Source organism: Amblyomma mixtum, chromosome 9, assembly GCF_055824585.1.
Source record: "Amblyomma mixtum isolate Tamu chromosome 9, ASM5582458v1, whole genome shotgun sequence".
NCBI lineage: Eukaryota > Metazoa > Arthropoda > Arachnida > Ixodida > Ixodidae > Amblyomma > Amblyomma mixtum.
Genome location: NC_143020.1, coordinates 87094650 through 87238828, shown reverse-complemented (window position 1 = coordinate 87238828; position 144179 = coordinate 87094650). Strand labels below are relative to the sequence as shown.

Here is a 144179-nt window from a genome sequence, read left to right as displayed (position 1 = left end):
GTCAGTTTTATCAAAACTGATGTTCATTGATGTTCAAGGAAATGCTCCTATCTAAAGCAAGCAGTGACTCCAGTGAAACACCATAAGAGTGAAGTAACTAGGAGAATAAGAACTGACTGGAGTGCACTTGGCAAGTACTCCCAGGTGATTAACAGCAGTTTACCAGTATCCCTGAAGAGAAAAGTATATGTAACAGCTGTATCTTAAGGTGCTCATTAATGGGGCATAAATGTGGAGGCTAACAAAGAGGGTTCAGCTTCAGTTAGGGAGAACACAGCGAGCTACGGAAAGAGAAATGATAGGTGCAACGTTGAGAGACCGGAAGCGGGCAGAGTGGGTGAGGGAACAAGTGCGGGTTAATGACATCCTAGTTGAAATCAAGAGGAAGAAATGGGCTTGGGCAGGGCATGTAATTGGAAGCGAAGGTAAGCACTGGTCCTTAAGAGTAACACAGTGGATTTCAAGAGAAGGCAAGCGTAGCAGGGGGCGGTAGAAAGAAGTTAGGTGCGCGGATAAGGTTAAGAAGTCTGCGGGGATACAGTGGCCGCAACTGGCAAAGGGCAGGGTTAATTGGAGAGACATGGGAGAGGTCTTTGCCCTGCAGTGGGCGTAGTCAGGTTGGTGACGATGATGACACCAAGTAGCAAGTTTATCTGGTCGAAAACATTGTTCCCATGGCTACGTTGCCCCGATACAAGAACGCCAGAAACTTCATCTAGCGCTGTCCCAAATGCATCTAGAGGCTTTTCAATGGCCCCATTCTGATCGCCAGATACCTCCAAATGATGGATAGCAGAAAGTGTTCTGCTGATGTTTAGTGTGCAAAAGTCCAGAACAAAAAGGGAGGGGGGGGGCACTTATGTTAAGGCTTTTTAGTGTTGAATATGATAATATTAATTGGTTAAGGCCGATATATGCGGAATTCATCATTCTCTACTTTACATTTAGAGATCTCTGAAAGTGCTCATACAGCTCCTCACGCAGTGGTGCCGCATTTAAGCGATGCACCACTGCCATGTGATGGCAGGTGCTGCCACCTGTGGGGCTTTTGCGACCCACGTTGCTCTTCCCACGCCTGCCTGGATTGGATTGCGTAGCAGGGTTGTAACTCCGCTGCATGCTGACCCAGGCAGCCATGCTCTTCCCAAACAACCTCTCGCAAACAACCATTAATTGAACTCCCACATGCCACGGTGGGCAGTTTGCTAACATTCTCGTGGGCAGGTTCCGAAGACTTCGTAAGGGGACATAGCCTATAGTCTGTTTCGTGCATAGCAGGCAATGCTGCCAAAGCTAGCACGCCTGTTTGCACAGGCTAAGGCCGCACCCAAAAATAATTCGCCATGTGATCACAGTGACCAGGACGTATGTTGTGCAACATGTCGCAAGTATCGTGAATGACAACCACCTGCACTTCCTTTTACCTCTTGCCACATTTTCGGCCTGCGACTTATCGAGGCTTCAAGAAGTAAAAATGACTGCGGCGTTGTGATACGTGGCTTATATGGTGAATCGCTCTCACTCCATCTGCGGCTGAAATGTAGTCCGCACTCAGTGAGATTTATAGCCAGAGGGTTCGCACACTCAGCGCCTCACACCTTTTGCCACAATTTTCGGTGCAACTGCTTTGTTTTATACCGCTATTTGTTTTCGTTCAAGAACTGACCGAGGCTTCGAGAAGAATAAATGATACGTGGTGAAGTAATATAGTTTCTCGGACACACTACGTCCGCAGTCTCCGCAACATTGCCTGCTATGCACGAAACGGAGTAGAGGTGGGCCACATAACACCTAGGTTGCTTCTCCGAGGATTTTTTTGCGGATTTTTCGCTCATGGCAAACAATGCCGACGTCAACTTTTCTGCAACATAGGACTCTCAACGCTTCCACATTAAAACAGTGAAAGCTGTTGAGAGTGCGACAAGTGCCACTTTGCACTTCACACATTTGAATGTTTAAGGTTTTTCACAAACAACAAAAATTTTACCTTCTCTAGATCTGCAATTGTTTTCAAAGCTTAATTAAATAAGAATAAATAAGTGTTATTATTTTCTAACAAAACTAGCCAGCTCCAACTGAAAGGTATAAGGGCCAAGCTGTAGCTAACGCACGAAGAGCTGGAAGATGAATCACAGCCAAACAGGATGCAAGGAAGAAGGCTAATGAGCTTAGAACCTGCTTTGAGCCACACACTGTCAACAAAGCACTGTAGTGCTTGTTGAGGGCCATCTCCAAACTTTACATATCTGGCAAATGGATATATATGATAGCACTGTGTCCTGGATCAGAAGTCAAGTATGTTGACTGTATTCCACACAACGCTTGGACTCAGGTGCCTCTGTTTCCCACCTTGTTTCGCCATGGCCAGGGAAATATTTAAGAAACCACTTCAGAGATCAACTGAAGGTCTCGAAGGCAGCATGCATGTCACACAGTAAACAATGGAAGCTGACAAAACTAATTAATAGGTTCAGAGCACTAGGAATTTAAAGCAGCAAGTAGAACGAAAGCTGAACGCCAAAGAAGCGACCTTCTTTTAGACACTAATATAAACTACAAAGCTCACAACTTAGCCTGTTTCACTTGCTGACAGAATGCTAGTGTTTCCGACTTGATCACAATTAAGATTGGGATAAGAGAGTGGTGGAGGCCCCTGAGCTCAGTGCAGACATTTTTAATGAACTATAGTCATCTTTGCAGTGAGGAGAAGAAAGCTATGACGAGTGTAAAGGTAACGTAAACTGCCTCTCCCTGGGTGGACGCCTGAACTACACCAGGAGGAGGAAAGGATGACGGAAGTGAAGAGCAGACATAGAGCAAGAAAAAAAGGTGCACATAGTGCATATTAAGCGGACCAAAAGAGCAGATGACGCGCTGGGTGTACCACAGTTGCCAAAATATATTGTAGTGTTAGGCAACGCTTGTCGAACTGGTTTTTACTCCCAACCCATTACTGTGCGATGTAATGAACGAAAAACTTTATTGAACTGCAAAGGAAGTCCCGTGAAGCGAGTGCAGCCCTTTGTCCAATTCCTCAATGGCCTGGGCCATCTTGCTAGCCCAGTTGCCAGAGCTAGCGCACACATCTTCGCAAGCAGCCGCTGATTCCTGCGAGGGGAGACACACTTGAGCTTCCTTGCTTGACCAGTTCGCCAGCGGACAGCGCGCCTCTCAATGTGGTGAAGCATGAACACGTGATGCGCGGGCTGAACACGAACGAACTGCCGTGTGAATCGGCCTTTACCTGCACACTACAGGAGCAGTGGTACATCCCTAAGGATTGCTCCCAAATGTTGAGCATTGGGTTATTTAGTACGGCTTGACTGAAAAGCGGAAAAGCAGTGCAAAGAACAGGGAGGAAGGGAAAAAGAAATGGTTGATGAAGAGAGCCGGCTTAGAAGAACGTCTTTTTATCTTGCTAAGGTAAATTCAAGTTCGTTCAGAAAACACAAGAACAATGCATACACACTAAAGTAGCATGGAGAAGAATGTTCTGCTCAAACTGAATGGTGCCATATATATTGACAGAGAAAGCAGTGGAACTCTAGCACTGAAAACACATGGAATACAGGGCAACAAAAGAAGCAAAAAAAAGATCACCTGACACTGTAAATAATCCCCAGTTATTCTCTATTAAAAATATGATTCTTAAAATGAGCCTTGAATCAATGATATAAAGGAAAAACTATAATTATGAGCACAAAGGATGGCTCAGGTCTAAGGCAAAAGCTTGAAAAAACTCGTGGTATTTTACTTACTCATGGTTGGAATGAATAATTCACTCTCAATATTTCTTTGCACCCATGTTTGCGATGCAAACTTACTCCATTGACTCACAGCATGGCATAGCAAAGCATTAGCGGCCACATCTCTTTAGTATTCACAGAAGAGTGAGCTCTGATTGCAGTATATCATGCAGTGACAATATCTGACGGTTCCTTAAGTAACAGAGTGGATTACAGGCAAATACAGACATACAAGAGTCCACTAACAGTCACGTAAGCGGCAGATTATATTGGGGAGCTTACAGGGATAAGGAGGCTACAGGTGATTCAGACCAGGGTTAATTGGAGGGATATGGGGGAGGCCATTGCTCTGAAGAGGGCATAGTTGGGCCAGTGAGGAAGACACAGAAACATTACAGATATGTTACAAGGACACACAGCTCATCAGTGCCCTCACCACATTAAGTGAACTGGCTGTTTAATATTTGAATTGCATTCACCTTACCTTCATGACACAGGCCCAGAGCAAAGAGTAAGGTTAAGCGTAAGAGTAACAATAAATAGAAATAACAGATTGATGAGATAAAGAGTAAACAATCAGCAGAAAAAATAAAAGTCCGGATAGGATCAGCATCGACGGATCACTCATCTGTGCAGTGTGTGTTTCTTTACTCTTTGATCTGTCTCCGAAATGTGAACGAATTTATTTCAGATATATATGCCTCAATGCAACCAGCCACCTAAGTGGTCGCACAGTAATCAATGCGTTAGTTTTTCTTCTGCCCATTTCCTGCGTCGTGAAGGTAACTTGAAAATAATTCAAAATTATGCCTTGCTGTGACCAACTTCAAGGGCAATTAGCCCCTAATCACTCCTATTGCAAGGCTATAGGCTTAGGAATGAGACATTGATGGGCGTCCTTATGGTTATGTGGCACCTCTTCAACCACAGCTGTCCTTACACTCTCTTTTTGTTCAAAACTTACTTTGCAAGCAAGCTGATGGCGTCAGTGCTTGCATAACTGCTGAAGCTGAATAACAACTGGATTCTATTCAACTTGCAACATTTGTACGAAAAATTGCAGCGGGTTCCTTGAGCCGACATCATACTTTCCTCATTTTGCCACAGAATGTGGTGAAAGTATGGGGTTGTATATAGAAGTGGTTGGTTTTTGTACACTGCACTGCTGTTCCAAGTATAGTCTTCTGGCCTGCTTTATTTTTTATGCATCCACCAGCTTTTTTAAAATCTTCAGTAATGTAGAACTCAGCGGTGTATGCTTCTTTTCCAAAATCAATTCATAAACACATACATCTGCAGTGCGCCAAGAAGATGGGCCAGCACTCTGATTCTACCATTGTGCTAACTGATGGATACCTCTCCCGTCCTCTTCACTGTGAGAGAGAAGGCGCAGGCGACTCAAAACAGATTAACAGAAAACCAGTCCAGGAGAAGGAACTGGAAAGCCCATGAACAAAGAATAAAGCATTACTCGATATCGAGACTTCCAGCTGCCTATATGATCTACACCGCACGTCAACACATCTCATTGGCTAGCATTCAGGGAGTGAAATTATGTCCACACTGTTAAGAAAGTCGTAAAACTATATTTAAAGAATATATCCACAGCAGGGAAATTGCAAACAACTCCCTTTCACAAGACACCAAAGGCAATGGTTAGCTCAGAGAAATGCGTCTCACCATTTACACCAAGTTTGATTTTTCATCTTGGAAAGTGCAAACAAACAACAACAAAAAAAGACTGCAGCTCATACCGCTCCAGTCAAGACACGGAAACACGCCTCTGCACAATTCACAACTGAGGTTGGTAATTCAGACCTGTTACCACTTGACCACACAGAACTGCTTCCTCCTGAGACCTGAAGAGCAATACACCAGAAATACAGAATTTGCACGCATGAAACTACAGTACCTTTCGGAGCTGCGCTAAACGCTATTGCTATAACCTGAATAGTTCATCAACAGCGGAGTCAAAGTAACATTTCTCACATGTACAAAAGCGCTCAACCCACTGACATAATCTTGATTCTTTAATACACTCTGGCACCAGCTCAGTCAGCTTGTTGTAGTCACTATGCAGAGCTGTGGCACAGAATTGAGGAAAAAATCTTGCACCCACATCAGACCGTATGCATCAGGCTGACAGCGCTGCATCGGTCATCGCAAAATTATGCGCGCCGATTTTGAAGGGGCCCGCCATGCCTTCGATAAAAAAATGCGCGCGCTGTTCAAACAAGCGGCTATGGCGTGGTTGGTGCTCGCGCTCATGCCGTGAAAATAAGATCGAGACCTGTGAAGCCTTACCACTATATTCGCGCGATTCCAGAGACTCAACATACTACCACACAAGGACGCGACGAAATGGTCCTCCCACATTCATCCCAAACTACCCAATCTGATCAGATCAATGCTGTTGTGCTCGTTGTTGCCTCAGTAACAATGTGGCCAGATGAGTACTCGGACCTCGCCAACCACTGCACAGCTTTGTGATCATTTGTTCTGACTTATTCATAATACAGAAGGGGAGCACGCAATATTTATCACAGAACCTTTAAAAAGAAATTACTAGTTGCGTGATAGCAAACCTAAACTGATTCTGCGTGCTTAAGCTGTATTCTCTTTGCATAAACCGCTAAGCGCTCAAGCAGACGACAGCCTTTTCGAGCGGCAGTTGACGCATGCAAGTTGAGAGAGATCTCTGCTGCGACTTTCGTGCATTGATTGAGATGGCGAGCGAAGACGACTTTGCAGAAAATCGTCACCATTTAACGGACAGAGAACGGAAGAGCCTTTCGGAATACAGGAAAACGCAATACGCGAACATCAAAGAGAACTACGAGCTGACGGTGAAACAGGGTGAGTGAACTACTTTTCGCTGCCTTCCTTCTGAGCTGCTTATTTGAAAATACGTCTTGCTTCAGCATTTTTCCGCGATTAATGCATTTCACGGCTACCAGAATGACGCAGTTTCCAAACACAACAACTGTGCTTAATAGAAAAGTGCAGCTCAATTTGAAAGTTTGAATGAAAAATTTTGGGGGCCAAGATTACGGCACACAGTTGTGCACCAAAACAGACATCGGCTGATTGCTAACATAAAAGGTGATAGAAACAAAAAAAGAATTGCCGAAAACACACACAACTCTTACTCATAATTTTGCAGAACTGAAACCATCACTTCTTCAATTTATTAAACTGAAATCGACTCTAGTTCAACCTCCAAAAATGTCCAAGTCCCATGAGTATGCAAAGAACTGCACATACTTTGAAGTACTCTGATAATTCTTTCATTGCTTTTTAACGCTGCTTTCTTGCTTCCTATGCTGAAGAGAAAATGCGCGTCGCTGTGAGACGTTGGAAAACATGTGGAACCAATATTTGCAACTGAGGAAACAGGTTTTCAGACTGGACGGTCAAGTCTCGTTGTGAGTGCGAGCTAGCTGCTTCTTTCCGTATGCAATTAAATGACAGTAAATACATAATGGTCTGTACGTCATGTTAAGTTTAATGTTTCAATGCTACATTAGTGGCTATGGGAGACGCCGTAGTGAAGGGCTCTGGATTAATTTAGACCAGCCAGCATTATAGCAAGAAGTCAGCTATAATGGTAGTCTAAAATAAACTTCGAGCTTTCTTACCCGCATTTTTCAAAAAGAAAAGGTGATAGCATTTGAAAGTTGGCTCACCCCCAGATTTTACAAAGAGCTCCAAGATTTTTGATGTAGGCCCACTGCAAAAAATGAATTAAGGTGGATTAGTGGGTAGAATATAGTAGATTAGTGGAGATTAGGGAGTGAATTAAGGTGGAAGGTTGGGTCTAATTAGTACAACAAGGTGTGATAATCCAACGGAAGGTAGTAACTAAAACATCCCTTAGATATTCGCATTTGGTGCTCCTGAAGGCGTCAGGACCGTCTCGACCAATCAGAAATTTGATTAAGGATAAACACGGTGGTTTGCACAAGACGACGATCTAAATTTGTATCAATGATGGCACACACCTGCGGACCACACGTGCACGCACAAACAAATACAAATACATGCCCACTGGACAGGGGAAAGCCTTGGAGTCTTCCAATGGTGTCTTGACTGAATGTTCACCTTTGTACGAGTAGACTACTCTTGCACGCACTGTTTTACAAAAGTTGTGTAGATATTCAAACGATACGGTCCGTTCTGAGACAGTACAAGTCGCTACACTAGGAATTCAGAGATTCTCGGTATGATTATACTCCCGGCATATTTCTGTCCTAATTACGCCATGCCTAAATTAGTGGCAAAATTGATAATTAAAGAAGCTCTGAAACCTATTTTGTGAAGAGTACATAAACTAACATAAACTCCTAAGATGTCATAAAGTAGTATAGACAACTGACTTTTGGGTGCATGTTTTCTTGTTTGCAATGATGCGCAAGGCATTATTATACATGGATTACCACTTGGTATTTCCCTACTACCACTAAATAATAATTTATAATCGAATTTGTTTCTTCTGCTGTTCCGGTTTCAACAGCCGAATGAGGACTGTGACATCCAGGAGAGGTTTTATGTCACGTAAGGCATGCAAAAACTCCAATATAGTGCCTTTTTCCCCATTCGTTGTCCTTCTGGCTCTTGAAGAAAACTGCCTTGAGCACTGTGATGAATGAAAACAATGAAACAGCGAGTATATCAACGTTTTGCCATGGCTCATGTGAAATAAATCCACTCCTTAACGTCGCAGCCATCGTTCGGCTGCTGAAACTGAAACAGCTGTGATAAAAAATTTCGATTACAAATTATTTAGCAGTCGTAGGTGAGTACTACACAGTGATTCATGTGTACTAATGACTTCCACATCATTGTAACAAAGAAAACAATACACCATAATCAGGTGCCTGTACTCCTTTGTGATACGCAAACATCTGAGCCAAAAAAACGCTCCTTGACACACAGCAGAGAACCCACAATAGCGCGCTAAGGTTGACGAGTCCTTTCCGGCTACCTTTTCATGCTCCCGCCCTCCTCCGTCGCATGTGCCTGCCTAATTCTGTTCGGAGGTGGCATTTGGTCAGATTCTTTCAGACGTCAGGCAGCTACCGTGGCCACGGCCAGTCAACAGTAAGGAAGCATCTCACCCTGAGGAATTCCTGCACTAGAAGCGCTGACCTTTGAAAGTGCAAAAAGTGATGAGGGAAGAGGGAAAGGCATGAAGACGCTGAGATTTAAATTTTGACCGCGGTTTTAAATTTTGGGTTTGGATTTAATGGGCTTTAATTTCATAAAGCGACCCAGGCTATGACGGACACTGTAGTGGGGCGCTATCATTTCGCCTCCCCCGAAATGGGACTGGTGCTTACCTACCGGTACTCACCTATGGGGCAGAAACATGGAGGGTAACGAAAAGGGTTCAGCTTACGTTACAAACAATGCAGCGAGCCATGGAAAGAAAAATTATAGGTGTAACGTTAAGAGACCAGAACCGCGCAGAGTAGGTGACATCCTATCGAAATCATAATAAGAAGGAAGTAGGTTGGGTCACGTTATGCGAAGGCAAGATAACCGTTGATCCTTAAGGTTAATGGAGTGGATTCACAGAGAAGGCAACTGTAGCAGGGGCAGCAGAAAGTCAAGTGGGCGGATGAGATTAAGAACTTTGCGGGGATTGGGTCGTGGCGTCAAAGGAAATTGTTAATTGAAGAGACATGGGAGAGGCCTTGTCAGTGCGCGTTAAAGAACCCCAGGTGGTCGAAATTTCCGGAGCCCTTCACAACAGTGTCCCTCATAGCCTGAGCTGCTTCGGGACGTTAAACCATAATAAACCAATAAACCTTTACCCTGCAGTGGGCACAGTCAGGCTGATGATGATGGTGATGAAATGCGACCACCGTGGCTGGTATTGAACCCTCGTCTTTAGGGTCAGCAGCCTAGCACTATAACCACTGAGCCACCGCGGCGGCCTGTTGCAGTGGTAGTTTTTCATTACAGATAAGTAAGTTTCTACAGTTGGCAGAGCACCGGACGCGAAATTCGGAGGTCGTGGGTTTGGATCGGCCCGGCAACATGTGCTTGTTTTTCTTCTGCGCTGTAATGAATTATCTTTAAAATAATCACCCAATTAACTTTTCACTGATAAACACCAGCAATTAAAAAGAAAATCACTTTTGCTCCTTGGTTTCAATGTCTGTTGGCTTCCGTCGTGTCCGTTCCTCAGAGTACGCTCGAGTGCCAGCGGTGCTCACTGCTGCTTGCTGCTTTCGCAGAGCCAATCGAGGCGTGGCAGAGCCTATTTTTAAAATTTATTTTTAAAATTCTATTTTTTGAAGCTAGTGCCAAGCTTTCCTGAAAAGCTTGGTATATCGCCTGCCAGGGAGAGCACCCTACAAGGCATACATGATCTAATACCGTCCTCCTCTTCAGGGTCTCTTGGAAGCGGTGGGCAAACGTTTAATAAGCTCCACCAGGTTTATGGGGCGGCGGTCTCTGACTCTTGCCTCCCGCCAGTGCCGTCACTGGCGTGAGCGCTGATTTCCACCGCTCTGTTGTCATCTTTGGAAAAATCGAACCTTGAAGCAAGCACCAGATATGGTTGTAGCTTATGAGAATGACCGGCATTCATGCAGTTGTCCTTGCCAGTACACAGGTGCGTTGATGGTACTCCGCACAAGCAATTGTACAAGGCGATGAAAGCAAAGAGATAGTAAAGATTGATGCTGGTACTGCGTGCATTTGGTCTCTCACGAGCTCTCTGTAAATTGTGTGTTCTTTTTGCACTCAGAAGATGGGAACCATCAACCCAAACTACAATCGGTCTTCTCCTGCGACACATGCGGCGAGTTGTTTTCTGCGCAAGGCCACTTGGAGAAACACAGGCAGCGCAAGCACCCGGAGAGGCCACAGGGAAGGCACAATTGTGCCTATTGCCCCTACTCCAGCGATAAAAAGTGAGATATAATTTGACTGCTCGCCACGTTTGGGTGCTGCTAATATGTATACATATACCTACGGCTTTGCAACAAATAAGCGTTCTCCTTTACTTAAATTAAAGAATGGCGGGAGGGGGGGGGGGGGGGGCAATAGCACGGTTTGACAAGAGTTACAACCGGATGCAGTGCCATTACAAGGGAAAAAAAACATATACTATGTCCTCCTCCACCTTTGGCACATGTTGTCGCACCCTCTGGGGAGTTTGGCTGCTACTGGTTGAAAACAAGAGAATCCAGTTCAGAGGTGCCACCCGAGCCCGTTAAGTGCACGAATACAAGTGCAAAACTTAAAACTTTCAGTTCTTTTTTCCCCAAAACAATTTGACAGTGGAACCGCTTGCCCTCGACTGTTGTGGCGTACACTGCCAGTGACGCAATTTCATCTGCACTAAATGGTTTAGCGGCCCTGAAATGACTCATTTCTGCTTTTTCTTTATCCATTTCACTGCAGATGCGGTTTGTTGGTTGCACCTGGATGTGATAACTATTTTCCTGTGCTTCCCTGTGTGTGTGTTCTCATTTCATAGTTTCTTTATCTCCCCTCGCATACGTCCCGATTACATGTGACGACAGACTTGTCCCTCTTGTTATGTAAGCACATGCGTGCGTTCCCATTTTTGTGTGTATTACCGCTTATCTGCTTTTTGTTGTTATTATGCTGTGTACTTTTTGTGTTCTTATCACTTGTATCTGACGCATTTTGCATATTGCATCGTGCTATACACTTTTGAATTTGTAGCCCCTCCACTGTAATGCAGAAATGCGCTGTGGGTATCGGATAAATAAATAAATAAATAAATAAATAAATAAATAGGTGGCAAGAGTATGTTTCGGAACTGTCGCCATTTGTCGCAAGCGAGCTTCACTAACATGAACTGAGCATATGCTGTGAAAGTTCGCGGTTGAGTTTTAAACCGGAGCTGGCGGAGGAGAGGTGCGCATGCGTGGAACGACCGTGTTGAAAAGGCAGAGCTCCATCCGCGGCCATGGATGGTAACACTCATGCTACACTCATGCTGTAGGCATCTTAGATTTTATCCGTCGTCAGTGAGGCTTGGATGCTGTCTTGGCTTCTCTCTTTTAAGGAGGGACGAGGTTTTTACACTAACCTTTTTATTTATGGGTACAATCTCATGAAATTTTGCACACAGATGTGTTCTACTTTTCTGATTCCAAAAATGTAATCGTAATTAAGATGTTGGTCTTAGATCAAAAGTTTTATGTTTGAGTTTTAATTACATACATTCTTACTTTAATGAACTCTCTCATTGAATTTTGTTGCTTTTAATCACATGAATTGATAGCCAGCAAATTCCCACACCTGATGACATTCTTACCCTTTTTTTTTGTTTAGGCCGCATTTAAATAGTAATTTACAATTAGCTTAACGAGTTGCAGTGTCAAATACAGCGACCCTTTACTCTCAACATAGTCTATCAGAAAAACAAAGAATGTCACCGGGTATGGAAACTCTATCAATTCATGCAATTAAAAGCAACATAATGTAACGAGAAAGTTCATAAAAGCTGCATGCGTAAGAAATTGCCTAGTTACATTCTAGATTTTGTAAGATTTAAGACCAGCAGCTCAATTTTGATTGCATGTTTGGAATCAGAAGAGAAAAATGCATCTGTGACCAAAATTTCATGAGATTCTAGTCATAAATAAAAAGTTAGTTTTAAGACCCCCGTCCCCCTCTTAATGCAAAAGCATTTCTTGTCTCATGAGTGGCGTGTACAGGGCCTGTTCGCAGAGTGTGTTGACAGAGGTTGTCCGCACGAACTGTCAATCATTTATTGAATAATTATGTGGTCAGCATGAATGAAGTCACCAAATGATTAATTTACATGTTAATTAATAGGTCAAATTAATTAGATTTTCTATTGAATTACTTAACATGTAATCAAAAACTGACTTGATGTATTTTTATTTACTGAATTGTTAAAATAAGCAATTAAATTATATTAAGTAACCATACTGATGAAATATATTTGGTGACAGTCGACCAAATTCATTAATTATTACGGTTAGGGAATTGCTTCACACATTTATTCATAATTAAATCAAACTGATGAATTGCTTAATTTGAAATAATTATTTCATTATTACTTTTGTGCGCTTACTAGATGCGCTAGCAAAAGCACCCATGCCTTCGGATGTGGTAGAATCGGAGTCAGAGCGAAAACATGACTTAGAAACGCGCAAAGGCATAAAGAAACTGACACGCGGCAACATATAATCGGCAGCAGTAAATGCTTTTGCACTGCTGCACCCAAGCAGACTTAAGTGCATCCCTGGAATTTTCTTCCGTTTTCACCCACCCAGAGTCGATGTCACCAAACACGAGCGGACCCACACTGGTGAACGGCCCTTCGTGTGCCAGGAGTGCGGGAAGGGCTTCAAAGAGCGGGGGAATCTCACCCGCCACCTGCTGGTCCACTCTGGGGAGAAGCCGCACGAGTGCACGGACTGCGGACAGCGCTTCAAAGAAAAGTCCAATCTGTGGCGTCACCGCAAGGAGCAGCACTCTGTGGATGGCAGGGCTAAATCACACCTGTGTCCCCACTGTGGAAAGGGGTTCACCCAGAGGGGCAGCCTCAACAGACACCTGCTGACACACACGGGGCAGAGGCCCCATGCCTGCTCACAGTGTGGGGTGTGGTTCGCGCGACGGAGCACCACCATGAGTCACGAGAGGGTGGTGCACTACCGCCAATACCGGCTGCACTGCCCCCACTGCGGGAAAGGCTTTGAGGCCATGACCCACATGAGAAGCCACGTGCGCACACGCCACGCCTCCGCAGTGGACGAGGAACCACAGTGCAGCGAGGAGTGAGGGACTCAGTCCAGGTGGAGGCACACGCGAGCGAGGGAGGGAGTAAGTATGTCAGTCATAGAGCCGACTTAAAACAAGTGTAAACAAACAAAGAAAAGAAAAGCGAAGGCGTTTCTCCCGCGCCCTGTCTGGTGTGCGTTTTTTCGCAGAGCTTTTAACAGCTATGAGAAGTTACACAAAGTAGATTCTTTTTTTTTTAGTGCAGAGAGACAGCGCAGGAAGGAACTTCACAGGGGAGAGCGCTAACTAACGACTCAGACTTTTATTGCCAGATCACTTGCTTTTGTACACAACGTTTTCATATCAACAAACTGAGTGAAAAGAATTCAGACACGAACATATCTATTCAACTGAGATCCCATTATCCCACCAGGAGGTTTGGAGAGAATTATTTTCTTTCAATTTGTCGGTATACAAGCAGCTGTTGCATAGAAGAAAGTGGTCTGAATATAAAAACTTGTATTGTTAGTTGGCGCTCGGTCCTGTCATGTTCGTTCCTTCCTATGCTGTCTTTCTGCCCTAAAAACAAATTCCAGTAATGCACCAACTAGCCTGTGGAAATGTTCTCGCAAGTTACAACTATCCCCATAGCAAGCCTTACTCATCCTATGCAATTATTGGGGAGCAATTCATCATCGACGTCTTCTTGGCCCGCCTTCAATTATCTTGAAACTTGAGTGTTTCACAAAGCAGAATTCCTGTAGGCTTGTTGAATCATTTGACAGGTCTCGGCAAGGGTGTTATCGAATTTAGCACAGAATTTGATTGCGTACAGTTGTTCGCGTGCGGATGCCATTGCATGTCGCGACACAAGCACTATCAGTAGGTACACAGAAACAGCAATCCTGATGCTCCCAGAGCTTGGAGTAGACTGCACGAGGCAGTGGTCAAAAGCTGAATGTGCACTGTTTGCACTCACTGAATGGAATCAGTGAGCCTGTCCCGCTGTCAGCCACATCCTGCTCGATATTCGGTGACCAGTTCTCCATGTGACATCTCTTGGAGCAGCACCGTCAAAGCATGCACTCACTGAAGTCGAAAGGGAGGCAATGCTGTTAATGTTCATTTAGATGCACATCCCAGCAAGACGGTTTTGCCACGTTACTTAAAGGGGCCCTGAACGTAAAGTAAAGTTGTGGTATGCTTAGGATGTTAAAGGATGCCACTTCACAAAAGTGTGTATACTCACCATAGAAAGTGTTTCAGGGCCCCTTTAATGTGGAATAAACAGGCTTGGAGTGAAGGAATATATTTCACAGTTGAGACAGGGAAGTGTGGAGTCTGATAATAACATTTGTAAAAAAAAAAGACATTCTTTCTGCACTCTTCCCGGGGCATTGAAGAGTAATAACTGGGTGGGTACGGGTGGTACATTACAGAGTGTGCATTTTTGTTTCCTCCTTTCATCAGCGAGGCTAATGTGTTCATAGTGTGCCCTCTGCCCTCCTTCTTTCATCCCTTGCCACACAGGAACAGTATTACCAGACACAAGCGGACCCATACCTGAGAGAGGCCCATCATGTGCCACGTTTGCCAGAAGGGCTTCACATGGCTGAAGAGTCTTACCGGACTTACCGCTCACCTGCTGGTCCACTCGAAGCAGAGGCCACACGAGTGCACCGACTGTGGACAGTGCTTCAGCCAAGCGGCTAGCATGGTGCATCGTTGCAGAGTGCAACCCTCGATCAGCTCTATGGTTATGTCGTTCGTGTGTCGCCTCTACAGAAAGTGGGCATTTGAACCACTTTTGTTTGTGACGATGACGAGTGCTTGTGACGATAAACCAACATGCCCAAACATATTCCCTCTTGAAGTGAATGTCTACTAGTTTATCAAATCGGGTAACTCTCAAGGCATTTTGCTGGAACAGTAGTAGTAGTAGTAGTGCCATTCCGCAAAATCACACCAATGACGTGCGAGGGCAAAGGATGGAAGCGTCACCCTGCAGTAGCGTCACCCACTCACCAACAACCTACCAACTTCTATCACAGCAAGGGCTTTACTTCACCCATCAGAAGCTCACGAGAGAAGTCTGTCACCCGCCCACCTAATGAAATTGGATTCAAAGACAAAATGGCAAGGCGGCCTAGGTAAAGCTTCAAGGCAAAAGCCCTCTGCTGTCAGAGCTTCGCTGAATCAGTCCACATGATTGCCCATCAATTTTACTACAGTTTACTGTCAGTATTTCAGGCCCAAAGGAGACCAAAAATTTGTTCAAATTATTGGAAGCCTTTGTAATACATGATGCTGAGGCAGCATCAGTCAATCAATTAAATCAATCAATCAGTCAAACAAAGGAACTTTATTTCGTACCTTTACAAGGGAGAAAGGTGGCCGGAGGAATCCGATGAGTGAATAAAGTAAGTTCTAATTAACAAGATTATGATGTACCTGTTTCCAAATCGAAGCTCAACTCACTGCCTTGCTCAGGCACTGTTGAATCAGATGTAGTGGTAGTTGGGCATGCCTGCAAGAAAAGGGCCCAGTTCAAGCAACCACAGAGTGCAGATAAGCAGCAACTCATGAGCTAGGGCACAATCATTAGATTAAAGCAGTCTGTGAAGCAAATCAAAGGAATCTTTTATGCCAGAAGCAGAAGATGCACTCCATCAAATTTGGTCCTAAAATGCGAAAACTTAACTCAAGGAATATGGGACATGGAAGAGACTCAGACAGGAAGAACACAGGTTTTTAAGTACAACTCTCTGGAAATCTGTGTTTGTCCTGTCTGCATCTCTGTGTCCTATACTTTTCACAGGTTTTGTGTTAAGAAATCATGTCATGCCAACTAATCCCTCACTGTATGCTCCTTGAATTCATTTTTTTATTATGCAATAGGGTAAGAAGAGCCTCATGTTCCTGGGCCCACCACCAGTGTCACACTTTGCCACAGGTGAAGTCGAGAGAGGGAAATCTCCCTCTCCACTCTGTCATGTGTGGCCGTGCATAGACGAGGTTCTTATGCTATCCCATTGTCACAGCTAATGGTAATTAGGATGCAGCTTAAGTTAAGGACAACGCAGTGAGCTATAAAAAGAAAAATGAATAGTGTAATGTTAAAGATTCACTAAAGAGGAATCTGAACTCGTCTTTTTATCGCGATAACTCGATCGGCACGTTCCGAGCATTATTAGAAACATTGAATGATTGTCCTGTGCGGCCGATTTCCTAATTAAGAAAAAATTAAATGTCCCATTTTCCGTCTTTTTTTGAACTTACTGCTGACCGTAGGAAGGGTCAACCAACCTCTCAGCCAGTTCCGTGGCGACTTGCCACTCCGCCATCGGCGGAGTGATACGTAGTGATCAGCGAAAGCAAAGAGTCCACACGTATTTTTATTTCCGTGGACGTATTTGCAGCTGTGTAGTCTCTGACTGGATCTATTTATGTATAGAAACCTAAAAAAAAACAAAATAAAAGTGAAAGCGAAGCCGCCACACAACTGCCTGAAACGCACTCCATGCGTTAGTTGACTCCTTCTAACTTTAGCGGTGAGTTAAAAAAAAAAACGGGAGCCAGGACGTTTAATCCAATTTAAATTAGGGAAACAGGCCACACAGGACAATAATTCAAAATTTCCAACAATTCTCGGAACATGTAGATCGAGTTCCCATGGTAAAAAGATGAGTTCAGATTCCTCTTTAGTGCACCTTTGAGAGATGGGAAGCGGCGGAGTGGGTCGGCGATCAAACGCGGGTTAATAACATCCTAGTCGAAATCATAAGGAAGAAATGGGCTTGGGCAGTGCATGTAATGTGAAGACAAGATAACCCCTCGTTCTTAAGGGTAATAGATTGGATTCTAAGAGAAAGCAAACCTAGCAGGGGGCGGCAGAAAGTTAGCTGGGTGGATGACATTAAGAAGTTTGCGGGGATAGGGTGGCCATAGCTGGCACAGGATAGGCTTAAATGGATATGTATGGGAGGGGCCTTTGTCCTGCAGTGGGTGCAGTCAGGCTAATGATGATAATGATGACTGCAATTCATTGTGCGCTATAGCAAGAATGGCTTTTAAAAAAATACAAGGTACACATCGGGGTATAACAAACATATATGCACAACTGAGCACTTATATACACAAAAAATACAATGTGGAGAGAGAAAAAGGTAAACAAGAAAGTTTACAACTGGCCACCAGGCTCGGGTGTGCAGTGATTATGCATCTCGGATGGCGGATGCAAAACTTTGGGATCAAAGTTAACGAATTGACCAAAGTAATGAATTCCAGACTTTGATGGAGTGGGGGAAAAAATGAACTGGAACACGTATGATACACTTTTATAAGGGCCACAATTTTTCTTTTTAAATTCTGGTGTGAATTTTGAAGGCGCAGTCTATAAGAAACACATAACTATATTTTTTCTCAATTATCTTGTCGAAAATGGTGTGCCACCCATACATGAGTGCAACCTTTACAAAACATTATATGGTATATATTACATGTGTACTACGGCATCAAGTTTAGGTCATGCTGTCTTCTCACTGATGATTCTAGCACAAAGCATATATGATTATTTGAGAGTATAGCCTAAGAACTGATAATGCAATGTAAGAATTTTAATGATTAAAGGATCAGTCTACTCATGGAGATGAGTGTATAAATAATGGCATATTCTGGTAGTTGGTACCCTATAACTTCAATAACGAGGGAACTGCTCCCAGTTTAGGAAGGAATTTATATTTTAATTTGGCATTAAAAGTGTGTAAAAATGCATGGTGGTGACCCCAAACGTTCATTCTGTTGCAGCAGGTGGTAGACATTTTTTTGTAGAAGCGTAAGTGAATATACTACGTACCATTAGTATGCCCCAATGTCACAGAAACATACGTTTTGTTCTAGTAAACTGTAGAAGGCGTACCGCTCGCTTTTTTGTAAATCTCATCAATATTTAAAGTTTAACTTTACTTAATCATATTTTTAAAAGTGTTTTTGAAAAAGAAGGGCCTCGCCGATACCGCCGCTACGCATGCATTGGCGTTTCCGTCTCTATGTCTGCTATAAGTATAGTGGCCACCATACCATAATGGCACGTTCACACTTGTCCAAAAATCCGGTGAGCGAAGCGGATTCACTCGGCGCAAAAACTAGGACCTGTTCTCATCTGTTGATGCCCGGGCAAGGTGGAACCGCCACGCCACTGCTGTTTCTCGCTTTTGCACACCACGTCGTTGCTCATGGCTTACACAGATAGAGTGAGAAAAGAGCATAAATTTGCACTGTCTATGTACCCTAAGCGTATGCATGCTTACATATGCTAAACGCAGGCGCATTCCCACTTTTAGTTCAGCGTATGCTAGCAGAGACACAAAAATAAACTCAGCCTCTAGTGGCGCCATCTGGTTGTCAGGATAGGAACCATTACTGCAAACAAACCGACTCTCCTCTTAAGCCTAGAAGTGGCAGAGTCGTCACTCTAATTAAAAAATAAAGCACATTTATCACTTATATGTTTTCTTATAGGTGAGGTGAGACGAAGCAAAAGACCAGTGCCCCATTTATGGCCAGTGAACTCACTGAAAAAGGCAGCAACAACGAGAATTTAGTTCAGAGCGAGGGTTCTGGCTTCGAAGGGCGCCGCCATGTTTGTCACCGCGTGGCAGAAATCGTCACGATCGTCCCTACTCTCATCATCACTTTGGCTGACGCGATCGCATTAATCCAGAGTTTACTCGTATGGGTCAAAGTTTTGTTCGTTCATCCTTGACAATATTCTCTTTTCAACTTCGCTAAGATTCTGCAAGCTTGACACACTGCCAGTCAAACAAGATACAATGTCGCTTCGTCTTGGATTGGATTGATTGCCGCACCCTCTTATGGTCATGGTGCTCACGTTCCTGTATTTTATCACCAAAACGATGAAGACTTCACCAGCTGCCTAGCAGGTATCAAGCTTGAAGTAGAGCACGCTGGTTGCTTGTGGCATAGCTACACGTGAAAACCATGGCAGCAAGTGCAACTCCCGCACGCAGCTGCTGATCATGCACTTCCTGTCTGTCGGGTAGAATCCAAATGGTGCTGGGTCCTCCTCCTTGTTGTAGATGTTGGTGCTTCTGCTATTACCACCACTTGCCAGTGGTGTCATGGTCCTGCAGATCAATATGTTGTGTTGCACAGTGCAAGCTGTGCTGACCTTCGCAGAGAACTCTAGACCATGGCGTACCATGACCATGACACCTTTGCAGACACCTCATGCAATCGTTCAGGAGCCCGGTATGACCACCCAGCTAGACAGCCAGTCCAGCCGAGGGGTGAGCGAACATGAATATGGCATCATGGCTCCAGAGCACATGAGACCCCATGGTGAGAGTGGTCCGCCACATCTGCATAAGATGCACACCATCACCTACACGCTAATCAACGCTGTGCCCTGAAATCTCTGAACGAGCTAGACATTGCGTTTCCAAATGTGTGAAATTGTTGAAGCTGTAAGTTCAACTACAGTCTAGTTTTACGTACCAATGTAAAATATGCTCACTGCAAAATCAATCATTAGTATCAAAACAAACTGTTGCCATATAGCTAGAGGTACTTGATGGCAGATTTCCCAAACTGATGGCCACAAATAATTATTAGTGTTTTTATACTCAAGAAAACCACTACAGAATGCACTGCAAGGAAGGGCACAAGTTTAACTGTTTACGACCACCCTGAGTTTTTTAGTATATGCATGCTTTTGCACCAATCGAAATGAGGCTACCTTGACATTGTGGTCACTAAGAGAAATCCAAAGCCACAAAACAACACTGCGTGTTACCCACACCTATCTCAGCTGTCACCTGAAAAGTACAGATATGATTAATTTACATTATTTTCATATGTGGTTCTATTTACACTGTTCTTCCTTGCTCAATAAACTATATATAAATGCAGACAGATATCATTAGCCGCATGCAATCTTAATGCAGGCAAATATGCTATCCCTTCATGCCTGCCACAATACACTAAGCACGTGCTCACCAGTTTGACGATTGCCATGCGGGCAGCACATGGAGAGAGACTGCACATAAATGGGTCATGGATGGATTCCGCACAGACTTCTTGTGAGCTGGAACCTTCACCGGCAGGAACACCACACCTGTAAATAAAATGTACAAGACTCATATATATTTGTTTTCCCATGTGCCCTTAGAGAAATAATTTTTTTCACCCTCCTACCGACATTCCACGTGACTGCTGTGTAACTGATAATGTAACACTGTTATGAAAATTTCAGACTGAATAGCGAAATCCCTTTTGTGTGCTTCATTGATAATGCTTAAGCCAGGTTATAGTACTCTTTTAGGGCTTCCCGCAATTTTTTTTCACTTAGGGAAACGACACATTCCAGCTGATTTCACCTATGCTGCCTTTCGCATTCATCAACACCAAAAGCAAAGAAACCGACCAATGTACTAGCATGCTAGGCTTTGTTTTATCAACTTGGCGCTGTGTGCAAAAATTTCTAATCCGAAATCTAAATTTCGGATTCGCAGCATGCACCCTGCATATACTCCTGTGCTTGCTTTAAAGTAATTTCCAGCACGCATGCAAAAGGAATGAGAATGACGCTACACACACACGGACGTCTCGTCGAGAAGGCCGACACATTCCTGGAGTTTGCTGCTCGGCCGCGCGAACACCTGTCGTGTCATCCACTCATCACGCGCGCAAAGCCCATCTGTTCAGCGACGTTTCACAGCTGGCGATCGCCCCTCAGAGCTCGACAGTTCGGCACTGCTTCTCGTCGCAATGCATCCTTGCATAGCCACCACACCATATGCCTCGTCAGGTGATTGCACAGACGAGCTGTCTAGTCAGAGACAACTCGAAAGCCTCGCGGTGACCTCGAAAGTCGCTCACCTTTCCCACTTCTAGGGTTTAACAAACAACGAATGAATGCAACGAGCAGCAAATCGCAGCGCCGGCACCGCCATTCGAGCAAATTTCGCGCTACACTAACTGCACGGACGGATGATTTCTCACTGCGAGCGAAGGGTTTGCAACAGAAGAGCAGTTAGCGCCCCTGTGCGGCTGTACGCTTATGCCTTCACTATTGTTACGTGGCGGCCAGCCGAAGAATGAGGCGTGGTGAACCATGAACGAGAGATGATTTAATGGCCGCTGGCCTAGCGCGAGCACTCCATCCCGCGCCACTGCCAGCTTCGTCTTCGTCATGCTACCCGGGGCCTCCGAGCGATCGTCCCGATCGGTGACGAACAGACGGCGAAATGGCGATGGTCTTGAGTGGGGGGTTTAACAGTATGTAGAAGATGGTGCAGTGCTGGCCGCCACGATGAGAAAGATGAGAGAATGAGTCCCGGTCCACGAAGCATCTGGGCCGGAGGGTGCCAGGAGCTGACGGCCGAGGTCCGTGGACGCACCGGACGGCAGGGGCAGGGGAGCGGTGTATTCACGTGTGGGTCTTGGGTCGGTCGGGTCTCGGGTCGGTGGGGTCTTTGGTGGGGTCTTGGGTCGTCGTGTCTTGTGGTCCGGGCAGGGGACGGGGCTGGGGTGAGCGGCGAGGTCGGTGCAGGTCCGGCGGGCTGGGGCACGGCCGGGCGGCGCGGACCAGGTACTCACCGCCGACGTCCACGGCAGGCGCAGGCCACCGAAGCTCCGGGACCAGGATGACGATGAATGGACCTCAGCACCTCACACCAAATGTGGGTCTCGAACCAGACCCTTGCGGTGCCCGTCAAGTAGAAAATGACGTTGGCCAACTTCATCGTGGGGTCCCACCTGTTGTGTGTGCTCACACGCTCATACAGCGAGAGCCAGTCTTCGACGTCCACGCCATCGGTACCGCAGAATGTGCCCGGGTCTCGAGGGTGGGCTAGGACGACAGTTGGCGTGGCAGGCGCGTCGGTAGCTATCTCGACGGATCGGCTCGTCGGCTCGTCGGGTCAGCGACATGGTGGCTCGAACCCGCGACCTCCACCAAGAGATGTTACGTAAATGTAGGCACACGGAGTAGTCACTGAGGGATGCTGACAGCAGCTCAGTCGAACCACTGCCGGCCAATGGCGCACAGATCACACTTCGTCCTCTTCGCGCTCTGTGCACGAGCCAAGCACTGTCTTCTTCGTTGTCCACTGACACTACTAATGCTCTCAAGAGTTGCTTATTTCAGATGCACCCTTATAACGCCATATCATTGCATTGTGCAATCAAAACAAGACTTTCGTAAGCCTAGTTTTGTCTTGAAATAAACACCCATTAAAATGCGGCTACCTAACGCCATATAAATCAGCATTTCACTAACTCATTTGCATGGTTCGGGCACCTTTCGCCAGGCGAAATGATGGCGGCGGATTTCAGCCATTTTTTGCAATGGCTGCACAACGTAAACGTGATGTAACATCATTCCAACATCACTCCAAAATGTGTGCCTATCACGTGCTTTACGTAATATTGCTCCAACCAATCAGATTTTAGGAAGTTGCCATTTCCGGTGTGCAGCTATTTCCTCCAAATTGACAAGTTGAGCGCAAGTGCTCTCGCACGGACCACTTGTAGCTTCTTTTCCTTCCACAATCCCATATATGTACCAGCCAGGCACCAAGAATAGCTCTGCGAAAATACATTTTCAATGCCACGTCAAATCGATGTCACCACAAAAAGTGCTCGTGTAACCGACCCTGATTGACACGCCCACTGACGCCGATTGACATTTCTGACAGCCAATCAGAGAGGCATTATGGCGCCGACAGGCGAATGTGAATATCGAGAATCGGGCCCCAGGAGAATAAACTGTAAAGTCAGTGAACAAAGAATAAAGCATTAGCTGATATCGAGACTTGCAGCTGCCTAGATGATCTACACCGCAAATCAACACATCTCAATGGCCTGCATTCAGGGAGCAAAAATATGTCCACGCTGTTGAGAAAGTCGTAAAACCATATTTAAAGAATATATCCACAGCAGAGAAATTGCAAACAACTCCCTTTCGCTAGACGCAACAAAAGACTAACGTGAAAGTGGAGGTAAAGGAGTCGGAAAGAAAGATGTGGAAAGAAAGAATGCAGGAAAAATCGGCGCTAGGCATATATAGGACACGAAAACAGGACATCAAAAAAGAGCGATTATTCGATAATTCGCGGGGCAGTTCACTGCTTTTTGAGGCTAGGACAGGGACTCTGAGAACAAAAACGTATAGGTCCAAATTTGAAGAAGTGGATACTTTGTGCTCTGCATGTAAAACGGAAACGGAGACCATAGAACACTTGGTTCTGAGGTGCGCAGAACTCCGCCCAGCCCTCCCAGAGGGGACAGCGACCATAGAGATAGCGCTGGGATTTACTGGGGAGGACGGGCGAGTGGATGGGAAAAGCGTGACATTGACGAAGGGGAGGTTGGAGGATTGGTGGCGGAAATCAAGGGAGGCGTGAATTTCGAGGGTAAAAGGATAGACAGATTAGATATTGTGAGAGCGAAAGGGAAAAGAAAATTAAATTAACAATGGGGGAAGTATAGGCTAGGTGGCGAAAGCTACCGCCCGGTACAAAGGGTAAAGCCATTATCATCCATCCATCCATCCATCCATCCAGCCACAGGCAATGGTTAGCTCACAGAAATGCGTCTCGCAGTTTGGACCCAGTGTGATTTTTTGATCTTGGAAAGTGCAAACGAACAACAAAAAAGCAGCTGCAGTTCATACTGCTCCAGTCAATACACGGAAATACGTCTCTACACAATCCCTACAAGTGAAGTTGTTAATTCAGACCTCTCACCAGATGACCACACAGAACTGCTTAATTCCTACTGAGACCTGGCGATTCGCGACGCACGTATACCTGAAGAGCAATACACAAATACAGAACTTGCACACATGAAACTGCAGTACCTTTCGAAGCTGCCCTAAGCGCTACTGCCATATAAGTTGTATAGTTATTTAACAGTGGCTGCGACGTGCTGAGCTGGTGCTGAGCACCAGCTCAGCACGTCGCAGCCACTGTGCCAAGCTGAGGCGCTGAGACACAGACTTGAGGAAAAAAATCACTCACCCACGTCGGATCGTATGCACAGAGCTGCATCGGTCATCGCAAAATTATGTGCGCCGATTTAAAGGGGCCCGCCGCGCATCTCGAACCTAAGTACCATTGATAAAAATGCGCGTGCTGTTCAAACAAGCGGCTAGGGCGCGGTTGGTGCTCGCACTTCATGCCGTGAAAATAAGATCGGAACCTGCGAAGCCTCACCACTATATTCGCGCGGTTCCAAAGACTCAACATACTACAATACAACGACGCGACCAAATGGGTCTTCCACATTCATCCTACCTCCGTAATATAAACTGATTACTTCAATGCTGTTGTTGTTGTTGCCTGAGTGACAATGTGGCCAGATGAGTACTCGGACCTCACCAACCACTGCACTGGTTTTGACATCATTAGTAACCACACGTTCTTAACACAGGACGGGTGTACGCAATACTTATTCAAAATCTTTAAAAAAATTACCAGTTGCGTGATAGTAAACCTATACCTACTGATTCCGTGTGCCTAAGCTGTATTCTCCTTGCATAAACCGCTGAGCGCTCAAGCAGACGACAGCCTTTTCGAGCGTCAGTTGAGGCACGCAAGTTGAAAGAGATCTTTGCTGAGACTTTCGTGCGTTGATTGAGACGGCGAGCGAAGACGACTTTGCAGAAATTCGTCACCATTTCACGGACGGAGATTTGAAGGGCCTTTCGGAATACACAAAAACGTAGTACGCGAACATCAAACAGAACTACGAGCAGATGGAGAAACAGGGTGAGTGAACTCTTTTTCGCTGCCTTCCTTTTGAGCTGTTTGAAAATATGTCTTACTTCAACAGTTTTCCGCAATTAATGCATTTCATGGCTACCAAAATGACGCAGTTTTTCAAACACAACGGCTGCGCATATTAGAAAAGTGCATGAGGCCCCTCAGTTTGAAAGTTCGAATGAAAACTTTTTGGGGTTAGGATCAATGGCACACAATCGAGCACCAAACCGATATCTCTGATTGCTAGTATAAAAGTAGATACAAACAGTGAAAGAAATGCCGAAAACACACACGGACTCTTACCTGTAATTTTTCAGAACGCAAACCATCGCTTCCTATGAAACCGAAAGCGGCTCTAGCTAAACTTCTAAAAAAGTCCAACTCCCTTGAGTATGCAAAGATAACTGCCACATACTCTGAGATAATTCTTTCATTTCTTTTTAATGCCGCTTTCTCACCCCATATATGCTGAAGGGAAAATGCGGGTCTTTGTCAACAATGGAAAATTTTAATTTTTAAGGAAATGAAATTAGTGGCACAATATCTGTCTCACATCTCGGTGCACCTGAATCGTGCTGTAAGGGAAGGGAAGAAAGAGAGAAAGAAGTACCGTAGGAGGTACCGTACGTACCTTGGCCAATCCCCCCGCGTGGGTATGTGCCATTTTCATATGGTGAAGAAGAAGAAGAGGTCTCCGGAATAATTTTGCCACCAGGAGATCTTTAACATGCACGTACAACACACGGGCGCCTTATGCGTTTCGCCTCCATCGAAACGCGGCTGCCGCGGACTTTGGCTCGGTCGACGAGCGCCTTAACCACAGAGCCACCGCGGTGGATATTGGAAAACATGTTGATCGAACCAATATTTTGTTGCAATCGAGAAAACAGCTTTTCAGATTGGACGGTATCGATAGACTCGTTGTGCGAGCTGCTTTCAGTATGCAAATGACAATAAATTCATTATGGTGTGTACGTCATGCTGGGTTTAACGTTTCAAAGCTACACATGTTGGCTAGCTCTGAGAGGCGCCGTTGTGGAGGGCTCCGAATGAATTTAGACCACATACCGCCAGGCTGATGAATTCTTTCTGCATAGCGGGATCCTTGTTACACAGCAAATCATCCCAGGCTGTTTCATGATTGAAATCTGCAGCCCCTGGGGAGCTGGCTCATTCTATAGTTATATGTGTGCCAAAGTACCTTTCTCACCGCAGCATTTACATACCCTGTCACCTTGTGCTGATTGTGTGTACCTAAGGCTTCTGGCGAAAAATATCTGTTATTTTGTATCTTCCTCTTGGCCATTGCTTCCTTTGGCGAGAGAGATTTGTCTGGGGGGTGGTGATTTCCGTCTGTTGAGTCTGTAGCCTTCCGTGATTCCTCGGTATGTGACCGGTGCTTCTCTTAGGTTTTCAGATTTTCAAATTTAGTGCTCTTGATGTCACGACCGTCTCGATCAATCAAGGAATTTTGTTATACGGAGAAACCTGGTTAGGGTGACCCAGTGGCGTGCGCAAGACGACAATCTAAATTGACATGAATAAATGGCACACACACACACTCACATACGTACGCACAAGGGCACGCACAAACAATACATGCCATCTGGACAGAGGTCTATTGACTGAACGTTCACCTTTGTACGAATGGACTAGTCTAAAAATGTGAGCACTGTTTTACAAAAGTTGTGTGGACATGCAAGTGATACGGTCCCTTTTGAGGCAGTACAAGTCGCTACACTAGAAATCGGAAATTCTCCATAGGATTATACTCCCGGCACAGTTTGGTTTGGTTTGGTTTATGGGGTTTAACATCCCAAAGCGACTAAGGCTATGAGAGACGCCGTAGTGGAGGGCCCCGGAAATTTCGACCACCTGGGGTTCTTTAACGTGCACTGACATCGCACAGTACACGGGCCTCGAATTTCTCCTCCAAAGAAATTCAGCCGCCGCGGCCGGGATCGAACCCGCGTCTTTCGGGCCAGCAGCCGAGCACCATAGCCACTGAGCCACCGCGGCGGCACTCCCGGCACGTACCTGTCTTAATTAGGCCATGCCTAAATTCAAACCCTCCAACCCTCGTCTTTAGAGTTAGCAGCCAAGTGCCATATCCTCTTAGCCACTGCGACGGCCTGTTCCAAGATAACTAAGTTTCTACAGTTGGCAGAGCACCACACGTGAAATTCGGAGGCCATGGGTTCGGATCCAACCGGTGACATGTGGTAGTTTTTCATCTCCAGTGTCATATTGAATTATCTTCAAAATAATTACCCAATCAATCTTTCATTGATATACATAAATTAAAAATACTTGATGCTCCTGGGTTTCGGTGTCTGTTGGCTTCCGTCATGTCTTCTTTAGAGTACGCTAGATTGTCAGCAGTGCTCACCGCTCCTTGCTGCTTTTGCAGAGCCAGTCGAGTCGTGTCAGAGAAAGCCACGGGAATAGACTTTTGCTTATTTCGTTCATCAGCTTTCTAGTTAAAACAATTCACCATTTTTTGGTGTCCGTTAACACATGGTATTACTATGTCGCAAAAGCCATACTGTTACCTCAAAAAGCCTATTTTTTTAAACTATAATGCCGTGCTTTCCTGAAACACTTAATATATCGCCTGCCATGGAGAGTGCTTAACAAGGCCTACATTTCTAATAATGTTCTCCTCTTCAGGGTCTCTCGGAAGTGCTGGGCAAATGTTTAATAAGGTCCACCAGGCAAGCACCAGATATGATAGTAGCTTCTAAGAACGACTGGCATTCATGCAGTTGCCCTTGCCAGCACAGAGGTGCATTGATGGTACTCCGCGCAAGCAATTGCAAAAGGCGATGAAAGCAAAGGGATACTAACTCTTGTGTGCCTGTCTGTCACGTGCATTTGTGAGATTGATGCTGGGACCTTATGCATTTGGTCACTCACGAGCTCTCTGTAAATTGTGTGTTCTTTTTGCACTCAGAAGATGGAAACCACGAACCCGAACCGCAATCAGTCTTCTCCTGCGACACATGCGGTGATCTCTTTGCCACGCAAGACCACCTGGAGAAACACAGGCGGCGCAAGCACCTGCAGAGGCCACAGGGAAGGCACCGTTGCGCCCACTGCCCCTACTCCAACGATAAAAAGTAAGGCAGGCTTGACTACTCGCCTCGTTTGGGTGCTGTTAATATGTATACGTACACCTATGACTTTGCAACAAATAAGTGTTCTCCAATATCTAGATTAAAGAAGGGTGGGAGGGGATGGGCGCAATAGCCCGGTTTGAGAAGAGTTAGAACAGGATGCAGTGCCATTACAGACAGAAAAAGAAACATATACTGCGCCCTCCTCCACCTTTGATACATGTTATGGCGCCATCTGGGGAGTGGCGAAAATTTGATTGCTACTGGTTGAAAAGAAACGATGAAAGCATGAGAATCCAGTTCAGAGGCACCAGCAGAGCACCCATGCCTTCGGACATGGTAGAGTCAGAGCGAAAACAAGACTTAGAAGTGGCAAAACGTAAAGAACGAACGCGCAGTGGCATAATCGGCAGCAGTAAGAGAAATTCGTTCGCACCGCTGCACCCGAGCAGACTTAAGTGCATCCCTGGAATTTTCTTCCGTTGTCACCCACCCAGATCCGAAGTCACCAAACACGAGTGGACCCACACAGGCGAGCGGCCCTTCGTGTGCCAGGAGTGTGGGAAGGGCTTCACACGCCAGCATCTTCTCACCCGCCACCTGCTGGTCCACTCTGGGGAGAGGCCGCACGAGTGCACGGACTGCGGACGGCGCTTCAGCCTAGCGTCCAATCTGTCGCGTCACCGCAAGGAACTGCATTCTGTGGATGGCAGGGCTAAATCGCACCTGTGTCCCCACTGCAGAAAGGGGTTCACCCAGAGGAGCAGCCTCAACAGACACCTGCTGACACACACGGGGCAGAGACCCTATGCCTGCTCACAGTGCGGGGTGTGGTTCCCGCTACGCAGCACCGTCATGCGACACGAGAGTGTGGTGCATTACCGCCAATATAAGGTACACTGCCCCCACTGCGGGAAAGGGTGCAGGGACGCGGCCAGAATGAGAAGCCACATGCGCACACGCCACGGCTCCGCTGTGGAAGAAGAACAGCTGTGAGTGAGGATTGAGGGACTCAGTCCAGGTGGAGGCACACATGAGGGAGGGAGGGAGGGAGGAAGTACATCAGTCATAGAGCCCACATGAAGGAAGAGTAAACAAACATGGAAAGGAAAATCGAAGGCACTCCTCTCGTGCCCCATCTTGTGTGCGTTTTTTCCCGCAGCAGCAGCGAAGAATTACACAAAATAGTTTTTTTTTAGTGCAAAAAGACAGCAAAAGAAAATATAACTTTGACAGGGCAGAGAGCCAACTAAAAACTCATGTTTTTATTGCCAGACTATTTGATTTTATACAGCAGCTGCTCGTAGGAATAATATCAGAGAAAAAAATTCACACACGAACATATCAATTCAACTGAGATCTTATCATCCACGAGGATGTTGGAGGCAATTTTTTTCCTTCACTGTATTGATACGAGCAGCTGATGCATAAAAGGAAGTGGTCTGGCTATAAAAACCAGAGTTGTTAGTTGCTGCTCTGGCCTGTCAAATTTGTTCCTTGCTGTGCTGCCTTTCTGCCCTAAAAACAAATTCCAGTAATGCATCAACTACACTGTGGAAACGTTCTCGCAAGTTAAAACAACTACCCCCACAGCAAGCCTTACTCATGCTATGTAATTATTAGGGAGCAATTCAGAAGGATACTTTAAAGAACACTCAGGACGTACGACTAAACCTAGCGGCGTTGCGTTGCAATTCCTCAGGGCCGATATACACTCAATGGCAAAAAATAGTTTGCTTTCAACGAACATGTTGATTGGGTGATTTTCAGCAAAACTAAAAAAAAAGATTTCCCTGACCAATTACTTCATATATATGTATAGTTTGAAAGTGCACGCTGAAACATCCGGTGTATATACAGTAGTTTATCTTGTTGCTCATCAACAAAGACGCTGTTCACTAGAATTTTATTCAGGAACCGGTCAGAAGCGTCATAAGACGGCTGTATTTATAGAAGATCCAAAGTATTCAGTTTTAAATAACGTTTCTAGCGTAATCTGAATAAATGTGTGGCTCACAGGTTATCTAAAAATTCTATGCACATCCGAAAGCCCGAAAAAGATGTCGGTCAGTATATGCATGTTCCCCAAAACTGAGTACACGCTCAACTATACAGCATACCGGGTGACCAGAGATTTAGAGGAACGCTGTGGCTTTCGCGTGTATTTTCTGTGGTATATTCAGACAGGATTACTAAGTTTTATATAGGCGCAGACCACTGCGTTTCATGCACGGCACCAGAAATTTTTTTCACCTAAGTGGCAATTGGCAGCTTGCATAGTTTTGAAGTTTTGGAGACAGCAATCGCAACCATAAGAGTGCGCATGAAGTTGCAAGTATTTTAGTTGGCAATCTCAAATAACCCACACCAAATTACATGCACGCTGGGTGGACTTTTTACAAGTCTTTTCAAGAGTCGTATAACACCCATGCGTGTTTAGGCACCATTCTACCTCATCGAGATAGAACATCCTTGAGGATGTCTGTCTCTTCGATGTGCCCTTTCCAATCCAAAAGAACAAAAATTAAGGGCCTAGAACCTGCTTTGTTGTGTGTCCGGTTTCAGGAAGGAGAGAACGAATTGATCGACGGAGACAGCAGCTCATGGTAGGCTGTTTATTTGCAGAGGAGACTTTGGGTTGCAAATAAGAGAAGAGTGAGAAGTGCTGATGATAACTATGCAGGGCGTACAGAAATTGTTTGCAACAGACTTAGGTGGGACACGACAGTCATATAACGCAGAACTGGAGGTCACACATCAGATCTAGCATGCTGTAAACGCAGCGAGGCAAGAATCCTGAAACGTTTCGGGTGTGCCCTCTGAACTCAAAATTCGACAGTAGTTCTGAAATGGCGAATGAAATGTTGGCTGTTACATGTGGCTGTTAAAGTGTATTTGCCATTTGGACACAATGAATGTGCCGCCTAAAGCAAATTTTTGGATACTTTTCTCCATTGCTGCCCATTGGAGGTAACTAACCCTAGCAAAAATTCTCATACAGGTCAGGTACATTTTTGTAAGTGCTATATCATTCCCCAACTCTGATACGAGTTTGTATATGTTTATGGGGAAGCAACATGTACAGTATCAAAAAACAACAGCGCAAAAATCTTTGATATCTGTAATTATTACAGCCTTCAATTAATGTCACAGGCAAACCTGCTCAAGCATACGCCTGCATATGGTCTGCTTGTCCATATGAAGTCACAGCATTCCCAAAGGACGTTAGTGTAAACTTGCTGCAATTGGAGAGTGCAACATGGGGGTTCCCTTGCAAATGCTACTTCTTGGCGTCGAGGAATGTAACAGCTTATCAAGTTTTCTTTTTGAGGCATCTTTCATTAGTCTAATTCCTTATTAGTACTCAAAAACCAAATCGGCTACTAAATCTATTAGAATCTCTGGTAGTGTGAACGACATTCACTATCACTAGACAAAAATGTCTGGATGTTGCTTTCAGTTCCTTGCCGTAGTAACACAAACCCTCTTTGTGCGTTCAAAACAAGGCAGGGTTCGACGGTTTGGCAGGGTCAAACATGCATCCAAAACATGTATATACATACAAGACATGCACCTTTCTGTGCAGTGGGCTCATGTATAAGCTCGTGCTACATGACACATGCAAGAAAGTTGATGTTCAGGAGTGGATCATGTTTTGACCCATTTTCTCAAATTCACAAAAAGTGGCGCCCATTCTCAGTGCTACAAATTTGCTATGAACTAGCAATATCCTTACTAGTAAAAATCAAGGGTTCCATGACAGGCAACCATAAAACACCCAATACTGTGCCGATTTTTCCGCAACAAACACTTGGCTGTTTTTCCTGCAATGGTTCGCACAAAATGAGGCACAAGGAGTCACTGAAAACTGGCCGGCTGCTGTGCATTGGCACACTTTGTTCCTTCACACAACTTGCTCAAAGTGTTTTCGCTAGAAAGCACTGCTAGTGGGAGCATGTCGACATCATAATCTGCATCCAAGCTCTTTTCGGTAATGAGTACACCGTATACATTTGGCATGTCGTGTAATTGCAACACTGGTCACAAAAGGGTTAAATCTCCTTCGAACCCTTACTATGCATGGCAGGGCTTAATCTAGGGATCAGTTCTAGAAGTTTATTTATCAAGCAAGAGGCCGGAATGCAGAGACTTATGAGGTATTTTATTGGCATCAGTGTATCAAGCACTACCCTCATTAACGACAACCTCTTCCACGCCGCTCGCTGTTTCAAAAGCCCACTGTAACTGTTAACCAGTAGTTTATAAAACGGGTAATTCTCAAGGTACTTTACTGGAACAGTAATAGTAGCACCATTCCGCAAATTAGCACCAGTGATGTGTGAGGGTAAAGGACAGAAGCCACCATCCTCCAGTAGAGTCATCCTCCCACCAACCTCTACCACAGCAAAGGCTTCACCCTACCTACCAGAAGCCAATGAGAGAAGCCTCATGGGATCAATCAGTCAATCAATCAATCAATCAATGAATCAGTCAATCAATCAATCGGTCAATTGATCAATCAGTCACTAAGACAATAAATCAATCAATCAAAGGAACTTTATGTAGCAACTTCACAAGGGAAAAAGGTGGCCGGAGGAATCTGATGAGTGAGCAGGAAAAGTGAACAAAGCGAGTCCAAATTAGTGAGATTCCACTCCACTAGCTTCCGCATCGGAAGCACAACTCACTGCCCCAGTGCAGCCACTACTGAATTCAATGCAGTGGTAGCTGGGCATGCCTGCAAAAAAGGGGGCCCAGTTCAAGCAACCACACAGTGCAGAGTAGCAGCAAGACTCACGAACTGAGACACATTCGTATTCATTAAGTGCCATGTGATCATTGGATTACAGCTTAGTCTCAGTGAAGAAAATCAAAGGAATCTTTTATGCCACAGGGGAGCAGATCAAACTCCATCCAACTTGGGTCTAGAACTTGAAAATTCAACACAAGAGATACGGGACATGGAAGAGACTCAGACAGGAAGAACACAGGTTTTTCAGTACAAGTATCTGAAAGTCTGTGATCGTCCTGTCTGCATCTTTTAGGCCCTATACTTTCCACAGGTTTTATGTTAAGAAATCATGTCATGCCAACTAGCCCTTCACTGAGTGCTCCTCGATTTTATTTATTTATTATGCGATACCGTGAGAAGAGCCTCATGTCCCTGGACCCACCATTGGTGACACACTTTGCCACAGGTGAAGTGGAGAGGGGAATCTCACTCTCCACTCTGGCATGTGTGGTCGTGCATAGACGAGGTTCTTATGCTATCCCACTGTCACAGCTAATGGCAATTATGTGTGCTCCAAGTTTTTAATTTATGTAGTTATTTACTTATACATACTACAACACATCGAGTGCAACGGCAAAAAAAGGGTTGAAAAAGTACAAGGTACACATCTGAGTACAACAAACAGAGATATACAAAACTGAGTAGTTTCATAAACAAGAAATACAGTGCAGAGAAAGGAAAGGGTAAACAAAAGAGAAAGTTTACAACCAGCCACTATGCCTCGCGTGTGCAGTGATTATGCATCTTGAAGGGCGGATGCAGAAGTTTGAGATAAACATCAGCGAATGGACCCAGGTAATGAATTGCGGACTTTGCTAGAGCGAGGGAAAAACTGAATGGGAGCACAGCGTATAAACTCAGGTCAGGGCCGCACTTATTATTTTAATTCTGATTTGAATTTTTAAGGTACTGCCCATACATGAAATGAAAAACATATTACCGTATTATTGCTTAGTTATCTTGTCCAAAATGGGGTGCAACATTTGCACATTATATGGTATATAGTACATGTGTAGTATGGTATCAAGTTTAGATCATGATGTCTTCTCACTGATGATTCTGGCACAAAGCATATATAATGATTATTTGAGAGTATAGCCTAAGAACTGATAATGCAAAGTAAGGTTTTTAATGATTAAATGTGACAACGTGAAGAGAGCAAGAACAAGTTCTAGGAAAGAAGTAGACAAGAGGATGAAAGGTCTTGATCATAACAATGATCTTTTGCCTTTTGGTTATTGCTGATCGTAGATAATTTAGTTTTGTTAGAGCTCGAATACATGCGTAATACATGCGAATACATGCGTAAAGGAAAGGGAAAACAAAAGAGAAAGTTTACAACTGGACACCATGGATCGGATGTGCAGTGATTATGCATCTCAAATGGCGGATGCAGAAGTTTTGGATAAACGCCAGTGAATGGACCCAGGTAATGAATTGCAGACTTTGATGGAGTAGGGGAAAAACTGAATTGGAGCACAGCGTATAAACTCAGGTAAGGGCCGCACTTTTATTTTTAAATTCTGATGTGAATTTTGAAGGTACCATCCATACACAGCTTAAAAAACGTAATACCATATTTTTTTCACAATTACCTGGTCCAAAATGGGGTGCAACCTATGCACGATATTATATGGTATATTGGACATGTGTAGTATGGTATCAAGTCTAGATCACGATGTCTTCTCATTAATGATTCCGGCACAAAGCTTATTTAATGATTATTTGAGAGTATAGCCTAAAGACTCATAATGAAAAGTAAGGTTTTTAATGATTAATTGTGAAAATGTGAAAAGAGCAAGAACAAGCTCGAGGAAAGAAGTGCACAAGAGGATGATAGGTCACGATCATAACAATGATCTTTGTGTCTTTTGTTTAGTGTTCACCGTTGATAATCAAGTTTTGTTAGAGCATGACCACATGTGTAATCAATGTGATTAGACCATGACATGTTATACGTAAAAATGACTGCAAGGCAACCTTTCCTCAGAAACCTTATCTACGGCACACCCACTGAAAGAGTAACTCAGAAGGAAAGGAAAACGTTTGTCACAGAAAGACATCAGGTCGGTTTTATCAGAATTGATATTAATTGATGTTCAAGAAAATACTCCTATCTAAATCAGTCAGTGACTCCAGTGCCACACCATAAGAGTGAAATAACTAGGAGAATAAGAATTGAGAGGGAGTGCACATGGCAGGCACTCTCAGGTGATTAATATCAGTTTATCCGTATCCCTCAGGAGAAAAGTATATGTAACAGCTGTATCTTACCGTTACTCACGTATGGGGAAGAAACGTGGAGGCTAACAAAATGGGCTAAGCTGTAGCTAGGGACAATGCAGCGAGCTATGGAAAGAAAAATGATAGGTGTAAAATTGAATTGGAGCACAGCGTATAAACTCAGGTAAGGGCCGCACATATTTTTTCTAATCCTGATGTGAATTTTCAAGGTACTGCCCATACACGAAATAAAACATATTACCATATTTTTTTCACAATTATCTTGTCGAAAATGGGGTGCAACCATTGCACGACATTCTGTGGTATATAGTAGATGTGTAGTAGGTTATAAAGTTTAGATCATGATGTCTTCCCACTGAGGATTCTGGCACAAAGCATATTTAATGATTATTTGAGAGTAAGCCTAAGAACTAATAATGCAATGTATGATTATTAGTGATTAAATGTGACAACGTGAAGAGAGTGAGAACAAGTTCTAGGAAAGAAGTGGACAAGAGGATGAAAGGTCACGATTATAACAATGATCTTTGTGTCGTTTGGTTAGTGTTCACTATAGATAATTCAGTTTTGTTAGAGCTCGACTACATGCGTAATAAATGTGATTAGACCATGACATGTTATGTGCAAAAATGACAGCAAAACAACTTTTACTCAGAAACCTTATCTACAGCACGGCCGCTGAAAGAGCAACTAAGAAGGGAAGGATAACGTTTGTCACAGAAAGACATCAGCGCGGATTGATCAAAATCGATGTTCATTGATTTTCAAGAGAACAATCCTATCTAAATCAGTCAGTGACTCCAGTGCCACACCATAAGAGTGAAATAACAAGGAGAATAAGAATGGAGTGGAGTGCACTTGGCAGGCACTCTCAGGTGATTGATAGCAGTTTACTCGTATCCCTCAGGAGAAAGGTATATATAACAGCTGTATCTTACCGTTACTCACCTATGGGGAAGAAACGTAAAGGCTAACAAAAAGGACTCAGCTGAGGGAACAAACGTGAATTAATGACATCCTAGTCAAAATAGAGGAAGAAATGGACTTGGGCAGGGTATATAATGCAAAGGCAAGAGAACCGCTTGTCCTTAAGGGTAGCAGAGCGGATTCCAAGAGAAGGCAAGCGTAGCAGGGTGTGCCAGAAAATTAGGTGGGCAGATGAGATTAAGAAGTCTGAGGGGATATGGCAGCTGCAGGTGGCAAAGGACAGAGTTAATTGGAGAGCATGGGAGAAGCTTTGCCCAGTAGTTGGCATAGTCAGGTAGATGATGATTATGACACCAAGTAATAAGTTTATCTCGTCTAAAAAAATTGCTGACATGACCATGTTGCCCCGTTACAAGAACACCAGAAACTACGTCTAGATCTGTCCGTCCCAAACGCATCTAGAGGCTCTTCAAAGGCCCAATTCTGATTGCCAAACACCTTGAAATGACGAACCGCAGAAAGCTTTCTACAGATCTTTGGTGTGCAAAAATCCAGAAAAAAAAGGGGAGGAGCAGCACTTATGTTTAGCCTTTAAGTGCTGAGTATGAAAACATTAATTGGTTAATGCCCATATATGCAGAATTTCTTAGCTACAGATCTCGGAAGTCCTCATACAGCTCCTCATGCAGCGCTGCAGCATTTAAGTGATGCGTAACTGCCATATGATGGCAGGTTCTGGCCTGATGGCAGTGTGCCTGCTACCCTCTTATTTCCACTGCCCCAGCTGAGGTGCTTCCCGTAACGATGGCAGATGTCAGAGCTAGCAAAAATCTTTTTCTCCTGTTTACTATTATTTTAATAAAACCACTACCACTACTACTACTCACCCAAGGCTGCAGCATTTAAGCGATGCACCACTGCCATGTGATGGCAGGTGCTGCCACCTGTGGGGCTTTTGCGACCCAGGTGGCTCTCCTCACGGCTGCCTGGATCGGATTGCGCAGCGGGGTTGTAACTCCGCTGTACGCTGATCCAGGCAGCCATGCTCTTCCCAAACAACCTCTTGCAAACAACCATTAATTGAACTCCCACCTGCCATAGTGGGCAGTTTGCTCACATTCTCGTGGGCAGGTAGGAAAGACTTCATAAGGTGACATAGCCTATAGTCTCTTTCACACATAGCAGGCAATGCTGCCAAAACTAGCGCACCTATTCACGCAGGCTAAGCTCGCACCCAAAAAGTAGTTCGCCATGCAACCACAGTGATCATGATGTATTTTGTGCGACATGTCAAAAGTACAGTGAATGACAACCACCGGCACTTCCTTTCAATTCTTGCCACATTTTCGGCCTGCGACTCATCGAGGCTTCAAGAAGTAAAAATGACATCCGACATTGTGATACATAACTCACAGGACGAATCGCTCTTACTCCATCCGCGCCTAAAAAGTAGTCCGCATTCGGTGAAATTTATAGCCAGAGGGTTCGAACACTCAGCGCCTCGCACCTTTTGCCACGATTTGCGGTGCTACAACTTCGTTTTATACCGCTCTTTGTTTTAGTTTAAACACTTACCGGAGCTTAGAAAAGAACAAATCATATGTGGTGGAGTAATATGGTTTCACGGACGCACTACTTTTGCAGCCTCTGCAGCATCACGTGCTATGCACGAAACAGAGTAGAGGTGGCAAACATGTCACCTAGGTGCTTCTTTGAGGATTATTTTGTGGATTTCTTGCTCATGGCAAACAACGCCAAAGACAACCTTTCTGCAACATGGGACTCTCAACACATCCGCATTAAAAGAGTGAAAGCTGTCAAGAGTGCGAAAAGTGCCACTTTGAACTTTACACAATTGAGTGTTTGAAGATTTTTCACAAAACAACAAAAATTTTACCTCCTATAGATCTGCAATTGTTTTGAAAGGTGACTAAAATTAAAATAAAAAACTATTATTTCAAACAAAACTAGCCAGCTCCATTCGAAAGGTATAAGGGCCAAGCTGTAGCTAATGCACGAAGGGCTGGAAGATGAATCACAGCCAAACAGGATGCAAGGAAGAAGGCTAATGAGCCTGGAACCTACTTTGAGCCACAGAGTCTCACCAAAGCACTGTAGTGCTTGTTGAGGGCCATCTCCAAACTGAGGGCGATCTCCAAACTTTTTATATCTGCAAATGAATATATATGATAGCACTGTGTCCTGGATCAGAATTCAAGTATGTTGACTGCATTCCACACACCGCTTTACACCGATGCCTACGTTTACCACCTCGTTGCGCCATGGCCAGGGAAATACTTCAGAAACCACTTCAGACACCAACTGAAGGTCTCGAAGGCAGCACGCATGTTATACACAGAACAATGGCAGATCAAGAAACTAATTAACAGGTTCAGAGGACGAGAAAGCAGCAAGCAGAGCCCAAAGCTGAATGCCAAAGAAACAACCTTCTTTTAGCCACTAATGTAAACTGCCAAGCTCACAACTTAGCCTGTTTCACTTGCCAACAGAACGCTAGTGTTTCTGACTTGATCACAAGATTGCAGGAATCATGTTAGGAACACAGAGATAAACAAAGCACAGGGGTAAGAGAGTGGTGGAGGCCCCTCAGCTCAGTGCAGACATTTTGAGAGAACTATAGTCATCTTTGTAGTGAGGAGAAGAAAGCTATGACAAGTGTAAAGATAAGGTAAACTGCCTCACCCTGGGTGGACGCCTGAACTACACCAGGGGGAGGAAAGGATGACTGAGGCGAACAGCGGACATAGAGAAAAAAGTACACATAGTACACATTAAGCATGGTTTATAGCATGCGTGTGTGGATCCAACCCATTTATGCTCACGACCATGGTCTCACAACTTACCTACACACTACAAGAGCAGTGGCACATTCCTAAGATTTGTTCCCAAATGTTGAGCATTGAGGTTGTTGGTTCTGCTTGACTGAAAAGAGGAAAAGCAGTGCAAAGAACAGGGAGGAAGGGGAAAAACATTGTATGATGGAGAAAGCCGGCTCAGAAATGCGGATACTTTTCGTCTTGCTACGAACAAATTCCAGTTCACATCAGAAAACACAAGAACAATGCACACAAAGTAAAGTAGGATGGGGAAGAATTTCTGCTCGAACTGAATGGTGCCATATAGATTTACGGAGAAAGCAGTGGAACTCTAATACTGAAAACACATAGAGTACAGGGCAACAAAAGAAGCAAAGAAAAAAGAACACCTTACGCTACAAACGATCCCCAGTTATTGTTTATTTAGAATATGATTCTTAAAATCAGCCTTGAATCATTGATATACAGGCAAAACTAAAATTTGGAGCACAAAGGACGGTTTTGGTCTAAGGCAAAAGCTTGAAAAGACTCGTGCTAATTTACTTGCTCATGGATGCAATGCATATTTCACTGCTAATATTTCTTTCCACGTATGTTTGCGACGCATACTTACTCCACTGACCCTCAGCATGGCATACCAAATCATGACCGGCCAATCTCTTTACTATTCGAAGAAAAGTGAGCTCTAATTGGAGTCTATCATGGTGTGACATTAACCGATAGTTCCTTAGGTAACAGCGGATTACAGATAAATGCAGATATATAAGAGGGTACCAACAGTCAGGTAAGCAGGAGATTATACTGGGGTGCTTGCAGGAATGAAGAGGCAACAGGTGGCTCAGAATAGAGAGGGATATGGGGGAGGCCATTGTTTTGAAGAGGGCATAGTTGGGTCAAAGATTACTACACAGTAACATTACAAATATATGTTACCTGGACACACAGTTCATCAATGCCCTGATCAGATTTAGTGAAGTGGCTGTTTAATATTTGAAATGCATTTACCTTACCTTCATGACACCGGCCAGGAGAAATAATAAGATTAAGCACAAGAGTAACAATAAATAAAAACACATTGATGAGACAAGGAATAAACAATCAGCACAAAAAATAGAAGTCTGGATAAGATCAGCATTAACGGATCTCTCATGTGTGTAGTGCGTGTTTCTTAACTCTTTCATCCATTTCCGAAATATGGAACGAATTTAGTTCAGAAGTATGCCTCCGTGCAGCCAGCCACATAAGCGATCGTATAGTAATGAATGCGGTAGTTTTCGTTCTGCCCACTTCCTGCGTCGTGAAGGCCGCTTGGACATTATTCAAAATTATGCCTTCCTGTGACCAACTTCAAGGGCAATTAGCCCCTGATCTCTCCTATTGCAAGGCTATAGGCTTAGGAACAAGAATTCGATGACTGTCCTTGTCATTGTGTTGTACCTCTTCAATCACAGTTGTCCTTACAGTGCCTTCGTTGTTCAAAATCTGTACTTTTCAAGCAAGTATTGAAGACCTCAGCCTTCGCTCAGGGGGGCTCGTGAGCCACACTCCGTGCGACGAACCTCCAGCAACTACATTAAAAAAACTGTTTTAATTCAAACAGCAACAAAAGGAAGAATCCAAGTCTTGCGGATCGGGAAAACACCGTCAACCTGCGGTTGGGTAAAGAAGAAAAAAAGAGCAAGCGAAGGCAAGGCATGCAATTGCACGTGCAGAAAGGCAGCTCAAAAGGGCAGCCGAGGCACCAGGCAACCTGGAGTAACGGTTAGGTGATGAGACGTGCTCACCTAGCAAACAGAAAACAGACATGCTTGAGCAGGTACTTACGCAAAGTTCCCTTCACTGACGCGGTAATCCACCTTCAGGAGAAACGCTTGGCCAACACCGCCAAAATCCAAAATGCTCCGGCTGAAAAAGGCCGTTTGCTTGCAGCTTATCTAGCGCGGGATGGGTCACGTGCGATTTCTATGCGCTGCCTTCCTGGGACCTGCCCGACATGGGCAATAAGGTTGCCATCATTTGAGTGCAGCAGGGTGCACTCGCCCCCAACAGAACACCACCCACCGCGTGGGGGCCTCGTGTGTGTCCTTATACACCGAGAAAGAGGGGCCAAATGCCCACAGTATGGTGGCATCAGTGCTTGCATAAGTGCTGAAGCTGAATTACGAATAGATTGTATTCAACTTGCGATGTCTGTCCTGAAAGTTGTGGCAAATTCTTTGCACCGACATCATACTTGATTCATTTTCCCACATCATGTGTTGAGAGTATGGGGCTATGTTTAGAATTGGTTAGTTTTTGTACACTGCACTGCTGTTGCAAGTCTTGTCTTCTGGCCTGCTTTAAATTTTATGCATGCAACAGTTTTTTTAAAATATTCAGCAATGTGGAACTCAGCGGTTAATACTTCTTCTCCAAGATCAAGTTCATAAACACACACATCTCTAATGCGCCAAGACGATGGGCCAGCACTCTGATTCGACCATTATGCTAAATGATGAATCCCTCTCCCGTCGTGTTCAGCGTGAGAGAAAAGGCGTAGGAGACTGAAAAGAGATTAACAGGAAACCAGTCCAGGAGAAAGAACCGGAAAGTCAGTGAACAAAGAATAAAGCATTAGCTGATATCGAGACTTGCAGCTGCCTACATGATCTACACCACAAATCAACACATCTCAGTGGCCTGCATTCAGGGAGCGAAAATATGTCCACACTGTTGAGAAAGTCGTAAAACCATATTTAAAGAATATATCCACAGCAGAGAAAATGCAAACAACTCCCTTTCACTAGATGCCATAGGCAATGGTTAGCTCAGAGAAATGAGTCTCGCAATTTGGACCCAGAGTGATTTTTCGATCTTGGAAAGTGCAAACCAACAACAAAAAAGCGGCTGCAGTTCATACTGCTCCAGTCAATACACGAAAATACGTCTCTACACAATCCCTACAAGTGAAGTTGTTAATTCAGACCTCTCACCAGATGACCACACAGAACTGCTTAATTCCTACTGGGACCTGGCGATTCGCAACGCACGTACCTGAAGAGCAATGCACAAATAAAGAGTTTGCACACATGAAACTGCAGTACCTTTCGAAGCTGTCTTAAGCGCTACTGCCAGCTGAATAGTTCTTCAACAGTGCAGTAAAAAGAAAAAAAACTGCCATAATATTGATTCTTTAATACACTGAGTTTGACTCCATGACTCAGCACTAGGTTAACATGTCGTAGCCACTGTGCCAAGCTGAGGCACTGAGGCACAGACTTGAGAAAAAAATCACTCACCCACGTCGGATCGTATGCATCAGGCTGACAGCGCTGCATCGGTCATCGCAAAATTATGTGCGCCGATTTTGAAGGGGCCCGCCGCGCCTCTCGAACCTAAGTACCATTGATAAATAATTCAGGGGGCACTTTGACTGTCTAAAGTGCGTAGAGGCGAAAGCGTTTTCCGCACCACTTTGCCTATGTGACACTGGTGACGTCACCACTGGATGACGTCACACGTAATTGATGACGATGAAGTAATTACAAATTACTAATTAGTGACTAATAACTGATTAATCACCCAGCACTAATTGACTGCTAATTAATGGCGCTTAAGCTTTGCCTTTAGGAGTGGAACGAGACAGCGTGTTGTAGCACTGCCAGGGAGTCCAGGGAACACCACCATGCGTTCAGCGCGCTGCCTTGCCCTTTGAACGCAACGCTTTTTGAGGAAAGGAAATGGCGCTGTATTTATGGTTTTATGGGGTTCTCAGTCATCTCGGTCGACACTTTAACTGTGCCGTACAGGAAGGGAGGAAGTGGCAGTGAAAGAAGAAAGAGGGGCCGTAATGAAGAAACTGAAAATTGTATTTGAGGAAAGGAAATTATGCAGTAATTGTCTCACATATCTCGGTGGACACCCGTCAAAACGCGGACACATCTGTGGACACGGCTGCCGACACGGACGCAGACACGGCTGCCGACACGGATTTCTAACGACAGCATGAGGCATTAAAGGCTTTCGCCTTAAAATGCGCGTGCTGTTCAAACAAGCGGCTACGGCGCGGTTGGTGCTCGCGCTATGTTTCATGCGGTGAAAATAAGATCGAGGCGCGATCCCAGAGACTCAACATACTACCACACAACAACACGACCAAATGGGCCTCCCACATTCATCCCACCACCGTAATAAAAAGTCAAAATAAACTGATTACATCAATCTTGTCGTTGTTGCCTGAGTGACAATGTGGCCAGATGAAGACCTCGTCAACCACTGCATGGCTTTGTAATTATTTGTAATCGTGTGCTCATAATACACAATCAGTGTACGGAACGTTTATCACAAAACCTTTAGAAAAAATTACTAGTTGCGTGATAGCAAAGCTAAACTGATTCTGCGTGCCTAAGCTGTATTCTCCTTGCATAAACCGCTCTGCGTTCAAACAGCCGGAAGCCTCTCCGAGCGTAAGTTGGCGCACGGAAGTTGAGGGAGATCTTTGCTGAGACTGTCGTGCTTTGACAGAGATGGCGAACGAAGACAACTTTGCAGAAATTCGTCAAGATTTCACGGACGGAGAATGGCAGAGCCTTTCGGAGAAATCGCGGTACGCGAACATCAAAGAGAGCTTCGAGCTGAAGCTGGGTGAGTGAACTATTAAGGCGAAAGCCTTTAATGCCTCATGCTGCCGTTAGCAATCCGTGTCGGCCGCCGTGTCTGAGTCCGTGTGTGTGTCGGCAGCCGTGTTAGGTCAATAGATGTGCCCGCGTTTTGACGGGTGTCCACAGAGATATGTGAGACAGTTTCTGCGAAATTACCTTTCCTCAAATACAATTTTCGGTTTCGTCATTACGGTCCCTCTTTCTTTTTTCACTGCCACTTAAGTAAAAAAATTAAAAAAAAATTAAAAAGAAACAAAAAGTAAAGATCAAATATGAAAAATAAATATGAAATAAAAAAGAAATGGAAATAAAAAGAAAAATAAGACAAATAAAATATGATAAATAAAAAATAAATAACTAAAGAACTGCGCCAGGAAACGCTTGGCCTTGCACCACTTTAGAAAGCCAAAGTGCCCCCTGAAATTTTTTTTTCACTGCCTTCCTCCTGAGCTGTTTGTTTGAAAATACATCTCGCTTGTACGTTCCCGCAATTAATACATTTCGTGGCTACCAGATTGACGCAACTTTCAAAGAAAACAGCTGTGCATAAATTGAAAGAGGCCCCTGCCATGCGTGTGTCAACAGGGAGCTAGATCACTCGTGACACGCAGCAAAGTACAGCCTTTGTCAAAAGTTTGAAGCCCAGGGGGTTTTCTTTCGGGCCACACTGTGTCGTTTTTAATGGATCTCTAGCACTCCAAATTTCCTGGACATGAGAAGATTTCTGGCATTGCCTCCTGCAGTAGGTAGGACTTCCATGAATGCTCCTGGAGTCCCACTATAAAGCTTGGAAGTGAACCCCCTGGGTTCTAAACTTTTGACAAAGACTGTACATCATAACCACGTGGCAACATATTTAAACAAAAGTGCGCATACAATCGACATAAACTTTTAGAATATTCAGTTACAGCTTAAATACTCACCTGTACTAATACAACTGTTAGGTTTTGTTCTTATATTTAGTTGAAATGTTTTTAAAGTGCATAAGTTCAGGTGAGGCGGCGGCCATGGTGTGAGGCGGAGTTCGCTCACATGAACGAATTTCGGCCAGGCCGTCGGCTCGAAGGCATTTAGTTTGCCCATACGGTTATACTCGATGTCGAGCAAGCGTACACAACAGCGTACCCCATGCCGTGCTTTTCTCCCTGTCGGACTCGGACCTGGGGGCTCCGGAGCTTCTGCTGGCCGACATTCTACGTCTCTGTGAGGAAACATGGTTGTCGCGCACTTTGGGTCCTCAATCGGCCGCATCGCAGTGAAGAAAGGTCGGCACCAAGTGTGTCTGTTGTCGCCGCTCGTATATTCTATATTGCGAGCATCGAGCGAGAGCTGCTTAGGTCGCAGTAGGTTTCCGCCTCAGCTGGCATGGATGACGACGGCTGACTGCCGGGTAAAACCTTCGCGGACGATCTAGTACTGCCTGTGGAATACCCCCCAAGGATTTGCAATTGCTGCTAAACAACTGCCAGAATGTGGTTACTCGTCAGAACCCACAGCTCAGTTCCAAGAAGGCTGTGGTTGTCTGTTTGGCTGGATCCAACACGGCGGATTAAGAATTAACCTTGAAAAATAAGACCTTTGCCCAGTGTTTAAAGTTCCGATGTCTGGGAGTGGAGATGTTCGTTGAAATTCAGTTACGGCCTTCACAAGGCTACCGACAGGCTGCCCTTACCTGCTGTGGTGCCGATTTCATCAGACAGTGAAGAGCACGCTATGCTGAATGTGTGGACAAGCAGACAAAACTGCGGAACGCCTGGTTCTCTGCTGCCAAGGCCTTTCTAGTCCACCATGGATGACAAATTCTACAGGTGTTTGGGTCTCCATTTCACGCCCAGCTAGAGGTACTGGATCGCGATCACAGCAGCAAACGTAATATCCGAGCCCCAGTGGAGACCATCGAGAAGCACCTTGCTGGGTGGTGGGTGCTGTGTACAGACGATACTAGGAGCACCTCTAAAAACACTGGTTTGGGGTGTCGTGAGGAAGCAGTCAATGAAATGGCCAGCAAGATTACGATGTGCTGCTGTCATTGCTGTTCCAGTTGTATGTGTGTTTTCATGCGTGTGCATGCATTCTGTGTAGGGAGTGGCTAGATGTGTGTGCATGTGTTTGTGTACTCTTGCTGGGCACCACACCGTCTGTGCTTATCTGATTCAAAGGACAAGGCCACAGTCATCATCAGGCTGTCTCGACTAACTCGGCTCCCACTGTTCCACAGGAGTGAAAGAATTATCATGCAGGATCTCAGAATATTTGGCGTGCATAGCAATTTCATGGAGTGCAATTTCTAACTACATAGAGGGCTTCGATGCCACACTGCGCTCGATGCCGCTGTGATGCTTCAAGCTATTGAAAGCAAAGAAAGTTCCCTTTGCCCGTTCCTCAAGTTGTTTCTTTTTGGGGTGGTTATTAAAATTCCGTGATGCCTTCCAATACGAAAGATCTGAATTCCTCTGGAGCCAGAACGCTTGTCAGGCTTTCATTGGCTACTGTCACATAAATGAAGGCGCATATCTGCACATGTTTCTGTAAATAGGCTCTCCAGCAGTGCAGCCTGGAATGAAAGCCTTTCTACCCAACTTTTGTTTTTCAAACGAAGGCAGCTTCTGACTGATCCTTTGCGCGTTCTCATGCGCTCACCAACCCCGACCATGAATCTTGTCAACCGATCGTTTGGTCTTCAGCTGTTGCCTAGCAACAGTGACACCACATTAAGTTTGTTGTGTGTGAAATAAATAATAAAATAGATATTGCTGCAACTGGAATTTGAACCTGCAGCGGCGTGAACAGATCAGCTTTGCTGGCCAATGCTCTAGGGTACTATGCTATCGTCACAGCCGATCGTGCCTCATGTTAAATTGCAACACACCCTTGCACACTGCATTGCACATTGTCGTCTTTGTCAGCCTTCAGGCGCGCATAGATGGGATCACCTAAAGCCTCTATCAGAGCTTAACCTAGTCTGATATCCTTGCCAGACTTGCTGACAACCCAGCAAAGCAAGACCATGAGCCAATCAGGCTAAACACATGCCTTTGCACGTCTATTCAGGTGAACTATGTGAAAACTCTATCCTTTTTAGGTCTATGTTGATCATTATTTCTTGTCTGACAAAGTGAAAACTGCAGTTGGAAATGGTGCATTGCGTATCTTGGCTGCACATATGAGGATGTATGTGCTGATGTAAAATGTGTAAACTGGGTGCAGATAGCTTTGGGTTCTGTTTTTCGAAATGCTTGAGCAGATTCTTGAAGGGTATTAACAAGGAAATGCTATGTACCACATTTTCCAAGCTTCGTCTTTGCAAGTTTCTTTTCTTTCTCGAGTCCTTTTCGCAAAATTGTTTTTCCTGCTGCTGTTCTATCTACTTCTCAAATTTGAACCATTGGGTCAGCGGCGTTACTGCGGCACCTGGCTAGGTCAGTAGGATTTGAGTCAAGGAGAAATTCAGAAATCTCAATTGCTGTGCATTGCATGTGCACCCTAAAGAACCCCAGGGGGTCTAAATTAATCTGGTGTCCCCAGCTATGGTGTTCCTAATAGCTAACGTGTCACTGAGGGATGTCAAGTCACATAGTTTACAATTTACTTTTTTTTTTCCAATTTCTAGGGAGCTCAAGTTAGTCTTGCGTCTGATGAAGTTAAAGTACAATCCCCCATAGGAGAGTAGGGACGCATTTACACACATTTGCGTTTAAGTGTTATGTGTGGAGGGTGAGAAGCGCCATGAGCAGAGCACAGAACTGCATGGGAACACTTAATTTCCACATCTTCGTTGTCCTTCGAAAGGATAGAGCAGACCAAAGAAAGCTCCTGAAACGTCTGTGTTCTAAGGCACTTTAGCTGAGTCCCAGAGCCAAAAATTCTGTGCTCATATGACGTATTTTGCACAAATTTCGATGGAGGCGAAATTCTAGAGGCCCGCGTCCTGTGTGATGTCAGTGCACGTTAAAGAACCCCAGGTGGTCGAAATTTCCGGAGCCTTCCACTACGGCGTCTCTCATAGCCTTAGTCGCTTTGGGACGTTAAACCCCATAAACCAAACCAAACTTCAGTATGCCTGTAGTGCCAAATTTAAGAGAAGAATGTTGCTTGGTTGGCGGAAAGACTCTTCGGAAAGCTGAAAAAAAACTAAGCAGATTACACGCTCTGTAAGAATGATGACAAGCGATGCTGTTTGAGTTTGCTTCCACTAAGTTTACCGTGATTATACTTGTCATTTTTATCTATGTCATCTATAGTACCACCCCCCCCCCCCGATATCAATGACCACTCAGTCATCAGAACGTACAATTGTTTACTTCTGTACCACCCACAGACACCTGACATCCCTCCCCCCCCCCCTGTGTCACAAGTAATACAACAGTTGTCCTCTGTGTAACACAACACAGCCAACCGTGCTGGCTGCAGAAGACACCTATTTCTCTCTTTCTGCTTTCACTCCCACCTTCCTCCTTACCCTACCTTACCTCCCCCTCCTTAACCTCCTTACCTTACCAGGGAAATTTTTGAAGCATATTGCATCGCTAAGAGCTCCAATTCGCGTGTGGCAAAACTGTCTGTTGCTTTGCAGAGAAACCGGACAGTGTTCCTTGATAAGTGTCTTTCATCTGTAGTGTAATTCTTGATGTTTTTCTGGTTTTGTTTCGTTTTAGGCTTCACGCGTTTTCACCCTATTTATTTCCTGAGTTTTTCATTAAACCTTCAGTTTGTTATGCAGTGCCCATGTCATCTCTTTCATCGGTCCTTTGTTTTGGGCTGGTCTTCAAGATGAACTATGTCTAACTCGCCTAATACAGCGTGCTGGCAAATTTAAAGCAAGAACAATTTGGCTGCAGAAGCGATCTCTTTTTTGTCGGGCTCAGCCCAAATCTACGAAAACTCAGTACCGTAAGAGAAACATTAACAACGCACTAGTCTCTAAACACGGAGCAAATTTTTATGCTAGAAAAGTGTTATGTCTGTAAAAGGGAAATGTCCAAGTTCACAATACCATTTTGTAATGGCTGTGTAAAAAATAATCATGTGATGTGACAAAAATAAAATGCTGATTTCTAAATTTAGTTTGACGCCTCTTCCTAAAACAAATATCGCATCGGGCGTGAAGAGAGCTCCTCACCCCATTGGCATTAGTTATGAATATGGGCATGGGCAAGCAAAGGCAGGCTTATCGGTCATTCTTGGAGGAGGTGGTTTGGGGGGAGAATCCCATTTGGGCAATGTATTTATGAGCCTTTTTTGTCTAAAAAATGGGGTTCAATTTGGATTGTCTATGTGAAATTTTTTGCTTGGGAAAGAGTTTCCTCCCCATCCAGGCATAAATCTGCCCCTGGAACCGAGTTTATGTGAACAGAGGCAATTTGGAAATTTTGGGAACCAACAGCACCATTTAGCCCAGATCACTTCCACCTTCTAACATATTGTGTGAACTGTGGTGGGGACCGTCCAGCGTATTCTTGTTCATTTTAGTGTGGAAAAAGTAAGACAATGCAACAAGGCCAAAAGTCAGAGCAAACGTTTATTGTTCTTAAGCATGCGCAGGCACATGACATTGTCTTCAAAACGTGCCTCTCGTGATGTGTATAGTATAATAAAGTGGAACAGAGAGTCGCACTTTTATGAGATGAGTAGGATGAAACGCACTTGGCAAATATCCTGAATTGAGGCCTCTATCAAGGGGGTGGAATTTCACATAAGGACTGTGCAGTGTAGCATGCAAAGTAAAATGCCAGAGTAGAGGTAAAGGGTATGAAGAGATCCTAATCGCTTTGTGAGCAAGCAGAGGTAAGGAAATTCTAGGTAAAATCAAGGAAAAGTGCACAGCGAGTAATGTGGAGTATGGATAACTGATGGTAGGCTCACATCTATGGGGACACCTGAACCATGCAGGAGAACAGGTAAAGGAGGGAGTGAGAAAATGAAGAAACAGGAAATTGAAAATTGGTTTTTGAAGAAAAGAAATAGGCAGTAGGCTCACATCTCTGGGGACACCTGACCGGTGTAAGAGAATGGAAAAGGAGGGAGCAAAAGAAGAAATGAAGAAAAAGGAAATTGAAAATTGGTTTTTGAGGAAAGGAAATCGGCAGTAGGCTCACATCTCTGCGGACACCTGAACAGTGCAGGAGAACAGATAAAGATGGGAGAGAAAGAAGTGAAGAAACAGGAAATTGAAAATTGGTTTTTGAGGAAAGGAAATGGGCAGTAGGCTCACATCTCTTGGGACACCTGAACAGTGCAAGAGAACAGATAAAGGAGGGAGTGAAAGAAGAAATGAAGAAAGAGGAAACTGAAAATTGTTTTTTGAGGAAAGGAAATGGGCAGTAGGCTCACATCTCCGCGGACACCTGAACAGTGCAGGAGAACAGATAAAGGAGGGAGTGAAAGAAGTGAAGAAACAGGAAATTGAAAATCGGTTTTTGAGGAAAGGAAATGGGCAGTAGGCTCACATCTCTGGGGACACCTGAACAGTGCAAGAGAACATATAAAGGAGGGAGTGAAAGAAGAAATCCAGAAACAGGAAATTGAAAATTGGTTTTTGAGGAAAGGAAATGGGCAGTAGGCTCACATCTCTTCGGACACCTGAACAGTGCAAGAGAACAGATAAAGGAGGGAGTGAAAGAAGAAATGAAGAAAGAGGAAACTGAAAATTGTTTTTTGAGGAAAGGAAATGGGCAGTAGGCTCACATCTCTGCGGACACCTGAACAGTTCAGAAGAACAGATAAAGAAGGGAGTGAAAGAAGTGAAGAAACAGGAAATTGAAAATTGGTTTTTGAGGAAAGGAAATGGTCAGTAGGCTCACATCTCTTAGGACACCTGAACAGTGCAAGAGAACAGATAAAGGAGGGAGTGAAAGAAGAAATGAAGAAAGAGGAAACTGAAAATTGTTTTTTGAGGAAAGGAAATGGGCAGTAGGCTCACATCTCTGCGGACACCTGAACAGTGCAGGAGAACAGATAAAGAAGGGAGAGAAAGAAGTGAAGAAACAGGAAATTGAAAATTGGTTTTTGAGGAAAGGAAATGGTCAGTAGGCTCACATCTCTGGGGACACCTAAACAATGCAAGAGAACATATAAAGGAGGGAGTGAAAGAAGAAATCAAGAAACAGGAAATTGAAAATTGGTTTTTGAGGAAAGGAAATGGGCAGTAGGCTCACATCTCTGGGGACACCTGACCGGTGTAAGAGAATGGAAAAGGAGGGAGCAAAAGAAGAAATGAAAGAGGAAATTGAAAATTGGTTTTTGAGGAAAGGAAATCGGCAGTAGGCTCACATCTCTGCGGACACCTGAACAGTGCAGGAGAACAGATAAAGAAAGGAGAGAAAGAAGTGAAGAAACAGGAAGTTGAAAATTGGTTTTTGAGGAAAGGAAATGGGCAGTAGGCTTACATCTCTTGGGACACCTGAACAGTGCAAGAGAACAGATAAAGGAGGGAGTGAAAGAAGAAATGAAGAAAGAGGAAACTGAAAATTGTTTTTTGAGGAAAGGAAATGGGCAGTAGGCTCACATCTCCGTGGACACCTGAACAGTGCAAGAGAACAGATAAAGTATTGAGTGAAAGAAGAAATGAAAAAGAGGAAACTGAAAATTGTTTTTTGAGGAAAGGAAATGGGCTGTAGGCTCACATCTCTGCGGACACCTGAACAGTTCAGGAGAACAGATAAAGAAGGGAGTGAAAGAAGTGAAGAAACAGGAAATTGAAAATTGGTTTTTGAGGAAAGGAAATGGTCAGTAGGCTCACATCTCTGGGGAGACCTAGACAGTGCAAGAGAACATATAAGGGAGGGAGTGAAAGAAGAAATCAAGAAACAGGAAATTGAAAATTGGTTTTTGAGGAAAGGAAATGGGCAGTAGGCTCACATCTCTTGGGACACCTGAACAGTGCAAGAGAACAGATAAAGGAGGGAGTAAAAGAAGAAATGAAGAAAGAGGAAACTGAAAATTGTTTTTTGAGGAAAGGAAATGGGCAGTAGGATGAAAGAAGTGAAGAAACAGGAAATTGAAAATTGGTTTTTGAGGAAAGGAAATGGTCAGTAGGCTCACATCTCTGGGGACACCTGAACAGTGCAAGAGAACATATAAAGGAGGGAGTGAAAGAAATCAAGAAACAGGAAATTGAAAATTGGTTTTTGAGGAAAGGAAATGGGCAGTAGGCTCACATCTCTTGGGACACCTGAACAGTGCAAGAGAACAGATAAAGGAGGGAGTGAAAGAAGAGATGAAAAAAGAGGAAACTAAAAATTGTTTCTTGAGGAAAGGAAATGGGCAGTAGGCTCACATCTCTGCGGACACCTGAACAGTGCAGGAGAACAGATAAAGGAGGGAGTGAAAGAAGTGAAGAAACAGGAAATTGAAAATTGGTTTTTGAGGAAAGGAAATGGTCAGTAGGCTCACATCTCTGGGGACACCTGAACAGTGCAGGAGAACAGATAAAGGAGGGAGTGAAAGAAGTGAAGAAACAGGAAATTGAAAATTGGTTTTTGAGGAAAGGAAATGGTCAGTAGGCTCACATCTCTGGGGACACCTGAACAGTGCAAGAGAACATATAAAGGAGGGAGTGAAAGAAGAAATCAAGAAACAGGAAACTGAAAATTGTTTTTTGAGGAAAGGAAATGGGCAGTAGGCTCACATCTCTGGGGACACCTGAACAGTGCAGGAGAACAGATAAAGGAGGGAGTGAAAGAAGTGAAGAAACAGGAAATTGAAAATTGGTTTTTGAGGAAAGGAAATGGTCAGTAGGCTCACATCTCTGGGGACACCTAAACAGTGCAAGAGAACATATAAAGGAGGGAGTGAAAGAAGTGAAGAAACAGGAAATTTAAAATTGATTTTTGAGGAAAGGAAATGGGCAGTAGGCTCACATCTCTTGGGACACCTGAACAGTGCAAGAGAACAGATAAAGGAGGGAGTGAAAGAAGAAATGAAGTGGAAACTGAAAATTGTTTTTTGAGGAAAGGAAATGGGCAGTAGGCTCACATCTCTAGGGACACCTGAACAGTGCAGGAGAACAGATAAAGGAGGGAGTGAAAGAAGTGAAGAAACAGGAAATTGAAAATTGGTTTTTGAGGAAAGGAAATGGTCAGTAGGCTCACATCTCTGGGGACACCTAAACAGTGCAAGAGAACATATAAAGGAGGGAGTGAAAGAAGTGAAGAAACAGGAAATTTAAAATTGATTTTTGAGGAAAGGAAATGGGCAGTAGGCTCACATCTCTTGGGACACCTGAACAGTGCAAGAGAACAGATAAAGGAGGGAGTGAAAGAAGAAATGAAGAAAGTGGAAACTGAAAATTGTTTTTTGAGGAAAGGAAATGGGCAGTAGGCTCACATCTCTGGGGACACCTGAACAGTGCAGGAGAACAGATAAAGGAGGGAGTGAAAGAAGTGAAGAAACAGGAAATTGAAAATTGGTTTTTGAGGAAAGGAAATGGTCAGTAGGCTCACATCTCTGGGGACACCTGAACAGTGCAAGAGAACATATAAAGGAGGGAGTGAAAGAAGAAATCAAGAAACAGGAAATTGAAAATTGATTTTTGAGGAAAGGAAATGGGCAGTAGGCTCACATCTCTTGGGACACCTGAAGAGTGCAAGAGAACAGATAAAGGAGGGAGTGAAAGAAGAAATGAAGAAAGTGGAAACTGAAAATTGTTTTTTGAGGAAAGGAAATGGGCAGTAGGCTCACATCTCTGGGGACACCTGAACAGTGCAGGAGAACAGATAAAGGAGGGAGTGAAAGAAGTGAAGAAACAGGAAATTGAAAATTGGTTTTTGAGGAAAGGAAATGGTCAGTAGGCTCACATCTCTGGGGACACCTAAACAGTGCAAGAGAACATATAAAGGAGGGAGTGAAAGAAGAAATCAAGAGACAGGAAATTGAAAATTGGTTTTTGAGGAAAGGAAATGGGCAGTAGGCTCACATCTCTTGGGACACCTGAACAGTGCAAGAGAATAGATAAAGCATGGAGTGAAAGAAGAAATGAAGAAAGAGGAAACTGAAAATTGTTTTTTGAGGAAAGGAAATGGACAGTAGGCTCTCATCTCTGGGGACACCTGAACAGTGCAAGAGAACAGATACAGGAGGGAGTGAAAGAAGAAATGAAGAAAGAGGAAATTGAGAATTGGTTTTTAGGGAAAGGAAATGGGCAGTAGGCTCACATCTCTGGGGACACCTGAACTGCCCCATAAGAGAAGGGATAAAGGAGAGAGGGAGGGAATAAATGAAGAAAGAGAAAATTATAATTGGCTTTTGAGGAAAGCATCCTAAGGGAAGGGAGGAAGGTGTGAGTGAAAGAAGAAAGAGAGAAATAGGGGTCATCTGGTGCCAGCAGGGTTGGCTGTGTTGTGTTATGCAGAGGACAACTGTTGCATTAGTTGTGACAGAGGGGGGGGATGTCAGGTGTCTGTCTGGGGGTGGTACAGAAATAAACACTTGTAGGTTCTGATGACTGAATGGTCATTGATATTGGGTGGGGGGGGGGTGGTACTATAGATGACATAGATAAAATGACAAGTATAATCATGGTAAACTTAGTGGAAGCAAACTCAAAGAGCATCGCTGTGTCATCATTCTTACAGAGGGTGCAATCTGGCTTAGTTTTTTTCTTCAGCTTTCCGAAGAGTCTTTCCACCAACCAAGCAACATTATTCTCTTAAATTTGGCACTACAGGCATACTGAAGTGACTAGAAAAACTGCAAAATACGTCATATGAGCAAAGAGCTTTTGGCTCTGGGACTCAGCTAAAGTGCCTTAGAACACAGATGTTTCAGAGCTTTCTTTGGTCTGCTCTATCCTTTTGAAGGACAACAAGGATGAGGAAATTAAGTGTTCCCATGCAGTTTTGTGCTCTGCTCTGATCACCCATCATACATAACACTTAAACGCGAATGCGTGTAAATGCATCCCTACTCTCCTATGGGGGATTGTACTTTAACTTCATCAGACGCAAGACTAACTTGAGCTCCCTAGAGTTTTGAAAAAAAAATATTAAATTGTAAACTATGTGACCTAACATCCCTCAGTGACATGTTAGCTATTAGGAACACCATAGCAGTGAACACAAGATTAATTTAGACCAGCTGGTGTTCTTTAGTGTGCACGTGCAATGCACAGATATTGAGGATTTCTGGATTTATCCTTGACTCAAATCCTACCGACCTAGCCAAGTGCCGCAGTAAGGCCGCTGACCCAGTGGTTCAGATTGGAGGAGTAGATAGAACAGCAGATGGAAAACAATTTTGTGAAAAGGACTCGAGAAAGAAAAGAAACTTGCAAAGACAAAGCTTGGCAAATGTGGTACGTAGCTTTTCCTTGTTAATACCCTACAAGAATCTGCTTGAGCATTTCGAAAAACAGAACCCAAAGCTACCTGCACCCAGTTTACACATTTTACATCAGCACCTACATCCTCATATGTGCAGCCAAGATACGCAATGCACCATTTCCAACTGCAGTTTTCACTTTGTCACACAAGAAATAATGATCAACATAGACTTAAAAACGATAGAGTTTTCACATAGCTCACCTGAATAGACGTGCAAAGGCATGTGTTTAGGCTGATTGGCTCATGGTCTTGCTTTGCTGAGTCGTCAGCAAGTCTGGCAAGGATATCAGACTAGGTTAAGCTCTGATTGAGGATAAGGTGATCCGATCTATTCGCGCCTGAATGCTGATGAAGACGACAATGTGCAATGCAGTGTGCAAGGGTGTGTTGCAATTTAACATGAGGCGTGATCGGCTGTGGCGATAGCACAGTACTCTAGAGCACTGGCCAGTGAAGCTGCTCTGTTCACGCTGCTGCAGGTTCAATTTCAGTTGCAGCAATATTTATTTTATTATATATTTCACACACAACAAACTTAATGTGGTGTCACTGTTGCTAGGCAACAGCTCAAGACCAAAAGATTGGTTGACAAGATTCATGGTCGGGGTTGGTGAGCGCATGAGAACGCGCAAAGGATCAGTCAGAAGCTGCCTTCGTTTGAAAAACAAAAGTTGGGTAGAAAGGCTTTCATTCCAGGCTGCACTGCTGGAGAGCCTATTTACAGAAACATGTGCAGATATGCGCCTTCCTTTATGTGACAGTAACCAATGAAAGCCTGACAAGCGGTCTGGCTCCAGAGCAATTCAGATCTTTCGTATTGGAAGGCATCACGGAATTTTCATAACCACCCAAAAAAAAAACAATTTTGAGGGACGGGCACAGGGAACTTTCTTTGCTTTCAATAGCTTGAAGCATCACAGCGGCATCGAGCGCAGTGTGGCATCGAAGCCCTCTATGTAGTTAGAAATTGCACTCCATGAAATTGCTATACACTCCAAATATTCTGAGATCCTGCATGATAATTCTTTCACCCCGGTGGAACAGTGGGAGCCGAGTTAGTCAAGACAGCCTGATGATGACTATGACTGTGGTTTTGTCCTTTGAATCAGATGATCACAGCTGGTGCGGTGCCCAGCCAGAGTACACAAACACATGCACACACATCTAGCCACTCCCTACACAGAATGTATGCACACGCATGAAAACACACATACAACTGGAACAGCAATGACAGCAGCACATCGTAATCTTGCTGGCCATTTTATTGACAGCTTCCTCACGACACCCCAAACCAGTTTTTTTAGAGGTGCTCCTAGTATCGTTTGTACACAGCACCCACCACCCAGCAAGGTGCTTCTCGATGGTCTCCACTGGGGCTCGGATGTTACGTTTGCTGCTGTGATCGCGATCCAGTACCTCTAGCTGGGCGTCAAATGGAGACCCAAACACCTGTAGAATGTCATCCATGGTGGACTAGAAAGGTTTTGGCAGCAGAGAGCCAGGCGTTCCGCAGTTTTGTCTGCTTGCCCACACATTCAGCATAGCGTGCTCTCCACTATCTGATGAAATCGGCGTCACGGCAGGTAAGGGCACCCTGTCGGTAGCCTTATGAAGGCCGTAACGGGTTTTCAGCGAACATCTCCACTCCCAGACATCGGAACTATAAACTCTGGGCGATGGACTTCTTTTCCAAGGTTAATTCTTAATCCGCCGTGTTGGTTCCAGCCGAACAGAACACCACAGTCTTCTTGGAACTGAGCCATGGGTTCAGACGAGTAACCACATTCCGGCAGTTGTTTAGCAGCAATTGAAAATCCTTTGGGGGGTATTCCACTGGCAGTACCAGATCGTCAGCGAAGGCTTTACCCGGCAGTCAGCAGTCGTAATCCATGCCAGCTGAGGCGGAAACCATCTCCGACCTAAGCAGCTCTCACTCGATGCTCGCCATATAGAATATACGAGTGGCGACAACAGACACACTTGGTGCCGACCTTTCTTCACTGCGATGGGGCCGATCGAGGACCCGAAGTGCGCGACAACTTGTTTTCCTCACAGAGACGTAGAATGTTGGCCAGCAGAAGATCCGGAGCCCCCAAGTCAGAGTCCGACAGGGAGGTAAAAACATGGGTAAAAGCACGGTATGGGGTATGCTGTCGTGTACGCTTGCTCAACATAGAGTATAAATGTATGGACGAACTAAATGCCTTCGAGCCGACAGCCTGGACGAAATTCGTTCATGTGTGCGAACTCCACCTCACGCCATGGCCACCGAGTCGCCTGAACTCATGCGCTTTAAAAAAATTTTAAAAACATTTCAACTAAATATAAGAACAAAACCTAACAGTTGTATTATTACAGGTGAGTATTTAGGCTGTAACTGAATATTCTAAAAGTTTTTGTCGATTGTATGCGCCCTTTTGTTTAATATGTTGTCACATGGTTACGACGTACTTCTGTGCGTGTCACGAGCGATCTAGCCCTCCTACATCGCTGTCGACACGCACGTGGCAGGAACCCTTTCCAAACTTTTTTCGGGCCAGGATCAACGACACACAGTCATGCACAAAAACAGACATCACTGATTGCTAGCATAAATGGAGATACAAACAAAAAAAGAATTGCCGAAAACACACACGACTCTTTACTGTAGTTTTGCAGAACGGAAACCACTGCATCCTGAATTTACGAAACCGAAACCGGCTCTAGCTAAACCTCCAACAAAGTCCAACTGCCATGAGTATGCAAAGAACTGCCACATACTGTGAAGTGCCGAGATAGTTCTTTGATTTCTTTTTAACGCCGCTTTCTTGCTTCATATGCAGAAGGGAAAATGCGTGTCTCTGTCAATGTTGGAATATTGGCAAATTGAAAACTGGTTTTTTAGGAAAGGAAATCACGCATTATCTGTCTCACATCTCGGTGGACACCTGAAACGCACTGTAAGGGAAGGGAGCAACTGTGTTGGCGTGGCCGCCACGAAGTTTCCGAAGCAGCTTGGGGCACGCCGGGACAGCGGCCTGAAGAGAGATACAGGGACGCAGATGCTGACCGACATTGAGAGAGCTGCATTTATTCTGAGCGCGGCCCCTTGAATAGACTCAGCACCGCTAATTGAGCGCAATCTGAGGCGAGTAATCTTTTGGTCTCGAAATCGAAACCACAATACATCTTTATCCCTCTCTTTTTTAAAATAATTGTGGATAGCAGCAAGGGTTGCTCCTTTGCTTGCAATGTATTTGTTAATGGAATAAATTATACGATAGTAATATGCTTTGGTTAACAGAAGGTTGGGGAAGGAACATCAAAATACATTGTAAATTCCAACTCTCTTCCCCCTTGTGTAACAAAAAGCACAAAATAGAGCACTGTATGGTAAAATAAAAAAAAATTGAACATGTGGCAACACAGTGGACTGCCAGCCTACAAACATATCTGAACACCTGTCTAGGTATGGCACTATTCCGGCAGTAGTTTTTCATTACAGATAACTAAGGTTCTACAATTGGCAGAGCACCGGACATGAAATTCGGAGGTCATGGGTTCTGATCTAACCGGTGACTTGTGGTTGTTTTTCTTCTGCGTTGTAATGAATTATCTTTAAAATGTTATCTTTAAACTAATCTTTCATTGATAAACATCACAAATTAAAAAATTTCCTTACACTCCTTGGATTTAGTGTCTGTTGGCTTCAGTCTTGTCCGTTCTTTAGAGTACACTCAAGTGTCAGTGGCGCTCACTGCTGCTTGCTGCTTTCGCAGAGCCAATCGAGGCGTGGCAGAGAAGGCCATGGGAATAGAAAATTAACTGTTACAATTAAAATCATCAACTCCCTAGTTAAAACAATTCATCACTGTTCTGATGTTCATTCACACATGCTATTACTATGCCACAGAAGCCATAGTGTTACCTCAGAAACCTATATTTTTAATCAGTGCCGTGCTTTCCGGAAACACTTGGTATATATCGCCTGCCATGGAGAGCGCCTAACAAGGCCTACATTATGTAATAACATCCTCCTCTTCAGTGTCTCTCGGAAGCGCTGGGCAAATGTTTAATAAGGTCCGCCAGGTTTACGGGGTGGTAGCCGCCAACCCTCACCTCCCCTCGGCGCTGTCACTCACATAAACACTGAATTTCTCCACTCTTTTGTCACCTTCGGAAAAGCCGAACCGTGAAGCAAGCACCAGATATGGTAGTAGCTTATAAGAACAATCGGCATTCATGCAGTTGTCCTTGCCACTACAGAGGTGCACCAGTGGTACTTCGCACAAGAAATTGCACAAGGCGATGAAAATAAAGCGATAGCAACTCTTCTGCGGACGTCTGTATGTGTTTTGTTTGGTTTACGGGGTTTAACGTCCCAAAGTGACTCAGGCTACTGGGACGCCGTAGTGGAGGGCTCGGAAAATTTCGACCACCTGGGGTTCCTTAACGTGCACTGACATTGCACAGTGCACGGGCCTCTTGAATTTCTCCTCCAAAGAAATTCAACCGCCGCAGCCGGGATCGAACCCGCGTCTTTTGGATGAGCAGCCGAGCACCATAACCACGTAGCCACTGTATGTGTGAATTTCTGATGACTGGAGATCGATGCTGGAACCTCATGCTAGGTCGTTCACAAGCTCTCTGTTAATTGTCTGTTGTTTCTGCACTCAGACGATGGAAACTACAAACTTGATCCGCACTCGGTCTTCCCCTGCGACACATGTGGCGAGTTGTTTTCCGAGCAAGACCACTTGGAGATACACAGGCAGCGCAAGCACCCGCAGAGGCCACAGGGAAGGCACTGTTGCATCTACTGCCCCTACTCCAGCGATTACAAGTGAGACAGGTTTGACTACTCGCCTCGTTTATGTATGTATATGTTATGTATGTATATGTATATATACACCTACGGCTTTGCAACAAATAAGTGTTCTCCATTACTTAGATTAAAGAAGGGTGGGAGGGGATGGGAGCAATAGCGCGATTTGACAAGAGTTAGAACAGGATGCTGTGGCATTACAGAGAAAAAAATATAACATATACTGCGCCCTCCTCCACCTTTTAGACTTATTGTGGCGCCCTCTGGGAAAAGGCAGAAATTTGATCGCTACTGGTTGAGAACAGGCGATGACGAAATGAGAATCCAGTTCAGAGGCTCCAACAGAGCCTGCTAAGTGGCAAGAGCATGTTTGAGAACAGTCGTCATCTGTCGCAAGCGACCATCACTAACATGAACTGAGCATACGCTGTGAGAGCTGGCAGTTGGTTTTCAGGCTGGGGCTGGTGGAGGGGAGGTGCGCATGCGTGAAACGGCCGTGTGGAAAAGGCAGGACTGGATCCGCGGCCACGGATGGCAACACTCTTGCTGTGGACATCTTAATTTTTATCCTCTGCGTCGTCAGTGAGGCTTGGATGCTTACTGTGTCAGCTTGTCTCTTTTAATGTGAAAGCATTTTTGTCTCATGAGTGTCGTGTACAGGGCCTGTTCGCAGAGCGTGTCCACACGAACTATATCATCCGTTATAGGGGTAATTAATAGAATAGTTGACTGAATAATTATCTAATTACCAAGAATGAATTAAGTCACGAAATGATTAATTGAATGGTTAGTTAATTGGCTGAAGTATTTCGGTGTTCTGTTAATTACTTAACATGTAAACGAAAATTAATTGTCTCTATGAATTATTTATTACCTGAATTGATAAAAGAAACAATTAAATTGCATTGTCATCATACTGATAAATTAATTAGATGAGAATTGGCCAAATTACTTATTTAATCCACTTTGAACATTTGTTGAGAATTTAGTCAAATATATGAATTGCTTAATTATTGAAATAATTATTTAATTAGTACTTTTGTGTGCATACTAGACACACTAGCAATGGCACCTACACCCTTGGAAGTGGTAGAACTGGAGTCAGAGCGAAAACAAGACTTAGAAACGGCAAAGGCATAAAGAAACTGACGCGCAGCAACATAATCAGCAGCAGTAAGAGAAATGCTTTCGCACCGCTGCACCTTAGCAGACAAGTGCATCACTGGAATTTTCTTCCGTTGTCACCCACCCAGATCCGAAGTCACCAAACACGAGCGGACCCACACGGGCGAGCGGCCCTTCGTGTGCCAGGAGTGTGGGAAGGGCTTCACACGCCGGCATCTTCTCACCCAACACCTGCTGGTCCACTCTGGGGAGAAGCCGCACGAGTGCGCGGACTGCGGACAGCGCTTCAACCAAAAGTCCAATCTGTGGCGTCACCGCAGGGAGCAGCACTCTGTGGATGGCGGGGCTAAATCGCATCTGTGTCCCCATTGCGGAAAGGGGTTCACCCAGAGGGGCAACCTCAACAGACACCTGCTGACACACACGGGGCAGAGACCCCACGCCTGCTCACAGTGTGGGGTGTGGTTCGCGCAAAGCAGCACCGCCATGAGACACGAGCGGGTGGTGCATTACCGCCAATACAGGCTGCACTGCCCCCACTGCGGGAAAGGCCTTTGGGACACGGCCGATATGAGAAGCCACATGCGCACACGCCACGCCTCCGCAGTGGAAAAGAAGTCTAAATAAACGAGGAAAGGAAAAACGAAGGTGCTCTTGTCGCACCCTGTTCTGTGTGTGTTTTTTCGCGCAAATTTTTACCAGCCGTGAATTATTGCAAAAAGTAGCTTTTAGCACAGAAAGACAGCACAAGAAGGAAGGAACTTTACAGGGCAGAGCGTTAACAACTCAGGTTTTTATAGCCAGACCACTTGCTTTTATACACAACATGTTCGTGTCAACAAACTGAGAGAAAAGAATTCACTCACGAACATGTCAATTCGACTTAGATCCCATTATTCCACGAGGAGGTTTGGAGGGAATTATTTTCTTTCACTTTGTCAGTATACGAGCAGCTGATGCATAGAAGAAAGTGGTCTGAAAATAAAAACATAAATTGTTAGTCGGTGCTCTGACCTGTTATAATCGTTCCTTCCTGTGCTGCCTTTCTGCCCTAACAACAAATTCTGGTAATGCACCAACTACCCTGTGGAAACGTTCTCGCAAGTTACAACAACTAGCCCCACAGAAAGCCTTACTCATGCTATGCAATTATTAGGGAGCAATTGAGAAGGATACTTTAAAGAACACTAAGGGCGCACAACAAAACCTAAGTGGTGTTGCGATCCCTCAGGGCCAATATACACTCCAGGGCGAAAAAATAGTTTGCTTTCAATGAACACGTTAATCGGGCGATTTTCAGCAAAAAAAAAAAGACGCGCTCACACAGGCACACACACACACTCACAGAAAGAGAGACAAAGGCTGTACAGAAGAACTGATATCCAGAGACATTAAAGCGGGCAAAAAAAACGCATTTGCTTGACGTGCAGTGATCTGCTCTGCTTCACTTCAGTTTCTAAAGAACAATAATGTGAAAAACCTTCACGAATTTTTCAATAGCGCAAGTTCTCAGTCAGTCGTGACTGCTTTAACTCTTCTCCCTGCTGCCTTCGAATTCAGTGCGCTAACCCGTATGCACATTATGATGCACTGAAGGCGCTTTGACGTATGACTATAGGCGGCTTGATCCTGTTGTCCTAGTCCGTAAACTCATCGTATTCTGTTCACGCTTTTGTCTTGTTGTTTGTGTTGTTATGCTTAGAAATTGATTTTTCATTGTTTCATTGAAACACGTAATTCTGCACGAGCCAAAAACTAAGGAAAGGTGGGAGTGCAGGATACTTCCTCTTGCACCATTTTGAAAGTTCACTGTTTTGTTATTTCACACTTGACTCAAGGGTGCCTGTCTCTAAATCGCATCACTTTCACTACACTGCCCGCTGTTGTTAGCATTTGGTGTTTAGTGTGTTTGCGCTGAACTATGTTTCTCTTGTTTGCGGCATTTTACAGTGGAAATGAGTTGCGACAACTCCTTCTGAGGTGTATATTGCGTTTGGGTTTGGAACGCATCCCGTAATGTCCCTGCAACTAGCAGTATATATTAAAAAATAAATAAATAAAAAAGCACATGATCCTTGGTCACCATTACATGGATCTGACCGCCATGAGCTATTCATACAGCTTTTTTTTTCGGTAGAACCCAGGGCAATAGTGACGAAACAATATTGATTAACATCAAACAAAAAAGAAAAATCTGGCTGGATCATGCTTTCAGTTTTACTGTAGTATAAAGAGGGATACAACTTGAAAAACAGCAGTTCCTAACACTCGGCCATGGGTTGCAGCGTACTGTATCGCACTGCTGGCCAATCGCAATAATAAACAAAACCTGCCAGTTATCAAAATTCTAGACCTTATAATTTTTTTCTTGTGATTAGTTTTTTGTTTAGGTAAGAAGAAAGGTTTTAACAACGGACTATTTTTTGTCATGGAGGAAATCTGTGCGGTGGTTGTGAATGTAGGTGGAGCTTCGATTATAAACACCTAATTTTGGTGACATGTTTTCTTCTGTACAATGATATGGAAGACACTACTATGCATGAATCACCATGCACTGTTTGCCTACGGCTGCTTAATAATTTATAATCATATATTTCTGCCATGCTTTTTCGGCTTCAACAGCTGAACGATGGCTGTGGCGTCAAAGAGAGGTGACAGGTCATGTGAGGCATGGAAAAAGTGCAGTATAATCATTACTTCATCATTTTAATTCATTACAGTGATGAAGGCAGCGTTCCTCATGACCTGGAATGACAATAAATGTAGAAGCACCGATGAATGTAGAAGCGACAATGAATGTAGAAGCGTGAAGCGTTCCGAGGCTTCACTCGCTGAGATTTCACACACATTCCACCACAATTTGGTGGAATGCTATTACTATAATGCTGTAGCAGTAAAAAAAAATAATAAAGCTGGCTAAACTACGGCTTTGTTAAAACACCCAGCTAAAACCATGATGTCCGTCAACTCACCCCCTTTCTTCTCTCTTCTTTTTATCTCCCTCTTGACTTCTGTGCTTTATTGCATCCTCTTTCTTCTCCTTGTTTGACTTCTTTCTATTCTAATTATTGTGCCTTTTCTGTGTTGGCTTGCAGATTCCTAGGACAATGACTCCAATGGCCTTCAGTTACAGGTGCCTACTCTTGATGGGGTCCCATTAAAGGCTCTCACTGTAAAATTGATTATGCTTACGCTATGCTGCTGCTTAAGCCATGTGAGAGCAAGAGTAAACGAATGCTTTTTAAATCTGTCCCTTTTTCCATTTCTTAATCCATTAACAGACGGTCTAGGCCTCCACACAGTGTAAGACTGCTGCAGCACCTTTCCTCTAAACTACTTATAATCCCTACGCAGATGCGCAAAAAAAAAAGATTGGTTATCAGGAAGTGGAAGGCGCAGTAACTGCCTCACTTCTTGCTGAGCTATTGAACCTCACCATGAGCGAAGAAGGGATTGAGGGAGGTGGAAGCGAAGGAAGAAAAAAAGAGGAGCCATAGTGGAGGGCTCCAGAATAACACAGACCACGTGGGGATCTTAAACGTGCACCAAAATCGCATAGCACACGGTCATCTTTCACGTTCCACCTCCATCAAAACATGGCCGGGTTCAAACCCCTGTACAACAGCTCAGTAGCCGAGCTCTCTAAGCACTGAGCCACCACGGCGGGTGCGCAGAAAGGCACCAGTGCATTGTGTGGCGTCGGTTTGCATTTAGATTCCCAGGTGCTCGAAATTATTCTGGAGCCCTCCACTATAGTACTTCTTTCTCTCTTTCTTCTTTGACTTCCTACGCCCGGTTGAGAAATAAGCAAGCCCCCACAATTTTCATTTTCAGATGTGCATAGAGTCCCAGAGGCATTTCAAAGCGTTTGGTGGCACCTTACAAGTGGGCACCAACGAAGGTTGCATGATGAGTGAGGTGGTCACTTCAATGGAGAGACAAGCTGCTCGGAAAATGTTGCAGGAAGCACGTGCACGAGTTGATCACGTGATAGAGTACACAGCCGTCTCGGTCTCGGGGAACCTTCCACAGTTAAGTTAGATAGGAAAGAGGCCTGTGCCACGCAATGGCAGCTCATTATGTACACGCAGGTAAATGCGTGAAGGCGGCCTAACACATCGTTAAGGCTTGAAAAGAGCGGCGATGGGTCATGATGCATTGAGCAACGAAAGAGACCACAGATGAGCGGGGCGGGAAAGACAGGTGGAGGAACTCGGCGGCCGTAAAGCACTAAAAGCAGTGAGGAACGCTTGCAGCCCTGCTCAGCTAGAGGAGAAATGGTTCAGAGCGACGGCTCGTAAAGCTTCGGAAGCAGCCAGGGTGGTCAGTGCTGGACACGTTGAATGCAAGCAGGTACAGGCTGATCTGACTGACACCTGAGTGTGGCTAGCGCCATCTATGAGGCACCATAGAATGTGCTAAATAATTTCCTGAAAAGCATTCCGTCTTGACGACCAGATGGAGTACATTTTTAATGACTGCTTCACCTGTATACAGCAGCCATGCACTCCAGGTAGTCATCTTTGCTGCCTCTAGGCAGTAAATGTAGCCATGTTTTATACCGGTATACATGTTCGCAGCCATCTGGACACTAACAATTTCCTGGCCCATATTAGTAGGAGAAAGCGTAAAAAATTATGGCTGCTAACCAGAAGGATATAGGACGACTTATACATATTAGCTAGTTCATGAAACAGTTTACGCATTAATGCAGCATACGATATGGAACAGCGAATGTGTTTACGTTATGGGATGGTTAGAAGAGTGCTTTATGGTTTGTAAAGTCTGTAGGCACGAACTTGGAGGATTTTGTCGCACAGCACCCTTGCGAGCAGATTCCTGAGCACATCTGTCCTCTGTTTGTTCACATATTTGTTCTGATCAAAAACCTGCTTTCGCACATTTCGTAGTAAGCACTGCAAAATCGCCAGCAATTTTTTTCACCAAAGAGGCGATTGGCAGTTTGGATAACGTTGATGTTTTGGAGACAGCAAAGCAATCGCAACCATAAGATTTACAAGTATTTTTATTAGAAATCTCAAGTAACTCGCACCAAATTACATACACACTCGGTGGACGATTTCAAAGCCCTTTGAAGAGTCGTATGACACCCATGCATGTTTAGGCACCCTTCTTCCTTATCGAGATAGAACATTCTTGAGCATGTGTGTTTGTTCGACGTGCCCTTTCCAAAAGAATAAAAATTCTGGGCACGGAACCTGCTTTGTTGTGTGTCCAGTTTCAGGACAGAGGAAATGAGCCGATCGATGGAGACGGCAGCTCATGGTAGTCTTTTTATTTCCAGAGAAGACTTGCGGTTGGAAAGAAGAGTAACAAGTGCTGATGAAAATAGTGCAGGGCATAGGAAAATGGTTTCAAACACACTTAGGTGGGACACGACAGTCATAGAACACAGAACTGGAGGCCACACATTAGATCTAGTGTGCTCTAAAGCAGTGAGGCATGAATCCGGAAATGTTTCGGGTGTGCCCTATGAACTTTATATTCGATAGTAGTTCTGAAATGGCGAATGAAATGTTGCCTGTTAAATGTGGCTGTCAAAGTGTAGTTGCCATTTGGTCACAATGAACATGCCACCTACAGCAAATTTTTGGATATTTTTCTCCATTACTGCCCATTGGAAGTAACTAACGCTAGTGAAAACTCTACATGCATTTTCGTAATTGCTATATCGTTACCCATTTCTGATACGAGTTGGTATCAGTCTATGGGGTAGCAACATGTACAGTATCAAAAAACAACAGTGCAAAAATCTTTGACGTCTGCAATTATTATGGTCTTCAAATAATGTCACAGGTAAACCTGCTCATGCATACGCCTGCATATGCTCTGCTTGTCTATATGGAGCTGCAGCATTCCCAAAGGATGTCAGTGAACACTAGCTCCAATTGGAGAGCGCAACATGGCGGCAGCCCTCCATATGCTACTTCTTCGCGTCAAGGAATGTAACAGCTCATCCAGTTTTCTTTTTGAGGGACCTTTCATTAGTCTAATTGCCCATTAGTTGTCGAAAAGCACATAGGCTATTAGTTCTACCAGGATTTTCGTTAGAGTGAACGACATTCACTATCACCAGATAAAAATATCTGATGTTGCTTTTAGTTCCTTGCCGTAGTAACAAAAGTCCTCCTTGTGCGTTCAAGACGATGCAGGGTTCGATGGTTTGGCAGGATCAAACGTGCATCCAAAGTATGTTTACATAGATACAAAACATGCACCCTTCTGTGCACTGCGCTCATATATATGCTCGTGCTACAAAACACATGCGAGAAATTTGATGTTCACGAGTGGATCATGTTTTGACACATTTTCTCAAATTCACAAAAAGTGGCACCCATTCCCAGTGCCATAAATTTGTTATGAACTAGTAATATAATAATTAGTAAAAAAAAAGCATTCCAAGAAAGGCAACCATTAAGGACCAAATACTGTGCCGATTTTTCCTGCGACAAACACTTGGCTGTTTTCCCTTCAACGGTTCGCACAAAATGAGGCACAAGGAGTCACTGAAAACTAGCCGGCTGCTGTACACTAGCACGCTTTGTTCCTTCACACAACTTGCTCAAAGTGTTTTCGCTAGAAAGCACTGCAAGTGGGAACATGTCGACATAAAAATCTGCATCTATACTCTTTTTGGTAATAAGTACGTCGTGTACACTTAGCGTGTCATGAATTTGCAACACTGGTCACAAAAGGGTTAAATCTCCTTCAAACCCTTACTATGCATGGCAGGGCTTAATCTAAGGATCAGTTCAAAATGATCATTTTTTAAGCAAGAAGCCAGAATGCAGAGGTTTATGAAGTATCTCATTGGCATCAGTGTATCAAGCACTACCCTCATTAACGACAGCCTCTTCCACGCCGCTCGCTGTTTCAAAAGCCCACTGTAAATATTAACCAGTAGTTAATGAAACGGGTAATTCTCAAGGCACTTTACTGGAACAGTAATAGTAGTACCATTCCGCAAATTAGCCCCAGTGATGTGCGAGGGCAAAGGACGGAAGCCATCACCTTTGAGTAGCGTCACCCTCCCACCAACCTCTGCCACAGCAGAGGCTTCACCCTACCTACCAGAAGCCAATGAGAGAAGCCTCATGGGATCAATCAGTCAATGAATGAATCAATCAATCAGTCAATCAATCGGTCAGTCAATTGATCAATCAGTCAGTCAGTCCGATCAATCAATCAAAGGAACTTTATGTCGCAACTTCGCAAAGGAAAAAGGTGGCCGCAGGAATCTGATGAATGAATTGGAAAAGTGAATAACGCAAGTTCAAATTAATGAGATTCCACTCCACTAGCTTCCATATTGGAAGCACAACTCACTGCCTCGGTCAGCCACTGCTGAATTCGATGCAGTGGTAGACGGGCATGCCTGCAAAAAAGAGGGCCCATTCAAGCAACCACACAGTGCAGAGTAGCAGCAAGGCTGATGATCTAAAACACAATTGCATTCATTAGATGCAATATGATCCTTGGATTAAAGCTTAGTCTTAGTGAAGAAAATCAAAGGAATCTTTTATGCCAGAGAGGAGCAGATCAAATTCCATCCAACTTGGTTCTAAAACACGAAAATTTAACACAAGGAATATCAGACATGAAAAACACTCAGAGAGGAAGAACGCAGGTTTCTATATACAACTACCTGAAAGTCTGTGACCGTCCTGTATGCATCTCTTTAGGTATTATACTTTCCACACGTTTTATGTTAAGAAATCGTGTGATGCCAACTATAGCCCCTCACTGATTGCTCATCGATTTTATTTGTTTTTTATGTGATACCGTAAGAAGAGCCTCATGTCTATCTGGACCCACCACCGGTGTCACACTTTGCCACAGGTGAAGTGGAGAGGGGAATCTCACTCTCCACTCTGGCATGTGTGGTCGTGCATAGACGAGGCTCTTATGCTATCCCGTTGTCACAGCCAATGGCAATTAGGTGTCCTCCAAGTTTTTAATTTATGTAGTTATTTATATATACATACTGTAATGCATCGAGTGCTACGGCAGGAAAGGGTTGAAAAAGTACCAGGCACACATTTGAGTATAACAAAAAGAGATATGCACAGCTGAGTAGTTTCATAAACAAAAAATACAGTGCAGGGAAAGGAAAGGGTAAACAAAAGAGAAAGTTTACAACTGGACAGCATGGATCGGATGTGCAGTGATTATGCATCTCAAATGGCGGATGTAGAAGTTTTGGATAAACGCCGGTGAATGGACTCAGGTAATGAATTGCAGACTTTGATAGAGTGAGGGAAACTAAATTGAAGCACAGCGTATAAACTCAGGTAAGGGCCGCACTTTTATTTTTGAATTCTGATGTGAATTTTGAAGGTACCATCCATACACAACTTAAAAAACACAATACCATATTTTTTTCACAATTACCTGGTCCAAAATGGGGTGCAACCTTTGCACGATATTGTATAGCATATAGGACATGTGTAGTATGGTATCAAGTTTAGATCACGATGTCTTCTCATTAATGATTCCGGCACAAAGTATATTTAATGATTATTTGAGAGTATAGCCTAAAGACTCATAATGAAAAGTAAGGTTTTTAATCATTAAATGTGAAAACGTGAAGAGAGCAAAAACAAGTTCTAGGAAAGAAGTGCACAAGAGGATGATAGGTCACAATCATAACAATGATCTTTGTGTCTTTTGTTTAGTGTTAACCATTGATAATCAAGTTTTGTTAGAGCATGACCACATATGTAATCAATGTGATTAGACCATGATATGTTATACGTAAAAATGACAGCAAGGCAACCTTTACTCAGAAACCTTATCTACGGCACGGACACTGAATGAGTGACTAATAAGGGAAGGATAACGTTTGTCACAGAAAGACATCAGGTCGGTTTTATCAAAATTGATGTTAATTGATGTTCAAGAAAATACTCCTATCTAAATCAGTCAGTGACTCCAGTGCCACACCATAAGAGTGAAATAACTAGGAGAATAAGAAATGAGAGGGAGTGCACATGGCAGGCACTCTCAGGTGATTAATATCAGTGTACCAGTATCCCTCAAGACAAAAGTATATAGAACATCTGTATCTTACTGGCAGTCACCTACAGGGATGAAACGTGGAGGCTAACAAAAAGGACTCAGCTGAGGGAACAAACGTGGATTAATGACATCCTAGTCGAAATACAGGAAGAAATGGACTTGGGCAGGGTATATTATGCAAAGGCAAGAGAACCGCTCGTCCTTAAGGGTAGCAGAGCGGATTCCAAGAGAAGGCAAGCGTAGCAGGGGGTGGCAGGAAGTTAGGTGGGCGGATGAGATTAAGAAGTCTGCGGGGATATAGCAGCTGCAGCTGTCAAAGAACAGGGTTAATTGGAGAGGCATGGGAGATGCCTTTTCCCAGCAGTTGGCATAGTCAGGTAGATGATGATTATGACACCAAGTAATAAGTTTATCTCGTCTAAACAAATTGCTGACATGACTATGTTGCCCCGTTACAAGAACACCAGAAACTACGTCTAGATCTGTCCCAAACGCATCTAGAGGCTCTTCAAAGGCCCAATTCTGATCGCCAAATACCTTGAAATGACGAACCGCAGAAAGCTTTCTACAGATGTTTGGTGTGCAAAAATCCAGAGAAAAAAAGGGGAGGAGCAGCACTTATGTTAAGCCTTTAAGTGCTGAGTACGAAAACATTAATTGGTTAATGCCCATATATGCAGAATTTCTTAGTTACAGATCTCTGGAGTCCTCATACAGCTCCTCATGCAGCGCTGAAGCATTTAAGTGATGCGTAACTGCCATATGATGGCAGGTGCTGCCTGATGGCAGTGTGCCTGCTACCTTCTTATTTCCGCTGCCCCAGCTCAGGTGCTTCTCGTAGCAATGGCAGATGCCAGGGCTAGCAAAAATCTTTTTCTCCTGTTTACTATTATTTTAATAAAACCACTACCACTACTACCACTCACGCAGTGCTGCAGCATTTAAGCGATGCACCACTGCCATGTGATGGCAGGTGCTGCCACCTGTGGGGCTTTTGCGACCCACGTTGCTCTACTCACGGCTGCCTGGATCGGATTGCGCAGCGGGGTTGTAACTCCGCTGCACGCTGATCCAGGCGGCCATGCTCTTCCCAAACAACCTCTCGCAAACAACCATTAATTGAACTCCCACCTGCCACAGTGGGCAGTTCGCTCACATTCTCGTGGGCAGGTTGCGAAGATTTCATAAGGTGACATAGCCTTTAGTCTCTTTCACACATACCAGGCAATGCTGCCAAAACTAGCGCGCCTATTCGCAGAGGCTAAGTCCACACCCAAAAAGTAGTTCGCCATGCAACCACAGTGATCATGATGTATTTTGTGCGACATGTCAAAAATACAGTGAATGACAACCACCTGCACTTCCTTTTAATTCTTGCCACATTTTCAGCTTGCGACTCATCGAGGTTTCAAGAAGTAAAAATGAAATGCGGCATTGTGATACGTAACTGACAGGGAGAATCACTCTTACTCCATCCGCGCCTAAAAAGTAGTCCGCACTCAGTGAAATTTATAGCCAGAGGGTTCGAACACTCAGTGCCTCGCACCTTTTGCCACGATTTGCGGTGCTACAACTTCGTTTTATACCGCTCTTTGTTTTAGTTTAAACACTTACCGGAGCTTAGAAAAGAACAAATCATACGTGGTGGAGTAATATGGTTTCACGGACGCACTACTTTTGCAGCCTCTGCAGCATCACGTGCTATGCACGAAACAGAGTAGAGGTGGCAAACATGTCACCTAGGTGCTTCTTTGAGGATTTTCTTGTGGATTTCTTGCTCATGGCAAACGACGCCGAAGACAACTTTTCTGCAACATGGGAATCTCAACACATCCGCATTAAAAGAGTGAAAGCTGTCAAGAGTGCGAAAAGTGCCACTTTGAACTTTACACAATTGAGTGTTTGAAGATTTTTCACAAAACAACAAAAATTTTACCTCCTATAGATCTGCAATTGTTTTGAAAGGTGACTAAAATTAAAATAAAAAACTATTATTTCAAACAAAACTAGCCAGCTCCATTCGAAAGGTATAAGGGCCAAGCTGTAGCTAATGCACGAAGGGCTGGAAGATGAATCACAGCCAAACAGGATGCAAGGAAGAAGGCTAATGAGCCTGGAACCTACTTTGAGCCACAGAGTCTCACCAAAGCACTCTAGTGCTTGTTGAGGGCCATCTCCAAACTGAGGGCGATCTCCAAACTTTTTATATCTGCAAATGAATATATATGATAGCACTGTGTCCTGGATCAGAATTCAAGTATGTTGACTGCATTCCACACACCGCTTTACACCGATGCCTATGTTTACCACCTCGTTGCGCCATGGCCAGGGAAATATTTCAGAAACCACTTCAGACACCAACTGAAGGTCTCGAAGGCAGCACGCATGTTATACACAGAACAATGGCAGATCAAGAAACTAATTAACAGGTTCAGAGGACGAGAAAGCAGCAAGCAGAGCCCAAAGCTGAATGCCAAAGAAACAACCTTCTTTTAGCCACTAATGTAAACTGCCAAGCTCACAACTTAGCCTGTTTCACTTGCCAACAGAACGCTAGTGTTTCTGACTTGATCACAACATTGCAGGAATCACGTTAGGAACACAGAGATAAACAAAGCACAGGGGTAAGAGAGTGGTGGAGGCCCCTCAGCTCAGTGCAGACATTTTGAAAAAACTATAGTCATCTTTGTAGTGAGGAGAAGAAAGCTATGACGAGTGTAAAGGTAACGTAAACTGCCTCACCCTGGGTGGATGCCTGAAATACACCAGGAGGAGGAAAGGATGACAGAGGCGAAGAGCGGACATAGAGAAAAAGAAAAGTGCACATAGTACATATTAAGCATGGTTATTAGCATGCGTGTGTGGATCCAGCCCATTTATGCTCAGGACCATGGTCTCACAACTTACCTGCACACTAAAAGAGCAGTGGCACATTCCTAAGGTTTGTTCCCAAATGTTGAGCATTGAGGTTGTTGGTTCTGCTTGACTGAAAAGAGGAAAAGCAGTGCAAAGAACAGGGAGGAAGGGGAAAAACATTGTATGATGGAGAAAGCCGGCTCAGAAATGCGGATACTTTTCGTCTTGCTAAGAACAAATTCAAGTTCACATCGGAAAACACAAGAACAATGCACACAAAGTAAAGTAGGATGGGGAAGAATTTCTGCTCGAACTGAATGGTGCCATATAGATTTACGGAGAAAGCAGTGGAACTCTAATACTGAAAACACATAGAGTACAGGGCAACAAAAGAAGCAAAGAAAAAAGAACACCTTACGCTACAAACGATCCCCAGTTATTGTTTATTTAGAATATGATTCTTAAAATCAGCCTTGAATCATTGATATACAGGCAAAACTAAAATTTGGAGCACAAAGGACGGTTTTGGTCTAAGGCAAAAGCTTGAAAAGACTCGTGCTAATTTACTTGCTCATGGATGCAATGCATATTTCACTGCTAATATTTCTTTCCACGTATGTTTGCGACGCATACTTACTCCACTGACCCTCAGCATGGCATACCAAATCATGACCGGCCAATCTCTTTACTATTCGAAGAAAAGTGAGCTCTAATTGGAGTCTATCATGGTGTGACATTAACCGATAGTTCCTTAGGTAACAGCGGATTACAGATAAATGCAGATATATAAGAGGGTACCAACAGTCAGGTAAGCAGGAGATTATACTGGGGTGCTTGCAGGAATGAAGAGGCAACAGGTGGCTCAGAATAGAGAGGGATATGGGGGAGGCCATTGTTTTGAAGAGGGCATAGTTGGGTCAAAGATTACTACACAGTAACATTACAAATATATGTTACCTGGACACACAGTTCATCATTGCCCCGATCAGATTTAGTGAAGTGGCTGTTTAATATTTGAAATGCATTTACCTTACCTTCATGACACCGGCCAGGAGAAAAAATAAGATTAAGCACAAGAGTAACAATAAATAAAAACACATTGATGAGACAAGGAATAAACAATCAGCACAAAAAATAGAAGTCTGGATAAGATCAGCATTGACGGATCTCTCATGTGTGTAGTGCGTGTTTCTTAACTCTTTCATCCATTTCCGAAATATGGAACGAATTTAGTTCAGAAGTATGCCTCCGTGCAGCCAGCCACATAAGCGATCGTATAGTAATGAATGCGGTAGTTTTCGTTCTGCCCACTTCCTGCATCGTGAAGGCCGCTTGGACATTATTCAAAATTATGCCTTCCTGTGACCAACTTCAAGGGCAATTAGCCCCTGATCTCTCTTATTGCAAGGCTATAGGCTTAGGAACAAGAATTCGATGACTGTCCTTGTCATTGTGTTGTACCTCTTCAATCACAGTTGTCCTTACAGTGCCTTCGTTGTTCAAAATCTGTACTTTTCAAGCAAGTATTGAAGACCTCAGCCTTCGCTCAGGGGGGCTCGTGAGCCACACTCCGTGCGACGAACCTCCAGCAACTACATTAAAAAAACTGTTTTAATTCAAACAGCAACAAAAGGAACAATCCAAGTCTTGCGGATCGGGAAAACACCGTCAACCTGTGGTTGGGTAAAGAAGAAAAAAAGAGCAAGCGAAGGCAAGGCATGCAATTGCACGTGCAGAAAGGCAGCTGAAAAGGGCAGCCGAGGCACCAGGCAACCTGGCGTAACGGTGAGGTGATGACACGTGCTCACCTAGCAAACAGAAAACAGACATGCTTGAGCAGGTACTTACGCAAAGTTCCCTTCACTGACGCGGTAATCCACCTTCAGGAGAAACGCTTGGCCAACACCGCCAAAATCCAAAATGCTCCGGCTGAAAAAGGCCGTTTGCTTGCAGCTTATCTAGCGCGGGATGGGTCACGTGCGATTTCTATGCGCTGCCTTCCTGGGACCTGCCCGACATGGGCAATAAGGTTGCCATCATTTGAGTGCAGCAGGGTGCACTCGCCCCCAACAGAACACCACCCACCGCGTGGGGGCCTCGTGTGTGTCCTTATACACCGAGAAAGAGGGGCCAAATGCCCACAGTATGGTGGCATCAGTGCTTGCATAAGTGCTGAAGCTGAATTACGAATGGATTGTATTCAACTTGCGATGTCTGTCCTGAAAGTTGTGGCAAATTCTTTGCGCCGACATCATACTTGATTCATTTTCCCACATCATGTGTTGAGAGTATAGGGCTATGTTTAGAATTGGTTAGTTTTTGTACACTGCACTGCTGTTGCAAGTCTTGTCTTCTGGCCTGCTTTAAATTTTATGCATGCAACAGTTTTTTTAAAATATTCAGCAATGTGGAACTCAGCGGTTAATACTTCTTCTCCAAGATCAAGTTCATAAACACACACATCTCTAATGCGCCAAGACGATGGGCCAGCACTCTGATTCGACCATTATGCTAAATGATGAATCCCTCTCCCGTCGTATTCAGCGTGAGAGAAAAGGCGTAGGAGACTGAAAAGAGATTAACAGGAAACCAGTCCAGGAGAAAGAACCGGAAAGTCAGTGAACAAAGAATAAAGCATTAGCTGATATCGAGACTTGCAGCTGCCTACATGATCTACACCACAAATCAACACATCTAAGTGGCCTGCATTCAGGGAGCGAAAATATGGCCACACTGTTGAGAAAGTCGTAAAACCATATTTAAAGAATATATCCACAGCAGAGAAAATGCAAACAACTCCCTTTCGCTAGATGCCATAGGCAATGGTTAGCTCAGAGAAATGAGTCTCGCAATTTGGACCCAGAGTGATTTTTCGATCTTGGAAAGTGCAAACCAACAACAAAAAAGCGGCTGCAGTTCATACTGCTCCAGTCAATACACGGAAATACGTCTCTACACAATCCCTACAAGTGAAGTTGTTAATTCAGACCTCTCACCAGATGACCACACAGAACTGCTTAATTCCTACTGGGACCTGGCGATTCGCAACGCACGTACCTGAAGAGCAATGCACAAATAAAGAGTTTGCACACATGAAACTGCAGTACCTTTCGAAGCTGTCTTAAGTGCTACTGCCATATAAGCTGAATAGTTCTTCAACAGTGCAGTAAAAAGAAAAAAAACTGCCATAATATTGATTCTTTAATACACTGAGTTTGACTCCATGACTCAGCACTAGGTTAACATGTCGTAGCCACTGTGCCAAGCTGAGGCACTGAGGCACAGACTTGAGAAAAAAATCACTCACCCACGTCGGATCGTATGCATCAGGCTGACAGCGCTGCATCGGTCATCGCAAAATTATGTGCGCCGATTTTGAAGGGGCCCGCCGCGCCTCTCGAACCTAAGTACCATTGATAAATAATTCAGGGGGCACTTTGACTGTCTAAAGTGCGTAGAGGCGAAAGCGTTTTCCGCACCACTTTGCCTATGTGACACTGGTGACGTCACCACTGGATGACGTCACACGTAATTGATGACGATGAAGTAATTACAAATTACTAATTAGTGACTAATAACTGATTAATCACCCAGCACTAATTGACTGCTAATTAATGGCGCTTAAGCTTTGCCTTTAGGAGTGGAACGAGACAGCGTGTTGTAGCACTGCCAGGGAGTCCAGGGAACACCGCCATCCGTTCAGCGCGCTGCCTTGCCCTTTGAACGCAACGCTTTTTGAGGAAAGGAAATGGCGCTGTATTTATGGTTTTATGGGGTTCTCAGTCATCTCGGTCGACACTTTAACTGCGCCGTACAGGAAGGGAGGAAGTGGCAGTGAAAGAAGAAAGAGGGGCCGTAATGAAGAAACTGAAAATTGTATTTGAGGAAAGGAAATTATGCAGTAATTGTCTCACATATCTCGGTGGACACCCGTCAAAACGCGGACACATCTGTGGACACGGCTGCCGACACGGACGCAGACACGGCTGCCGACACGGATTTCTAACGACAGCATGAAGCATTAAAGGCTTTCGCCTTAAAATGCGCGTGCTGTTCAAACAAGCGGCTACGGCGCGGCTGGTGCTCGCGCTATGTTTCATGCGGTGAAAATAAGATCGAGGCGCGATCCCAGAGACTCAACATACTACCACACAACAACACGACCAAATGGGCCTCCCACATTCATCCCACCACCGTAATAAAAAGTCAAAATAGACTGATTACATCAATCTTGTCGTTGTTGCCTGAGTGACAATGTGGCCAGATGAAGACCTCGTCAACCACTGCATGGCTTTGTAATTATTTGTAATCGTGTGCTCATAATACACGATCAGTGTACGGAACGTTTATCACAAAACCTTTAGAAAAAATTACTAGTTGCGTGATAGCAAAGCTAAACTGATTCTGCGTGCCTAAGCTGTATTCTCCTTGCATAAACCGCTCTGCGTTCAAACAGCCGGAAGCCTCTCCGAGCGTCAGTTGGCGCACGGAAGTTGAGGGAGATCTTTGCTGAGACTGTCGTGCTTTGATAGAGATGGCGAACGAAGACGACTTTGCAGAAATTCGTCAAGATTTCACGGACGGAGAATGGCAGAGCCTTTCGGAGAAATCGCGGTACGCGAACATCAAAGAGAGCTTCGAGCTGAAGCTGGGTGAGTGAACTATTAAGGCGAAAGCCTTTAATGCCTCATGCTGTCGTTAGCAATCCGTGTCGGCAGCCGTGTCAACAGATGTGTCTGCGTTTTGACGGGTGTCCACCGAGATATGTGAGACAGTTTCTGCGAAATTACCTTTCCTCAAATACAATTTCAGTTTCTTCATTACGGTCCCTCTTTCTTTTTTCACTGCCACGTAAGTAAAAAAATTAAAAAAAATTTAAAAAGAAACAAAAAGTAAAGATCAAATATGAAAAATAAATATGAAATAAAAAAGAAATGGAAATAAAAAGAAAAATAAGACATAAAATATGATAAATAAAAAATAAATAACTAAAGAACTGCGCCAGGAAACGCTTGGCCTTGCACCACTTTAGAAAGCCAAAGTGCCCCTGAAATTTTTTTTTCACTGCCTTCCTCCTGAGCTGTTTGTTTGAAAATACATCTCGCTTGTACGTTCCCGCAATTAATACATTTCGTGGCTACCAGATTGACGCAACTTTCAAAGAAAACAGCTGTGCATAAATTGAAAGAGGCCCCTGCCATGCGTGTGTCAACAGGGAGCTAGATCACTCGTGACACGCAGCAAAGTACAGCCTTTGTCAAAAGTTTGAAGCCCAGGGGGTTTTCTTTCGGGCCACACTGTGTCGTTTTTAATGGATCTCTAGCACTCCAAATTTTCTGGACATGAGAAGATTTCTGGCATTGCCTCCTGCAGTAGGTAGGACTTCCATGAATGCTCCTGGAGTCCCACTATAAAGCTTGGAAGTGAACCCCCTGGGTTCTAAACTTTTGACAAAGACTGTACATCATAACCACGTGGCAACATATTTAAACAAAAGTGCGCATACAATCGACATAAACTTTTAGAATATTCAGTTACAGCTTAAATACTCACCTGTACTAATACAACTGTTAGGTTTTGTTCTTATATTTAGTTGAAATGTTTTTAAAGTGCATAAGTTCAGGTGAGGCGGCGGCCATGGTGTGAGGCGGAGTTCGCTCACATGAACGAATTTCGTCCAGGCCGTCGGCTCGAAGGCATTTAGTTTGCCCATACGGTTATACTCGATGTCGAGCAAGCGTACACGACAGCGTACCCCATGCCGTGCTTTTCTCCCTGTCGGACTCGGACCTGGGGGCTCCGGAGCTTCTGCTGGCCGACATTCTACGTCTCTGTGAGGAAACATGGTTGTCGCGCACTTTGGGTCCTCAATCGGCCGCATCGCAGTGAAGAAAGGTCGGCACCAAGTGTGTCTGTTGTCGCCGCTCGTATATTCTATATTGCGAGCATCGAGCGAGAGCTGCTTAGGTCGCAGTAGGTTTCCGCCTCAGCTGGCATGGATGACGACGGCTGACTGCCGGGTAAAACCTTCGCGGACGATCTAGTACTGCCTGTGGAATACCCCCCAAGGATTTGCAATTGCTGCTAAACAACTGCCAGAATGTGGTTACTCGTCAGAACCCACAGCTCAGTTCCAAGAAGGCTGTGGTTGTCTGTTTGGCTGGATCCAACACGGCGGATTAAGAATTAACCTTGAAAAATAAGACCTTTGCCCAGTGTTTAAAGTTCCGATGTCTGGGAGTGGAGATGTTCGTTGAAATTCAGTTACGGCCTTCACAAGGCTACCGACAGGCTGCCCTTACCTGCTGTGGTGCCGATTTCATCAGACAGTGAAGAGCACGCTATGCTGAATGTGTGGGCAAGCAGACAAAACTGCGGAACGCCTGGTTCTCTGCTGCCAAGGCCTTTCTAGTCCACCATGGATGACAAATTCTACAGGTGTTTGGGTCTCCATTTCACGCCCAGCTAGAGGTACTGGATCGCGATCACAGCAGCAAACGTAATATCCGAGCCCCAGTGGAGACCATCGAGAAGCACCTTGCTGGGTGGTGGGTGCTGTGTACAGACGATACTAGGAGCACCTCTAAAAACACTGGTTTGGGGTGTCGTGAGGAAGCAGTCAATGAAATGGCCAGCAAGATTACGATGTGCTGCTGTCATTGCTGTTCCAGTTGTATGTGTGTTTTCATGCGTGTGCATGCATTCTGTGTAGGGAGTGGCTAGATGTGTGTGCATGTGTTTGTGTACTCTTGCTGGGCACCACACCATCTGTGCTTATCTGATTCAAAGGACAAGGCCACAGTCATCATCAGGCTGTCTCGACTAACTCGGCTCCCACTGTTCCACAGGAGTGAAAGAATTATCATGCAGGATCTCAGAATATTTGGCGTGCATAGCAATTTCATGGAGTGCAATTTCTAACTACATAGAGGGCTTCGATGCCACACTGCGCTCAATGCCGCTGTGATGCTTCAAGCTATTGAAAGCAAAGAAAGTTCCCTGTGCCCGTTCCTCAAGTTGTTTCTTTTTGGGGTGGTTATTAAAATTCCGTGATGCCTTCCAATACGAAAGATCTGAATTCCTCTGGAGCCAGAACGCTTGTCAGGCTTTCATTGGCTACTGTCACATAAATGAAGGCGCATATCTGCACATGTTTCTGTAAATAGGCTCTCCAGCAGTGCAGCCTGGAATGAAAGCCTTTCTACCCAACTTTTGTTTTTCAAACGAAGGCAGCTTCTGACTGATCCTTTGCGCGTTCTCATGCGCTCACCAACCCCGACCATGAATCTTGTCAACCGATCGTTTGGTCTTCAGCTGTTGCCTAGCAACAGTGACACCACATTAAGTTTGTTGTGTGTGAAATAAATAATAAAATAGATATTGCTGCAACTGGAATTTGAACCTGCAGCGGCGTGAACAGATCAGCTTTGCTGGCCAATGCTCTAGGGTACTATGCTATCGTCACAGCCGATCATGCCTCATGTTAAATTGCAACACACCCTTGCACATTGCATTGCACATTGTCGTCTTTCTCAGCCTTCAGGCGCGCATAGATGGGATCACCTAAAGCCTCTATCAGAGCTTAACCTAGTCTGATATCCTTGCCAGACTTGCTGACGACCCAGCAAAGCAAGACCATGAGCCAATCAGGCTAAACACATGCCTTTGCACGTCTATTCAGGTGAACTATGTGAAAACTCTATCCTTTTTAGGTCTATGTTGATCATTATTTCTTGTCTGACAAAGTGAAAACTGCAGTTAGAAATGGTGCATTGCGTATCTTGGCTGCACATATGAGGATGTATGTGCTGATGTAAAATGTGTAAACTGGGTGCAGATAGCTTTGGGTTCTGTTTTTCGAAATGCTTGAGCAGATTCTTGAAGGGTATTAACAAGGAAATGCTATGTACCACATTTTCCAAGCTTTGTCTTTGCAAGTTTCTTTTCTTTCTCGAGTCCTTTTCGCAAAATTGTTTTTCCTGCTGCTGTTCTATCTACTTCTCAAATTTGAACCACTGGGTCAGCGGCGTTACCGCGGCACCTGGCTAGGTCAGTAGGATTTGAGTCAAGGAGAAATTCAGAAATCTCAATTGCTGTGCATTGCACGTGCACCCTAAAGAACCCCAGGGGGTCTAAATTAATCTGGTGTCCCCAGCTATGGTGTTCCTAATAGCTAACGTGTCACTGAGGGATGTCAAGTCACATAGTTTACAATTTACTTTTTTTTTTCCAATTTCTAGGGAGCTCAAGTTAGTCTTGCGTCTGATGAAGTTAAAGTACAATCCCCCATAGAAGAGTAGGGACGCATTTACACACATTTGCGTTTAAGTGTTATGTGTGGAGGGTGAGAAGCGCCATGAGCAGAGCACAGAACTGCATGGGAACACTTAATTTCCACATCTTCGTTGTCCTTCGAAAGGATAGAGCAGACCAAAGAAAGCTCCTGAAACGTCTGTGTTCTAAGGCACTTTAGCTGAGTCCCAGAGCCAAAAATTCTGTGCTCATATGACGTATTTTGCACAAATTTCGATGGAGGCGAAATTCTAGAGGCCCGCGTCCTGTGTGATGTCAGTGCACGTTAAAGAACCCCAGGTGGTCGAAATTTCCGGAGCCTTCCACTACGGCGTCTCTCATAGCCTTAGTCGCTTTGGGACGTTAAACCCCATAAACCAAACCAAACTTCAGTATGCCTGTAGTGCCAAATTTAAGAGAAGAATGTTGCTTGGTTGGCGGAAAGACTCTTCGGAAAGCTGAAAAAAAACTAAGCAGATTACATGCTCTGTAAGAATGATGACAAGCGATGCTGTTTGAGTTTGCTTCCACTAAGTTTACCGTGATTATACTTGTCAATTTTATCTATGTCATCTATAGTACCACCCCCCCCCCCCCCCCCCCGATATCAATGACCACTCAGTCATCAGAACGTACAATTGTTTACTTCTGTACCACCCACAGACACCTGACATCCCTCCCCCCCCCCCCCCCCTGTGTCACAAGTAATACAACAGTTGTCCTCTGTGTAACACAACACAGCCAACCGTGCTGGCTGCAGAAGACACCTATTTCTCTCTTTCTGCTTTCACTCCCACCTTCCTCCTTACCCTACCTTACCTCCCCCTCCTTAACCTCCTTACCTTACCAGGGAAATTTTTGAAGCATATTGCATCGCTAAGAGCTCCAATTCGCGTGTGGCAAAACTGTCTGTTGCTTTGCAGAGAAACCGGACAGTGTTCCTTGATAAGTGTCTTTCATCTGTAGTGTAATTCTTGATGTTTTTCTGGTTTTGTTTCGTTTTAGGCTTCACGCGTTTTCACCCTATTTATTTCCTGAGTTTTCCATTAAACCTTCAGTTTGTTATGCAGTGCCCATGTCATCTCTTTCATCGGTCCTTTGTTTTGGGCTGGTCTTCAAGATGAACTATGTCTAACTCGCCTAATACAGCGTGCTGGCAAATTTAAAGCAAGAACAATTTGGCTGCAGAAGCGATCTCTTTTTTGTCGGGCTCAGCCCAAATCTACGAAAACTCAGTACCGTAAGAGAAACATTAACAACGCACTAGTCTCTAAACACGGAGCAAATTTTTATGCTAGAAAAGTGTTATGTCTGTAAAAGGGAAATGTCCAAGTTCACAATACCATTTTGTAATGGCTGTGTAAAAAATAATCATGTGATGTGACAAAAATAAAATGCTGATTTCTAAATTTAGTTTGACGCCTCTTCCTAAAACAAATATCGCATCGGGCATGAAGAGAGCTCCTCACCCCATTGGCATTAGTTATGAATATGGGCATGGGCAAGCAAAGGCAGGCTTATCGGTCATTCTTGGAGGAGGTGGTTTGGGGGGAGAATCCCATTTGGGCAATGTATTTATGAGCCTTTTTTGTCTAAAAAATGGGGTTCAATTTGGATTGTCTATGTGAAATTTTTTGCTTGGGAAAGAGTTTCCTCCCCATCCAGGCATAAATCTGCCCCTGGAACCGAGTTTATGTGAACAGAGGCAATTTGGAAATTTTGGGAACCAACAGCACCATTTAGCCCAGATCACTTCCACCTTCTAACATATTGTGTGAACTGTGGTGGGGACCGTCCAGCGTATTCTTGTTCATTTTAGTGTGGAAAAAGTAAGACAATGCAACAAGGCCAAAAGTCAGAGAAAACGTTTATTGTTCTTAAGCATGCGCAGGCACATGACATTGTCTTCAAAACGTGCCTCTCGTGATGTGTATAGTATAATAAAGTGGAACAGAGAGTCGCACTTTTATGAGATGAGTAGGATGAAACGCACTTGGCAAATATCCTGAATTGAGGCCTTTATCAAGGGGGTGGAATTTCACATAAGGACTGTGCAGTGTAGCATGCAAAGTAAAATGCCAGAGTAGAGGTAAAGGGTATGAAGAGATCCTAATCGCTTTGTGAGCAAGCAGAGGTAAGGAAATTCTAGGTAAAATCAAGAAAAGTGCACAGCGAGTAATGTGGAGTATGGATAACTGATGGTAGGCTCACATCTATGGGGACACCTGAACCATGCAGGAGAACAGGTAAAGGAGGGAGTGAGAAAATGAAGAAACAGGAAATTGAAAATTGGTTTTTGAAGAAAAGAAATAGGCAGTAGGCTCACATCTCTGGGGACACCTGACCGGTGCAAGAGAATGGAAAAGGAGGGAGCAAAAGAAGAAATGAAGAAAAAGGAAATTGAAAATTGTTTTTTGAGGAAAGGAAATGGGCAGTAGGCTCACATCTCTGCGGACACCTGAACAGTCCAGGAGAACAGATAAAGGAGGGAGTGAAAGAAGTGAAGAAACAGGAAATTGAAAATCGGTTTTTGAGGAAAGGAAATGGGCAGTAGGCTCACATCTCTGGGGACACCTGAACAGTGCAGGAGAACAGATAAAGGAGGGAGTGAAAGAAGTGAAGAAACAGGAAATTGAAAATTGGTTTTTGAGGAAAGGAAATGGTCAGTAGGCTCACATCTCTGGGGACACCTGAACAGTGCAAGAGAACATATAAAGGAGGGAGTGAAAGAAGAAATCAAGAAACAGGAAATTGAAAATTGATTTTTTGAGGAAAGGAAATGGGCAGTAGGCTCACATCTCTTGGGACACCTGAACAGTGCAAGAGAACAGATAAAGGAGGGAGTGAAAGAAGAAATGAAGAAAGTGGAAACTGAAAATTGTTTTTTGAGGAAAGGAAATGGGCAGTAGGCTCACATCTCTGGGGACACCTGAACAGTGCAGGAGAACAGATAAAGGAGGGAGTGAAAGAAGTGAAGAAACAGGAAATTGAAAATTGGTTTTTGAGGAAAGGAAATGGTCAGTAGGCTCACATCTCTGGGGACACCTAAACAGTGCAAGAGAACATATAAAGGAGGGAGTGAAAGAAGTGAAGAAACAGGAAATTTAAAATTGATTTTTGAGGAAAGGAAATGGGCAGTAGGCTCACATCTCTTGGGACACCTGAACAGTGCAAGAGAACAGATAAAGGAGGGAGTGAAAGAAGAAATGAAGAAAGTGGAAACTGAAAATTGTTTTTTGAGGAAAGGAAATGGGCAGTAGGCTCACATCTCTGGGGACACCTGAACAGTGCAGGAGAACAGATAAAGGAGGGAGTGAAAGAAGTGAAGAAACAGGAAATTGAAAATTGGTTTTTGAGGAAAGGAAATGGTCAGTAGGCTCACATCTCTGGGGACACCTGAACAGTGCAAGAGAACATATAAAGGAGGGAGTGAAAGAAGAAATCAAGAAACAGGAAATTGAAAATTGATTTTTGAGGAAAGGAAATGGGCAGTAGGCTCACATCTCTTGGGACACCTGAAGAGTGCAAGAGAACAGATAAAGGAGGGAGTGAAAGAAGAAATGAAGAAAGTGGAAACTGAAAATTGTTTTTTGAGGAAAGGAAATGGGCAGTAGGCTCACATCTCTGGGGACACCTGAACAGTGCAGGAGAACAGATAAAGGAGGGAGTGAAAGAAGTGAAGAAACAGGAAATTGAAAATTGGTTTTTGAGGAAAGGAAATGGTCAGTAGGCTCACATCTCTGGGGACACCTAAACAGTGCAAGAGAACATATAAAGGAGGGAGTGAAAGAAGAAATCAAGAAACAGGAAATTGAAAATTGGTTTTTGAGGAAAGGAAATGGGCAGTAGGCTCACATCTCTTGGGACACCTGAACAGTGCAAGAGAATAGATAAAGGATGGAGTGAAAGAAGAAATGAAGAAAGAGGAAACTGAAAATTGTTTTTTGAGGAAAGGAAATGGACAGTAGGCTCTCATCTCTGGGGACACCTGAACAGTGCAAGAGAACAGATACAGGAGGGAGTGAAAGAAGAAATGAAGAAAGAGGAAATTGAGAATTGGTTTTTAGGGAAAGGAAATGGGCAGTAGGCTCACATCTCTGGGGACACCTGAACTGCCCCATAAGAGAAGGGATAAAGGAGAGAGGGAGGGAATAAATGAAGAAAGAGAAAATTATAATTGGCTTTTGAGGAAAGCATCCTAAGGGAAGGGAGGAAGGTGTGAGTGAAAGAAGAAAGAGAGAAATAGGGGTCATCTGGTGCCAGCAGGGTTGGCTGTGTTGTGTTATGCAGAGGACAACTGTTGTATTAGTTGTGACAGAGGGGGGGAGATGTCAGGTGTCTGTCTGGGGGTGGTACAGAAATAAACACTTGTAGGTTCTGATGACTGAATGGTCATTGATATTGGGTGGGGGGGGTGGTACTATAGATGACATAGATAAAAATGACAAGTATAATCATGGTAAACTTAGTGGAAGCAAACTCAAAGAGCATCGCTGTGTCATCATTCTTACAGAGGGTGCAATCTGGCTTAGTTTTTTTCTTCAGCTTTCCGAAGAGTCTTTCCACCAACCAAGCAACATTATTCTCTTAAATTTGGCACTACAGGCATACTGAAGTGACTAGAAAAACTGCAAAATACGTCATATGAGCAAAGAGTTTTTGGCTCTGGGACTCAGCTAAAGTGCCTTAGAACACAGATGTTTCAGAGCTTTCTTTGGTCTGCTCTATCCTTTTGAAGGACAACGAGGATGAGGAAATTAAGTGTTCCCATGCAGTTTTGTGCTCTGCTCTGATCACCCATCATACATAACACTTAAACACGAATGCGTGTAAATGCATCCCTACTCTCCTATGGGGGATTGTACTTTAACTTCATCAGACGCAAGACTAACTGAGCTCCCTAGACTTTTGAAAAAAAAATATTAAATTGTAAACTATGTGACCTAACATCCCTCAGTGACATGTTAGCTATTAGGAACACCATAGCAGTGAACACAAGATTAATTTAGACCAGCTGGTGTTCTTTAGTGTGCACGTGCAATGCACAGATATTGAGGATTTCTGGATTTATCCTTGACTCAAATCCTACCGACCTAGCCAAGTGCCGCAGTAAGGCCGCTGACCCAGTGGTTCAGATTGGAGGAGTAGATAGAACAGCAGATGGAAAACAATTTTGTGAAAAGGACTCGAGAAAGAAAAGAAACTTGCAAAGACAAAGCTTGGCAAATGTGGTACGTAGCTTTTCCTTGTTAATACCCTACAAGAATCTGCTTGAGCATTTCGAAAAACAGAACCCAAAGCTACCTGCACCCAGTTTACACATTTTACATCAGCACCTACATCCTCATATGTGCAGCCAAGATACGCAATGCACCATTTCCAACTGCAGTTTTCACTTTGTCACACAAGAAATAATGATCAACATAGACTTAAAAACGATAGAGTTTTCACATAGCTCACCTGAATAGACGTGCAAAGGCATGTGTTTAGGCTGATTGGCTCATGGTCTTGCTTTGCTGAGTCGTCAGCAAGTCTGGCAAGGATATCAGACTAGGTTAAGCTCTGATTGAGGATAAGGTGATCCGATCTATTCGCGCCTGAAAGCTGATGAAGACGACAATGTGCAATGCAGTGTGCAAGGGTGTGTTGCAATTTAACATGAGGCGTGATCGGCTGTGGCGATAGCACAGTACTCTAGAGCACTGGCCAGTGAAGCTGCTCTGTTCACGCCGCTGCAGGTTCAATTTCAGTTGCAGCAATATTTATTTTATTATATATTTCACACACAACAAACTTAATGTGGTGTCACTGTTGCTAGGCAACAGCTCAAGACCAAAAGATTGGTTGACAAGATTCATGGTCGGGGTTGGTGAGCGCATGAGAATGCGCAAAGGATCAGTCAGAAGCTGCCTTCGTTTGAAAAACAAAAGTTGGGTAGAAAGGCTTTCATTCCAGGCTGCACTGCTGGAGAGCCTATTTACAGAAACATGTGCAGATATGCGCCTTCCTTTATGTGACAGTAACCAATGAAAGCCTGACAAGCGGTCTGGCTCCAGAGCAATTCAGATCTTTCGTATTGGAAGGCATGACGGAATTTTCATAACCACCAAAAAAAAAACAATTTTGAGGCACGGGCACAGGGAACTTTCTTTGCTTTCAATAGCTTGAAGCATCACAGCGGCATCGAGCGCAGTGTGGCATCGAAGCCCTCTATGTAGTTAGAAATTGCACTCCATGAAATTGCTATACACTCCAAATATTCTGAGATCCTGCATGATAATTCTTTCACCCCGGTGGAACAGTGGGAGCCGAGTTAGTCAAGACAGCCTGATGATGACTATGACTGTGGTTTTGTCCTTTGAATCAGATGAGCACAGCTGGTGCGGTGCCCAGCCAGAGTACACAAACACATGCACACACATCTAGCCACTCCCTACACAGAATGTATGCACACGCATGAAAACACACATACAACTGGAACAGCAATGACAGCAGCACATCGTAATCTTGGTGGCCATTTTATTGACAGCTTCCTCACGACACCCCAAACCAGTTTTTTTAGAGGTGCTCCTAGTATCGTTTGTACACAGCACCCACCACCCAGCAAGGTGCTTCTCGATGGTCTCCACTGGGGCTCGGATATTACGTTTGCTGCTGTGATCGCGATCCAGTACCTCTAGCTGGGCGTCAAATGGAGACCCAAACACCTGTAGAATTTGTCATCCATGGTGGACTAGAAAGGTTTTGGCAGCAGAGAGCCAGGCGTTCCGCAGTTTTGTCTGCTTGCCCACACATTCAGCATAGCGTGCTCTCCACTGTCTGATGAAATCGGCGCCACGGCAGGTAAGGGCACCCTGTCAGTAGCCTTATGAAGGCCGTAACGGGTTTTCAGCGAACATCTCCACTCCCAGACATCGGAACTATAAATTCTGGGCGATGGACTTCTTTTCCAAGGTTAATTCTTAATCCGCCGTGTTGGTTCCAGCCGAACAGAACACCACAGTCTTCTTGGAACTGAGCCATGGGTTCAGACGAGTAACCACATTCCGGCAGTTGTTTAGCAGCAATTGAAAATCCTTTGGGGGGTATTCCACTGGCAGTACCAGATCGTCCGCGAAGGCTTTACCCGGCAGTCAGCAGTCGTAATCCATGCCAGCTGAGGCGGAAACCATCTCCGACCTAAGCAGCTCTCACTCGATGCTCGCCATATAGAATATACGAGTGGCGACAACAGACACACTTGGTGCCGACCTTTCTTCACTGCGATGGGGCCGATCGAGGACCCGAAGTGCGCGACAACTTGTTTTCCTCACAGAGACGTAGAATGTTGGCCAGCAGAAGATCCGGAGCCCCCAAGTCAGAGTCCGACAGGGAGGTAAAAACATGGGTAAAAGCACGGTATGGGGTATGCTGTCGTGTACGCTTGCTCAACATAGAGTATAAATGTATGGACGAACTAAATGCCTTCGAGCCGACAGCCTGGACGAAATTCGTTCATGTGTGCGAACTCCACCTCACGCCATGGCCACCGAGTCGCCTGAACTCATGCGCTTTAAAAAAATTTTAAAAACATTTCAACTAAATATAAGAACAAAACCTAACAGTTGTATTATTACAGGTGAGTATTTAGGCTGTAACTGAATATTCTAAAAGTTTTTGTCGATTGTATGCGCCCTTTTGTTTAATATGTTGTCACATGGTTACGACGTACTTCTGTGCGTGTCACGAGCGATCTAGCCCTCCTACATCGCTGTCGACACGCACGTGGCAGGAACCCTTTCCAAACTTTTTTCGGGCCAGGATCAACGACACACAGTCATGCACAAAAACAGACATCACTGATTGCTAGCATAAATGGAGATACAAACAAAAAAGAATTGCCGAAAACACACACGACTCTTTACTGTAGTTTTGCAGAATGGAAACCACTGCATCCTGAATTTACGAAACCGAAACCGGCTCTAGCTAAACCTCCAACAAAGTCCAACTGCCATGAGTATGCAAAGAACTGCCACATACTGTGAAGTGCCGAGATAGTTCTTTGATTTCTTTTTAACGCCGCTTTCTTGCTTCATATGCAGAAGGGAAAATGCGTGTCTCTGTCAATGTTGGAATATTGGCAAATTGAAAACTGGTTTTTTAGGAAAGGAAATCACGCATTATCTGTCTCACATCTCAGTGGACACCTGAAACGCACTGTAAGGGAAGGGAGCAACTGTGTTGGCGTGGCCGCCACGAAGTTTCCGAAGCAGCTTGGGGCACGCCGGGACAGCGGCCTGAAGAGAGATACAGGGACGCAGATGCTGACCGACATTGAGAGAGCTGCATTTATTCTGAGCGCGGCCCCTTGAATAGACTCAGCACCGCTAATTGAGCGCAATCTGAGGCGAGTAATCTTTTGGACTCGAAATCGAAACCACAATACATCTTCATCCCTCTCTTTTTTAAAATAATTGTGGATAGCAGCAAGGGTTGCTCCTTTGCTTGCAATGTATTTGTTAATGGAATAAATTATACGATAGTAATATTCTTTGGTTAACAGAAGGTTGGGGAAGGAACATCAAAATACATTGTAAATTCCAACTCTCTTCCCCCTTGTGTAACAAAAAGCACAAAATAGAGCACTGTATGGTAAAATAAAAAAAAATTGAACATGTGGCAACACAGTGGACTGCCAGCCTACAAACATATTTGAACACCTGTCTAGGTGTGGCACTATTCCGGCAGTAGTTTTTCATTACAGATAACTAAGGTTCTACAATTGGCAGAGCACCGGACATGAAATTCGGAGGCCATGGGTTCTGATCTAACCGGTGACTTGTGGTTGTTTTTCTTCTGCGTTGTAATGAATTATCTTTAAAATGTTATCTTTAAACTAATCTTTCATTGATAAACATCACAAATTAAAAAAATTTCCTTACACTCCTTGGATTTAGTGTCTGTTGGCTTCCGTCTTGTCCGTTCTTTAGAGTACACTCAAGTGTCAGTGGCGCTCACTGCTGCTTGCTGCTTTCGCAGAGCCAATCGAGGCTTGGCAGAAAAGGCCATGGGAATAGAAAATTAACTGTTACAATTAAAATCATCAACTCCCTAGTTAAAACAATTCATCACTGTTCTGATGTCCATTCACACCTGCTATTACTATGACACAGAAGCCATACTGTTACCTCAGAAATCTATATTTTTAATCAGTGCCATGCTTTCCTGAAACACTTGGTATATATCGCCTGCCATGGAGAGCGCCTTACAAGGCCTACATTATCTAATAACATCCTCCTCTTCAGTGTCTCTCGGAAGCGCTGGGCAAATGTTTAATAAGGTCCGCCAGGTTTACGGGGTGGTAGCCGCCAACCCTCACCTCCCCTCGGCGCTGTCACTCTCATAAACACTGATTTCCTCCACTCTTTTGTCACCTTCGGAAAAGCCGAACCTTGAAGCAAGCACCAGATATGGTAGTAGCTTATAAGAACAATCGGCATTCATGCAGTTGTCCTTGCCACTACAGAGGTGCACCAGTGGTACTTCGCACAAGAAATTGCACAAGGCGATGAAAATAAAGCGATAGCAACTCTTCTGCGGACGTCTGTATGTGTTTGGTTTGATTTACGGGGTTTAACGTCCCAAAGTGACTCAGGCTATTGGGACGCCGTAGTGGAGGGCTCGGAAAATTTCGACCACCTGGGGTTCCTTAACGTGCACTGACATTGCACAGTGCACAGGCCTCTTGAATTTCTCCTCCAAAGAAATTCAACCGCCGCAGCCGGGATCGAACTAGCGTCTTTTGGATGAGCAGCCGAGCACCATAACCACGTAGCCACTGTATGTGTGAATTTCTGATGACTGGAGATCGATGCTGGAACCTCATGCTAGGTCGTTCATGAGCTCTCTGTTAATTGTCTGTTGTTTCTGCACTCAGACGATGGAAACTACAAACTTGATCCGCACTCGGTCTTCTCCTGTGACACATGTGGAGAGTTGTTTTCCGAGCAAGACCACCTGGAGATACACAGGCAGCGCAAGCACCCACAGAGGCCACAGGGAAGGCACTGTTGCATCTACTGCCCCTACTCCAGCGATAACAAGTGAGACAGGTTTGACTACTCGCCTCGTTTGGGTGCTGCTAATATGTATATATACACCTACGGCTTTGCAACAAATAACTGTTCTCCATTACTTAGATTAAAGAACGGTGGGAGGGGATGGGAGCAATAGCGCGATTTGACAAGAGTTAGAACAGGATGCTGTGGCATTACAGAGAAAAAATATAACATATCCTGCGCCCTCCTCCACCTTTTAGACTTAATGTGGCGCCCTCTGGGGAAAGGCAGAAATTTGATTGCTACTGGTTGAGAACAGGCGATGACGAAATGAGAATCCAGTTCAGAGGCTCCAACAGAGCCTGGTAAGTGGCAAGAGCATGTTTGAGAACAGTCGTCATCTGTCGCAAGCGACCATCACTAACATGAACTGAGCATACGCTGCGAGAGCTGGCAGTTGGTTTTCAGGCTGGGGCTGGTGGAGGGGAGGTGCGCATGCGTGAAACGGCCGTGTGGAAAAGGCAGGACTGGATCCGCGGCCACGGATGGCAACACTCTTGCTGTGGACATCTTAATTTTTATCCTCTGCGTCGTCAGTGAGGCTTGGATGCTTACTGTGTCAGCTTCTCTCTTTTAATGTGAAAGCATTTTTGTCTCATGAGTGTCGTGTACAGGGCCTGTTCGCAGAGCGTGTCCGCACGAACTATATCATCCGTTATAGGGGTAATTAATAGAATAGTTGACTGAATAATTATCTAATTAGCAAGAATGAATTAGGTCACGAAATGATTAATTTAATGGTTAGTTAATTGGCTGAAGTATTTCGGTGTTCTGTTAATTACTTAACATGTAAACGAAAATTAATTGTCTCTATGAATTATTTATTACCTGAATTGATAAAAGAAACAATTAAATTGAATTGTCATCATACTGATAAATTAATTAGATGAGAATTGGCCAAATTACTTATTTAATCCACTTTGAACATTTGTTGAGAATTTAGTCAAATATATGAATTGCTTAATTATTGAAATAATTATTTAATTAGTACTTTTGTGTGCATACTAGACACACTAGCAATGGCACCTACACCCTTGGAAGTGGTAGAACTGGAGTCAGAGCGAAAACAAGACTTAGAAACGGCAAAGGCATAAAGAAACTGACGCGCAGCAACATAATCAGCAGCAGTAAGAGAAATGCTTTCGCACCGCTGCACCTTAGCAGACAAGTGCATCACTGGAATTTTCTTCCATTGTCACACACCCAGATCCCACGTCACCGTCCATGTGCGTATCCACACTGGTGAGCGGCCCTTCGTGTGCCAGGAGTGTGAGAAAGGCTTCACACGCCGGCATGACCTCACCCGCCATCTGCTGGTCCACTCTATGCGCATCCACACTGGTGAACGGCCCTTCGTGTGCCAGGAGTGTGGGAAGGGCTTTACACGCCGGCACTTTCTCACCCGCCACCTGCTGATGCACTCTGGGGAGAGGCCGCACCAGTGCGCGGACTGCGGACAGCGCTTCAACCGAACGTCCAATCTGGCGCTTCACTGCAAGGAGCACCACTCTGTGGATGGCGGGGCTAAATCGCATCTGTGTCCCCACTGTGGAAAGGGGTTCACCCAGAGGGGCCACCTCGACAGACACCTGCTGACACACACGGGGCAGAGACCCCACGCCTGCTCACAGTGCGGGGTGTGGTTCGCGCAACGCAGCAACGCCATGAGACACGAGCGGGTGGTGCATTACCGCCAATACAGGCTGCACTGCCCCCACTGCGGGAAAGGGTGCAGGGACGTGGCCGATATGAGAAGCCACATGCGCACACGCCACACCTCCACAGTGGAAAAGAAGTCTAAATAAACAAGGACAGCAAAAACGAAGGTGCTCTTGTCGCACCCTGTTCTGTGTGTGTTCTTTCGCGCAAATTTTTACCAGCCGTGAATTATTGCAAAAAGTAGCTTTTAGCACAGAAAGACAGCACAAGAAGGAAGGAACTTTACAGGGCAGAGCATTTACAACTCAGGTTTTTATAGCCAGACCACTTGCTTTTATACACAACATGTTCGTGTCAACAAACTGAGAGAAAAGAATTCACTCACGAACATGTCAATTCGACTTAGATCCCATTATCCCACGAGGAGGTTTGGAGGGAATTATTTTCTTTCACTTTGTCAGTATACGAGCAGCTGATGCATAGAAGAAAGTGGTCTGAAAATAAAAACATAAATTGTTAGTCGGTGCTCTGACCTGTCATAATCGTTCCTTCCTGTGCTGCCTTTCTGCCCTAACAACAAATTCTGGTAATGCACCAACTACCCTGTGGAAACGTTCTCGCAAGTTACAACAACTAGCCCCACAGAAAGCCTTACTCATGCTATGCAATTATTAGGGAGCAATTGAGAAGGATACTTTAAAGAACACTAAGGGCGCACAACAAAACCTAAGTGGTGTTGCGATCCCTCAGGGCCAATATACACTCCAGGGCGAAAAAATAGTGTGCTTTCAACGAACACGTAAATCGGGCGATTTTCAGCAAAAAAAAAAAAGGCGCGCGCTCACACAGGCACACACACACACTCACAGTAAGAGAGAGAAAGGCTGTACAGAAGAACTGATATCCAGAGACATTAAAGCGGGCAAAAAAACGCGTTTGCTTGACGTGCAGTGATCTGCTCTGCTTCATTTCAGTTTCTAAAGAACAATAATGTGAAAAACCTTCACGAATTTTTCAATAGTGCAAGTTCTCAGTCAGTCGTGACTGCTTTAATTCTTCTCCCTGCTGCCTTCGAATTCAGTGCGCTAACCCGTATGCAAATTATGATGCACTGAAGGCGCCCTGACGTACAACGACTATAGGCGGCTTAATTTTGGTGACATGTTTTCTTCTGTACAATGATGTGGAAGACACTACTATGCATGAATCACCATGCACTGTTTGCCTACGACTGCTTAATAATTTATAATCATATATTTCTGCCATGCTTTTTCGGCTTCAACAGCTGAACGATGGCTGTGGCGTCAAAGAGAGGTGACAGGTCATGTGAGGCATGGAAAAAGTGCAGTATAATCATTACTTCATCATTTTAATTCATTACAGTGATGAAGGCAGCGTTCCTCAAGACCTGGAATGACAATGAATGTAGAAGCACTGATTATATTGCAGTTTTTCATGCCTCAAATGACCTATGTCTCTTTGACGTCACACCTATTGTTCAGCTGTTGAAACCGAAACAGCAAGAGAAAGAAATTCAATTATAGATTATTTACCTGTCACAGGAGAACAACTTGTGGTGATCCATGTATAATAATGCCTAACTCATCATTACAAAGAAGAAAAGACGCATCAGGTGTCTATACTCCTCTATGTTGTATACGACTGCAGAGTGCCTGCTTTACACTAGGATTTACAGAAGACCTTCTGCTCACGTATAGACTTACCAAGGTAAGTGATGCAAGCTTGATTCCTGCAAGGATGATCAGACAAAGCTGCTCTGTTCAGTAGTGTGTGTTTTGTGTTCTGTGTTGTAGCAAGCACTACAACCTCCTTATACCAACTGACGCAAAACTAAACTACAGCGGCAATATAATTGAGATCCTTTTTCTGCCCCCGGTAAGGGCGACGATGGGATGTCTAGACGAAGGCTGACAACTACTTCCAAACTCTCATCTGTCCCTTCCGCTCCAGAGCCCAGATGGCATTTCTAAAAAAAATCCTTGCTTCCGACAAAACTTACTCCTGAAAGCTTCACCATTGAAAGCTTCAATTTGGCAAATCAGCACAAATTGATGTCATTCCTAACAAGTGCATTCCGAGGAGCGATCAAGGCCACGCACGTTAACACCACGAAAGTCATGGCTTTTTCAAGAAGAATCAAGAAGTGTTCATTGAGTAACACAAACAAAATGTATACACAGATATTTGGACCGATAGCCAATGAGGCTAGTCAGCGGTCCAATACAAAATAACATATAGAACAGCAATCACAAACACATTTAAGAAAAACTAACTTTGTAGCCTTGTTTCCATTCCCAAAAAATGTTTCTTGCATGTCAGTTTGAAATTCCTAGCTTGCTTTATTTCAATTGGCAACGAGTTCCAAATTTTCGCTCCTGTAAATTCTATTCATCTTTCTCCGTACGCATTATGGCAAATAGGAAGATTAAAATTGCCATTGCTGGCTTGTCTAGTGTTGCGGACGGGAATACTGAATGCACCAAGAGGTAAGGGGTAGTTGGTATTTATAATATTATTAACCATAAGAGCTATTTTGTAATCGCGTAAGGTTGTGAATGACATGATTTGCATTGCGTCAAAAATGTTACTGTTAGAACTATTCGAAGAAGGTAATCCCATGGTTTTCAAGGCACGTTTTTGTAGTCTTAGCAATGGTGATAAATACGTTTTGTATGTGATTCCCCATGATTCACTGCAATAACTGAGATGACCATGACATAACGAAAAATACAGTGATCTAAGAATAGCAGGTGGAAAGTGCCGCCGTGCCTTTGCCAACGTAAAACAACCGTACGCAACCTTTATACACACACTGTGCACCTGTTAATTCCAAGACAAGTGGCAGTCAAACATGACCCCTAAATATTTAAAAGAAGACATACTATCAATAACATTGTTGTCAACACATATAGAAAAATCACTTGATTCAATACACTTTTGTTTTGAACGAAAAATAACCTCCTTTATTTCACCCTTCAAAAAAAGAAAAAAAGTTTGCAGATATATACCCGAGGAACTTTGCGTCAAGCATTCCGAGGCTTCACTCGCTGAGATTTCACACACATTCCACCACAATTTGGTGGAATGCTATTACTATAATGCTGTAGCAGTAAAAAAAATAATAAAGCTTGCTAAACTACGGCTTTGTTAAAACACCCGGCTAAAACCATGATGTCCGTCAACTCACCCCCCTTTCTTCTTTCTCTCTTCTTTTTCTCTCCCTCTTGACTTCTGTGCTTTATTGCATCCTCTTTCTTCTTGTTTGACTTCTTTCTATTCTAATTATTCTGCCTTTTCTGTGTTGGCTTGCAGATTCCTAGGACAATGACTCCAATGGCCTTCAGTTACAGGTGATTACTCTGGATGGGATGCCAGTAAAGGCTCTCGCTGTAAAATTGATTACGCTTACGCTATGCTGCCGCGTAAGCCACCCAAAAGCAAGCTTTTTAAAACTGCCCCTTTTTTTCATTTCTTCATCCATTAACAGACGGTCAGGCACCCACACAGTGTAAGACTGCTACAGCACCTTTCCTTTAAACTACTTATAATCCCAAAGCAGATGCTCAAAAAGAAGATTGGTTATCAGGAAATGGATGGCGCAGTAACTGCCTCCCTTCTTCCTGAGCTATTGAACCTCACCATGAGGGAAGGGATGGAGGGAGGTGGAAGCGAAGGAAGAAAAAAAGGAGCCATAGTGGAGGGCTCCAGAATAACACAGACCACGTGGGGATCTTAAACGTGCACCAAAATCGCAAAGCACACGGTCACCTTTCACGTTCCACCTCCCTCAAAACATGGCCAGGTTCGAACCCCTGTACAACAGCTCAGTAGCCGAGCTCTCTAAGCACTGAGCCACCACGGCGGGTGCGCAGAAAGGCACCAGTGCATTGTGTGGCGTCGGTTTGCATTTAGATTCCCAGGTGCTCGAAATTATTCTGGAGCTCTCCACTACAGTACTTCTTTCTTCTTTCACTTCCTATGCACGGTTGAGAAATAAGCAAGCCACCACAATTTTCATTTTCAGACGTGCATAGAGTCCCAGAGGCGTTTCAAAGCGTTTGGAGGCACCTTACAAGTGGGCACCAACGAAGGTTGCATGATGAGCGAGGTGGTCACTTCAACGGAGAGACAAGCTGCTCGGAAAAGGTTGCAGGAAGCACGTGCACGAGTTGATCACGTGATAGAGTACACAGCCGTCTCGGTTTTGGGGAACCTTCCACAGTTAAGTTAGATAGGAAAGAGGCCTGCGCCACGCAATGGCAGCTCATTATATACACGCACGCGAAGACATGAAGGCAGACCAACACGTGGTTAAGGCTTGAAAAGAGCGGCGATGGGTCACCATGCATTGAGCAATGAAAGAGACCACAGATGAGCGGGGGCGGGAAAGATAAGTGGAGGAACTCAGCGCCCGTAAAGCACTAAAAGCAGTGAGGAACGCTTGCAGCCCTGCTCAGCTAGAGGAGAAATGGTTCAGAGCGACGGCTCGTAAAGCTGTGGAAGCAGCCAGGGTGGTCAGTGCTGGACACATTGAATGCAAGCAGGTACAGTCTGATCTGGCCGACACCTGAGTGTGGCTAGCGCCATCTATGAGGCACCATAGGATGTGCTAAATAATTTCCTGAAAAGCATTCCGTCTTGACGACCAGATGGAGTACATTTTTAATGACTGCTTCACCTGTATACAGCAGCCATGCACTCCAGGTAGTCATCTTTGCTGCCTCTAGGCAGTAACTGTAGCCGTTTTATAGTGGTATACATGTTCGCAGCCATCTGGACACTAACAATTTCCTGGCCCATATTAGTAGAAAGCGTAAAAAATTATGGCTGCTTACCAGAAGGGTATAGGACGACTTATACGTGCTAGCTGGTTCATGAAGCGATTTATGCATTAATGCTGCATACCATATGGAACAGCGAATTTGTTTACATTATGGGACGGTTAGAAGAGTGGTTTGTGAAGTCTATAGGCAGGAACATGGAGGATTTTGTTGCACAGCATCCTGAGCACATCCGTCTTCTGTTTGCCTACGTACGGGTTCTGATCGAAAACATGCTTTCGCACAATGTTTCATGAACAGCACTACAAAATCACCAGTAATTTTTTTCACCAAAGTGGCGATTGGCAGCTTGGATAATTTTGAAGTTTTGGAGACAGCAATCAAAACCATAAGGTTGCACATGAAGTTGCAAGTATTTTTTATTGGAAATCTCAAATAACACACACCAAATTACACGCACGCTGGGTGGACGATTTCAAAGTTCTTTGAAGAGTTGTACAGCACCCACACAGGTTTACGCACCCTTCTTTATTAAGATAGAACATCCTTGAGCATGTGTGTGTGTGTTTGACATGCCCTTTCCAAAAGAAAAAAAAATTAAGGGCACGGAACCTGCTTCGTTGTGTGTCTGGTTTCCAGACAGAGGAAATGGACCGATTGATGGAGAAGGCAGCTCATGGTAGGCTGTTTATTTCTAGAGGAGACTTGCGGTTGGAAATAAGACAAGAGGGAGAAGTTCTGATGATAGTAGTGCAGGGCGTAGTGAAATGATTTCGAACAGACTTAACAGTAGTACCATTCCGCAAATTAGCACCAGTGATGTCTGAGGGCAAAGGGCAGAAGCCATCACCCTTGAGTAGCGTCACCCTCCCACCAACAACCTACCACAGCAGAGGCTTCACCCTACCTACCAGAAGCCGATGAGAGAAGCCTCATGCGATCAATCAATCAATCAATCAGTCAGTAGGTCAATTGATCAATCAACCAGTCAGCCAATCGATAAATCTATCAAAGGAACTTTATGTCGCAACTTTGCAAAGGAAAAAGGTGGCCGCAGGAATCTGATGAATGAATTGGAAAAGTGAATAATGCAAGTCCAAGTTAATGAGATTCCACTCTACTAGCTTCCATATCGGAAGCTCAACTCATTGCCCCGATCCGCAACTGATGAATTCGATGCAGTGGTAGACGGGCATGCCTGCAAAAAAAGGGCCCAGTTCAAGCAACCACACAGTGCAGAGTAGCAGCAAGAGTCATGATCTAAGACACGATTGTATTCATTAAGTGCAATATGATCCTTGGATTAAAGCTTTGTCTCAGTGAAGAAAATCAAAGGAATCTTTTATGCCAGGAAGGAGCAGATCAAACTCCATCCAACTTGGTTCCTGAACAAGAAAATTTAATGCAAGGAATACGGGACATGGAAGAGGCTCGGACAGGAAGAACACAGGTTTTTAAGTACAACTATCTGAAAGTCTGTGATTGTCCTGTCTGCATCTCTTTATGTCCCAAAGCTTTCACAGGTTTTATGTTAAGAAATCATGTCATGCCAACTAGTCCCTCACTGTATGCTACTTGAATTTATTTTTTTATTATGCAATAGGGTAAGAAGAGCCTCATGTTCCTGGGCCCACCACCAGTGTCACACTTTGCCACAGGTAAAGTCGAGAGAGGGAAATCTCACTCTCCACTCTGGCATGTGTGGTCGTGCAGGGACGAGGTTCTTATGCTATCCCACTGTCAGAGCTAATGGCAATTAGGGTGCAGCTTAAGTTAAGGACAATACAGAGAGCTATAAAAAGAAAAATGAATGGTGTAACGTTAAAGATGCACTAAAGAGGAATCTGACCTCGTCTTTGTATCGTGGTGACTCGATCTACACGTTCCGAGCATTCTTAGAAACTTTGAATGATTGTCCTGTGCGGCCGATTTCCCTTAGATCAAATTAAATGTCCCATTTCCAGTCTTTTTTTGAACTCACTGCTGACGGTAGGAAGAGTCAACCAACCTTTCAGCCAGTCCAGTGGCAACTTGCCACTTCGCCATCGGCGGAATGATACGTAGTGATCAGCGAAAGCAAAGAGTCCACGCGTATTTTTATTTCCATGGGCGTATTTGCAGCTGTGTAGTCTCTGACTGGATCTATTTATTTATGGAAACCTAAAAAAAAACAAAAGTGAAAGCGACGCCGCCACTCGACTGCCTGAAAGGCACTCCATGCGTTGACTCCTCCTACCTTCAGCCGTGTGTTAAAAAAAAACGGGAGCCAGGACGTTTAATCCAATTAAAATTAGGGAAATAGGCAGCACAGGACAATAATTCAAAGTTTCCAACAGTTCTCAGAACGTGTAGATCGAGTTCCCGGGGTAAAAAGATGAGTTCAGATTCCTCTTTAGTGCACCTTTAAGAGACGGAAAGCGGCGGAGTGGGTCGGCAATGAAACACGGGTTAATAACATCCTAGTCGAAATCATAAGGAAGAAATGGACTTGGGCAGTGCATGTAATGTGAAGACAAGATAACCGCTTGTCCTTAAGGGTAACAGACTGGATTCCAAGAGAAGGCAAGCGTAGCAGGGGGTGGCAGAAAGTTAGGTGGGTGGATAAAGTTAAGAAGTTTGCGGGAATAGGGTGGCCATAGCTGGCACAGGATAGGCTTAAATGGATATATATGGGAGGGGCCTTTGTCCTGCAGTGGGCGCAGTCAGGCTAATGATGATAATGATGACTGCAATTCATTGTGCGCTATGGAAAGAATGGCTTTAAAAAAATAAAAGCTACACATTGCAATATAAGAAACAGATATGCACAACTGAGCACTTATATACACAAAAAATACAGTGTGTAGAGAGGAAAAGGTAAACAAACAAGAAAGTTGACAGCTGGCCACCAGGCTCGGGTGTGCAGTGATTATGCATCTTGGATGGCAGATGTAAAACTTTGGGATGAAAGTTAGTGAATAGACCGAGGTAATGAATTCCAGACTTTGATGGAGCGGGGGAAACAATGAACTGGGTTCTGGGGGTTCTGGTTCTGGTGAGGGTTCCGGCATCAAAGGGCGCCGCCATGTTTGTCACCGCGCGGCGGAAATCATTGGGATCGTTCCTACTCTCGTCATCACTTTGGCTGGCGCAACCGCATTTATCCATAGTTGACTCATGTGGGTCAAAGTTTTGTTCGTCCATCCTTGACAATATTCTCTTTTCAACTTCGCTCAGATTCTGCAAGCTTGACATTCTGCCCGTCAAACAAGATACCATGTCGCTTCATCTTGGATTGGATTGATTGTCGCACCCTCTTATCGTCATGGTGATCACATTCCTGTATTTTATTAATGACAAAATACAGCTTCGCATAATTGTGACATATATAACCAATGTCCTTTCAGTGCTGATTTCTTTTAATTATCTCAGCACTTAAAATTGCACTTCATAAATTGCTATGACGTTTGTATTTTCATGGCTGCTAGATGAGTCTACTATCTCATACAGGTGTGTTCCCACATCAAAAAATTCTATATTAAAATGTTCTACCGCACTTCTTGGCACCACACCTGGCTAAACAGTAATTTGGGTAAAGAGTTATCAAATGCTGGAAAGAAAATATGGTTGATAAAATTCAGTAGACTGACCCTTTAAATGTGGCAGCATGAAGAGAGCAAGTCAAGTTCTAGGAAGGAAGAGTAGAAGAGGATGAAAGGTCATAATTATAACAATGACAAATAAAACTCACTCAATTTCTCTGGATTGCAATTCTAACTTGTTAAACTCTAACTGCTTAAGCACGGGTTCAAAACTGGAAATCCATCATCAAAACCGGAGGATTAGAAATTAATTTACACATTAGTAACTTTAAAGTGTCTTTTAGAGAAATGGTTAGCATTCACTGTAGATAATCTAGTTTTGTTAGAGCTTTACTACATATGCAATCATTGTGATTAGACCGTGACATGCTATGTGCAAAAATGACAGCAAGACAACTTTTACTCTCAAACCTTATCTATGTGCAGCACAGCCACAAAAAGAGTAACAAAATAGGGAAGGCTAGTGTTTGTCACAGAGAGATAAAAGGATAGTTATCGAAACTGATGTTCACTGACGTTCGTGAGAATGCTCCTATCTAAAGCAAGGAGTGACGGCAGTGCTGAGCCATAAGAGTGAAAAAACTAGGAGAATCAGAATTGAGTGAAGCGCATTTGGCAGGCATTCTCAGGTGATTAACAGCAGCTTACCAGTATCTCTCAAGAGGAAAGTATATATAACAGTTGCATCTTACCAGTACTCACCTGTGGGGCAGAAACATGGAGGCTAACAAAAAAGGCTCAGCTTAAGTTAAGGACAACATCGTGACCTATGGAAAGAAAAATGATAGGTGTAACGTTGAGAGATGGGAAGCGGGCAGAGTGGGTAAGGGAACAAACTTGGGTTAATGACATCCTAGTCGAAATAAAAAGGAACAACTACGCTTGGGCAGGGCATGTAATGCGAAAGCAAGATAAGGTTTGGTTTGGTTTATGGGGTTTAACGTCCCAAAGCGACTCAGGCTATGAGAGACGCCCTAGTGGAGGGCTCCGGAAATTTCAACCACCTGGTGTTCTTTAACGTGCACTTACATCGCACAGTACGCGGGCCTCTAGAATTTCTCCTCCAAAGAAATTCAACCGCCATGCCCGAGATCGAACCCGCGTCTTTCGGGTCAGCAGCCGAGCACCATAACCACTGAGCCACCGTGGCGGCGAAAGCAAGACAACCACTGGTCCTTGAGGGTAACAGAATAGATTCGAAGAGAAGGCAAGTTCAACAGGGGTCGGCAGAAAATTAGGTGGGCGGATGAGATTAAGAAGTTTGCGGGGATACGGTGGCCGCAACTGGCAAAGGACAGGGTTAACTGAAGAGACATGGGAAAGGCTTTTGCCCTGCAGTGGGCATAGTCAGGCTGATGATGACCAGTATCCCTCAAGAGAAAAGTATATACCAGCTGTATGTTACCGGTACTTACTTAAGGGCAGAAATGTGCAAATTCACGTAAAGGGCTGAACTTCAGTTGAGGGCAAATCAGTGAGCTATAGAAAGCAAAATGGTAGGTGCAATGTTAAGAGACCAGAAAATAGCAGAGTGGGTGAGTAAACAAAGGTGAGTTATGGTATCCTAGTTGAAATCAAGAAGAAGAAACGGACATAGGGAGGGCATGTAATGTGAAGGCAAGATAACCGATGATCTCTTAATGCATTCACTTCTCAAAATTCTGATGGGGAGGAAGGGATGGTGGAGGTGAAGAGCGGACAGAGAGAAAGAGGTGCACATAGTACAGTCTTTGTCAAAAGTAACCAGGCTGCACGTTTTTTTCTTCTCAGTCGTATATTAAAGCTATTATCCCGGCCACGGTGTTAGAAGTACTTTAGGTGATACGACGACGCCCCCGGAGGCGAGACACATTTGTCCCTACTTCCCTTGTCCGCCTCTAGATGACGTTAGCGTGAGTCGGGCCGCCCGTGCCCATTGCCGGGCCTGTTTCACGTTCCATCTTACGGGTGATCCAGTGAACTCTGGCGCTGTGGCGTTGATTTACGCTCCTTAAGCAGACACTATTGCGTTGCACGGCACTGTTATCCTCGCTGAACACTTTTGTTTGCATTGCAAGTGAATATAGGTGGTTTTAAACGTGAAATCAGCATTGATCGCGATGAGCCGAACTGCGGTCGCCACAGTGTGTTGCTGCTGGGGTGGCGCATTGTGATTTGATGTGTTAAGTTTTCACCATTTTAATTTTTATTTTTCCACTTTCCCAATGCCTCCAACTCAGTTTCATGAGGGTGGATAACATATATCTGTATTTTTAATTCTTCAAGCTGGTACTAGTGTAAACTGCAAACAAGCTGCAGATGCGATGCCGCAACACAGAGGAAATGAGGCAAGTGGCAGAGTTTGCGATACACACGATTTATTTTGAAGAATGCCAGTGAACAGCAAAGTAATCATCAGCGATGCTAGCTACCAGTTCTTGACAAGTGACAAAGACGGCAGTGACATAAATTTAAACGAAATATTTACAGCAACGGCAGAAAATGACAACACACATGGAAACTCGGAACTCTAATCGTACTTCTTTAGCCATAGCTTTTCTTCTGCTTTTCTAATCAATTAGCTTTAAGCAATAACATATTCAGTAATATTCTAAATCAAACAACAACACAAAATAAATAAATTAATTATAAATCCATCGTGTCCCTTGGTTTCTGTGGCGTATCATCTCATGACAACCCATTACGCTGTTCAATGAAAAGGCAGCATACCATTTATGCCAGCTTTGAGAGTTTGCGAAGGTTTTGGCTTTTGTTGGGCTCATTTTTCTTGAGCTGTTTGCAGTACCTACACATTCGCAATCCGACGTAGTAGTGCAACACTTGTGCCATTATACCTCTTTTGTGTTCTGGACACGGAAAAGAGAAATTAGTTTTCTAGCGCGCAGTCAATGGTTATGTCATACACTTCTTTGTCATCAGCGTGCTTCTGAAATATTTCTTCTGTCTGCTTCACAAAGTAGAAGAGTGCGGAGTGAGGATGTTTAAGGCCTCCACGGGTTTTGCACATTACGAAAGCTGCTTCAGGCTTTCTTGCCACATTATCTGTTGCAACTAACCCAAGTCTACACTGTGAACATCCCGTGTTTTTCAGTAGCTTCCTGGACAGAAAGCCTGTCACATAGTAAACAATGCAATCTGTCACACTGGTCGCCATGGAGACATTCTCAAACACAGCCTCGCATTCAATTTCATTCTCCACATAGCCATCAAGTTTTGCCTTAAGCTCTTCCAATCGAGACTGACTGGGCACATCTTCTAAAAATGCAGCTGTCAGATCTGAAAGACTTAGCAGACGCGGTTTCTCTTTAGCCTCCAACTGGCAGTTCCTGTACTTAGGCGGTTTCATAAGACTGTAAATAGACAGCATGCTGTAAAGCTGCAGAAAAGTTGGCAGACGGGTGTTCATTTTGGCCACCTGCATGACGGATGACGGCAAAAAAATTTTCCAGAACATCTTGATTAAATTTTGCTGTCAGGACATACTTGAAATCGCATTTTTCCCAAAGGTGTTTAGAAAGCTGTATTGTGGAAAGTATGGTCACTTGCACCCCTTCAGCAGTTGAGTCTGATAAAAAGTTATGGCGATCAATTTTTCCAGCCTTGACATCCTTCTCCCACTCATTCAGCCACTGTAAAGAAGACTCCAGCACTTTAAAGTCCTCGCCACCCAACCTCAGCCCTTCGTTTGGATGTCTGCGATTTAGTGCATCAAACAAATTGTTAATTCTGACTGTGAACGCAACTGTGCTTTCTACATTTCGGAGTCCCCCTATCCCTCTCTTGGAATAAAACTGCAGGCCATTTGCAACGCTCATACTAAAAAGCTGAGTAGCCAGCTTTACTCTCATCTTTTCTGTATTAGTTGGATTCAAATGAGAAAACGACAGTTTCGGACATACCCTGAGTTGGCCTTCAGCTTTCATGTCCGCCACAAAGAGCTTATCATAATGCGACCAAAACACTCGGCTCCCATTCAAGCAAAACATTTTGTACTGCAACAGGCGATCGCGTACACATTTGATGAGATGTGGTGCGTCCGAAAAAACAAAAACATTGCGGTCGTCACATGCAGGGTTCAAAAAGGTATTTCTAGCGCCGTCTAGAACTCCTGTTACACCGAAATGTTTCCACATTGACCGGTTGGTTGCAGCACCATCACACACAATTCCATCAACAAGTGCACCAGCATCTTCAAGTAGAAGGATAGCCTTCAGTATAAATTGTGCCAGTATTGTCCCTTTCGTTGGTCCACGGCTTGCAAAGACTGCAATAGGTTGGAAATAATTTTCCCCAAAAGAACGGAACGCGAAGACTAGTCTGTGGTCTGCTAATTGGTTGGGTGCTTGTACCTCGTCTCCGAAGTCCGCATGACCAATGTAGGTCATTGTTCTCGCATTAACTTTCATTTCCTTGCGGACATGGATCTCATCAAATAACAGAATTCCATGCCGCTTAAAACTATCCTATGTCGCCAGCTTTCTTTTGAAGGCAGAGGTGAAACGGGTGTCAAAGCCACAATTAACACCTACCATAGATAAGTACTTCCTTATAGTTGATGTGCAAGGAAGTGGTAAGATGTTGTTGTCTCTAAGGAAAGAGTACCCTGATGGACTGTGTATATGCAAGAGAAGACAGAGCAAAAGCCATTCTTCGGTGTAGCGTCTGCTCTTTTTGTTGGTGCATCTGGCAGCTGCTATACATTCTTTAATAGCTGTTGTCTGCCCTTCTGGAAGTTTCAAATGCCGGAGCTTGTCATCTAGGGCCTCATCAGAAATGGACGATAACTTTTTTTGAGTGCCCTTGAGTTGAGTCGTCAATGCCTTCACTCTCTTTGTCAGACGGCTAACCGATTTCTTCAAAGCATACTGAGCCCTTCTGAAGAGAGCACTATCGCCCTTTTTAGCAGTAGTCATGCGGACGTATCGTACAGACTTATTTCCTGTACTTTTGCTCAGCAAGCGCTTGTAGTGTATTCAAAGTGTTGTTTCTAGGCATTTGCAGCGCGGGCATGCAGTCTCGGTACCCTTTACAAAGAAAGCACAGTTATTGTGCCGTAACAACACACAAGCGCATCTGGTGCACATGCAGCAACAGCTTTTCAATATCAGCAGTGCATGCTATATCGCAAGGAACTTCAAGAGACTGAAGAGTCACACGCTTACCTAGCAAGGCAACAGTTACAACAAGGTCCGAGTCGATGCTGATTGGTTTCCTTACTACTATATGGCTAGGAGGAGCACCCATATAGCTATACCTGCCGTCAGCCTCAACAGCATCGGGCAGTACCAATGCGGCTCGAGAAATCTGCACCTCACAAAACACAATCGCCCGCAGCCCATCGATTTCAGTCTTATGGCATGCCCACACATCAGTCGGCAAAGTTATGCACCCAGGATTGTGAAAAACCCCATCGAAAAGCCCTTTCCTGAGTTCAGCATCTGGACTGGTCGAACTTGAGCAACTTTCAGGCGCACTTCCACTGTCCACACTGGATGACTGCAGGGATTCGCTTGAAGTTCCTCTGTAGTTGGGTGCCTGTGTGCCCAATGGGCTGTCGCCTGCAGCACGATGCCGCTTGAGAGTGGCGGGGCTCTGACGATCCATAGGCTCTTTTCTTCGTTTTGTCTTCTTCGACAAGTAATCCGGGAAAAATCATCGGAATGGCGTCACCAGCCAAAGTAAAGTAGCTATTCGTGGCGCACTTGCTAAAACTTGACCGTTGAAATGAGCCTCCCATGTTTTAGTGACGAAGCTCGGTTAAAAGTGCTTCTCGCACACGTGGTCAGTCGGCTGCAACAAGCGGTCCCTGCGCGGTATGGCGTGTCGCCAAGCTTTTAGGTGGTCCTCATCCTTTGGAGCTCCAAAAAGGGACACCTTCTCAGAGCACGTCTTGTAACCGGAGTTATATCGAGGAACGAAGCACTTTCTTCCCATGTCGTCACTTTTTCATGACTTTGCGACTGGGCACAACGGTCGGTGAGAATAATCGATTCTCCGAGCAACAATTCTCGTGAAGAGGACGAGAGCGACGGTGAATGTCAAGCACAGCACAAGAGCTAGCTAGCAAGTGAAGTGAGCACCACGCGCAGAGATAGTGCTAGAATAGTGCGGAGATGGGACACGGTAGGCCCGACCGGCCCGGCACACAGTGGCGCCCTCTCTCGGCATTCTCGGAAGTTCGTCCGAATGTTCTCCGCGGCGGTTGCACGGCGGAGGCGCGCCGTCGTATCACCTAAAGTACTTCTAACACCGTGATCCCGGCCCTCAGCCTCTAAATCTCTGTATGGTGAGAAGAACCCCTGTTCTTATTTTCAAAGAACTTTTGATATTTACGGAAGCCGTGAGAGCTGTTATACGAATGAGAAGTAAACCATGGAGCCTGGTTACTTTTGACAAAGACTGTACATGTTAAAGGGGCCCAGAAACACTATCTTAGTTGACTATTTTGCCTGTTGATCGCATACAGTAAGTTACAATTGTGCTATTAGCGTCGGTAATACGGCGTATATTCCGTTTTTTAATATTTTAATGTCCTCTCAAAAACAAACTCATGGTTCTGATGGTGTCCCCACCCAGTGGCGGGTTGCAGCAACGGATATGACATCACCTGGCGTGAGCTTGATGATTGTACAAACAGCAAATACACTGCAAATTGTGTGAATAAATAGAGAAACATTTTGTGACCTGTCTACGTTTCATATTAGATCAACAAAAACAACTTGTTCGTCTTAGATAAAAGCCCTGCAAAGCAAGTAAAATAAAAATACACCACCAGGGGCTCTGGCATGAAAACGACATGGCCAGTCTCAGCACGAACGAGTTACAGAGAGCAGGCAACCATGGAGTGCAAACTTCCGCGACGTGCTCTGGCAGGCTGTTTTGATTGGTTGCGCCAGGTGCTGTCATCGGGAGAGCGAAATAGGAGTGGGAAGCCCCGCCAAAATCGAGTTGAGGGCAGCGTTTTGTTTGCTTGTATTTTGAAATTTCTTCATTGAATAACTCCCGTTCCTGTGCATCAATTCCTGTATTTCTTTTTAAGTCGGCATCTGTGTGACATAAAGAATCCACCTGAAGCATAGCCGGTATCCCCCCCAAGTAGTGTTTCACAGCCCCTTTAAGCTTTCTTTCTTTTGGAGAGGCACGCTCTATGGCTTTGCCTAGGTTTGCAAAAATCAGTGGCAAATTGTGTCCTCTTTCTGGAACCTCGCGTACAGGACTTGAACACTTGCTTCCAGCTTCTCACAGTGCGCACCTTCTTAAGGGGAATTGAGCCTATGCCTGGAGTGGCTCCTCCAATTTTTTTGACTAGCCCAGCTTTGATTCTAGATAAACACTGGCCGCTCTACAAACTGCCTCAATTTGCGTATACAGAGCACTGTTGTCTAAAATTCCAGACTTGCTTAATGCGGTAATATGCACAAATATAAGGTGGAAAGCTCACAACTTAGCCTGTTCCACTTGCCTACAAAACGCTAGTGCTTCTGACTTGATCACAAGAGTACAGGAATCAAATCAAGTGCATAGAGATAAACAGAAAACAGGGATAAGAGAGTGGTGGAGGCCCCTTAGCTCAGTGCAGACATTTTTAATGAACTATCTTGCTAAGACTATATATTCAAGTTGGTATCGGAAAACACAAGAACAATGCACACATAGTAAAGTATGATGGAGAATTTCAGCTCAAATTGAAGGGTGCCATACATATCGACAAAGAAAGCACTGGAACTGTAATACTGAAAACACACAACTGAAAGACACGGAGTACAGGGGAAAAAAAGAAGCCAACAAAAAAGAACACCTTACACTAAAAACTATCCCCAGTTATTCCCTATTTAAAATGATTCTTAAAATCGGCCTTGAATCGATCATGTAGAGGCAAAACTATAATTAGAAGCACAAAGGATGGCTTAGGTCTAAGGCAAAAGCTTGAAAAGATGCGTGGTATTTTACTTGCTCATGGTTGCAATGCATATTTCACAGTTAATATTTCTTTGCACCCATGTTTGTGAGGCATACTTACTCCTCTGACTCGCAGCATGGCATAGCAAAGCATTAGCGGCCATATCTCTTTAGTATTCGAAGAAAAGTGAACTCTAATTGCAGTCTATCATGCTGTGGCATTAACCGACAGTTCTTCAGGTAACAGATTAGATTACAAAAGGGCACTAACAGTCGGGTAAGCAGCAGATTATATTGGGGAGCTTACAGGGATAAGGAGGCTACAGGTGGCTCAGAACAGGCTTAATTGGAGGAATATGGGGGAGGCCATTGCTCTGAAGAGGGCATAGTTGGGCCAGTGATGATGACACAGTAGCACTATAAATATGTTACAAGGGCACACAGTTCATCAATGACCTCATCACAATCAGTGAACTGGCTGTTTAATATTTATAATGCATTCACTTTACCTTCATGACACAGGCCAGGAGCAAAGAATAAGATTAACCCTTTATATCCCACACGTGTCTCACGAGGTGAACATTGCTAAAATTAATATTTTTCAACAGATGTTGAAAAACAGCACTCTGGTTCTGCCATTGTGCAAACTGATGGATCCCTCTCCCGTCCCGTGAGAGAGAAGGCGTAAGAGACAGGAAATAGATTAACAGGAAACCAGTCCAGGAGAAGAAACTGTTAAGTCAGTGAACAAAGAATAAAACATCAGCTGATTCGAGACTCGCAGCTGCCTATATCATCTACATCACGTGTCAGCACATCTCAGAGGCCTGCATTCAGGGAGCGAAAATATGTCCACACTGTTGAGAAATTCGTAAAACAATATTTAAAGAATATATACACAGCAGAGAAGTTGCAAACAACTCCATTTCAATAGATACCACAGGCAATGGTTAGCTCAGAGAAATGCGTCTCGCAATTGATTTTTTCATCTTGGAAAGTGCAAACAACAAAAAAAAGGCTGCAGTGCATACTGCTCCAGTAAAAACATGGAAATACGCCTCTGCACAATTCACAACTGAAGTTGGTAATTCAGACCTGTTACCACTTGACCACACAGAACTGCTTCCTCCCGAGACCTTCGAAGAGCAATGCACCAGAAATACAGAATCTGCACACATGAAACTACAGTACCTTTCGGAGCTGCGCTAAACGCTATTGCTATAAGCTGAATAGTTCATCAACAGTGGAGTCAAAAGAAAAATATGCACATGTATAGAAGCGCTCAACCCCCTGACATAATCTTGATTCTTTAATACACTGTGAGCACCAGCTCAGTCAGCTTGTTGTAGTCGGTACGCAAAGCTGTGGCGCAGAATTGTGGAAAAAAATCACGCACCCACGTCGGACCGTATGCACCACGCTGACAGCGCTGCATCGGTCAGCAAAAAATTATGTGCGCCAATTAAGAAGGGGCCCGCCTCGCCTAACCTAACCTAACCTAAGTATCTTTGATAAATTGCGCGCGCTGTTCAACCAAGTGGCTAAGGCGCGGTTGGTGCTCGCGCTGTGTTTCATGCCGTGAAAATAACATCGAGACCTGCGAAGACTTACCCCTATATTCGCACAATTCCAGAGACTCAACATACTACCACACAACAACGCGACCAAATGGGCCTCCCACATTCATACCACCACCGTAACAAAAAACGAAATAAACTGATTACATCATTCTTCTTCTTGTCGTTGTTGCCAACGTTCCTAGACAGTTGTTGCTTGAGTGCCAATGTGGCCTGATGAGTACTGGGACATCGCCAACCACTGCACTGGTTTTGTGATCATTTTTAATCACATGTTCGTAACACAGGACGGCTGTACGCAATACTTATCCAAAATCTTTTTAAAAAATTGCTAGTTGCGTGATAGTAAACCTATACTGATTCCGTGTGCCTAAGCTGTATTCTCCTTGCTTAAACCGCTAAGCGCTCAAGCAGACGACAGCCTTTTCGAGAGTCAGTTGAGGCGCGCAAGTTGAGAGAGATCTTTGCTGAGACTTTCGTGCGTTGATTAAGACGGCGAGCGAAGACGACTTTACAGAAATTCGTCACCATTTCACGGCCGGAGATCTGAAGGGCCTTTCGGAATACACGAAAACGCAGTACGCGAACATCAAAGAGAACTACGAGCCGATGGAGAAACAGGGTGAGTAAACTCTTTTTCGCTGCCTTCCTTTTGAGCTGTTTGAAAATATGTCTTGCTTCAACAGTTTTCCGCAATTAATGCATTGCATGGCTACCAAAATGACGCAGGTTTTCAAACACAACGGCTGCGCATATTAGAAAAGTGCACGAGGCCCCTCAGTTTGAAAGTTCGAATGAAAACTTTCTGGGGTCAGGATCAATGGCACACAATCGTGCACCAAACCGATATCTCTGATTGCTAGTATAAAAGTAGATACAAACAGTTAAAGAATTGCCGAAAACACACACGGACTCTTACCTGTAATTTTTCAGAACGGAAACCATCGCTTCCTATGAAACCGAAAGCGGCCGGCTCTACATAGCTAAACTTCTAAAAAAGGCCAACTCCCTTGAGTATGCAAAGAACTGCCACATACTCTGAGATAATTCTTTCATTTCTTTTTAATGCCGCTTTCTCGCCTCATATGCTGAAGGGAAAATGCGGGTCTCTGTCAACAATGGAAAATTTTAAACTAGTTTTTTATGGAAATGAAATGGCACAATATCTGTCCCACATCTCGGTGCACCTGAACCGTGCTGTAAGGGAAGGAAGGAAAGTGGGAAGGAAGAAGGAAGAGAGAAATAAGTACCGTAGTGGAGGTCTCCCGAATAATTTTGCCACCAGGAGATCTTTAACATGCGCGTACAACACACGGGCGCCTTATGCGTTTCGCCTCCATCGAAACGCGGCCGCCGCGGACTCTGGCTCGGTCGACGAGCGCCTTAACCACAGAGCCACCGCGGCGGGTATTGGAAAACATGTTGAACCAATATTTTGTTGCAATCGAGAAAACAGCTTTTCAGATTGGACGGTATAGTTGTGCGAGCTGCTTTTCATATGCAAATGACAATAAATTCATTATGGTGCGTACGTCATGCTGGGTTTACCGTTTCAAAGCTACGCATATTGGCTCTCAAGCCGCCGCGGGGGCTCAGTGGCTATGGTGCTCGGTTGCTGGCCCGAAAGACGCGGGTTCGATCCCGGCCGTGGCGGCTGAATTTCTTTGGAGGAGAAATTCGAGGCCCGTGTACTGTGCGATGTCAGTGCACGTTAAAGAACCCCAGGTGGTCGAAATTTCCGGAGCCCTCCAGCTACGGCGTCTCTCATAGCCTTAGTCGCTTTGGGACGTTAAACCCCATAAACCAACCAAACCAACATATTGGTTCTGAAAGGCGCCGTTGTGGAGGGCTCCGAATTAATTTAGACCACATGTCACCAGGCTGATGAGTTCTTTCTGCATAGCGGGATCCTTGCTTCACAGCAAATCATCCCAGGCTGTTTCATGATTGAAATCTGCAGCCCTTGGGGAGCTGGCTCATTCTATAGTTATATGTGTGCCAAAGTACCTTTCTCACCGCAGCATTTACATACCCTGTCACCTTGTGCTGATTGTATATACCTAAGGCTTCTGGCGAAAAATAGCTGTTATTCTGTATCTTCCTCTTGGCCATTGCTTCCTTTGGTGAGAGAGATTTGTCTGGGGGGTGGTGATTTCCGTCTGTTGAGTCTCTAGCCTTCCGTGATTCCTCGGTATGTGACCGGTGCTTCTCTTAGGTTTTCAGATTTTCAAATTTAGTGCTCTTGATGTCACGACCGTCTCGATCAATCAAGGAATTTCGTTATATGGAGAAACCTGGTTAGGGTGACCCAGTGGCGTGCACAAGACGACGATCTAAATTGACATGAATAAATGGCACACACACACATTCACATACGTACGCACAAGGGCACGCACAAACAATACATGCCATCTGGGCAGAGGTCTATTGACTGAACGTTCACCTTTGTACGAATGGACTACTCTAAAAATGTGCGCACTTTTTTACAAAAGTTGTGTGGACATGCAAGTGATACGGTCCCTTTTGAGGCAGTACAAGTCGCTACACTAGAAATCGGAAATTCTCCATAGGATTATACTCCCGACACGTACCTGTCTTAATTAGGCCATGCCTAAATTCGAACCCTAGATATGGTAGTAGCTTCTAAGAACGACTGGCATTCATGCAGTTGCCCTTGCCAGCACAGAGGTGCATTTATGGTACTCCGCGCAAGCAATTGCAAAAGGCGATGAAAGCAAAGGGATACTAACTGTTGTGTGCATGTCTGTCACGTGCATTTGTGAGATTGATGCTGGGACCTTATGCATTTGGTGGCTCACGAGTTCTCTGTAAATTGTGTGTTCTTTTTGCACTCAGAAGATGGAAACCACGAACCCGAACCGCAATCGGTCTTCTCCTGCGACACATGCGGCGACATGTTTTCCACTCAAGACCACCTGGAGAAACACAGGCGGCGCAAGCACCAGCAGAGGCCACAGGGAAGGCACCGTTGCGCCCACTGCCCCTACTCCAACGATAAAAAGTAAGGCAGGTTTCACTACTCGCCTCGTTTGGGTGCTGTTAATATGTATACATACACCTATGGCTTTGCAACAAATAAGTGTTCTCCATTACTTAGATTAAAGAAGGGTGGGAGGGGATGGGAGCAATAGCACGGTTTAGCAAGAGTTACAACAGGATGCAGTAGCATTACAGACAGAAAAAGAAACATATACTGCGCCCTCCTCCACCTTTGATACATGTTGTGGCGCCATCTGGGGAGTGGCGAAAATTTGACTGCTACTGGTTGAAAATAAACGATGAAAGCATGAGAATCCAGTACAGAGGCACCAACAGAGCACCCATGCCTTTGGACATGGTAGAGTCAGAGCGAAAACAAGACTTAGAAGCGGCAAAACGTAAAGAAACGAACGTGCAGCGGCATAATCGGCAGCAGTAAGAGAAATGCTTTCGCACCGCTGCACCCGAGCAGACTTAAGTGCATCCCTGGAATTTTCTTCCGTTGTCACCCACCCAGATCCGAAGTCACCAAACACGAGCGGACCCACACGGGCGAACGGCCCTTCGTGTGCCAGGAGTGTGGGAAGGGCTTCACACGCTGGCATCTTCTCACCCAACACCTGCTGGTCCACTCTGGGGAGAGGCCGCACGAGTACACGGACTGTGGACGGCGCTTCAGCCTAGCGTCCAATCTGTCGCGTCACCGCAAGGAACTGCATTCTGTGGATGGCAGGGCTAAATCGCACCTGTGTCCCCACTGCAGAAAGGGTTTCACCCAGAGGGGCAGCCTCAACAGACACCTGCTGACACACACGGGGCAGAGGCCCTATCCCTGCTCACAGTGCGGGGTGTGGTTCGCGCAACGCAGCACCGCCATGAGACACGAGAGGGTGGTGCATTACCGCCAATACAGGCTGCACTGCCCCCACTGCGGGAAAGGGTTCAGGGACACGGCCACCATGAGAAGCCACATGCGCACATGCCATGGCTCTGCTGTGGAAGAGGAACAGCTGTGAGTGAGGATTGAGGGACTCAGTCCAGGTGGAGGCACACGCGAGCGAGGGAGTGAGGGAGGGAGGAAGTACATCAGACATAGAGCCCACATGAAGGAAGAGTAAACAAACATGGAAAGGAAAATTGAAGGCACTCCTCTCATGCCCCGTCTTGTGTGCGTTTTTTCCCACAGCAGCAGCGAAGAATTACACAAAATAGTTTTTTTAGTGCAAAAAGACAGCAAAAGAAGATATAACTTTGACAGGGCAGAGAGCCAACTAAAAACTCATGTTTTTATTGCCAGACTATTTGATTTTATACAGCAGCTGCTCGTAGGAATAATATGAGAGAAAAAAATTCACACACGAACATATCAATTCAACTGAGATCTTATCATCCACGAGGATGTTGGAGGCAATTTTTTTCCTTCACTGTATTGATACGAGCAGCTGATGCATAAAAGGAAGTGGTCTGGTTATAAAAACCAGAGTTGTTAGTTGCTGCTCTGGCCTGTCAAATTCGTTCCTTCCTGTGCTGCCTTTCTGCCCTAAAAACAAATTCCAGTAAAGCATCAACTACACTGTGGAAACGTTCTTGCAAGTTACAACTATCCCCACAGCAAGCCTTACTCATGCTATGTAATTATTAGGGAGCAATTCAGGATACTTTAAAGAACACTAAGGACGTACGACTAAACCTAGCGGCATTGAGTTGCAATCCCTCAGGGCCGATATACAGAAAATAGTTTGCTTTCAACGAACATGTTGATTGGGTGATTTTCAGCAAAAACTAAAAAAAAAAGATTTCCCTGCCCAATTACTTCATATATATATATATATATATATATATATATATATATATATATATATATATATATATATATATACACACATCCGGTATATATACTGTAGTTTATCTTGTTGCTCATCAACAAAGACGCCGTTCACTAGAATTTTATTCAAGAATCGGTCATAAGCGTCATAAGACGGCTGTATTTATAGAAGATCCAAAGCATCCAGTTTTAGATAAAGTTTCTAGCATAATCTGAATAAACGTTTGGCTCACAGGTTATCTAAAAATTCTGTACACATCCGGAAGTTCGAACAAGATGTTGATCAGTATATGCATGTTTCCCAAAACTGAGTATACGCTGAATTATACAGCATACCGGTTGATCAGAGATTTAGAGGAACGCTGTGGCTTTCGCATGTATTTTCTGTGGTATATTCCGACAGGATTACTAAGTTTTATATGGGCGCAGACCACTGTGTTTCATGCACGGCACCAGCAATTTTTTTCACCAAAGTTGCTATTGGCAGCTTGCATAATTTTGAAGTTTTGGAGACAGCAATCGCAACCATAAGAATGAGCATGAAGTTTCAAGTATTTTTGTTGGTGATCTCAAATAACACACACCAAATTACATGCACACTGGGTGGACTTTTTACAAGTCCTTTCAAGAGTCGTATAACACCCATGCGTGTTTAGGCACCATTCTACCTCATCGAGATAGAACATCCTTGAGGATGTCTGTCTCTTCGATGTGCCCTCTCCAATCCAAAAGAACAAAAATTAAGGGCCTGGAACCTGCTTTGTTGTGTGTCCGGTTCCAGGAAGGAGGGAACGAACTGATCGACGGAGACAGCAGCTCATGTTAAGCTGTTTATTTGCAGAGGAGACTTTGGGTTGCAAATAAGAGAAGAGTGAGAAGTGCTGATGATAACTATGCAGGGCGTACAGAAATTGTTTGCAACAGACTTAGGTGGGACACGACAGTCGTATAACGCAGCGCTGGAGGCCACACATTAGATCTAGCGGGCTATAAACGCAGAGAGGCAAGAATCACGAAATGCTTCGGGTGTGCCCTATGAACTCAAAATACGATAGTAGTTCTGAAATGGTGAATGAAATGTTGGCTGTTAAATGTGGCTGTTAAAGTGTATTTGCCATTTGGCCACAATGAATGTGCCGCCTAAAGCAAATTTTTGGATACTTTTCTCCATTGCTGCCCATTGGAGGTAACTAACCCTAGCAAAAATTCTCATACAGGTACGTATTGGTCAGGTACATTTTTGTAAATGCTATATCATTCCCAAACTCTGATACGAGTTTGTATATGTTTATGGAGAAGCAACAAGTACAATATCAAAAATCAACAGCGCAAAAATCTTAGATATCTGCAATTATTACGGTCTTCAATTAATGCCACAGGCAAGCCTGCTCAAGCATACGCCTGCATACGCTGTGCTTGTCCATATGAAGTCACAGCATTCCCAAAAGACTTCAGAGTAAACTTTCTGCAATTGGAGAGTGCAACATGGGGGTTGCCTTGCAAATGCTACTTCTTGGCGTCGAGGAATGTAACAGCTCATTCAGTTTTCTTTTTGAGGCATCTTTCATTAGTCTGATCACGTATTAGTTGTAAAACAGCACATAGGCTATTAGTTCTATCATAATTTTTGTTAGAGTGAATGATGTTCACTATCACTAGACAAAAATGTCTGGATGTTGCTTTCAGTTCCTTGCCATAGTAACACAAGCCCGCTTTGTGCGTTCAAAACAAGGCAGGGTTCGACGGTTTGGCAGGATCAAACATGCATCCAAAACATGTTCATATATATACAGGACATGCATCTTTCTGTGCAGTGGGCTCATGTATAAGCTCATGCTACATAACACATGCAAGAAATTTGATGTTCAGGAGTGGATTATCTTTGGACCCATTTTCTCAAATTCACAAATAGTGGCGCCCATTCTCAGTGCTACAAATTTGCTATGACTAGTAATATGCTTACTAGTAAAAATCAAGTGTTCCATGACAGGCAACCATAAAACACCCAATACTGTGCTGATTTTTCCGCAACAAACACTTGGCTGTTTTTCCCGCAACGGTTCGCACAAAATGAGGCACAAGGAGTCACTGAAAACTGGCCGGCTGCTGTACACTGGCATGCTTTGTTCCGTCACACGACTTGCTCAAAGTGTTTTCGCTAGAAAGCAATGCTAGTGGGAACATGTCGACATCAAAATCTGCATCCAAGCTCTTTTTGGTAATGAGTACATCGTGAACACTTGGCATGTCGTGTAATTGCAACACTGATCACAAAAGGGTTACATCTCTTTCGCACTCTCACTACGCATGGCAGGGCTTAATCTAGGGATAAGTTCTAAAAGTTCATTTATCAAGCAAGAGGCCGGAATGCAGAGACTTATGAGGTATTTTACTGGCATCAGTGTATCAAGCACTAACCTCATTAACGACAAGCTCTTCCATGCTGATCGCTGTTTCAAAAGCCCACTGTAAATATTAACCAGTAGTTAATGAAATGGGTAATTCTCAAGGCACTTTACTGGAACAGTAATAGTAGTACCATTCTGCAAATTAGCACCAGTCATGTCTGAGCGCAAAGGACAGAAGCCACCATCCTCCAGTAGAGTCATCCTCCCACCAACCTCTACCACAGCAAAGGCTTCAACCTACCTACCAGAAGCCCATGAGAGAAGCCTCATGGGATCAATCAGTCAATCAATGAATCAATCAATCAGTCAATCAATCGGTCGGTCAATTGATCAATCAGTCAGTCAGTCCGATCAATCAATCAAAGGAACTTTATGTCGCAACTTCGCAAAGGAAAAAGGTGGCCGCAGGAATCTGATGAATGAACTGAAAAAGCGAATAACGCAAGTTCAAATTAATGAGATTCCACTCCACTAGCTTCCACATCGGAAGCTCAACTCATTGCCCCGGTCGGCCACTGCTGAATTCGATGCAGTGGTAGACGGGCATGCCTGCAAAAAAAGGGCCCAGTTCAAGCAACCACACAGTGCAGAGTAGCAGCAAGGCTGATGATTTAAGACACAATTGTATTCATTAGGTGCAATATGATCCTTGGATTAAAGCTTAGTCTTACTGAAGAAAATCAAAGGAATCTTTTATGCCAGAAGGGAGCAGATCAAACTCCATCCAACTTGGTTCTAAAACACGAAAATTTAACGCAAGGAATATCAGACATGGAAAACACTCAGACAGGAAGTACGCAGGTTTTTATGTACAACTATCTGAAAGTCTGTGACCGTCCTGTCTGCATCTCTTTAGGTCCTATACTTTCCACATGTTTTATGTCAAGAAATCATGTCATGCCAACTCGCCCTTCACTGAGCGTTTCTTGATTTTATTTATTTATTATGTGATACCATAAGAAAAGCCTCATGTCCCTGGACCCACCAGCGGTGTCACACTTTGCCACAGGTGAAGTGGAGAGGGGAATCTCACTCTCCACTCTGGCATGTGTGGTCATGCACAGACGAGGTTCTCATGTGCTATCCCATTGTCACAGCCAATGGCAATTAGGTGCCCTCCAAGATTTTAATTTATGTAGTTATTTACTTATACATACTACAACACATCGAGTGCAACAGCAAAAAAAGGGTTGAAAAAGTACAAGGCACACATTTGAGTATAACAAACAGAGATATGCAAAACTGAGTAGTTTCATAAACAACAAATACAGTGCAGGGAAAGGAAAGGGCAAACAAAAGAGAAAGTTTACAACTGGACACCATGGATCGGATGTGCAGTGATTAGGCATCTCGAATGACGGATGCAGAAGTTTTGGATAAACGCCGGTGAATGGACCCAGGTAATGAATTGCAGACTTTTATAGAGCGGGGAAAACTAAATTGAAGCACACCGTATCAACTCAGGTAAGGGCCACACTTTTATTTTTAAATTCTGATGTGAATTTTGAAGGTACCACCCATACACAACTTAAAAAACGTAATACCATATTTTTTTCACAATTACCTGGTCCAAAATGGGGTGCAACCTTCGCACGATATTATATGGCATATAGGACATGTGTAGTATGCTATCAAGTTTAGATCATGATGTCTTCTCATTAATGATTCTGGCACAAAGCATATTTAATGATTATTTGAGAGTAAGCCTAAGAACCAATAATGCAATGTATGATTATTAGTGATTAAATGTGACAACATGAGAGAGTGAGAACAAGTTCTAGGAAAAAAGTGTTCAAAAGAATGAAAGGTCACGATCATAACAGTGATCTTTGTGTCTTTTAGTTAGTGTTCACTATAGATAATCCAGTTTTGTTAGAGCTCGAATACATGCGTAATCAATGTGATTAGACCATGACATGTTACGTGTAAAATGACAGCAAAACAACTTTTACTCAGAAACCTTATCTACGGCACGGCCGCTGAAAGAGCAACTAAGAAGGAAAAGATAACGTTTGTCACAGAAAGGCATCAGCGCGGTTTTATCAAAATCAATGTTCATTGATGTTCAAGAGCATACTGCTATCTAAAACAAGCAGTGACTCCAGTGCCACACCATAAGAGTGAAATAACTAGGAGAATAAGAACTGATTGAAGTGCACATGGCAGGCACTCTCAGGTGATGAATAGCAGTTTAACCGTATCCCTTATGAGAAAAGTATATATAACAGCTGTATCTTACCGTTACTCACCTATGGGAAAGAGACATGGAAGCTAACAAAAAGGGCTCAGTTTTATTTAGGGACAATGCAGCGAGCTATGGAAAAAAAAATGATAGGTTTAATGTTGAGAGGCTGGAAGCGGGCAGAGTGGGTGAGGGAACAAACGTGAATTAATGACATCCTAGTCGAAATCAAGAGGAAGAAATGGGCTTGGACAGGGTATGTAATGTAATGGCAGGAGAACCGCGTGTCCTTAAGGGTAACAGAGCGGATTCCAGGAGAAGGCAAGCGTAGCAAGGGGTGGCAGAAAGTTAGGTGGGCAGATGAGATTAAGAAGTCTGCGGGGATATGGCAGCTGCAGCTGGCGAAGGACAGGGTTAATTGCAGAGGCATGGGAGAGGCCTTTGCCCAGCAGTTGGCATAGTCAGGTAGATGATGATTATGACACCAAGTAAGCTTATCTCGTCTAAAAAAAATTGCGGACATGACTATGTTGCCCCGTTACAAGAACACCAGAAACTACGTCTAGATCTGTCCCAAACGCATCTAGAGGCTCTTCAAAGGCCCAATTCTGATCACCAAATACTTTGAAATGACGTACAGCAGAAAGCTTTCTTCAGATGTTTGGTGTGCAAAAATCCAGAAAAAAAAAGAGGAGGAGCAGTACTTATGTTAAGCCTTTAAGTGCTGAGTACGAAAACATTAATTGGTTAATGCCCATATATGCAGAATTTCTTAGCTACAGATCTCGGAAGTCCTCATACAGCTCCTCATGCAGCGCTGCAGCATTTAAGTGATGCGTAACTGCCATATGATGGCAGGTGCTGCCTGATGGCAATGTGCCTGCTACCCTCTTATTTCCGCTGCCCCAGCTCAGGTGCTTCCCGTAGCGATGGCAGATGCCAGAGCTAGCAAAAATCTTTTTTCTCCTGTTTGCTATTATTTTAATAAAACCACTGCCACTACTACTACTCGCGCAGTGCTGCAGCATTCAAGCGATGCACCACTGCCATGTGATGGCAGGTGCTGCCACCTGTGGGGCTTTTGCGACCCACGTTGCTCTCCTCACGGCTGCCTGGATTGGATGGCGCAGCGGGGTTGTAACTTCGCTGTACGCTGATCCCGGTGCCCATGCTCTTCCCAAACAACCTCTCGCAAATAACCATTAATTGAATTCCCACCTGCCACGGTGGGCAGTTTGCTCACATTCTCGTGGGCAGGTTGCGAAGACTTCATAAGGGGACATAGCCTATAGTCTTTCACACATACCAGACAATGCTGCCAAAACTAGCGTGCCTATTCGCGCAGGCTAAGTCCACACCCAAAAAGTAGTTCGCCATACAACCACAGTGATCATGATGTATTTTGTGCGACATATCAAAAGTACAGTGAATGACAATCACCTGCACTTCCCTTTAATTCTTGCCACATTTTCGGCCTGCGACTCATCGAGGCTTCAAGAAGTAAAAATGACATGCGGCATGGTGATACGTAACCGCGCTCGGTGAAATTTATAGCCAGAGGGTTCGAACACTCAGCGCCTCACACCTTTTGCCATGATTTTTGGTGCTACAACTTCGTTTTATACTGCTCTTTGTTTTAGTTTAAACACTTACCGAGGCTTCGAGAAAAACAAATCGTACGTGGTGGAGTAATATGGTTTCACGGATGCACTACTTTTGCAGCCTCTGCAGCATCGCCTGCTATGCACGAAACAGAGTAGAAGTGGCCCACATGTCATCTAGGTTGCTTCTGTGAGGATTTTTTGGTGGATTTCTTGCTCATGACAAACGACGCTGAAGACAACTTTTCTGCAACATAGGACTCTCAATGCTGCCGCATTAAAAGAGTGCAAGCTGTCGAGAGTGCGACAAGTGCCACTTTGCACTTTACACAATTGAGTGTTTGAAGATTTTTCACAAAGCAACAAAAATTTTACCTTCTATAGATGTGCAATTGTTTTGAAAGCTGACTAAAATGAAAATAAAAAATTATTATTTTCAAACAAAACTAGCAAGCTCCATTCGAAAGCTCCATTCGAAAGGTAAGAGCCAAGCTGTAGTTAATGCACAAACAGCAGGAAGATGAATCACAGCCAAACAGGATGCAAGGAAGAAGGATAATGAGCCTAGAACCTACTTTGAGCCACACACTGTCAACAAAGCACTGTAGTGCTTGTTGAGGGCCATCTCCAAACTTTATATATCTGGCAAATGGGTATATATGATAGCACTGTGTCCTGGATCAGTGGCCGAGTACGTCGACTGCATTCCACACACAGCTTTGCACAGATGCCTCTGTTTCCCACCTCGTTTCACCATGGCCAAGGAAATATTTCAGAAACCACATCCAACACCATTTGATGGTCTCGAAGGCAGTACACATGTCATACACAGAACAATGAAAGCTGAAGAAACTAATTAATAGATTGACAGGACGAGGAATTTAAAGCAGCAAGCAGAACCCGAAGCTGAATGCCAAAGGAGCAACCTTCTTTTAGCCACTAATGTAAACTGCCAAGCTCGCAGCTTAGCCTGTTCCACTTGCCAACAGAACGCTAGTGTTTCTGACTTGATCTCAAGATTGCAGGAATCACATTAGGAACATAGAGATAAACAAAGCACAGGGGTACGAGAGTGGTGGAGGCCCCTCAGCTCAGTGCAGACATTTTGAAAGAACTATAGTCATCTTTGTAGTGAGGAGAAGAAAGCTATGACGAGTGTAAAGGTAACGTAAACTGCCTCACCCTGGGTGGACGCCTGAACTACACCAGGAGGAGGAAAGGATGACGGAGGTGAAGAGCGGACATAGAGAAAAAGAAAAGTGCACATATTGCATATTAAGCATGGTTAATAGCATGCGTGTGTGAATCCAGCCCATTTATGCTCAGGACCATGGTCTCACAACTTACCTACACATTACAAGAGCAGTGGCACATTCCTAAGGTTTGTTCCCAAATGTTGAGCATTGAGGTTGTTGGTTCTGCTTTACTGAAAAGAGGAAAAGCAGTGCAAAGAACAGGGAGGAAGGGGAAAAACATTGTATGATAGAGAAAGCCGGCTCAGAAATGCGGATACTTTTCGTCTTGCTAAGAACAAATTCAAGTTCATATCGGAAAACACAAGAACAATGCCCACAAAGTAAAGTAGGATGGGGAAGAATTTCTGCTCGAACTGAATGGTGCCATATAGATTTACGGAGAAAGCAGTGGAACTCTAATACTGCAAACACACAGAGTACAGGGCAACAAAAGAAGCAAAGAAAAAAGAACACCTTACGCTACAAACGATCCCCAGTTATTCTTTATTTAGAATATGATTCTCAAAATCAGCCTTGAATCATTGATGTAGAGGCAAAACTAAAATTTGGATGGCTTTGGTCTAAGGCGAAAGCTTGAAAAGACTCAAGCTATTTTACTTGCTCATGGATGCAATGCATATTTCACTGCTAATATTTCTTTCCACGTATGTTTGCGACGCATACTTACTCCACTGACTCTCAGCATGGCATACCAAATCATGACCGGCCACATCTCTTTACTATTCGAAGGAAAGTGAGCTCTAATTGCAGTCTATCATGCTGTGGCATTAACCGACAGTTCCTTAGGTAACAGCGGATTACAGGCGAATGCAGATATACAAGAGGGTACCAACAGTAAGGTAAGCAGGAGATTATACTGGGGTGCTTGCAGGAATGAAGAGGCAACAGGTGGCTCAGAATAGAGAGGGATATGGGGGAGGCCATTGTTTTGAAGAGGGCATAGTTGGGTCAAAGATGACGACACAGTAACATTACACATATGTTACCTGGGCACACAGTTCATCAATGACCTGATCAGATTCAGTGAAGAGACTGTTTAATATTTGAAATGCATTCACCTTACTTTCATGACACAGGCCAGGAGCAAAGAATAAGATTAAGTGCAAGAGTAACAATAAATAAGAACACATTGATGAGACAAGGAATAAACAATCAGTACAAAAAATAAAAGTCTGGATAAGATCAGCATTGATGGATCTCTCATCTGTGTAGTACGTGTTTCTTAACTCTTTGATCCATTTCCGAAATATGGAACGAATTTAGTTCAGAAATATGCCTCCGTGCAACCAGCCACATAAGCGATCGTATAGTAATCAATGCGGTAGTTTTTGTTCTGCCCACTGCCTGCGTCGTGAAGGCCGCTTGGACTTAATTCAAAATTATGCCTTCCTGTGACCAACTTCAAAGGCCTATTAGCCCCTAATCTCTCCTATTGCAAGGCTATAGGCTTAGGAACAAGAATTCGATGACTGTCCTTATCATTGTGTTGTACCTCTTCAATCACAGTTGTCCTTACAGTGCCTTCGTTGTTCAAAATCTGTATTTTTCAAGCAAGTATTGAAGACCTCAGCCTTCGCTCAGGGGGGCTCGTGAGCCACACTCCGTGCGACGAACCACCAGCAACTACAGTAAAAAAACTGTTTTAATTCAAACAGCAAAAAAAAAGGAAGAATCCAAGTCTTGTGGATTGTGAAAACACCGTCAACCTGCGGTTGGGTAAAGAAGAAAAAAGAGTAAGCGAAGGCAAGGCAAGGCACACGCAGAAAGGCAGCTCAAAAGGGCAGCCGAGGCACCAGGCAACCTGGCGTAACGGTGAGGTGATGAGACGTGCTCACCTAGCAAACGGAAAACAGACATCCTTGAGCGGGGACTTACGCAAAGTTCCCTTCACTGACGCGGTAATCCACCTTCAGGAGAAACGCCTGGACAACACCGCCAAAATCCAAAATGCTCCGGCTGAAAAAGTCTGTTTGCTTGCAGCTTATCTAGCGCGGGATGGGTCACGTGCGATTTCTATCCGCTGCCATCCTGGGACCAGCCTAACATGTGCAATAAGGTTGCCATCATTTGAGTGCAGAAGGGTGCACTCGCCCCCAACAGAACACCACCCACCGAGTGGGGGCCTCGTGTGTGTCCTTATACGCCGAGAAAGAGGGGCCAAATGCCCACAGTATGGTGGCATCAGTGCTTGCATAACTGCTGAAGCTGAATTACAAATGGATTGTATTCAACTTGGGATGTCTGTCCAGAAAGATGCAGCGAGTCCCTTTTGCCGACATCATACTTTCCTCATTTTCCCTCAGCATGTGTTGAAAGTATGGGGCTGTGTTTAGAATTGGTTAGTTTTTGCACACTGCACTGCTGTTCCATGTCTTGTCTTCTGGCCTGCTTTATTTTTTATGCATGCACAAGCTTTTTTAAAATCTTCAGTAATGTGGAACTCAGCGGTTAATACTTCTTCTCCAAGATCAAGTTCATAAACGCACACATCTCTAATGCGCGAAGATGATGGGCCAGCACTATGATTCGACCATTATGCTAAGTGATGAATCCCTCTCCCGTCGTGTTCAGCGTGAGAGAAAAGGTGTAGGAGACTGAAAAGTGATTAACAGGAAACCAGTCCAGGAGAAGGAACTGGAAAGTCAGTGAACAAAGAATAAAGCATTAGCTGATATCGAGACTTGCAGCTGCCTACATGATCTACACCACAAATCAACACATCTCAGTGGCCTGCATTCAGGAAGCGAAAATATGCCTACACTTGAGAAAGTTGTAAAACTATATTTAAAGAATATATCCACAGCAGAGAAAATGCAAACAGCTCCCTTTCGCTAGATGCCACAGGCAATGGTTAGCTCACAGAAATGCGTCTCACAATTTGGACCCAGAGTGATTTTTCGATCTTGGAAAGTGCAAACCGACAACAAAAAAGCGGCTGCAGTTCATACTGCTCCAGTCAATACACGGAAATACGTCTCTACACAGTCCCTACAAGTGAAGTTGTTAATTCAGACCTCTCACCAGATGACCACACAGAACTGCTTAATTCCTACCGGGACCTGGCGATTCACGACGCACGTACCTGAAGAGCAATGCACAAATAAAGAGTGCACACATGAAACTGCAGTACCTTTCGAAGCTGTCTGAAGTGCTACTGCCATATAAGCTGAATAGTTCTTCAACAGTGCAGTAAAAAGAAAAAAAACTGCCATAATATTGATTCTTTAATACACTGAGTTTGACTCCATGACTCAGCACCAGCTTAACATGTCGTAGCCACTGTGCCAAGCTGAGGCACTGAGGCACAGACTTGAGAAAAAAATCACTCACCCACGTCGGATCGTATGCATCAGGCTGACAGCGCTGAATCGGTCATCGCAAAATTATGTGCGCTGATTTTGAAGGGGCCTGCCGCACCTCTCGAACCTAAATACCATTGATAAATAATTCAGGGGGCACTTTGACTGTCTAAAGTGCTTAGAGGCGAAAGCGTTTTCCACACCACTTTGCCTATGTGACACTGGTGACGTCACCACTGGATGACGTCATACGTAAATGATGACGAAGTAATTACCGATTACTAATTAGTGACTGATTACTGATTAATCACTCAGTATTAATTGACTGCTAATTAATGGCGCTTAAGCTTTGACTTTGGGAGTGGAACGAGACAGCGTGTTGTAGCACTGCCAGGGAGTCCAGGGAACACCACCATACCTTCAGCGCGCTGCCTTGCCCTTTGAACGCAACGCTTTTTGAGGAAAGGAAATGGCGCTGTAATTCTCAGTCATCTCGGTGGACACTTTAACTGCGCCGTACAGGAAGGGAGGTAGTGGCAGTGAAAGAAGAAAGAGGGGCCATAATGAAGAAACTGAAAATTGTATTTGAGGAAAGGAAATTATGCAGTAATCGTCTCACATATCTCGGTGGACACCCGTCAAAATGCGGACACATCTGTGGACACGGCTGCTGACACGAACGCAGACACGGCTGCCGACACGGATTTCTAAGGACAGCATGAGGCATTAAAGGCTTTCGCCTTAAAATGCGCGTGCTGTTCAAACAAGTGGCTACGGCGCGGTTGGTGCTCGCGCTATGTTTCATGCGGTGAAAATAAGATCGAGGCGCGATTCCAGAGACTCAACATACTACGACACAACAACGCGACGAAATGGGCCTCCCACATTCATCCCACCACCGTAATATAAAGCCAAAATAAACTGATTACATCAATTTTGTCGTTCATGTTGTCGTTGTTGCCTGAGTGACAATGTGGCCAGATGAGGACCTCGTCAACCACTGCAATGGCTTTGTAAATATTTGTAATCGTGTGCTCATAACACACGATCAGTGTACGCAAAGTTTATCACAAAACCTTTACAAAAAATTACTAGTTGCGTGATAGGAAAGCTAAACTGATTCTGCGTGCCTAAGCTGTATTCTCCTTGCATAAACCGCTCTGCGTTCAAACAGCCGAGAGCCTTTCCGAGCGTCAGTTGACGCACGGAAGTTGAGGGAGATCTTTGCTGAGGCTGTCGTGCTTTGATAGAGATGGCGAACGAAGACGACTTTGCAGAAATTCGTCAAGATTTCACGGACGGAGAATGGCAGAGCCTTTCGGAGAAATCGCGGTACGCGAACATCAAAGAGAGCTGCGAGCTGAAGCTGGGTGAGTGAACTATTAAGGCGAAAGCCTTTAATGCCTCATGCTGTCGTTAGCAATCCGTGTCGGCAGCCGTGTCTGCGTCCGTGTGTCGTGTCGGCAGCCGTGTCAACAGATGTGTCCGCGTTTTGACGGGTGTCCACCGAGATATGTGAGACAGTTTCTGCGAAATTACCTTTCCTCAAATACAATTTCAGTTTCTTCATTACGGTCCCTCTTTCTTTTTTCACTGCCACGTAAGTAAAAAAAAATAAAAACAAAAATTAAAAAGAAACAAAAAAGTAAAAATCAAATATGAAAAATAAATATGAAATAAAAAAGAAACGGAAATAAAAAATAAGACAAATAAAATATGATAAATAAAAAATAACTAAAGAACTGCACCAGGAAACGCTTTCGCCTTGCACCACTTCAGAGAGTCAAAGTGCCCCCTAAATTTTTTTTTTCACTGCCTTCCTTCTGAGCTGTTTGTTTGAAAATACATCTTGCTTGTAGTTTCCCGCAATCAATACATTTCATGCCTACCAGATTGATGCAATTTTCAAAGAAAACAGCTGTGCATAAATTGAAAGAGGCCCCTGACACGCATGTGTCAACCGCGAGGTAGGGGGGCTAGATCGCTCGTGACACGCATGGAAGTATATCATAACCACGTGACAACATATTTAAACAAAAGTGCGCATACAGTCGACATAAACTTTTAGAATATTCAGCTACAGCTTAAATACTCACCTGTAATAATACAACTGCTAGGTTTTGTTCTTATATTTAGTTGAAATGTTTTGAGTGCATGAGTTCAGGCGAGGCGGTGGCCATGGTGTGAAGCGGAGTTTGCTCACATGAACGAATTTCGTCCAGGCCATTGGCTCGAAGGCATTTAGTTCGCCCATACGGTTATACTCGATGTCGAGCAAGCGTACACGACTGCGTTCCCCATGCCGTGCTTTTACACATGTTTTTACCTCACTGTCGGACTCGGACCTGGGGGCTCTGGAGCTTCTGCTGGCCGACATTCTACGTCTGTGTGAGGAAACATGGTCGTCGCGCACTTCGGGTCCTCGATCGGCCCCATCGCACTGAAGAAAGGTCGGCACCAAGTGTGTCTGTTGTCGCCATTCGTATATTGTATATGGCGAGCATCTAGCGAGAGCTGCTTAGGTCGCAGCTGGTTTCCGTCTCAGCTGGCATGGATGACGACTGCTGACTGCCGGGTAAAGCCTTCGCGGACGATCTAGTACTGCCTGCGGAATACCCCCCAAAGGATTTTCAATTGCTGCTAAACAACTGCCATTATGAGGTCACTCGTCTGAACCCATGGCTCAGTTCTAAGAAGACTGTGGTGTTCTGTTCGGCTGGAACCAGCACGGCGGATTAAGAATTAACCTTGGAAAATAAGTCCTTCGCCCAGAGTTTGTAGTTCCGATGTCTGGGAGTGGAGATGTTCGCTGAAAATCCGTTACGACCTTCATAAGGCTACCGACAGGCTGCCCTTACCTGCCGTGGCACCGATTTCATCAGACAGTGGAGAGCACGCTATGCTGAATGTGTGGGCAAGCAGTCAAAACTGCGGAACACTTGGCTTTATCCTGCCAAGGCCTTTCTAGTCCACCACAGATGACAAATTCTACAGGCGTCTGGGTCTCTATTTCCCACCCAGCTAGAGGTACTGGATCGCGATCACAGCAGCAAACATAATATCCGAGCCCCAGTGGAGACCATCGAGAAGCACCTTGCTGGGTGCTGTGTACAGATGATACTAGGAGCACCTCTAAAAAACTGGTTTGGGGTGTCATGAGGAAGCAGTCAATGAAATGGCCAGCAAGCTTACGATGTGCTGTTGTCATTGCTGTTCCAGTTGTATGTGTGTGTTCATGCGTGTGCATGCATTCTGTGTAGGGAGTGACTAGATGTGTGTGCATGTGTTTGTGTACTCTGGCTGGGCACCACACCATCTGTGCTCACCTGATTCAAAGGACAAAGCCACAGTCATCATCAGGCTGTCTCGACTAACTTGGCTCCCACTGTTCCACAGGGGTGAAAGAATTATCATGCAGGATCTCAGAGTATTTGGCGTGTATAGCAATTTCATGGAGTGCAATTTCTAACTGCATACAGGGCTTCGATGCTGCGCTGTGCTCGATGCTGCTGTGATGCTTCAAGCTATTGAAAGCAAAGAAAGTTCCCTGTGCCCGTCTCTCAAAATTGTTTTTTTTTGGGTGGTTATGAAAATTCCGTGATGCCTTCCAATACGAAAGATCTGAATTGCTCTGGAGCCAGAACACTTGTCTGGCTTTCATTGGTTACTGTCACATAAAGGAAGGCGCATATCTGCACATGTTTCTGTAAATAAGCTCTCCAGCGGTGCGGCCTGGAATAAAAGCCTTTCTATTCGACTTTTGTTTTTCAAACGAAGGCAGCCTCTTACTGATCCTTTGCGCGTTCTCATGCGCTCACCAACCCCGACTATGAATCTTGTCAACCGATCTTTTGGTCTTGAGCTGTTGCCTAGCAACAGTGACACCATATTAAGTTTGTTGTGTGTGAAATAAATAATAAAATAGATATTGCTGCAACTGGAATTTGAACCTGCAGCGGCGCAAACAGATCAGCTTGGCTGGCCAATGCTCTAGGGTACTATGCTATCGCCACAGCCGATCATGCTTCATGCTAAACTGCAACACACTCTTGCACTCTGCATTGCACATTGTCATCTTCATCAGCCTTCAAGTGTGCATAGATCGGATCACCTAAAGCCTCTATCAGAGCTTACCTAGTCTGATATCCTTGCCAGACTTGCTGACGACCCAGCAAAGCAAGACCATGAGCCAATCATGCTAAACACATGCCTTTGCACGTCTATTCAGGTGAACTATGTGAAAACCCTATGCTTTTACGTCTATGTTGATCATTATTTCTTGTCTGACAAAGTGAGAACTGCAGTTGAAAATGGTGCATTGCGTACCTTGGCTGCACATATGAGGATGTATGTGCTGATGTAAAATGTGTAAACTGGGTGCAGATAGCTTTGGGTTCTGTTTTTCGAAATGCTCGAGGAGATTCTTGTAGGGTATTAACAAGGAAAAGCTATGTACCACATTTTCCAAGCTTTGTCTTTGCAAGTTTCTTTTCTTTCTTGAGTCCTTTTCGCAAAATTCTTTTTTCCTGCTGCTGTTCTATCTACTCCTCTAATTTGAACCACTGGGTCAGCGGCCTTACCGTGCCACTTGGCTAGGTCGGTAGGATTTGAGTCAAGGAGAAATTCAGAAATCCTCAATTCCTGTGCATCGCACGTGCACCCTAAAGAACCCCAGCTGGTCGAAATTAAACTTGTGTCCACAGCTATGGTGTTCCTAATAGCTAACGTGTCACTGAGGGATGTTAAGTCACGTGGTTTACAATTTTATTTTTTTTAGAATATCTAGGGAGCTCAAGTTAGTCTTGCGTCTGATGAAGTACAATCCCTCCATAGGAGAGTAGGGACGCATTTACACACATTCGCGTTTTTAAGTGTTATGTATAGTGGGTGACCAGTGCCATGAGAAGAGCACAGAACTGCATGGGAACACTTAATTTCCTCATCTTCGTTGTCCTTCGAAAGGATAGAGCAGACCAAAGAAAGCTCCTGAAACATCTGTGTTCTAAGGCACTTTAGCTGAGTACCAGGGCCAAATATTCTGTGCTCATATGACTTATTTTGCAGCTCTTATAGTCACTTCAGTATGCCTGTAGTGCCAAATTTAAGAGAAGAATGTTGCTTGGTTGGTGGAAAGACTCTTCGGAAAGCTGAAGAAAAAAACTAAGCCAGATTACAGGCTCCGTAAGAATGATGACACAGCGATGCTGTTTGAGTTTGGTTCCACTAAGTTCACCATGATTATACTTGTCTTTTATATCTATGTCGTGTATAGTACCACACCCCCCCCCCCAATTTCAATGACCACTCACTCGTCAGTATGTAGAAGTGTTTATTTCTGTACCACCCACAGACAGACACCTGACATCCCCCCCCCCCCCCCCGGTGTCACAACTAATACCACAGTTGTCCTCTACGTAACACAACACAGCCACCCCTGCTGGCACCATGTGGCACCTCTTTCTCACTTTCTTCTTTCACTCACACCTTCCTCCCTTCCCTTAGGATGCTTTCCTCAAAAGCCAATTTTTCAATTTTCTCTTTCTTCATTTATTCCCTCCCTCTTTCCTTTATCCCTTCTCATGTGGGGCAGTTCAGGTGTCCCCAGAGGTGTGAGCCTACTGCCCATTTCCTTTCCTCAAAAAACAATTTTCAGTTTTCTCTTTCTTCATTTCATCTTTAAATCCCCCTCTACCTGTTCTCTTGCACTGTTGAGGTGTCACCAGAGATGTGAGCCTACTGCCCATTTCCTTTCCTCAAAAACCAATTTTCAATTCCCTGTTTCTTCATTTCTTCTTTCACTCCCTCCTTTATATGTTCTATTGCACTGTTTAGGTGTCCCCAGAGATGTGAGCCTACTGCCATCCTTTCCTCAAAAAAAAAAAAGTTCAATTTCCTGTTTCTTCATTTCTTCTTTCACTCCCTCCTTTACCTGTTCCCTTGCACTGTTCAGGTGTCCCCAGAGATGTGAGCCTACTGCCCATTTCCTTTCCTCAAAAAACAATTTTCAGTTTCCTCTTTCTTCATTTCTTCTTTCACTCCCTCCTTTATCTCTTCTCTTGCACTGTTCAGGTGTCCCCAGAGATGTGAGCCTACTGCCCATTTCCTTTCCTCAAAAACCAATTTTCAATTTCCTCTTTCTTCGCTTCTTTCTCTCCCTCCTTTATCTGTTTTCTTGCACAGTTCAGGTGTCCCCAGAGGTGTGAGCCTACTGCCCATTTCCTTTCCTCAAAAACCAATTTTCAATTTCCTCTTTCTTCACTTCTTTCTCTCCCTCCTTTATCTGTTTTCTTGCACAGTTCAGGTGTCCACAGAGGTGTGAGCCTACTGCCCATTTCCTTTTTTCAAAAACCAATTTTCAATTTCCTCTTTCTTCACTTCTTTCTCTCCCTCCTTTATCTGTTTTCTTGCACAGTTCAGGTGTCCCCAGAGGTGTGAGCCTACTGGCCATTTCCTTTCCTCAATAACCAATTTTCAATTTCCTCTTTCTTCACTTCTTTCTCTCCCTCCTTTATCTGTTTTCTTGCACAGTTCAGGTGCCCCCAGAGGTGTGAGCCTACTTCCCATTTCCTTTCCTCAAAAACCAATTTTCAATTTCCTCTTTCTTCACTTCTTTCTCTCCCTCCTTTATCTGTTTTCTTGCACTGTTCAGGTGTCCCCAGAGGTGTGAGCCTACTGCCGATTTCCTTTCCTCAAAAAACAATTTTCAGTTTCCTCTTTCTTCATTTCTTCTTTCACTCCCTCCTTTATCTCTTCTCTTGCACTGTTCAGGTGTCCCCAGAGATGTGAGCCTACTGCCCATTTCCTTTCCTCAAAAACCAATTTTCAATTTCCTCTTTCTTCACTTCTTTCTCTCCCTCCTTTATCTGTTTTCTTGCACTGTTCAGGTGTCCCCAGAGGTGTGAGCCTACTGCCGATTTCCTTTCCTCAAAAAACAATTTTCAGTTTCCTCTTTCTTCATTTCTTCTTTCACTCCCTCCTTTATCTCTTCTCTTGCACAGTTCAGGTGTCCCCAGAGGTGTGAGCCTACTGCCCATTTCCTTTTTTCAAAAACCAATTTTCAATTTCCTCTTTCTTCACTTCTTTCTCTCCCTCCTTTATCTGTTTTCTTGCACAGTTCAGGTGTCCCCAGAGGTGTGAGCCTACTGGCCATTTCCTTTCCTCAAAAACCAATTTTCAATTTCCTCTTTCTTCACTTCTTTCTCTCCCTCCTTTATCTGTTTTCTTGCACTGTTCAGGTGTCCCCAGAGGTGTGAGCCTACTGCCCATTTCCTTTCCTCAAAAACCAATTTTCAATTTCCTCTTTCTTCACTTCTTTCTCTCCCTCCTTTATCTGTTTTCTTGCACTGTTCAGGTGTCCCCAGAGGTGTGAGCCTACTGCCGATTTCCTTTCCTCAAAAAACAATTTTCAGTTTCCTCTTTCTTCATTTCTTCTTTCACTCCCTCCTTTATCTCTTCTCTTGCACAGTTCAGGTGTCCCCAGAGGTGTGAGCCTACTGCCCATTTCCTTTCCTCAAAAACCAATTTTCAATTTCCTCTTTCTTCACTTCTTTCTCTCCCTCCTTTATCTGTTTTCTTGCACAGTTCAGGTGTCCCCAGAGGTGTGAGCCTACTGCCCATTTCCTTTCCTCAAAAACCAATTTTCAATTTCCTCTTTCTTCACTTCTTTCTCTCCCTCCTTTATCTGTTTTCTTGCACTGTTCAGGTGTCCCCAGAGGTGTGAGCCTACTGCCGATTTCCTTTCCTCAAAAAACAATTTTCAGTTTCCTCTTTCTTCATTTCTTCTTTCACTCCCTCCTTTATCTCTTCTCTTGCACAGTTCAGGTGTCCCCAGAGGTGTGAGCCTACTGCCCATTTCCTTTCCTCAAAAACCAATTTTCAATTTCCTCTTTCTTCACTTCTTTCTCTCCCTCCTTTATCTGTTTTCTTGCACTGTTCAGGTGTCCCCAGAGGTGTGAGCCTACTGCCGATTTCCTTTCCACAAAAAACAATTTTCAGTTTCCTCTTTCTTCATTTCTTCTTTCACTCCCTCCTTTATCTCTTCTCTTGCACAGTTCAGGTGTCCCCAGAGGTGTGAGCCTACTGCCCATTTCCTTTTTTCAAAAACCAATTTTCAATTTCCTCTTTCTTCACTTCTTTCTCTCCCTCCTTTATCTGTTTTCTTGCACAGTTCAGGTGTCCCCAGAGGTGTGAGCCTACTGGCCATTTCCTTTCCTCAAAAACCAATTTTCAATTTCCTCTTTCTTCACTTCTTTCTCTCCCTCCTTTATCTGTTTTCTTGCACAGTTCAGGTGTCCCCAGAGATGTGAGCCTACTGCCCATTTCCTTTCCTCAAAAACCAATTTTCAATTTCCTCTTTCTTCGCTTCTTTCTCTCCCTCCTTTATCTGTTTTCTTGCACAGTTCAGGTGTCCCCAGAGGTGTGAGCCTACTGCCCATTTCCTTTCCTCAAAAACCAATTTTCAATTTCCTCTTTCTTCACTTCTTTCTCTCCCTCCTTTATCTGTTTTTTTCCACTGTTCAGGTGTCCCCAGAGGTGTGAGCCTACTGCCCATTTCCTTTCCTCAAAAACCAATTTTCAATTTCCTCTTTCTTCACTTCTTTCTCTCCCTCCTTTATCTGTTTTCTTGCACTGTTCAGGTGTCCCCAGAGGTGTGAGCCTACTGCCGATTTCCTTTCCTCAAAAAACAATTTTCAGTTTCCTCTTTCTTCATTTCTTCTTTCACTCCCTCCTTTATCTCTTCTCTTGCACAGTTCAGGTGTCCCCAGAGGTGTGAGCCTACTGCCCATTTCCTTTTTTCAAAAACCAATTTTCAATTTCCTCTTTCTTCACTTCTTTCTCTCCCTCCTTTATCTGTTTTCTTGCACAGTTCAGGTGTCCCCAGAGGTGTGAGCCTACTGCCCATTTCCTTTCCTCAAAAACCAATTTTCAATTTCCTCTTTCTTCACTTCTTTCTCTCCCTCCTTTACCTGTTCCCTTGCACTGTTCAGGTGTCCCCAGAGATGTGAGCCTACTGGCCATTTCCTTTCCTCAAAAACCAATTTTCAATTTCCTCTTTCTTCACTTCTTTCTCTCCCTCCTTTATCTGTTTTCTTGCACAGTTCAGGTGTCCCCAGAGGTGTGAGCCTACTTCCCATTTCCTTTCCTCAAAAACCAATTTTCAATTTCCTCTTTCTTCACTTCTTTCTCTCCCTCCTTTATCTGTTTTCTTGCACTGTTCAGGTGTCCCCAGAGGTGTGAGCCTACTGCCGATTTCCTTTCCTCAAAAAACAATTTTCAGTTTCCTCTTTCTTCATTTCTTCTTTCACTCCCTCCTTTATCTCTTCTCTTGCACTGTTCAGGTGTCCCCAGAGATGTGAGCCTACTGCCCATTTCCTTTCCTCAAAAACCAATTTTCAATTTCCTCTTTCTTCACTTCTTTCTCTCCCTCCTTTATCTGTTTTCTTGCACTGTTCAGGTGTCCCCAGAGGTGTGAGCCTACTGCCGATTTCCTTTCCTCAAAAAACAATTTTCAGTTTCCTCTTTCTTCATTTCTTCTTTCACTCCCTCCTTTATCTCTTCTCTTGCACAGTTCAGGTGTCCCCAGAGGTGTGAGCCTACTGCCCATTTCCTTTTTTCAAAAACCAATTTTCAATTTCCTCTTTCTTCACTTCTTTCTCTCCCTCCTTTATCTGTTTTCTTGCACAGTTCAGGTGTCCCCAGAGGTGTGAGCCTACTGGCCATTTCCTTTCCTCAAAAACCAATTTTCAATTTCCTCTTTCTTCACTTCTTTCTCTCCCTCCTTTATCTGTTTTCTTGCACTGTTCAGGTGTCCCCAGAGGTGTGAGCCTACTGCCCATTTCCTTTCCTCAAAAACCAATTTTCAATTTCCTCTTTCTTCACTTCTTTCTCTCCCTCCTTTATCTGTTTTCTTGCACTGTTCAGGTGTCCCCAGAGGTGTGAGCCTACTGCCGATTTCCTTTCCTCAAAAAACAATTTTCAGTTTCCTCTTTCTTCATTTCTTCTTTCACTCCCTCCTTTATCTCTTCTCTTGCACAGTTCAGGTGTCCCCAGAGGTGTGAGCCTACTGCCCATTTCCTTTCCTCAAAAACCAATTTTCAATTTCCTCTTTCTTCACTTCTTTCTCTCCCTCCTTTATCTGTTTTCTTGCACAGTTCAGGTGTCCCCAGAGGTGTGAGCCTACTGCCCATTTCCTTTCCTCAAAAACCAATTTTCAATTTCCTCTTTCTTCACTTCTTTCTCTCCCTCCTTTATCTGTTTTCTTGCACTGTTCAGGTGTCCCCAGAGGTGTGAGCCTACTGCCGATTTCCTTTCCTCAAAAAACAATTTTCAGTTTCCTCTTTCTTCATTTCTTCTTTCACTCCCTCCTTTATCTCTTCTCTTGCACAGTTCAGGTGTCCCCAGAGGTGTGAGCCTACTGCCCATTTCCTTTCCTCAAAAACCAATTTTCAATTTCCTCTTTCTTCACTTCTTTCTCTCCCTCCTTTATCTGTTTTCTTGCACTGTTCAGGTGTCCCCAGAGGTGTGAGCCTACTGCCGATTTCCTTTCCTCAAAAAACAATTTTCAGTTTCCTCTTTCTTCATTTCTTCTTTCACTCCCTCCTTTATCTCTTCTCTTGCACAGTTCAGGTGTCCCCAGAGGTGTGAGCCTACTGCCCATTTCCTTTTTTCAAAAACCAATTTTCAATTTCCTCTTTCTTCACTTCTTTCTCTCCCTCCTTTATCTGTTTTCTTGCACAGTTCAGGTGTCCCCAGAGGTGTGAGCCTACTGGCCATTTCCTTTCCTCAAAAACCAATTTTCAATTTCCTCTTTCTTCACTTCTTTCTCTCCCTCCTTTATCTGTTTTCTTGCACAGTTCAGGTGTCCCCAGAGATGTGAGCCTACTGCCCATTTCCTTTCCTCAAAAACCAATTTTCAATTTCCTCTTTCTTCGCTTCTTTCTCTCCCTCCTTTATCTGTTTTCTTGCACAGTTCAGGTGTCCCCAGAGGTGTGAGCCTACTGCCCATTTCCTTTCCTCAAAAACCAATTTTCAATTTCCTCTTTCTTCACTTCTTTCTCTCCCTCCTTTATCTGTTTTTTTTCCACTGTTCAGGTGTCCCCAGAGGTGTGAGCCTACTGCCCATTTCCTTTCCTCAAAAACCAATTTTCAATTTCCTCTTTCTTCACTTCTTTCTCTCCCTCCTTTATCTGTTTTCTTGCACTGTTCAGGTGTCCCCAGAGGTGTGAGCCTACTGCCGATTTCCTTTCCTCAAAAAACAATTTTCAGTTTCCTCTTTCTTCATTTCTTCTTTCACTCCCTCCTTTATCTCTTCTCTTGCACAGTTCAGGTGTCCCCAGAGGTGTGAGCCTACTGCCCATTTCCTTTTTTCAAAAACCAATTTTCAATTTCCTCTTTCTTCACTTCTTTCTCTCCCTCCTTTATCTGTTTTCTTGCACAGTTCAGGTGTCCCCAGAGGTGTGAGCCTACTGCCCATTTCCTTTCCTCAAAAACCAATTTTCAATTTCCTCTTTCTTCACTTCTTTCTCTCCCTCCTTTATCTGTTTTCTTGCACAGTTCAGGTGTCCCCAGAGATGTGAGCCTACTGCCCATTTCCTTTCCTCAAAAAACAATTTTCTGTTTCCTCTTTCTTCATTTCTTCTTTCACTCCCTCCTTTATCTCTTCTCTTGCACTGTTCAGGTGTCCCCAGAGATGTGAGCCTACTGCCCATTTCCTTTCCTCAAAAACCAATTTTCAATTTCCTCTTTCTTCACTTCTTTCTCTCCCTCCTTTATCTGTTTTCTTGCACAGTTCAGGTGTCCCCAGAGGTGTGAGCCTACTGCCCATTTCCTTTCCTCAAAAACCAATTTTCAATTTCCTCTTTCTTCACTTCTTTCTCTCCCTCCTTTATCTGTTTTCTTGCACAGTTCAGGTGTCCCCAGAGATGTGAGCCTACTGCCCATTTCCTTTCCTCAAAAACCAATTTTCAATTTCCTCTTTCTTCACTTCTTTCTCTCCCTCCTTTATCTGTTTTTTTTTTGCACTGTTCAGGTGTCCCCAGAGGTGTGAGCCTACTGCCCATTTCCTTTCCTCAAAAACCAATTTTCAATTTCCTCTTTCTTCACTTCTTTCTCTCCCTCCTTTACCTGTTCTCTTGCACTCTTCAGGTGTCCCCAGAGATGTGAGCCTACTGCCCATTTCCTTTCCTCAAAAACCAATTTTCAATTTCCTCTTTCTTCACTTCTTTCTCTCCCTCCTTTACCTGTTCTCTTGCACTCTTCAGGTGTCCCCAGAGATGTGAGCCTACTGCCCATTAATCCTTTCCTCAAAAAACAATTTTCAATTTCCTCTTTCTTCACTTCTTTCTCTCCCTCCTTTACCTGTTCTCTTGCACTCTTCAGGTGTCCCCAGAGATGTGAGCCTACTGCCCATTTCCTTTCCTCAAAAACCAATTTTAAATTTTCTCTTTCTTCATTTCTTCTTTCACTCCCTCCTTTACCTGTTCTCTTGCACTGTTCAGGTGCCCTCTAAGTCCAAGTCCGACAGGGAGGTAAAAACATGGGTAAAAGCACGGTATGGGGTATGCTGTCGTGTACGCTTGCTCAACATAGAGTATAAATGTATGGACGAACTAAATGCCTTCGTGCCGACGGCCTAGACGAAATTCGTTCATGTGTGTGAACTCCACCTCACGCCATGGTCGCCGAGTCGCCTGAACTCATGCGCTTTAAAAAAATTTTAAAAACATTTCAACTAAATATAAGAACAAAACCTAACAGTTGTATTATTACAGGCGAGTATTTAAGCTGTAACTGAATATTCTAAAAGTTTGTCGAGTGTATGCGCCCTTTTGTTTAATATGTTGTCACGTGGTTATGACGTACTTCCGTGCGTGTCACGAGCGATCTAGCCCTCCTACATCGCTGTCGACACGCGCGTGGCAGGATCTCTTTCCAAACTTTTTTGGGGCCAGGATCAACGGCACACAGTCGTGCACAAAAACAGACATCACTGATTGCTAGCACAAATGGAGATACAAACAAAAAAAGAATTACGGAAAACACACACGACTCTTTACTGTAAATTTGCAGAACGGACACCACTGCATCCTGAATTTACGAAACCGAAACTGGCTCTAGCTAAACCTCCAACAAAGTCCAACTGCCGTGAGAGAGAGAGAGAAAAACTTTATCATGGCAAGTGTGTTTAGACCCCCCTTGGGTCCCTGGACCACCGCACGGTCCCACTCTACGTCGTAACGTTCATGCGGTGTTTGTCCATGACGTCGGCACCCCGAAGCACCGCAGCAAGCTGCGATGGCGGGTCCGTGAGTATGCAAAGAACTGCCACATACTGTGAAGTGCCGAGATAGTTCAATTTCTTTTTAACGCCGCTTTCTTGCTTCATATGCAGAAGGGAAAATGCGTGTTTCTGTCAATGTTGGAATATTGGCAAATTGAAAATTGGTTTTTTAGGAAAGGAAATCACGCAGTATCTGTCTCACATCTCGGTGGACACCTGAAACGCACTGTAAGGGAAGGGAGCAACTGCGTTGGCGTGGCCGCCACGAAGTTTCCGAAGCAGCTTGGGGCACGCCGGGACAGCGGCCTGAAGAGAGATACAGGGACGTAGATGCTGACCGACATTGAGAGAGCCTCATTTATTCTGAGCGCGGCCCCTTGAATAGACTCAGCACCGCTAATTGAGCGCAATCTGAGGCGAGTAATCTTTTGGTCAATCGAAACCACGATACATCATCATCCCCCTCTTTTTTAAAATAATTGTGGATAGCAGCAAGGCTTGCTCCTATGCTTGCAATGTATTTGTTAGTGGAATAAATTATACGGTAGTAATATTTTTTTGTTAACAGAAGGTTGGGGAAGGAACATCATAATACATCGTAAATGCCAACTCTCTTCCCCCTGTAACAAAAAGCACAAAATAGAGCACTGTTTGGTAAAATAAAAAAAATTGAACATGTGGCAACACAGTGGACTGCCAGCCTACAAACATATCTGAACACCTGTCTAGGTGTGGCACTGTACCGGCAGTGGTTTTTCATTTACAGACAACTAAGGCTCTACAATTGGAAGAGCACCGGACACGAAATTCGGAGGCCATGTGTTCTGATCTAACCGGTGACGTGTGGTTGTTTTTTTTCTGCGTTGTAATGAATTATATTTAAAATTATTACCCAACTAATCTTTCATTGATAAACATCACAAATTTAGAAAAGTTCCTTACTCTCCTTGGATTTAGTGTCTGTTGGCTTCCGTCTTGTCCGTTTTTTAGAGTACGCTCAAGTGTCAGTGGCGCTCACTGCTGCTTGCTGCTTTCGCAGAGCCAATCGAGGCGTGGCAGAGAAGGCCATGTGAATAGAAAATTAACTGTCACAATTAAAATCATCAACTCCCTAGTTAAAACAATTCATCACTGTTCTGATGTCTATTCACACATGCTGTTACTATGCCACAGAAGCCATACTGTTACCTCAGAAACCTATATTTTTAATCAGTGCCGTGCTTTCCTGAAACACTTGGTATATATCGCCTGCCATGGAGAGCGCCTAACAAGGCCTAGATTATCTAATAACATCCTCCTCTTCAGTGTCTCTCGGAAGCGCTGGGCAAATGTTTAATAAGGTCCGCCAGGTTTACGGGGTGGTAGCCGCCAACCCTCACCTCCCCTCGGCGCTGTCACTCGCATAAACACCGATTTCCTCCACTCTTTTGTCACCTTCGGAAAAGCCGAACCGTGAGGCAAGCACCAGATATGGTAGTAGCTTCTAAGAACGATCGGCATTCATGCAGTTGTCCTTGCCACTACAGAGGTGCACCAGTGGTACTTCGCACAAGAAATTGCACAAGGCGATGAAAATAAAGCGATAGCAACTCTTCTGCGCACATCTGTATGTGTTTGGTTTATGGGGTTTAATGTCCCAAAGCGACTCAGGCTATGAGGGACGCCGTAGTGGAGGGCTCGGAAAATTTCGACCACCTGGGGTTCCTTAACGTGCACTGACATCGCACAGTGCACGGGCCTCTTGAATTTCTTCTCCAAAGAAATTCAACCGCCGCAGCCGGGATCGAACCCGCGTCTTTTGGATGAGCAGCCGAGCACCATAACCACTGAGCCACCGCGGCGGCGTCTGTATGTGTGAATTTCTGATGACTGGAGATTGATGCTGGAACCTCATGCTAGGTCGTTCATGAGCTCTCTGTTAATTGTCTGTTGTTTCTGCACTCAGACGATGGAAACTACAAACTTGATCCGCACTCGGTCTTCTCCTGCGACACATGTGGAGAGTTGTTTTCCGAGCAAGACCACCTGGAGATACACAGGCAGCGCAAGCACCCACAGAGGCCACAGGGAAGGCACTGTTGCATCTACTGCCCCTACTCCAGCGATAACAAGTGAGACAGGTTTGACTACTCGCCTCGTTTGGTTTGGTTTGGTTTATGGGGTTTAACGTCCCAAAGCGACTGAGGCTATGAGAGACGCCGTAGTGAAGGGCTCCGGAAATTTCGACCACCTGGGGTTCTTTAACGTGCACTGACATCGCACAGTACACGGGCCTCTAGAATTTCTCCTCCAAAGAAATTCCAGCCGCCGCGCCCGGGATCGAACCCGCGTCTTTCGGGTCAGCAGCCGAGCACCATAGCCACTGAGCCACCGCGGCGGTCGCCTCGTTTGGGTGCTGCTAATATGTATATATGCACCTACGGCTTTGCAACAAATAAGTGTTCTCCATTACTTAGATTAAAGAACGGTGGGAGGGGATGGGAGCAACAGCACGATTCGACAAGAGTTACAACAGGATGCTGTGGCATTACAGAAAAAAATATATAACATACTGCGCACGCCTCCATCTTTTAGACATATTGTGGCGCTCTCTGGGGAAATGCAGAAATTTGATTGCTACTGGTTGAGAACAGGCGATGAAGAAACGAGAATCCAGTTCAGAGGCTCCAACAGAGCCTGCTAAGTGGCAAGAGTATGTTTGAGAACAGTCGTCATCTGTCGCAAGCGACCATCACTAACATGAACTGAGCATACGCTGTGAGAGCTGGCAGTTGGTTTTCAGGCTGGAGCTGGTGGAGGTGCGCATGCGTGGAACGGCCATGTGGAAAAGGCAGGACTGGATCCGCGGCCACGGATGGCAACACTCTTGCTGTGGGCATCTTAATTTTTAGCCTCTGCGTCGTCAGTGAGGCTTGGATGCTTACTATGTCAGCTTCTCTCTTTTAATGTGAAAGCATTTTTGTCTCATGAGTGTCGTGTACAGGGCCTGTTCGCAGAGCGTGTCCGCACGAACTATATCATCCGTTATAGGGGTAATTAATAGAATAGTTGACTGAATAATTATGTAATTAACAAGAATGAATGAAGTCACAAAATGATTATTTTAATGGTTAGTTAATTGGCTGAAGTATTTCGGTGTTCTGTTAATTACTTAACATGTAAACGAAAATTAATTGTCTCGATGAATTATTTATTACCTGAATTGATAAAAGAAACAATTAAATTGCATTGTCATCATACTGATAAATTTATTAGATGAGAATTGGCCAAATTACTTATTTAATCCACTTTGAACATTTGTTGAGAATTTAGTCAAATATATGAATTGCTTAATTATTGAAATAATTATTTAATTAGTACTTTTGTGTGCATACTAGACACACTAGCAATGGCACCTACGCCCTCGGAAGTGGAAGAACTGGAGTCAGAGCGAAAACAAGACTTAGAAATGGCAAAGGCATAAAGAAACTGACGCGCAGCAACATAATCAGCAGCAGTAAGAGAAGTGCTTTCGCACCGCTGCACCTTAGCAGACAAGTGCATCACTGGAATTTTCTTCCGTTGTCACCCACCCAGATCCCACGTCACCGCCCATGTGCGTATCCACACTGGTGAGCACCCCTTCGTGTGCCCGGAGTGTGGGAAGGGCTTCACACGCCGGCATGACCTCACCCGCCATCTGCTGGTCCACTCTGGGGAGAGGCCGCATGAGTGCGCGGACTGCGGACAGCGCTTCAACCGAACGTCCAATCTGTCGCTTCACCGCAAGGAGCAGCACTCTGTGGATGGCGGGGCTAAATCGCACCTGTGTCCCCACTGCGGAAAGGGGTTCACCAAGAGGGGCGACCTCATCAGACACCTGCTGACACACACGGGGCAGAGGCCTCACGCCTGCTCACAGTGCGGGGTGTGGTTCTCGCTACGCAGCAACGCCATGAGACACGAGCGGGAGGTGCATTACCGCCAATACAGGCTGCACTGCCCCCACTGCGGGAAAGGCTTTCGGGACATGGCCGATATGAGAAGCCACATGCGCACACGGCACGCCTCCGCAGTGGAAAAAAAGTCTAAATAAACAAGGAAAGCAAAAACGAAGGTGCTCTTGTCGCACCCTGTTCTGTGTGTGTTTTTTCGTGCAACTTTTACCAGCCGTGAATTATTGCAAAAAGTAGCTTTTAGCACAGAAAGACAGCACAAGAAGGAAGGAACTTTACAGGGCAGAGCGTTTACAACTCAGGTTTTTATAGCCAGACCACTTGCTTTTATACACAACATGTTCGTATCAACAAACTGAGAGAAAAGAATTCACTCACGAACATGTCAATTCGACTTAGATCCCATTATCCCACGAGGAGGTTTGGAGGGAATTATTTTCTTTCACTTTGTCAGTATACGAGCAGCTGATGCATAGAAGAAAGTGGTCTGAAAAATAAAAACATAAATTATTAGTT

General features: G+C 44.4%; 6 protein-coding genes and 1 long non-coding RNA gene across 9 annotated transcripts; 6 read left to right on the top strand and 1 right to left on the bottom strand.

Moving 5' to 3' along the window:
* Nucleotides 1–6472: 6472 nt before the first annotated feature.
* Nucleotides 6473–13739, top strand: LOC149330020 (zinc finger X-chromosomal protein-like). The gene is made up of 3 exons (XM_089559347.1): nt 6473–6602; nt 10504–10669; nt 13037–13739. The coding sequence occupies exons 1-3, from the start codon at nt 6473–6475 to the stop codon at nt 13545–13547; spliced, it is 807 nt and encodes a 268-aa protein (XP_089415473.1). The 3' UTR covers nt 13548–13739.
* An 11121-nt stretch (nt 13740–24860) lies between these two features.
* Nucleotides 24861–29385, top strand: LOC149330019 (zinc finger protein 711-like). Its single transcript, XM_089559346.1, has 3 exons — nt 24861–24918; nt 28227–28392; nt 28887–29385. The coding sequence occupies exons 1-3, from the start codon at nt 24861–24863 to the stop codon at nt 29383–29385; spliced, it is 723 nt and encodes a 240-aa protein (XP_089415472.1).
* A 14309-nt stretch (nt 29386–43694) lies between these two features.
* On the top strand, nt 43695–63830 carry LOC149330018 (zinc finger X-chromosomal protein-like). Its single transcript, XM_089559345.1, has 4 exons — nt 43695–43812; nt 59804–59969; nt 61205–61540; nt 63797–63830. The coding sequence occupies exons 1-4, from the start codon at nt 43695–43697 to the stop codon at nt 63828–63830; spliced, it is 654 nt and encodes a 217-aa protein (XP_089415471.1).
* A 13547-nt stretch (nt 63831–77377) lies between these two features.
* On the top strand, nt 77378–93165 carry LOC149330017 (uncharacterized). Its single transcript, XM_089560728.1, has 3 exons — nt 77378–77623; nt 91180–91345; nt 92568–93165. Exons 1-3 carry the CDS (start codon nt 77506–77508, stop codon nt 93163–93165), a joined length of 882 nt encoding a protein of 293 aa, XP_089416854.1. The 5' UTR covers nt 77378–77505.
* Nucleotides 93166–97812: 4647 nt separating this feature from the next.
* LOC149330016 (uncharacterized) lies at nt 97813–111026 on the bottom strand. Of its 3 annotated transcripts, XR_016285638.1 has the most exons (5): nt 110913–110988; nt 102818–102881; nt 102105–102169; nt 101451–101488; nt 97813–99981 (listed from the first exon to the last, which is right to left on the bottom strand). It is a non-coding gene; the product is annotated as an uncharacterized LOC149330016 (long non-coding RNA). The 3 variants fall into 3 exon arrangements; XR_016285637.1 differs by lacking the exon at nt 102818–102881 and having other exon boundaries at nt 110913–111026; XR_016285636.1 differs by lacking the exon at nt 102818–102881 and having other exon boundaries at nt 97813–99019; nt 110913–111026.
* Nucleotides 111027–113679: 2653 nt separating this feature from the next.
* LOC149330015 (zinc finger X-chromosomal protein-like) lies at nt 113680–114914 on the top strand. Its single transcript, XM_089559344.1, has 2 exons — nt 113680–113900; nt 114396–114914. Exons 1-2 carry the CDS (start codon nt 113680–113682, stop codon nt 114892–114894), a joined length of 720 nt encoding a protein of 239 aa, XP_089415470.1. The 3' UTR covers nt 114895–114914.
* A 12727-nt stretch (nt 114915–127641) lies between these two features.
* Nucleotides 127642–143873, top strand: LOC149330014 (zinc finger protein 711-like). Its single transcript, XM_089560729.1, has 3 exons — nt 127642–127819; nt 141674–141839; nt 143305–143873. Exons 1-3 carry the CDS (start codon nt 127702–127704, stop codon nt 143801–143803), a joined length of 783 nt encoding a protein of 260 aa, XP_089416855.1. The 5' UTR covers nt 127642–127701; the 3' UTR covers nt 143804–143873.
* Nucleotides 143874–144179: the final 306 nt, after the last annotated feature.

Excerpts from the sequence above, each read along its gene's own strand:
- LOC149330020 (XM_089559347.1), top strand. The coding sequence starts at position 6,473 with ATGGCGAGCGAAGACGACTTTGCAGAAAATCGTCACCATTTAACGGAC. Across the intron at positions 6,603-10,503 it reads CGAGCTGACGGTGAAACAGG|AAGATGGGAACCATCAACCC; the intron begins GTGAGTGAACTA and ends TTTTGCACTCAG. Across the intron at positions 10,670-13,036 it reads CCCTACTCCAGCGATAAAAA|AGTCGATGTCACCAAACACG; the intron begins GTGAGATATAAT and ends TCACCCACCCAG.
- LOC149330019 (XM_089559346.1), top strand. The coding sequence starts at position 24,861 with ATGTGGCCAGATGAGTACTCGGACCTCACCAACCACTGCACTGGTTTT. Across the intron at positions 24,919-28,226 it reads CACTGGTTTTGACATCATTA|AAGATGGAAACCACGAACCC; the intron begins GTAACCACACGT and ends TTTTGCACTCAG. Across the intron at positions 28,393-28,886 it reads CCCTACTCCAACGATAAAAA|ATCCGAAGTCACCAAACACG; the intron begins GTAAGGCAGGCT and ends TCACCCACCCAG.
- LOC149330018 (XM_089559345.1), top strand. The coding sequence starts at position 43,695 with ATGGCGAACGAAGACAACTTTGCAGAAATTCGTCAAGATTTCACGGAC. Across the intron at positions 59,970-61,204 it reads CCCTACTCCAGCGATTACAA|ATCCGAAGTCACCAAACACG; the intron begins GTGAGACAGGTT and ends TCACCCACCCAG. Across the intron at positions 61,541-63,796 it reads TGCTCACAGTGTGGGGTGTG|TGATGAAGGCAGCGTTCCTC; the intron begins GTTCGCGCAAAG and ends AATTCATTACAG.
- LOC149330017 (XM_089560728.1), top strand. The coding sequence starts at position 77,506 with ATGGCGAACGAAGACGACTTTGCAGAAATTCGTCAAGATTTCACGGAC. Across the intron at positions 77,624-91,179 it reads GAGCTTCGAGCTGAAGCTGG|ACGATGGAAACTACAAACTT; the intron begins GTGAGTGAACTA and ends TTCTGCACTCAG. Across the intron at positions 91,346-92,567 it reads CCCTACTCCAGCGATAACAA|ATCCCACGTCACCGTCCATG; the intron begins GTGAGACAGGTT and ends TCACACACCCAG.
- LOC149330015 (XM_089559344.1), top strand. The coding sequence starts at position 113,680 with ATGCATTTGGTGGCTCACGAGTTCTCTGTAAATTGTGTGTTCTTTTTG. Across the intron at positions 113,901-114,395 it reads CCCTACTCCAACGATAAAAA|ATCCGAAGTCACCAAACACG; the intron begins GTAAGGCAGGTT and ends TCACCCACCCAG.
- LOC149330014 (XM_089560729.1), top strand. The coding sequence starts at position 127,702 with ATGGCGAACGAAGACGACTTTGCAGAAATTCGTCAAGATTTCACGGAC. Across the intron at positions 127,820-141,673 it reads GAGCTGCGAGCTGAAGCTGG|ACGATGGAAACTACAAACTT; the intron begins GTGAGTGAACTA and ends TTCTGCACTCAG. Across the intron at positions 141,840-143,304 it reads CCCTACTCCAGCGATAACAA|ATCCCACGTCACCGCCCATG; the intron begins GTGAGACAGGTT and ends TCACCCACCCAG.